The sequence below is a fragment of the Oryzias latipes genome, chromosome 11, assembly GCF_002234675.1.
Source record: "Oryzias latipes chromosome 11, ASM223467v1".
NCBI classification, from domain to species: domain Eukaryota; kingdom Metazoa; phylum Chordata; class Actinopteri; order Beloniformes; family Adrianichthyidae; genus Oryzias; species Oryzias latipes.
In genome coordinates, this window is record NC_019869.2 from 25,043,690 (window position 1) to 25,186,471 (window position 142,782).

The window sequence follows — 142,782 nt, forward strand, 5'->3', positions numbered from 1 at the left end:
TGCCGCTCAAAACATGCTACTGTCAGACCACAACGCCCGATGCTCGAAATGCACCACAGGACCTCAGGTCACATCTGTACATTGACTTAAAGGTCTACGTACATTCTGCTCATTGTCCACGTATGAAGTTTCAGTCTTGCGTGATAAATGTATTTCAGAAGTGTTGCTTGCGTCGTCATTCATCAATGCGCACAGATGTCCATCAAAGGTTTCGGCCGACGGCACAAATCACAAAGAAATTGCAAATAAACAGCACTATTACCATGCGTGGTTCATACATGAGTCTGGTATTGTGCGACATGTATATAAATCTTTCGCCCCATCCAACTGTCTATACCAAGGGGGAGGTGTCTCCCGCTCCCCCCCGGTTCGGCTCATCACGGGGCGGTGTCCGTTGCGGTTCGGAAGGCAGGTTGCGGGGGGGGGGGACGGGTACAGGGAGCGCGGCTACGACTCTGGACCCTCACAAGGGCCTTCTTCGCAGAGCTCCCCGGTTGAAGCTCCCGCCGGGGGTGCCCTATCTTGGCAGAGGGGCCCGCCCCCGCCCTGGCGGGCTGCCTCATCTGGCCCCTTGTAGCTGACTTGTAACTGGTGCACGGGAACCTGACCGTTTGATGAAATCAAAGCATTGCCAGGGCCCATGCGGGCGCTGACCATGGTGCTGACTCTGTGATTTCTGCTCGGGTTTACGTGTTCTTGACGGGGTTCATTCATGATACATCTGCCAAAGTTTCACGCAAAGACCACAACTTTTCTCACTTTTTTATACGCATATTCCCGCCTGAACATTAAAACTGGACGCACAAATGGCGTTCAGCGTGAACGCAGCTTTAGACTTTGTGACTGAAAGAGTGAAGGTGCTAACACTGCCGTGTGCTAACAGAGGAGGAGTACTCCCTGCTGTCCAACCTGCCTGATGCCACCAAAATCACAGAGGATTCTGAGGAGTTTCAGAACGTGGTGACCAACTTTTATTCCACCATTTACGAGCACCACAGCAAAATCCGGATCATCCAGGTAAAGATGGCGGCGGCGCAGCGGTTGTTCACACAAAGCTCCATAGACGTTTGTCTTCACCACGGTTGTTTGTTGCAGGTTGAGCGGCTCATGAACCGTCTTTTGTACAATCAGTACAAGCTGAAGAAGGCCAGCATCCTGCAGCAGTCCACGCACCCTGTGGTGGAGCGGACGCTGTACCACGGCACGAGTGAGGGCAGCGTGAAGGAGATCTGCGTTCACGGCTTCAACCGGAGCTTCTGCGGAAAGAACGGTCAGCTTCAGCGCTTCTTCAGACTCAGCTGGTTGGAGGGTGACCTCCAGCGTCTAACCTTGTGTTGTTGTTTCTGGTGTCCCCACACAGCCACCGTCTACGGCCAGGGCGTTTATTTTGCAGTCAACTCCTCCCTTTCGGTCCAGGATCAGTACTCGCCCCCCAATGCAGACCGGCACAAATTCATTTTTGTGTCCAAGGTCCTGACGGGAGACTTCACCAAAGGCTGCCATTCAATGAAGACGGCGCCGCTAAAGGAGACCGGCGCCATTCCCCTCAGATACGACAGCGTAACCGACGACATCAAGAAGCCCACCATTTTCGTCATTTTCAACGACACACAAGCTTTTCCAGAATATCTCATAACATGTCAGAGAATTAGCCGCTGACGAGCCAGCCGCATGTTTGCACTTTTACCTTGATGAGATTGAAAAGCCTGATGTCAGAGGGCGGCGGTTCATGAACCCCTCCCCCGGTACTGACGGGTTTCTTCTCATTGAGCACTATATGAATTGAACTATATTGAAAACTCATCCTGGTTCCAGTATTAGATTACTTTATCCGCATCAGAAATAACAGAAAAAAGTCCAGAATTCCTACGTTTGAAGGACTTTGAATGCATCTAAAGCTGTTTGGAGGCAGTGAAGGGGGCAGGGGTCACCAAGACCACAGCAGACAAGTTCTTCACACTTAATATTTATTTCTATGTCAACATTTTTTGTTGTTGATGTTTGTGAACATTATAAATAAACCACAGTGTCTGTTTTATTTCTAACTTCATGTTTTAGTCCAATAAGGTTGAACATTTTGGCAAATGAGTTCCTTGTGGGTTTTTTCATTCATTCATTCTTTTTTTTTTTTTTCTAAATAAAATAATTTTAAAAAAAGTGATTATATGATTTTCTTAACCCCTCTTAAGTAATTAGATGATCAATCTCAGACCATGAAGGTTTAAACCTGGCGTTTGCAACCTTTGGCAATAAAACATTTGGTTTAGTTTCTGACAGACTTGAAAAGCGAGAGTCCCCAAATCCCACTTCACCTTTTAGAAAAATAAACTTTACATTTTGTTGACATTAAACAACTCATTTGTAAAATGCAGCTTTTGAATACAATAATGAATTTGTAACAGTTTAGTATTTTTCCACCTGAAACAGACTTCTTTCACTTTTGGTAGCAGCATACAAAATCTTTTCAAAATAAAACACTTCCTGTGTCAATCAGATCTTCCTGCTGCTGCAGATTTACTTCAATTAAGAATGCATTTTTCTCTTTATACTATTTAATTTAAACTTGAGGACATTAATGGAGAATCTTTTTGTAAACAAAATCTATTCATGTAAATGTAAAACAATGCTTGAAGAACTTTCCCTCTGAACATCAACTAGACATGGAAATGCAGCAGAAGATCAGAATATTTGCTTCAAGCTCAATCAGATCAATTAAACTTTCTGCTCAGTTTTCTGACATTTTATTAATCTAAATATAAATGACTAAATCTAATTAGCAAATGAAGCAAAACTACAAACCCAAAAAATATATATTAGAATGTATGGTATTTTTCCTCAATGGCGCCCCATGTGGCGCCTGAGCCCCAGGCTGCAGACCCCTGGTTTAAACTAATGAGTGTACAGATCTTTTCCAAAAAAGGAGAATATCATGGAAAAGTCCATCAATTTCCATAATTCTATTAATAAAAATCAACTTTCATGGATGAGAATTAAAGTATTTAAATACTGCATGAATGAATGGCCTGAAAGGCTTATCAGTTTTGTCCTTAGCTTGTCAGTTGTTTGGGTTTGTGTGGTGAAAAAGTTCCTTCAGAAACAGTATATTAATGACCCAAAAAAAGGATTATTAATATGGAAACATATAGAAATGTATTCATCCCAATCAACTGATTTGTTAAAAAAGCTCTTTTTTCTATATATTTATATCATTATTTACTTTTCTGGTCAGAGGCACAGGAGACCGTCAGTCATCATAGCTCCAAGCTAACAAACATGTTTTGTATGAATTACTGGTTATATCTTTATCCAATGAATCAATCTGCTCTACTTTTACTACTAAATGAAACACACAAAAAACACTGAGATCTCTGAGGAGATTAAACATTTAATATTTGTTGTGTTTTCACCGTGTGAGTTAATGACTATCCAGTTGTTATTTTGAACTTTTCTTAGATATTTGAGCATTTGGGAGCAAATGCTGGAGCCTGAAATACTTTGAGGGGTGTTGTGTTATTTTCCTCAAATTCTACATTTACTGCTGTAAATTAAATGTACATCTGAGTGAACATGAAGAAGAGAAGTTAGTATTTATGGAACTTTTATTTAACCCTTGTGCTATCTTAAATGACCCCCCCCCCCCCCCCTTCCATTGACGTGTTATCCCTACCATGACAAAGGTGGATAAAGGTGGAAAGATTTCATGTAATCCATGGACACCAGTGAAGATCACAAATCATTGAAGAAAAAAGGTTCAGAGCACTGTCTAGTGGGTCCAGATGACCCAACTCCCAATGTTAAAGTGCCTAGGATAGCACAAGGGCTACAGAATACTTCAAACTCTTCAGTCTTCTTTAGAAATAGAGCAGCTGGAGTGGGAATCACCTGCTGGCTTGTTTGCAAAGTCATCACGCTGGGATTCATCGTCTTCAGCCAAAGATCTCAGCAGGAAAAAGGTGCAAATGATGGAATGTCATGATGGAATGCGTGTTTAAGACGCCTCAAGTTTATTTTTATGATAGAATCTCAAAAGTGAGATGTTTTATAACGTTTTTTTAAATTATTTGTGCCTCCAAGATTCGTTCCTGGCTTTGTCGCTTTTTAGCTTTTGGATCAACAGCTGCCACTTTAGTGTGGATCGGCAGTCATCCAGCTTCTTCTCCAGGTCCTGCCGGTGTTTGCATGGATTAGTTCAGCGACTGAGGTATCATTCAACTAGATGCTCCTCCCCCTCCTCACCTGTATCCTCCGCTCCTTCTCCTGCAGCTCCTCAGTGGCTTTGATCAGTCTAACAGAGACCTCCTCTTCCTCCAGCAGGCTGGGCGGATGTCGGAGCAGCTGTTGGAGCTTGTTCCTGGTGGCCTCCAGCTTCTTCTCAGTGGCCTGGAGCTGCTCTGCTAAGCCGTCACGGACAACATAGCTGTCATTAAGCAACTCCGCCAAAGCCGTGGCCTCCTTGTGCTTGACTGTAATCTGAGAACAGACCCAAAAGAATATAATCCGAATGGTGGGAACGATGATGTGTGATGTTAGGAAGGGCGAATTGGGGGAGCTTCAGCTTTCTGCTGAGACACGTGGATAAAACACAGACAAGGAGACCTTGTGCATCAGAGTGAACCACGTCCACTGTACCTCATTAATGCCGTTCTGTGGGGCCTGGTAGAACTTCAGCGCCACCGTGTGAAGATGCAAAAGCTCCTTTAGCAGGTGGTTTTCGGTCCTGGCCTCAGTCAGTTTTTTCTGCAGATGGTCCACCTGGCTCTGAAGATCCTTCGTGTTTATCGTGGTTTCAGACAGGGTCTTGGTGAACTGGACAGGCCCAGTTCCAGGTAATTGCAGAGGTTTTCTCTGTGGTTTGTTGGCCTGCTGGACTTCCCTCCCTGAAGAGAAACAAGATGTGGACTTCTCATGCTAAACTCCTCCTTCATGGTTGACAGAAACATCACACACATGTCATCCCATTGCAGAGGAAGGGTGAGAAATACCTCTTCTAGATCCAACTGGGCTGACTCTAGGAAAGGCCAGAGGTGGAAGCCCATCTCTAGGGCTTTCTTCAAACGGCTCCCGATACAAGGAGGAACAATTCCAAACGGATGTGTCCGTGTCGTAGACATACTCCATGTCGGGTACAAACAGATGCTTCGTCTGGCTCCCCTTGTTCAGGTGACCTTCCATGGTGAAGAGTTGTTCTCGATGTCTCCAAAAACAGTCAAGTTCAGAAAAGAACTGGTGGCACTAAGTGATCCCACGATAAAATGAAGGTTTGAGGCTTGAATAAATGCCGTTGCCATGGTGAGCAGGGATTTTTTTTTAAATGCCACATCTATTATGTTCATTAAGGTTCTCTGGAATTCAGGTGATCACGTCAGTTGGTTGAGTGGTGAAGCGTTTCTCTGAAAGGAAACTTTAAATGATGACGAACACGCTCCTCCCTGACACACACCTGACCCCCCCTCCACTGGTCTGCAGGACCAGTCATGTCTTCCAGTCACTTTGGGGCCTTTGGAAAAATGTATTTTATTATAAATAAAAAATGCTGAATTTGATACAATAAAATTTTGACATTCAATAATGGGGTTTCCAGTAATTTTAAAGTAATCACAAAACATTATAAAGATTTTCTTCGGAACTTGGACTCTTCCACCGGTCCGGGAACAGATTCTTTTTTAAACATTACCTCCACAAATGTAAAAAATAAGAGTTTAAAGAGATCTGTGATGACAGAATCTTGACCTGAACTGGTGGACTGTGTACCACATTTGAAAGAAAATAAGTCATCAGGAAAAGAGGGTTAACAGGAGCATTTTTTTCATTCAGTCAGTCAGTCATTGGTTTGTTGGTTTAGTTTGCCATTTGTATTGTTTACATAATATACAATATAAACTATCGTCCAATAAAGAAGAGAATAAGGCAGAAGCATATGAAGCTTATCAGATGCTTTTCCTTCAATATCCTCAAAGTCCAAGTTGATCAGTTAAACAAACCAAATAGATGCAATAAAAATAAAAATAAAAACAATTCTTTACTAGTAAATAAAGTCCTTCTAGATTTGTGTTTTGTAATCATTTATGCATTTTTGTTTTAGGCATTTTTTTAACTGCAAACAAAGTACTAAATATTAATTCATCACTCAATTCCTACCATAATTTCACTCCAAGAACTGAAACACATCGTAGTTCAAACTTTAACCTGTTCAAAATTCTAAAGACCTCTTGAATAGTTCTGACTTTTGGATCTAAATTATGTTTAACTCCATTAACAATTTCTAATACTTTACTGTCAACAATCTAATTTAATTTAAAAACTTTTTTTAGACAAAATAAAGAATTTGTTGGTTAACAATACTCTGCTCTATGAACTATTCTAATAACTTTTTTTTGTGATTCAACCACGTTTTTCCTGCATTTCCCTAAATCTCCGCACAATGTGAAAGATACAGGAGAACTAATGAACCGTAATTAAACTCTTTTTGTTTAATCCATCGCTAATTTTAAAGAAAATACCAATAAATATAGAAAGTTGGTTTTTATATAGTTTATATGAGATTTCCAAAACAGTTCATCATTAGGAAAAGCTTTACTCCTTTAACGTATTGAATTTCTGTACCACTTAGATATAATTGAACAATTCCTGCATTTCTATTGCCAGAATTTTTTTTAAAATTTGTTTTATTTTCATTTAGAGATAAGTTGTTATAATCAACAATTTTTAATCAACCTAAACTCTTGTTCAACTACAGTCAACAACTCATCAATATTTTTTCCTGTACAAAAAATATTACAATAATCAGCAAAAAAATAAATCTCACCTCTATTGACATTAATAAAATATTCTTAATGTAGTTTGAAAAAAATTTTGGTCCAAAGACTGAGCATTGTGGGAGTCCATAGAAATGTTATAAAAGCGTTCAATGATAAACTTTCCCCTTATATATAGATTATTTTATATATTACATTCTGTGTTTAACAAGACACAGTAAACCAGTGGGGTGTAAATATTGATTGTTGATGTGCAAGTTGCACAGTATGTGTAGTGTTTTATTTTTAATTTTAATCTTGTCTTGTACCTGAGCATCCATCCAAGGGTTTCTCTGGTATGAAAGATAACTGGCATTTCTTTTTGTAACCAACAGGGGGCAGCAGCGCCTCGTTAAAAAACATAAAGCGAAGTAAAGAAGAAGAAGGCAGACGGAAAAAAAACAGCTACCTGTCCGGCTTGATTATTTGTCTAATTAAATATGACCGAATAAACGTAAATTGACCTAAGTGAAATACAAAATAGAAACCTCGAGTAGCTCGAATAGCGCAGAGGACATAGGTACGTTGAATTTAGGTAAAAGTGATTTAAACACCAGTCATTTGCCGGCGTTGTGATGTGCTACTAGCATGCTAGCTGTTAGCCGTTTCTCCCATTCATTCTTGCCGCAGAGGTAGCGGCTAACCGTTAGCAGAGTCTGGTTCACTATGGTTAAATACAGTAAATAAACTAAGAGGAGGGAAATGATTTAACTGAAAATCCGCCCTTTTCTTTTAAAATTCGTCTTTAACTTTGCGGTTTGACGGACTTGTGAATGTTGTTGCGCTGAAAACGAACATTTGTGTTTTGTGTGTCAGTTTGGAGGCTGCTGGGGGAAGGATGTACGCTGTGTACAGGCAGGCCCACACTCCCACCGCCGTGGAGTTCTCTGTTTACTGCAACTTCATATCCAGCAGGGAGAAAAACCTGGTGGTCGCCGGGACATCTCAACTGTTTGTTTACAGGATCATCCATGATGTGGAGGTACTAAGACTGGAATCTTTTCACAGACATGGTAGCAGCTATTGCCATTTGAATGGCCTTTTTACTGTTTGTGTCATGCCTTGTGTCTTTCCAGAGTACCTCATCATCAGACAAATCCTCTGGTATGCCTGCATTGATGCAAACATCTCAGCTGTGCATTTGCCGAAGCTCACCTTTTACAAACTCACCTCTTACAGATGCCAAAACCCGTAAGGAGAAGCTGGAGCAGGTGGCGTCCTTTTCTCTCTTCGGCAACGTCATGTCCATGGCCAGCGTGCAGCTCACAGGAGCCAGCAAAGACGCCCTCCTCCTCAGTTTCAAAGATGCAAAGGTGACGTGATCTGAATGTTGCTCACACCTGAACTGCTGAGGTTTGCTTCTCACTGATTTGGGCGCATTCCCCTCTCTGCAGCTGTCGGTAATCGAGTACGATCCTGGGACGCATGACCTGAAGACGCTTTCCCTGCATTACTTTGAGGAACCAGAGCTCAGAGTATGTGTGAGAGCAAAAACAGCAGTAGAGGTACTGTGTTTCTCTCTCTGACGTCATTTTGTATCCTTTTTAGGACGGCTTTTTCCAGAACGTGCACATTCCCATTGTTCGCGTGGATCCAGAGAACCGCTGTGCCGTGATGCTCATTTACGGCACCAAGCTCGTAGTGCTGCCGTTCCGGAAAGACACACTGTCCGATGAGCAGGAGGGCGGAGTTGGAGAGGGGTACGGCCACATTTCAGAGGAGGATTTGGCTTTTTTGACCTGCTGTAGTCTGAACCCGCACCGTTTGTTTGGTTCTTCTGCAGACCCAAATCCAGCTTCCTGCCCAGCTACATCATAGATGTCCGCGAGCTGGATGAGAAGCTGCTGAACATTATTGACATGAAGTTCCTTCATGGCTACTATGAGCCCACGCTGCTGATTCTGTTTGAGCCCAACCAGACGTGGCCCGGGTGAGTCAGGGACCGTTTCTAACCACAGCTTGATGCTGGTGTTCGTTCAGACACAGCAGTTTGTGATCATTTCTTCCAGGCGTGTTGCCGTTCGTCAGGACACCTGCAGCATCGTGGCCATCTCCCTCAACATCATGCAGAAGGTTCATCCCGTCATTTGGTCTCTCAGTAACCTGCCCTTTGACTGCACGCAGGTCATGGCCGTCCCCAAACCCATCGGTGCGTTCCTTGAGCTTTTCAACGGGCCAAACTGTGTGAAGGCGTGCGCCATCTCTGACCTTTGATTGTTTTTTCAGGAGGTGTGGTGGTGTTTGCTGTGAACTCTCTGCTGTATCTGAACCAAAGTGTCCCGCCGTATGGAGTCTCTCTGAACTCCCAGACCAATGGGACGACGTCCTTCCCGCTGCGTAAGCACAGTTCTCTCAGCACTCAGAGTTCTTTATTCCTTTTTCAAGCTCATGGTTGTGGCGGTTTTACACAGGCGTGCAGGAGGAGGTGAAGATCACGTTAGACTGCTGTCAGTCTGACTTCATCGCTTATGACAAGATGGTCATCTCCCTGAAAGGAGGGGAAATGTGAGCAGCTGTGATTCCTGACTTTTGTTACAATTTGTGCGTCCTCATTGACCACTGCTGTTTTTGCAGTTACGTGTTGACCCTCATAACGGACGGCATGAGGAGCGTCCGTGCGTTTCACTTTGACAAAGCTGCAGCCAGCGTCCTGACGACCTGCGTGAGTTCTGCCAACGCTCAGGAGACCAGAGCTGCTCCTTTTTGCTGCTCTTCGGGCTGCACCTGTGCAGCAGGAGCAGTCTTCCATTTCACTTTGTCTGTCTTGGTCAGATGGTGACGATGGAGCCCGGCTACCTGTTCCTGGGTTCCCGTCTGGGAAACTCGCTGCTCCTGAAATACACGGAGAAGCTGCAGGAGGCGCCCGCAGAGGACGGAAATGACAAGCAGGAAAAAGAGAAGCAGGCACGTCTGTGACACAAATACTTTTCTTTTAATTGTGTGGCAGAAATAGAAATGATAAATTCCTTAAGACCATGTCTACCTTTCAGGAGGAACCCCCCAACAAGAAAAAGCGAGTGGAGTCTTCCAGCAACTGGACTGGTGCGTTCGCTGTCGCCTGGTAAAGTTTCTCCGTGTCTGGCTCTGCAGGCTGCTCTGCTTCATACTTCTTTGTCTTGTCAGATGAGGTGGATGAGATCGAGGTTTATGGAAGTGAAGCCCAGTCAGGCACTCAGCTGGCCACCTTCTCCTTTGAGGTAAAAAAGTTGGCTTCTATCTCCTCTGTGCAGAGGATCTGCAGAGTTCTGCTCTGCCTACATTTTGAAGAAGCTCCTGTGCCTGCAGTTCCTTTAAGCTGACCTGTGTGTTCACTAACACACAGGTTCTTCAATGCAGTAAACTATATTTGTCACCAAAAATACTTTTTGAGTTCCAACCATTTGTATCAAATTTCTGACACCCATGATCCAAAGTTTCCTTAAAAACTAGTGATGTTGCTAAAGCTGTGACGGTGTGGGATTTTTGATCACTGCGGTGATGAACCAGCAGAGAGGCGGTGTCTCGGTCTCTGGTGGTAGGTTGGCGCCAGTGTTCGGCAGCGGAGCCGCCACCAGTGTGTGACTGTGTGTGTGACTGTAAACAGCTTTGGGCCTTGTAGGTAGAAAAGTGCTTTATAAGTACACGCCATTTAGCATCCAGGTCATCTTAATCCAAAACTTCAACCAGTGAGACTCAGAGAGAAATACCTGGACAGTGCAGGGGAAGTTTTCCAGATTCCTTGGATTTCTTCTAGATAGTCAACGGTAAAGTTTTTTGCCAGGCCCCCCCTAGGGAAAAGAAAATGTAGAATAATAAACTTATCAAAATCCAAATAGTATTTTCTGATATCGATGTGTAAACTCATAAAGCAGCACCTGGACAGTGAGCTGACTGAAATATCAAGCCAATGGATGAAGCTCAGCCTCCTTCGTTCAGTAGAGGATTTCTTGTGTGAAGTGTGTGTTTTTTTTTTTGTGTTTCCCTACAGGTTTGCGACAGCATACTCAACATTGGACCTTGTGCGAATGCTTCCATGGGTGAACCTGCTTTTCTCTCTGAAGAGGTAGACACTTTTGGAACCCATGCAGACGACTCTCTGTTTCTACATTCATCCACCTAAATGTCACTTTTCCCACAGTTTCAGAGCAACCCTGAACCCGACTTGGAGATCGTTGTTTGCTCTGGCTACGGCAAAAACGGTGCTCTGTCCGTCTTGCAGGTATCTCTGTCTGCTCTGAGTTTGTTTACACACCTGATCGGTGTCCCGCACAGTCCTGAAACCTGTGGTGGCGAGGGCCGTCTGCCACAGGTCCTGAGACGGTGCTACAGCACGGTCTGGGTTTACCACGGCTGCCTCAGAGATCCACGGAGCAGCCAGTAAACACCCCAGGCACATGTTCACGCCCCCTGTCTCTTTCAGGAGATTTCTTGTTATCCTTTTGCTTTTTTCTTCTCAGAGAAGCATCCGACCTCAAGTAGTCACTACGTTTGAGCTGCCAGGTTGCCACGACATGTGGACGGTAATCTCAGGGGAAGACAAGAAGGTACGCTCAACAGAAATACGCTTCCTGCTGCGCGGCTGTCGCTTTGGTTTCTTAGTCTGTAACTTTATGATTTCCAGAGCGGCAAAAATGAGGAGTCGGAGGATGGAGGGAAGGTGGAGACAGAAGAGGAGAGTGAAGGAGGAGAAAAGGAAGCGGACGCAGAGAAGAAAGAAGAGCAGGATAAGACAGAGCCTCCTCTGGAAGACGATGCAAAGAAGCACGGCTTCCTCATCCTGAGCAGAGAAGATTCAACCATGGTAACAGAAGAAACATTCAGTCAACATTCAGATTCTGGAACCAGGAAAGGAGAAAAAAGGTTTAATGAAAGGAAAACCTCTTTCTCTTTAAGATCCTGCAGACGGGTCAGGAGATCATGGAGCTGGACACCAGTGGCTTTGCCACTCAGGGACCCACTGTGTTTGCTGGAAACATTGGAGATAACCAATACATCATCCAGGTCTCCCCCATGGGACTTCGGCTTCTTGAAGGAGGTGAAATGAGGCTGCATCCATTTAGTGTTGAAGACAAATACATCCCAGAATATGAGCCTGAAGAGTGTTTGATGGAAGCCCCTCTAACTCTCATTTCACCTTTCAGTGAAGCAGCTTCACTTCATCCCAGTGGATCTGGGATCTCCCATAGTTCATTGCTCTGTGGCGGACCCGTACGTCGTTATTATGACCGCAGAGGGCGTGGTCACTATGTTTGTGCTGAAGAGTGACACTTACATGGGGAAAACACACCGACTGGCTCTGCAGAAACCTCAAATTTCCACGGTGAGTGGAATGTCCTTTAGGTTCTGTGGTTGCCCCCCCTGCTGGCCAATAAAAGCTGTTGCACTTCTTGCAAGCGTTTGAAACCCTCTCGCCCCACAGCTATCTCGAGTGATCGCTCTGTGTGCGTATCGAGACGTCAGTGGGATGTTCACCACAGAAAACAAATCCAGCTGCTCCTCCAAAGAGGACCTCATCCTCAGGAGCAACTCTGAGACAGAGACAGTCTACCAGGACCTCAGGTAGGAGGCACATGCTCTCCAGAACCTCCCACTGCTCCTCCTACTTATGGGCAGCAGTCTGATGACCTCTCCTGTTTTTGTGCAGCAACACAGTGGATGATGAAGAGGAGATGCTGTACGGCGAGTCCGGCGCCAGCATGGCAGCCGGGAAAGAGGAAATGAGCCGCGGCTCTGCAGCAACAGCGCCCCCTGGGGGTGAGGGTAGCGCGGGCAAAGCCGAGCCTAGCCACTGGTGTGTGCTGATCCGGGAGAACGGCGTAATGGAGGTATGTCTGCCTGGACCCTCCGTTCAGGTGCTCTGATGGCAGGAAATGTGAGGTCGAAGTGAGCCCTTAAACTCTGTCCTTTCTTACCTGTCAATCAAAAGGCCACACCTACATCTGTGTGCAACTTCGAGTTGTTACGGAAAAGCATGAGGCTCATAATAGTTGTCTTTTTCAGTGACTATAACAGACTGTAACTGTAACTCATTAGTTTTTATTTCACAGGTGTTTCAAACAGGAAGTGAAAGTGTTTTGTCATCCTTCTGCAGCATTTGTCAGCGCTCTTAGATTAAGCTACTGGGAAACTTGTTTAAGTCTGTTGTGCTTCATTTCATTGACTCTTTGTGGGGCAGATTTACCAGCTGCCTGACTGGCGGCTGGTCTTCCTGGTGAAGAACTTCCCGGTGGGCCAAAGGGTGCTGGTGGACAGCTCTTCTGGACAGTCAGCGACACAGGGAGACGGGAAGAAGGAGGAAGTCACTCGACAGGGAGAGATCCCGTTGGTCAAAGAGGTGGCTTTGGTTGCTCTCGGCAACAATCGCAGCCGCCCGTATCTGCTGGTGAGTTTTTCCCCTGGGCTGATCTCCATCTCTGTGTTGGATCTGTGGAAGACCGAAGGCCCTTGCTGTCTCAGGTCCACGTGGAGAACGAACTTCTGGTCTACGAAGCGTTCCCGTACGACCAGCAGCAGCCGCAGAACAACCTGAAAGTCCGCTTCAAAAAGGTGAGTCTGGAGCGGAGTAGCGGCTGCTTCCAGCGAAGCGTCTGATGGCGTTTCTCCTCCGGCTCAGGTGCCCCACAGCATTAACTTCAGAGAGAAGAAACCCAAGCTGAAGAAAGACAAGAAGGCGGAGGGCGGAGGTCCTGAGGAAAATGTGGCTGTGAAGAGCCGAATTTCCAGGTTCCGGTACTTTGAGGACATTTCTGGATACTCTGGGGTACAAACTAAAGTCCATTTGGAATTTACCCAGAAGGGTTAGCTCCTGATACATGTTGTTTCCTCAGGTGTTCATCTGTGGCCCATCCCCCCACTGGATGTTGATCACCTCTCGAGGAGGGCTGAGGCTTCACCCCATGACCATCGACGGACCCATCGAGTCCTTCTCCCCCTTTCACAACATCAACTGCCCCAAAGGCTTCCTCTACTTCAACAAACAGGTATGTGCTTCAACGGGACGCCTCCAAACATTCTCTCTGGGTCTCCAGCGTCCAGCTGTCGGATGGGTGCAACGGCTCCTTCACAGGGCCTCATTGCTTAGGCGGAACACCGAAGCTCCAGCTGCGTGGCTCCTCACTCGCATCCGTCTGTGGCATCATGGAGCTGCTTCAGTTCCTCTGCAGCCTGACGGAACCTCCAACACCAGAACATTCTGTGCTGGTTCACTGTTAGGATTTGTGAAGATTTGACTTCAATTCTAACAGATTGAAACCACAGTTCATCTTTCACAACATTTTGTCTTTATTTTATTTTTTTGCATTTTTCTTCACTGTGACTCAAAAATATTGAATGCAACATTAGTCTTAAATTCCATAATATTGTTGACTTTTGACGTGTTTAAACTGCATCAGTAGAGCTGAAAACATCGCCTCCTGACATTAGGCTGTGCATTTTCCAAAAGTCTTTATTAAGCTTTAAAGTGGGGCGTGGCTGGTTTCTCCTGCACAGGGTGAGCTTAGGATCAGCGTCCTGCCCACCTACCTGTCCTACGACGCCCCCTGGCCTGTGAGGAAAATCCCCCTGAGGTGCACCGTCCATTTCGTCTCGTATCACGTCGAGTCCAAGGTGAGGCTGCTCCAGCAGCGTGCAGGGTTCTTAGGGGGAGGAGCTACAATAGCTGTCGGACAGATGATGCAGCTGCACAACGAGACGCTCAGATGTTTATTTTTTACGGCAGACGGGACGGAGAAGTTGCAGTCTGACATGTTTTTCTGTTTCAGGTGTATGCTGTGTGCACAAGCGTGAAAGAGCTGTGCACGCGCATCCCCAGGATGACTGGAGAGGAGAAGGAGTTTGAAACTATTGAAAGAGGTCATAGAGCACAAAAACACACACCAGCTCCCTGTTCCTGCTGTTTGATTCCTACAAAACATCAGTGTTTTATCAAGGCAGCTTCTGTTTTCATTCAGATCATTTTCTGCTGCAGAGCAGATCCTGTTTTTCAGGGAACCAGGCTGTTTTCTGCAGAGTACAATAGAGACTAAATGGAAAGCAGAGATGAAGACACTCTGCAGTCAGAGTTCTGAGGGTTATCTCCATGAGGATGCAGCCACAGAAACGTAGTCAGGACGGTGGGAGCAGAGTCCGGAACACAGATCCACCTTTTGGGAGTGTCTGGGTTTTCTTGAGGCTTGTGGGGGGGATCTGGGTGGTCTGTTTAGACTGCAGCTAAACCAGTTTGATGCTTTTCCAACACATCCTGCTGAAGAGGCAGTGCTGAGCTGAGGTCCAGTTATTTGAAGGCTGCAGCTCCACTGTCAACACGTGTGTGGAGGTCTTTGCTAACGTGGGGAATCTGCTGGTCCTCCCTGCAGATGAGCGCTACATCAACCCTCTGCAGGAGAAGTTCTCCATCCAGCTGATCTCGCCAGTGAGCTGGGAGACCATTCCCAACACCAGGTAAAACGTCTCGTGTCATTGAGTGATTCTGAAGACCCTCCCCCACTGTGGTCCAGGACTCCTTTAGTCCAGTCCATCACAGATGCTAGCTGTGTCTTCTAGGATCGACCTGGAGGAGTGGGAACACGTGACCTGCATGAAGACGGTAGCGCTACGGAGCCAGGAGACCGTGTCTGGACTGAAGGGCTACATAGCTGCGGGGACCTGCGTGTTGCAGGGGGAGGAGGTCACCTGCAGGGGGCGGGTGAGCGGAGGCACAGAGGTGTCATGAAGAACCCTCTGTACAGGTTCCTGCAGCCTCTTCTTCTGCGTTTGCCTCAGATCCTGATCCTGGACGTGATCGAGGTGGTTCCAGAGCCGGGCCAGCCCCTCACCAAGAACAAGTTCAAAGTTCTGTATGAGAAGGAGCAGAAAGGCCCGGTGACGGCACTGTGCCACTGCCACGGGTACCTAGTGTCAGCCATCGGACAAAAGGTCTGAGCCACGCCCCCCACGCCTGTCCTGCTGCTTTTATTTGACCGACAGAAGTTCAGAAATCTTTTCTGAGCTCAAATTAGCTTTGATACATCTCAGCTTTGTTCTGATTGGGTCTCTGTCGGGGGTGGGATGAGCCTTCTGGATTCTATGGTTCTATATACACTCACCGGCCATTTTATTAGCTACACCTTACCAGTACAGGGTTGGACCCACAGAACTGCTGCTCACTGGACGTTTTCTCCTTTTCAGACCGTTCTCTGTAAACTCTAGAGATGGTTGTGGGTGAAATCCCCATTAGATCAGCAGTTTCTGAAATGCTCAGACCAGCCCATCTGGTACCAACAACCATTTAAAGTCACTTCAATCACTTTCTCTCCATTCTGATGCTCAGTTTGAACTGCAGCAGATCGTCTTGACCGTGTCTACACGCCTACACTTATTGCCATGTGATTGGCTGATTAGAAAGCTGTGACAGGTGTGCCTAATGACGTGGACAGTGAGCGTATTTGAAATTGACACATTTATGATTTGATGCATTTATTGACAGCAGAAAACCAGAAAGCAATTTTCTTTTATTGGCCACATGAGTTTGTGTGGTTGCCATAGCAACTCTTTAGGTCTGGGATTACGCTGGCCTCCCTTGTTTGCAGCTGTGTGTGTAACTGTGCTTTCCTCTGCTTTTAGATCTTCCTGTGGGCCCTGAAAGACAACGACCTGACGGGCATGGCCTTCATCGACACGCAGCTCTACATCCACCAGATGATCAGCATCAAGAACTTCATCCTGGCAGCTGATGTGATGAAGAGCATCTCGCTGCTGCGTTACCAGGAGGAAAGCAAGACGCTGTCACTGGTCAGCCGGGTGAGGAGTGACCCCGCAGCATCTTCATCCTGATTGTTAAAGCTCTTCCTCTGGGTTCTAACTGATGAAGAGGAGCACTAAAGCGCTTTCCCTTTGGGTTCCTCAACAGGATGCAAAGCCCCTGGAGGTTTACAGCATCGAGTTCATCGTGGACAACAACCAACTTGGATTCCTGGGTAAGAAATGAAGCTGGCTTTGAATTCTTCTCATCCATCCTCTGCTTTTCTAAAAATTTACTGTCTTTGTAGTTTCAGACCGAGACAAGAATCTCTTTGTCTACATGTATCTACCTGAAGGTAGGTGGTGGGTTCTGAGCTGCAGCATGCTCCTTCATGACTTACGCAGGCCTTTCACCTGCTGCCGTGTCTGCAGCTAAAGAGAGTTTCGGGGGCATGCGGCTGCTCAGGCGGGCTGACTTTAACGCCGGAGCCCATATCAACTCTCTGTGGAGGATGCCGTGCAGGGGAGCGCTGGACTCCGGCAGCAAGAAGGCACTCACCTGGGACAACAAGCACATCACCTGGTTTGGTGAGAAAAGCCGGTTGGGTTTGCTGCAGACGGTCACAGCAGCAAACGGCATCCTGTTTAATGCCGAGCCGTATTTCCATTCATGCTGCAAGTCCCATCCGGTTCAGAAAAAGGTTCTTTGATTATCTTGAATGGAATAGGATCATTTGTTTGGTGCAAAAAATGCCGTTTCTTCTGGTGGTTTCATGACTTTCCTTTCAACAAATGTGGACTTCTTCCCATCATCTGAACATGCATGAGTGTCCAAAATGTGAATAAAATCCTAGAAAAGGACTGGACTAATGTCAGGAATCTTTTTTTCCCCTGCAGCAACACTGGATGGGGGCATTGGACTGCTCCTCCCCATGCAGGAGAAGACGTACCGCCGTCTGCTGATGTTGCAGAACGCTCTGACCACGATGCTGCCTCATCACGCGGGCCTCAACCCCAAAGCCTTCAGGTCAGCTTCCTGTACGGGCCTCCGCAGAGCCCAGCACCTCCACGGAGGCTGACGTCTGTCTCCTCTAACGCAGAATGATGCACAGCAACAGACGGAGCCTGCAGAACGCAGTGAAGAACATCTTGGACGGAGAGCTCCTCGCCAAGTACCTGTACCTCAGTACCATGGAGCGCAGCGAGCTGGCCAAGAAGATCGGCACCACGCAGGACATCGTGAGTGCCGAGCAGAGCGCCCGCTCAGACAGGAGCGCCTTTCTCCTCATGTGCGCTGTCTTTTCCTCCTCAGATCCTGGACGACCTTCTAGAAATCGACAGAGTCACGGCTCATTTCTGAGCGCCGTTTCCACATGAGCAAGTATTTTCTTACGCCCGTCTCCCAGCTCCTTCCCGTTTTCCTAAAATGTTTTGTATTAAAAACTGAACTGAGTTTGGAGTTTTGCTTTGTGAAGTCTTGAAGAGGTAGAGCATTTTATTGTCCTGACGACATCGTGAGGCCGACGAGCCGAAATATTGTTGATTACAAAGTGGCTAAAGAAACCGAATGATTATAAATATAGAAAAAGTCTGCTGAGCCTCCTTAAATGACAAACTCCCCCCCTGAAGTTCCTGGGTGAGCCGTACTGTCCCGTCAGGCTCCAGCCTTCTGAAGCTGTCCTGGCTGAATGGGTCTTGAACGTGCATCATGTCAGGAACTCGTACACCACAGCGTCCAGCCTGGTGAAACCCAGGACCTCCAGGAGCCTGAGGAAGGCGCGCGTCAGACTCATGGTCACCATCTCCTTCCTGGAGGACACAGCAGCACAGTCTAAGGAAGGATTCAGCCTCGGATGAAGCAAATAACGGCAGACTCTGACCTCAAAGCCACTTCAAACTTGAGGCTCTCCCATGTAGTCCTACACCAGTGAAAGATCCACAGTCTGGGGAGAACACCCGTCTTATCTGCCTGGATCCTCCCCGAGCCTCGCACCGCGCTGCAGAGGAAGAGACGCGCTGTTAAACCTCTGAGGCACAGAGACCAGAACCCAGCTGGTCTGTGTGGGGAGGCAGGCAAAAAACACCCGTTTGGTCTCCATTTAAACATGATTTTAATGAAGATAGCATCTCTACACTGATGGGTCTGCCTTAACAAAACAAAAGCATTTAGAATTTCACTTGATTTTATTTCAGCTCTCCAAAAGCTCACAAAAACAGGTAACTCAGCCAAAGTCATTGTATTGGTCAGAAGAACAGATTCCTTTAACATGTTCTGCTCATTAAGGACGGGTGGGTGGATCACTGGCCATCAGAGATAAACAAAGCAAATCATCATCCTCACCATCATTTGATTGACATGTAGAATGGCCAATCAAACCTTCTCTGATTCCTACATACGTCGCTGCACATGCGTGTTTACTACACTGATGGGCACGTTTTGCCGTGGTAGGAGAGCTGTCACCAGCCCCACTGCCCGCCGGACGACCACTCTGGCCAGCAGAAGCGTTTACTGAGGCCCCGGCCGGCCCGCGTGCGTCCTCGATAGGAAGCGAGACAAAGGAGCCTGACCCAGCGTCCTGCTGCCAGGGACCTGAGCCCACCCAGGCAGCAGTGTCCAAAGCCAGGCACGCGCTTCTCGAGAAGGGGCTGCCGTTTGCTCAGCCATAGTTTAGACAACCGCGCTAAGCCCGACCTATAACGGACCTTTAACTGCTCACTGGCCCCAACATGGCAAAAAAAAAAAAAAAAAATTCCGACTGAACAGAATTAATTTAGTTGGAGCTTGAAGTCAGTCGTTTTCTGTGGTTGACTTCACACTCGCTCCTGTTCTCACAACGGCAGAGACAGAAACTCCTCAAACTCAAAAATGAAAACCTGCTGGAGGTAGAAACCGCTCTTGGCTCCAGTTCAACGTTCAGCATCTGTCCACCACACCCACCTCTTTGCCATGACGAAGTAGCGGTCCACCGGCGCTCCCAGAGTGATGTTGATGCTGCGGACGGTGTTGATGTTCCTGAAGACCAGCAGCATGGGCCGAGGCATGGACTTCAGCACCTGCATGATGCTGTCGAAGCGGCTGATGGCCATGTGGCGCATGTAGGCCGTCTCCTCTCTGTTCAGGATGTTGGACAGGCCCAGCTGGTGCATGTTGATGGGTCGCTGCAGCAGCATCTCACAGAACAGGAAGTACTCTACACAGAGCAGAAAACCTGCAGAGTCTCGCCTCACATTCAGGCCACGTCACCACAGGGAAAGGACCTCCTCACCTGTGACTCCCAGGGCGTGGGAGTGCTTCTTCATGGCGGCCTCGTTCCTCAGGACTATGGCCCGCCACAGTTTACACAGAGACTCTCTGTCCCTGGGGTCAAAGGTCACGCACAGTCAGCGCTGCAACATGCACACCCGAGAAGGTGCATGAGCATCTTACCGCTCCTGAAGGTATTCGTACAAGCCGTGGTCCAGAAGCACCAGCTCAGCTTTTTTGTCAGGACCACGTCTGACAAGAACTGCAGAGGAGGAGGAGAGCAGCATGGATATGAACAAACCAAAGCCTTTCACAGGAGCCTCCTGATCCGCTGCAGCCCCTCTAGTGAAAGCAGACAAAGCTCACGGAGTCTGAGACCAACCGTTTCCTGGATGAGGGTCGGCGTGGATGAACCCCGTGTAAAAGATCTGCTCTGCAAACGTTCGGATGAGTTTATCTGCAGTCTGAGAAGCAAACGGGCGTTTTGAAAAGCACATACTTTAACAGCAGCCTGGCTTGTAGAAGAACCAACTCACATCTTTCAAACTAATTCCTTGTCTCTTAATTTCTTCCACGTTGTTGATTTTGCAGCCGTTGCAAAACTCTGCCGTCAGCACTCTCTTTGAGAGAAAGAAGAGGAGAACGACGTTCCAAATGTAGATGTTTCAAAGGACAGAGGAACAAATCCACTCACCTTACTGGTGTACTGCCAGAACACTTTTGGTACAACTACAAACTGAAAGTGCTTCAGCTCCTCTGCACACCTCTCTGAGTTCCTGGCCTCGTTCTCAAAGTCCAGCTCCTGCGCCAGCGTGTCCTTCAGGTCCTGCAGAGATGACAGCAAAGGCTTTGCGGAGGCGCTCTGACCTCAGACTGCAGGGGTCTTTTTAACCTCCCGACCTTCAGAACCCATCGGAAGCCAAAGCTCGGATGCATCAGTTTGACCATGTCAAGAAGGATCTCCAGGGTTCGGATGTCTCCGTCGAAACGATCCCTGAGGTCGATGTACTGCACCTGGCGAGGTCACAACGCACTTTAGTTCCAGTCAGTTGGGTGGGGGCTGACGCCCAGTCTCACCTTCACGGCGACGGGGGTCCCATCCCACAGCTCCGCCTTATGAACCTGAGCCAAGCTGGCTGCAGCGAGGGGCTTATGGTCAAAGGTTTTAAAGAGTTGCTCGGGGGGTTTGCTGAAATCCTCCTGGAAGAGAGCCTCCACCTGTTGCAGGCAGAATCCCCGTTACCCTCAGAGTTTCCCTCCGTGGAGCTGCGTTCCCGCCCATGGACTGACCTCTTTGTATCTCCTGTTCAAGGCCTGGTCTTCCAGCACCTGCAGGGTGCGGATGTACTCGGGGGGTAGAAGGTGGTTGAAGGAGCACAGACCCTGGCCCAGTTTGACGTAAATTCCCCCGTTCCTTATGGCTGCTTCCACCATGCACTCTGCTGCCCTCTGGTGGCAGGCGGACATCTTGCTGAGGTAGATTGGGCTGTTCTAGCAGGGTGGGACAGACAGAAGACGTGACTGTCTGCCCCGCGGGGGGCTACCACAAACCTGCCACCACAATCAACTATTTTTCTCTATGATAAAAATAGAAGAGGGCTGATAAATGCACACCAAGACATATTTGGGTTTATAGGAGGAAACCGCAGAACACTGGACTGGATCCACATGCAGAAACCAACATGACGCTACAGTTTTAGTCTCAAAGAACAGGTGATTTTCAAAAAACAGTTTTTAAAGCAGCTAAAGACAGAAGGAATGAGCATTTTGAGCCGAGACATCAACTCCACCTCAGAAATGAAGCCAAGGTGACGTTTTTTGTTGACGTTCAGGCAAAGCAAACCAACTTTACCGTATTACTGAACACCAGAAATATCACATTTCTGCTTGGGTCTTTACACACAGGCAGATCAGTAACAAAGCCGGACTTTGATATTTAAGACGAGCGATCCAGATAGTCGACGCCTCAGAAAAGTATGGACAGGTTGTTTTTTCTATATCCCAGTTTCTTCAGATGATTCTTCAACCTGCTCTATGGAGACAGTCTACAGGCTGTGATGAAGGCGCAGCCACCCTAAAGTCCTCCAATCATCTGTTAATCTCTTTTCAAGCGTTCTCAGTGGTCTTTTAATGATGATGACGCCGTTTTTAGCCAAAATGCAAAAACCTGTCATTTTCTGGGACGTAGTTTCTGCAGAGCGGCAGGAGTTCATCAGAAATTCCCCTCTGAGTTGTGGGCGGGTCTGTTGGTGTGAAGTAAGCCCTTCCCCACTTCCCGTCACCCATCTGTTTACGCTCTCCCTCACACCCCTAACCTGACATTACTGGTGAAACAAAAATGTTGAAGCTATCCAGCTGTTTGATCCAGATTCCAGCTCAGATGAGGAAAACTAAGAGGTTCGTGGATCTATTTGTCTATGAGTGGATGGATCAGAATAGAGCAGAGCAGGGAGCTTGAGGACCACTGAGCCTATTTTCTACATCCCAAGTCAGCTCTTTCTCAAACTGCATCTTTGTCTGCTCCTGATTTACCATTATGAATACAGAAATACTCAGAAAGGCAGTTTTACGCTGTATTTTCTTTATACATGTCCTCCATTCATTCATTTTCTACCGTTTTATCCCTTTCGGGGTCACGGGGCTGCTGGAGCCTATCCCGGCCACTTGTGGGCGATGGCAGGGGGGCACCCTGGACAGGTCGCCAGTCTGTCGCAGGGTATAGTGTCCAGAATCACACACCCATTCACTCTCACACTCACACCTAGGGACAATTTAGAGTTACCAATGAACCTATGAAGTTTTTGGACAGTGTGAGGAAGCCGGAGAGAACCCACACATGCACGGGTAACACATGCAAACTCCACACAGAAAGGTCCCCCGTTGAGCCTTCTTGCTGTGAGTGCTAACCACTGCGCCACCGTGCAGCCCACATGTACTCCATCATCAGGACAATGCTTAAAGAACACCCAATTGTGCCTTTCTCTGGTTCTTTAGGACCAGTTCACTAATCTGGATCCTCACAAACTACCTGTCTGGTTCCAAACAAAGACTTTGGAGTTCTTCAATCAAAAACACTCATTTCAAGCAGAGGCGGTGGGTCCTTAAGGTCCAACTCTACAGCAGCACACCAGTCATTTACCTCTTCGACTCCACGCAGCTCCACATTCGTGGTCCACCAGTAATCCACAGAAATGAGGAATCCCACAGACACAGACCTGAGAGGCACAGAGAAGCTGAGGTTTGAATGAAACCACAGGGAGTTTGAAGGAAATGTGTGTTTTGCATAGAAAAGTTTCAACAGCTAAATGTTTATTGCAATCTGTTTAAAAAAAAGCAGGAAAAAAAGGGGTTTCATGAGGACATCCTCACCGGGTTGAAGCTACTAAGGCTCCTCAAACATCCCAACGTTAGCATAAAAGCGACACCACCGGGCCATCAAGATCAAATTCAAGTCAAGTTTCCATTCTAACAGAGGCTGGTTGGATGAAACATTATAGCAACCTGCAGAAACGGCCGAATCCTTCAATCATGATCCTCTTCCTCCTCCTCTCTCTGGCGTCCGACGCCGCATACTGGACACAAACGGCGCCCACTGTGAGCGCCGCCACACTCTTCCACAGCATCCCTCTGTGCCTGCCTCCCCTGAAAGACACACAAACAGTCCTGGTTTTAGCAAAACACCGAGCAGATAGCAGCTGCTTTCCCAGAATGTACTTCTTGTTTGTACCTGACTGAGGAGAAAGATCTGGATGTTTGGAGAAACGGTCCAGGAGGGCGTCTTCTCAGCAGAGACACGTGGTGCCGACATAATCGCAGCTAAATTGGGGGGAGAGCCTCAGTCACGTGTCGTCTTCACAGGCACAGTCAAAAACTGCTGGATTAAATATAATCTGTGAAGCAAGGCGTCATCTGTGCAGCCAGACTCCTGACAGAGATGATCTCTGCTCCCAGCTTCAGTCTGTTTTGAGTCAAAGCACAGCAGAGCAGGGATGGGGGGGTCCATCTCCCACCAAGGCCAGGCCTTGTTGTTTTTGTCTGCATCTGAGGGACAGAATGTCTCTGCTCCTGACACATTGATTTAGGAGATAGAGAGATGTCAATGACCTGAGGCTGACACATGTGAAGATGTCCTCTCTGTGTTCTTCACATCATCATGGGAGGAGGAGAACATGATCTCCTGTCTTCAAACGAAGACAGCTGGTTAGGAGGCGAACTAACGCTCCTGTCAGCGGTTGAACTTGGACAAGAGTGTGAGAAGAAAGGCGGGAACGCTGACAGATATTTACAGTCTGACACAGAATCATCACCGGCTAGCATGACTGCTAATAACAGCTAGCTGCTGGTGAAATTCATGAAACCCCACATTCTATGCATAACGTGTTGGTATTTACCACTGCCGAGGCCTCCGCCGTCATTGCTCTTCAAGTTATAACTGCTCCGAGCGGCGAGGGAACTCCAGGATCCTCGTTCTTGCCTGAAAAAGTCCGGAGTCTGCGCCTCCTCCTCCTCCGGATGCTCCTAGCATAGTCGCCACGATTGACCAAAGAGTGTAGAAATGCGAGATGATCTCTACTTACCCACTTCCGGTCTAGCTAAAAAAAAAAAAAAAGGTTTTATAAAAGTTTTACTTAATACATTCACACATCGACTTTAACAACCCGTATAAAATGCATATTCTTTGAATTTTATTTAATAGTTGAAACGTACTGCCCTTTGTGTGCTGCATGTTGGGGGGCATGTCATTTTGAAAGGATGTTTTCTCCGGAACATTAATGCGCCTCTAATGACGCGAGGTAACATCTAATCTCAGCGGAACTCTCTGTTCTAAACAGACACGGGTAAGTGTCAAAGGTCATGCCCTCGGCCTGCTGATCGATTCGGATTTCTTTAATATTTGCCTGCTTAATACTTTGACAAACATGTTTCCCACATTAGTAAACTGCAATGAAGTGACCTTAATCTGTGACCAAAATGCCCATAACCCCACCCCCCCAAACAGGCACAAGTAACCATTAAAACGCCCCCACAGCATTCTGCTTCTTCTTGTGTGTTATCCTTGAACAACAGCCTTCATCACACGTCAAGTGTCACCGACAAAGAACCGGCAAAGTTTCATGCAGAAAAATGTCTACATTTCTCTTCCCTTTTTATTATTTTTATTTGTATTTATTGAGTACATATTTCAATAGGTTAGTACTATCAATATTTTTAAAACTTTTTTTTAGATTGAAGTTTTAAAAGGAACAAGATTAACGTGTTGTTTTCAAAATAAAAGCTGGATATATTTGATTCACACTGTAACGTGTCTGACATGTTTGTACTGAGCACATCATCACACTTTAAACATTAGACACACACATAAGTCGTGAGTCGTGTTTACACTAAAATTGTTTTAAAGTGCTTAAAAAAATCAATCTGGCTATGTTATTTAGCACGGTACCTTTATTTTGAAAGGTAGTGTGTTTTGGTTCGCTGCTGCGCACCGGATGCCGTAGCTGTCCGTGTCAGTGTTGCGCTTTCACGGGCGGGAAGAGCGAACCTTGAAGGGTCCAGGGTTTGGGTGAAAACCTCTGGAGGCTTTTCCCCTCTGCGTATCGTTGATCCGCGGCACATCGGTGGAGCTGCTGTGACCGGACCTCTGCGTGCGAATTACCGGTTTGGAGTGGGGGGGCAGATGGAGGACCCTCCCGTGGGTTCTGGCGGCGCATCAGCGGAGGGCCCCGCGGCGCAGGTGGCGGATATGTGCTGGCCGACCGAAGCGCTTCCTTTGCGGCTGCTGGAGTGGAAAGTGAAGCCCGGGACACTGGTGAACGTGGACTCCGTGATAGCGCTGTGCGCGGTCGTGCCCCGGGAGGAGGCGGCGGAGGGCGTCCGGCCATCAGAGAAGAAGGTGAAGTCGAACCGTGCAGGAGTGGTGAAGGAGCTCTGCTGCCAGACCGGACACATCATTCCTCCGGGGTGAGTCTGCTGGAAACGTTCGGGTCAGGGGGACCCGCGTGGTATTCTAATGGCACGCGGGCCCTTATCATGGTTCGTCTCTTCTTTATTAATTTTCTCTGGTTCAGGCTAACATGCTAACCCCACGCTAGCATGTTAGCAGCATGTTAACAGCGACTCAACGTAAACAAACTGAACTTCAACAGACTTTCAAATTAAAAGCAAAGTCCTCTCAGCATCACATTTTCTGCTCGATTTTACCATGTATTCCAGTGAGAGACAACAAACAAGAATAAAATAGAATAGAAGCCACACTCAACCTTTTATAGACTATCTCGATTTTAATAAATATACATTCAAACAAACAATGTCTCTTATTTTGAAATGTCATCTCATTGACAAGCGCATGACGCAAATGGACACTTTCCCTCTATTTTTCAGAAGCCTTATATTGTCCTGCTTACCTATTTTTATCTCATTAATTTCTTTATTCTACAAATGTGCACGAGTTATTTTTAAATATATTTATTATTATTATAGAAAGTAAAAACCTTTTTTTTTACTTCTTTTTTTAAACAGAAATAAACTTTTTTTAGGGAAAAATTCCCTTAAAAATTCAAACATCTGACTTGACATAAATCTGGACTGAAAGGGTTCAGACTCATAAAGCCTTCAGGTGCCTCTTTTAAACTCCACCTGTGGACAAAAAAAACGTCCCTTTCCGTGGCTTTCACCTTATTTTTCCCTTTTCCTCATCTTTATCTCATTCTAAACCTCTGTGGTTTAGTGGGGAACACTCATCTGAAACTTGTTTTAAAAAGCAGTCTGAACTAGAAACACTGTCCACACCAATAATGTATTTAAAATCTATGCACTGCAGATGTATTGAATATTGTGTTCCAGCTGAATATCTATCCATCCATCGCTCCATCTTTCTGCAGAACCCCCTGTATCTCTTTCAGAGTCATGGGTTCCACCTGAACATGACCAGTGAATTTCACTGAATGTTTCCACTAATCTATGTTTGTGTGTTTGTTTGTTTTCAGGGGTGTCATTGTCAGAATCGAAGAATGCAGCCACCCTGTTGTCATGAAGGGTTTATGCGCCGAATGTGGCCAGGATTTGACTCAGTAAGAATACACTGTCTTCTGTTTTTTTGTAAATAATGCCTAATTTATAAAAGCTGTCAGGTTTAGTTTGTGTAGAGTGCTATTCCAGATGACGCCATCAGGGGGCGCCAGACACCAGGATTTCTGTTTGAAACGCCTATTTTTTTCCTTTCACACCTAATGATGATTCAGCATATTATTTGTTTTTGTCCACATAGTTTTCAATTAATCTTTTAGCAATGCCCCTTCTTAAGTTTTTATTTTATTTTACTGGGATGAATGTATTTATGTTCACTTTCTTTTGTTGTTAAATGTGTCTCATTTCTGAAATTTGAGGTTTTTTTATCTACTGCTGTCACTTCTCTGCATCGCTTTAATCTCTCAGTGGTAAAGTTCTGTTTGTATCGAGTTGGACCAGGTTACATTGGTCTTTGTAGTCCATGTTATCCGTCTGCACCAAAACATGATAAAATAATCAGTTTTTGAGTGTAAAAGGATTTTGAACTACATTATCCAGAGTACCGTTTTAAATGAGCAGACATTCACATTACCTGGACATCTTGTGTTTTTTCCATAGCTGTTAAAACCACATCAGTGACAGTGAAGTTCAATAAAAATGCACTCGTTAGCTCCTTAAATGTACACATCTGTGAGTAAATGTGGATTTGTTGACGCTGACTTCCTGTTTTCTCCGTCAGCATCCATCCGTGCTGGGGTGTAAGTGTTGGGATTGTGTGTTTGGTGGTGGATCTGAAACAAATAGCAGACCTCCTCTGACAGTTTGCTGGAGGACCTGAGCGTGGTCTCTCTCTCTCTCTCGTCTCAGGCTTCAGGGGACAAACGGAAACCAGCACACCCCCATCTCCACGGCAACCGTCTCCATGGTGCACAGTGTCCCTGAACTGATGGTCAGCTCTGAGGTGAGTCACGATGGCAGCTGTCTGTGCGTCCACACTTCAAGCTGAGTTCATATCCAAGACGAAGCTCTCAGTCTGAGGTTAAAGAAGTGTTCCTGCAGTGGACCACACGCTGGTTCTTCTACAAATGAATGTTTGAAAACGGTGGAGAAAATGTACCCATAAGCCTGTCATACTCGGCTTCACCGGCGGGGTTCTCCTTTGTTTGGCAGCAAGCCGAGCAGCTGGGCAGAGAGGACCAGCAGAGGCTGCACCGGAACAGGAAGCTGGTCCTCATGGTGGATCTGGACCAGACGCTCATCCACACCACAGAGCAGCACTGCCAGCAGATGTCCAACAAGGTACAGCTCAAGGCGAAGCCCAGGAGGCAAACCTGGCTTTAGGTCCTGGAACAAAGTGGGTTCTAAAAAGCTCGGTACTGTCAGAATTAATGGCTTTGTTCTGGAGGAGAAGGGTTTCTCTGATTTCTGCCTGCAAAGTCACCGGTCAGATTCTAATGTGGGGTTTCTGAGGGAATCAGTCTGCCAGAGCTACACCACTTCATGCTGCTGGTTGGGGGTTCAAACGCTCTTGGGCAGGAACCCACATTGCCTCGATCTGTAAGTCGCTTTGGATAGAACCCAAACATGTTTAAAAGGTGAAGAATAATCCAAGAAATGCATCCCTGTTTCCCAGCAGGCCTTGCAGGGGAAGGGCCTGTTCCCATCAGGGAAGGGCCTGTTCCCATCAGGGAAGGGCCTGTTCCCATCAGGGCCCTGTTGGTGTTTCTACCTTCACCTGCTGCAGGAGTCTGTTATGTCACAAATCACATCTTTTGCAGACATGACATGTTATGTCATGTCTGTTCAGGGGAATAAACATAAATCTGTCACATTTGAGGAGAAGGTTGATGCTTTCAGAGGACGAGAGCTTCATCACTGAGGGCCTTTCCTGGTCTTCCTCAGATGTAAACAAACGTCAGACTAAAAACCTGACGGCTTCTTTTCTTTGCTTTCTGGATTAAAATCCCACTTTTTAGTTCAAACATCACATCTGTCGTTGTGTGAATGGACTCGTTTTTGGTTCAGTCTAAAAGTTTTCTCTGTAAACTGACTTTAAGAAAATGTGTTTCCCAGATATCAGATTTGGTTTTTGAGTTAATTCAGATCATCTTCAGTTACTGGATCTAGAAAAACTGTCCTTAATGTTGTCATTCTTGTTTTTGTTTTGTCTTTTTAGAACCTGAATGTTGAGTTGAGGAGAAAGTTCACTTTGATACGTCTCTGTGTGTGTTTGCTTCAGGGCATTTTCCACTTCCAGCTGGGCCGGGGCGAGCCCATGCTGCACACCCGCCTGCGCCCCCACTGCAAGGAATTCCTGGAGAAAACGGCCAAACTCTACGAGCTGCACGTCTTCACGTTCGGGAGCCGCCTCTATGCACACACTATTGCTGGTAAACGCAGGTTTTGCGGAGCTGTGCCCTCATGAATGCACCTGAGTGACGGACGGAGTGTGCAGCCCCCGTAACCAGCGTTGCTGTACTTCCCGCACGCGTCCACTAGAGGGAGCTGTTCGCTCCTCTCTCAATCTGTGGTGCTGAAGTTCCAAACAAATGATTGAATGAAGTTTTTAAAGCTGCACTTTCTTCCTCATAAACCTTTCACTGCTTTATTGAAGGCTGTGAGTTTCTCTGGAATCTTCTTGGTATTCATGCTGCACTCTTTTATTTGACTATTCATAATGACAGCAGCTTTGTTCTGGCACCGCTCTGCCGCCTCATGATGAATGTTTCATGCATTTGGATTGGATTTTTGCCTTCACTGATGCAGAGCGTCCGTACATTTCAGAATCAGAGCAGCTTTTATTGACCGATTTCTCCCCAAAGCATGACGACTTTCCAAAAACCTCATGGCACAGAGGGAAAGCCAGAGAAGAACCAGATAAACGCCACAGCCCAGGGTTTTCTGTAGAACACATCTCAAGGTAAAGCTTTAAAAACACTTCTCTGTTCTTCTTTTTTTTAGGTTTTCTGGATCCCGAAAAGAAGCTTTTCTCCCACAGAATCCTTTCTAGAGATGAATGCATCGATCCGTTCTCCAAGACGGGAAACCTAAGGTGAGGAACATCCGCTCTGCTGTTCAGTTTCCTGTGTTGCAGCAGAACCAAAGGGATTTTCAGAGACGGTTTGGCGCAACTGATCACGTGACCGACATACTTCCTTAAGCCCTGGTCATTACTGCCCTTACTGGTAGATGCAGGCTGTCTGTGACACACGGGCATGCTGTTGGCCCGTACCAAGTATAAAGGGGTAAACCGCTCGGTGAACCTGCAGAGCAATAATCTTCACGCTTTTTTTTTCTACAATCATGCCGTTAATTTATGAAATGTCAGGATTTCTCTTAAGGTGGCTTCACAAGCCTCAAGATCGATTCGGGATCACAGAGAAATAATGAAACGGAGCAATTTGCATGTATAATGTAAACGGAGCCGCTGTAAAACAGCCTCTGTGTCGGAAGACGTATGTGTGGACAAATCCAGAACCCTTTCAGACCCGATGAAGATGACTAAGAATCACCTTTCAGCCTGGAAGGAAAAAGCTGGAAGAACACTATCCGAGCCGTAAAGCACGGTGGTGGTAGAACCAGGATGGGGTTTCATTAGAACGGTTAAGGTCTGCTCAGAACTGTCTGCATTCAGTGAGACCTGCAATGTTTACCCCTCTCTGGGAGGGTGTGTTTGGTTCTAAGGGGTTCCATCATATAATCCCAGGCATTTGTTTAGCGTTTCCTCCCAGTCGTAGTGAAGGTGGAAGGTGTTTGTGTTTGAAGTTGCTGCCTGTTTCTGAGGGAAGGGTGTGTTTGCAGGTACCTTTTCCCCTGTGGGGACTCCATGGTCTGCATCATCGATGACCGCGAAGACGTTTGGAAGTTTGCTCCGAACCTCATCACCGTGAAAAAGTACGTCTACTTCCAGGGAGCCGGAGACATCAACGCCCCCCCGGGATCTCGGGAAGCGCTGGCGGCCAGTAAAGGTACCCGAACATCCCGTCAACACAGCCGGGATGAAGACGAACTCGACCCGTCCAAGTCGCCAAAAAACTCACCTTGTCCCGCAAATCAGCGATTTGGCTGAAGTCGGCACAGGTGTTGACCCGCCTGCAGTAAGGGCTCATTCTGGGGGGGGGGGACCGGTTTGTCTCCGAAAGTCGGGCTTTGTACTTGAACCCGTAGGAGCTTGCAGTCTGCGTGCTCTCTGCTCTAGAGGCGGACCGTCCTCAAGCCTCACCTCTGGTGTTGGGTTTTTAAGGTGTGGATGTCCTGCAGGCTGCTTCTTCATTGGGGGGGGGCGGCTGTCTTCTATTGGCTCTGTGTTTGAGGGGGACCTGGTCGCTCACAAGAGGGGTGGCAGAACATCATTAGCCGGAAAAAGAAATGCTACAAGACTTCAGAATTGTGGCATCTCAGTGTGCAGCATGAGCTTAAAACGGGGCAAAAGGGGTCATTCTTTTATTTCTTTTTAAAAAGGATCTAAGCAAAAGTGTTCAGAATTGTAAAAGTGTTACACCGGAGCTTTAGCTTTAACCAGTGTTTACATTACTTCACTGTAACTTTTCAACTCGATTAAAGTGAATCAGAGTATTCCGTTGCAGAGAAAGGCGACTTTGCGGCAGTATGAAACACTTTATATGCAGATCGTGGGAAAAGCTGGTTTGAATTGTTCTTTACTGGCAGAAAGACTCTTTTCTCTGCAGATCAGCTGATTCAAGTTAATCGCAGAAGAGATTGACAAAGACGTCTCCCGTGTTAAAGTTTTAACTCTAAAAGCTGGAAAAAAAACGTAACTCTTAGGGTCACCAATTAAATTTGTGGTTTTGGACCCAAAAAAAACCCCAAATATTCTCAGACTGAAATGGGAAGGGGGTGGGGGGGGAGACGTAGAGCTTCAGTTTTGGCTAATGATGTATTGCCGCCATGTTGTCTTCAACCAGTTCCTCTTGCAGTGTTTCCCCCTCCCTTTCTACATGACGTAACATCCTTTTATGTTTTAGTAAACACGTGTTCACCAGAGCAAATAAACCTCAGGCACAGAAGAGGTTTATGCAAATAAACTCCTGTGAGACCAAAGTTCACAAAAGTCCTGCTAGAGCAATAACATCTGTCCAACTCAAAAGTCTCTTGAGTTCAAAGTAAAAACTGGTTTGAAAGACCCACTCTGATGAAAATGGTGTTTTTTTAAAGCATTTTTCTGATGATGGAGGACAAATATGAAGAAAATTTAGCTTAAAATTGCATTTCTGGCTTTTCTTTATTCAAATATATGTGAATCAGGAGCAGAAAAAAATGCAGTTTGAAAAAGATGTGATTTGTGACGAAGAAAATACGTCAAAATCTCCCTGCTCTGCTCTATTCTGATCATCCACCTGCAGACAAAAAGATCCATGAATCTCTTTGATTTCCTGGTCTGAGCTGGAATCTGGATCAGAACTGAACGGATGGATAGATCTGATGTAGCTAAACATTTCTGTTGAACTGCTAATGTCAGGTTGGGGGTGTGAGGGGCTGTAAGGTAGTGGGATAGAGTGGAAACAAAGGGATGATGGGAATGGAAGCGGGCTTACTCCATGCCAACAGTCCCGTCCACAACTCAAAGGTGAATTTCTGATGACCTCCGGTCGCTCTGCAGAAACTGTGTCCTAGAGAACAACACAGGATTTTGGATTTTCATCATTAGAAGAGCACTGGGAACACTTTTACAACAGACCCCAAAGAAAAGTGAGACTTTAAGGAGAAGCAGAAACAAGTTGAGCATAAATCCTGAAAACAGTCCAAATGTTGGTGTTTACCAGTGGAATAAATGTGGAATTTTGTGTTTGTACAAAGTTGGAGAAGTCAAAGTTGTTTTTTTTCAGGACTTTGCTGCGCTCCTTCTCCAGCCCCCGCCTCCTCAGATGATTTCCTCTCCAGCGCCTTCAGAGAACAAAGCACACAAGCAAACTTCCTTCCCTTCACATGCCTATTTCTGACAGCCTGGCAGTTTGATTTCACGCTCCAGCAGAGTCGCCTCTCTGGAGCGCCTGTTATCCCGCTGGAATATCCTCCTCCTGAAGTGTTTGCTAAAAGGCGCCAGGGCAGCAGCGAGGGGTTTTTTCTCTGTCCCAGTTGTTGGCGGGGTCATTATGACCCAGCAGGTTAGGCAGCGCAGCCGTTCATGCACCCATAATATTCGCGTTCGTGAGGCTCCGCCTTTCTCTCTGAAATGGCTTCATCAGCAAATCGTTCCTGCTGAATCTCTCTTTCAGGAATGAGGTTTATTCTCCCACCGATTCCCACCTACCAGCAGGTTTGGGGGTGGGGGGGCATGTTGGTGCTGCAGTTTTTTATTTTACAAGATCTCTGCGGCTGTCAGCTGGAGCTGCTAGAAGCTACAGAGAAGATCATCTGTTAGGGAGGGGGGCTTCACTGTGAGCAGGTCTCCGTCAGACCTGCAGGAGAATCATCCGTAGGTGGGTGATCATGAACATTTGGGACGGATGTTTTGTAGAAACGGAGCCGTGCTCAGCTTGAGGTCCTGAGGAGAACATGACAGTCCAGTATCACGTTGGACCAGAGTTTGTTCTCAGCTTTCTGCTGGAGTTTCTCCTGCATTTTCATTTAGATGTGAATTAGATCCTTTTTAGGTCCACAACCTGACGACCCTTCATGTTTTATGCCCATGTAGACGCATAAGTGACTCCATGTTGAGTTTCCTCAGCTTCCTTCAGTCCATCTCCACGCTTCAGCTGTGTAGAGCTTCATCTTTGCTTCTTTTCCCTCCTTAATTTTCTCCTCTTCTTAAATAAAGTATGGGTGACGTGACTTTTCGTGCGTATGGACATCAAGCAAAGTCTCTGCACGCGGTGAAACAACCATGTTGCTCCTCCGTCCATCTGTATATTCTTTTTGGACTAAATTCTGAAGCAAACATCTTCTATGAATTCTTTAAACAGGAAACAATGAGTCTGCGGCCTCCAGTGTTTGTACAATGAGAAGCTTTCTGATCTAAACAACCGTTCAAACATTCAGTGTGTTTCCAAAACAAATATACAAATTCAATAGAATTTAACAGAATAGAAATTAGTTCTTAGAAACAAAAATTTTCCAAAATCCTAAAATGCTGCTTTCATTCTGCTTGGCTTTATTTTTCTGAGAACACTTTCCGTCTGTTCCTGCAGGCGGACCGTTCTGCAGACCAGGAGAGAACGCAGAGCAACCCGGAGCCGAGGAGCAGAATAACGGTCTGAAGAAACGGGTCAAGGAGCAGAGGGACGACTGCAGCTCCTCTCGTGGTTCTCAGGGAGACGCAGTGAGCGAGCGGACAGCCCTAACCAGCATTGAGGAGGAGGACAAAGGAGGACATAAGGGGTCAGAACCGGAGGCTGTGAGTTTAGTGGAGGAGAAGGAGCCTCAGAGGGCTGACAATGCAGACATGGAGGATGGAGGCAGGACAGCTGAACCACAGGACGCTCCCAGCTGCCCCAATCACCTGGACTTCAACCTTTCTAGTGACAGTGACTCTGAAACGGAGACGCCGCAATCAACCGACAAGGACTTGGAACAAAAGTCCTGCCAGACAAAGGCATCCAGTCAGGAATCAGAGGAGCAAGACCCTTCTGATGGGAACGCTCCAACCAGCAGAGACCTGGAGAAAAGCCCTGAACCCTCAGGGGTCGTACTTCCCGAACCCGAGCTCGGAAACGGATGTCTGGACAAGAGAGAGCCCGAGACGGAGTCCCAGAACAGTGAACAGTCTGGAGTCACCGTGGGGGAGGAGCTGCTGGACCAGAGCATGGAAGATGAGGAGGAGGAAGCTGACAATGACCACGACGATCACCTAATCTACCTGGAGGAGGTGCTGGAAAGGATCCACGCGGAGTATTACGCCCGCTACGAGGCTTACCTGAGAAAGGAGACCGCCCAGATGCCGGATATCCGTAAGATTGTTCCGGAGCTGAAGAGCAAGACTCTGGAGGACGCCACCATAGTGTTCAGTGGTCTGTACCCCACCAACTACCCCATGGACAGGACGCGTGAGTACTACCACGCCAAAGCTCTGGGGGCCAAGGTCAGCAGGAATTTAATCCTCAATCCTCAAGATCCAGGCCGGACGACGCACCTGATCGCAGCAAGAGCAGGTGAGTGGAAACAACAGCAAAGGTGGTCATGGTGTTGGAAGCTCCACATGAAGTGGTAGAGGGGGTATATTTGAGTGTGGAAGTGGACTGGTCACAGGCTCGTCTCTGGCTCTGACTCTGGATGCATCTCCAAGGGAGACCTGTCCAAACCAGGCCGGTTCTGCAGGAATCTCATTTAGCTGTTGCGTCCAGCCCAACATCTTTCCTCCATCTGCAGCTTTGGACCAGTTCTGGCAGAGCATTGACCTCTGAAGATATGTCTGCCAGCATTTCTTCCGTGCAGGCAGAACTTTAAGGCCATTTTAATAAGAATTTACAGGATTTTGAAGTTCTTTCCTCTGATATTTCAGTAGAGCTGCTGCCTTTAAATCTCCAAAACTGTAGAAGGAAACTCACATCCATGTGGTTCCTCTGATGGAAAAGAGCAGCAGTTCATGTTTTCTCTTGTGGTTTAGGTTAAGTCTGAGTTCTGTAAACTGTTGCTGGCCCCCATTAGGTACAGAGAAGGTCCGACAGGGGCAGGGCTACAAGCACCTTCATGTGGTCAACCCCGACTGGCTGTGGAGCTGTCTGGAGCGCTGGGAGAGGGTGGATGAGCAGCTGTACCCTCTGAAGGACGACTACTCAAAGACGCCCAGGTATGCAAGTCCTTCGCTGATCACCCTTTAACTCCTGACTGTTCAAAGATGCATGAACGTTTTCGTCTCCCCCCACTGTCCCTGAAGGAGCAACAGCCCAGCAGCGTTTGCTGAAAGTCAGGGCTCCACACAGAAGCCGGCCTTCCAACCCACCCCCATCCAGCCCAGACCCCCACCGCCAGCCCCAGAGTCCCGGACGTATGACCCCGTAACAGGAAAGCTCATCCGCAGAGGCCCCAACGTTCAGCGCCCTCCATCCTACTTGCACCCATCAAGTTCTGAACCCCGAGATCAGCCCAGCCTCAGGTACTGACGCACAACAGCAGCTGCTGACTCAGCATCTGAACGAACCAGTTCAAAGGAAAAGAGAAGAACCATAGAAGTCTCTGCTAAACGTTGAGGACTCCTTCTTTGGTTTGTCCATGTGTCCGTTTCAAAGAAACATGTCAGAGCCTGAGGAGGCTAGGTGGTGCCCTGTGACACGATGGAGGACCAAACCCTACATTTCAACACTTTCCTGACGCCTTAGTTACTCACACCTGTGCAGGTGCTGCAGGTTTTTGGGCTGTCCGGCCCACGGAGGGTCATAGAGAGGAGCGGCTGCATGTTAAAGGGAGCGCAGGTGTCTTTTAGTACCCTTTAGGCTACCTACAGGGACATCATGAATACGCAACTGCCCATAGGATGTCCACACAAACTACACTCTGATAGTCTAACCTGCTCATTTCTAACAATCAGGATGCATGTAAGGATCACACACTTATCTCTTGAAGAGTCCTAATGCAGGATTGGGGGAGGTAAAAAATGAAAAATGCCAATGACATGCCTGCATCTCACCTACCTCACCCCTCCTCACCCTCACGGGTTGTTTAAGTGTTCACTAGAACCTGTAGCTTTCAGCATGCCTGTAGAAAATAATGTTTGCGATTATTTTAGCTCAATGAGCGATCTACGCCTTTGACATTTTGTGCAAGTCACCCGCGTGTGCCGTACAAGTCAGACCCCCCCCCCACAAAGAGCCTGTATCCACCTGTAAGGGCAGCTGTTCTTCTTAGGCCCAACAAGCGGCTGTGAAAGGAAATATTTCCTCTGCAATGTGGAGCTTATGAAGCCAGACCAGAGGGGCTCATTGCACCGGCAGGTCGGTGTTCCACAGACATGACTATAGTGTGAATGGCGGTGGACCCCACAATGACATTCAACTATATTTAAAGATCCTCCTCCCTCTCTGAATGCTGTGAAGACTGAAGAAGGAGAAGTTTGTGGGGAGAAGAGCTATTTTGCGTGGGGTCTCCTCTTGGGATAACATCCTGAACTGCTCCGTACAGACAGGGCAGTCTCATCACATTACGATGGCGGACGGATGTAATCAATCAGAGTTGGCTTTCAGTCAATCGGAAGCCCTTCATGGAGCTTTTGCTCCTTCATTATTATCTTCAGTTTAATGAAGCCCCAGTTCAAAACCAAATGCATCAAGCTGAGCTAAATCTGGACACATATTAGCCTTCTTAGAAAAAGGCTCTGTTCTGCTCAGTATATTGATGAGAGCTTCTACCTTCTTAGCTGGAGTAGATGTCGACCATGCGAGCCTCCTTTCCATCCTCGGTTTCTCTTTAAACAGAGGTTTGTGGATACTGTTGCCCCCGGGGGGCATGAGCAGGAGCTCCAGAGGAGCGCTGAGGGACAACAGCGATGGTTTTCCCGTGGCTGCTCTGCAGCTCTCTGACTCATCACTTCAGCTCCGAAAACCAAGCATGAGACTAAAACTCCCCTTCAAACGAAAAGGTCTGTGATGATGTGCTGTAATTAAAAATCTCAAGTGGAAAATCGGCCCATTCTATTCCCGGATCGGAGGAGCAGAGGAGTTTTCCGGGAGTCGCGTCCAACGATCAAAGAAGATCTGTTCAATTAAGCAGAGCTTGCTGATATGTCTGCTGGGCCCTTGAGCCTGAGCATTGTGTGTAGCCCCCCCCCCCCCCCCCCCCCCCCACACACACACACGTTGTTTTTCAAAGGAATTCTTCCCAGCATTCCTGCAGGGATTGAGTGTTTCTGTTTACCTCCCCAACCAACCTGCTCGTCCTGACTGGGGTTTCTGCTTCTACCTCAGGGCGGCTGCACCCACTCCGCTAAAGGAGGCAGCGGGATGCGTTCAGGACGGCGAGCAGGCGGGGCCATCGCGGCGCAGACGGCAGCCCAGCATGTCAGAAACCATGCCCCTGTACACGCTCTGCAAGGAAGACCTGGAGAGCATGGACAGAGAGGTAAGACGGCCAGAGGCTGGAAGGTCATGATCTGAACACGGTGGAGGCTTTGACAGCTGTAAACACGCACTAAAGGACGGTAAGACACGGCCGAGCGTCCACTCCTCCAGAGTCCAGTGAACTCTCTCAGCACGGTTCCATCCACAGCCTCATCACCTGTAAATAATGACAGGAAGTCTGATTAACCTTTCAAATGATATCACACCTCAGTAACGATTGACACCCAGAGTGTCTCCACTTTCTGAGCAGCATTTGAATTTCTCTAGAGGGAAAACTAAACTGCTGAAGCCATTTCCTCTCCTCCTCCTTCATGTTTTCCACGTGTTCAGGTGACTTCACCTGGAGGCAGATTTTAAACACATTTAATTACAGAAACACAACTTCCACTGATAAATAAATACTCTCCAAAATATGGATATTATTCAAGTATTTAGATACATCCAAGCTGCCTGTCTAACCTGCCAAAGGGATCTTTTTATGTTTAAGGTATAAATTTAACTTTTTACAGCTTAATTTTCTCTGTTTGTGGTGTAAATGTATCTTTTTCCTTCAAATTTTGAATGTCTGAGGTGTAAATTGATCTTTTATTTGTATGTTTTTGCGTGTTTGTGGTGTGAATCTGTCATTTTCATCTATATTTTTGCTTGTTTGTGGTGTTAGTTGTTCTTTTTTCTTTCTATGTTTTTGGAAAAATGACAAAATCTGGTTTAAAGTACACTACTCATCTTTAACTGTGCGAAAAATCCTATTAGTTGCCAAAATGTGACCATATTTTTTCATTTTAGTTTCGCTTTAGTCTTCTTTCGTGTTTGCTGAAGGATTTTTAGTGCGTTCTTAAAAAAATCATCCTTCAAAGAAAGGAAACTCGTGTGGAGTCAAGCTCTCAGAGGAATCTTTCCTAGAAATATTCGGACCTCAGAGGCGGTTTTCCCAAATCCAGCTGTGCTCAAAGTTCAAGGAGAGTGAAGTCTTTCAGCAAAGAACAGGAGCTTTGAATCTGGCTGTCTCCCCCCCCCCCCCCCCCCCCCCCCCAGGTTCTGTCAGGTTCCATTCACTGAAGTTCAGCGCTTCACAGGTAACAGTTTCACGCTGTTCCAGCTCAAAGTGCAGAGAGGAGCACAGGGATTACACGCACGCCAAACATCTGCATGTGCTGCTCGCACCGGTTAGTCAGACATCTTTGTAGCTCCAGAGGAAGGAGGGGCCGTCTTTGTAGACGCGCTGCAGTTGAAATGTCATCTCCACGGGGCTGCTGACGCTAAAGGCCAGGCTATGACATTCTTAAACTCTGGATCTTCAGAGAAACAAGCGGACCTAATTGGCTTTGGCGAGGAGCGTCTCTGAGTCAGGTAGATGTTAAATGTCAGCGGGGGCTGCATGGCGGGACGCCCGTTTAACCGGAGCAACATGTGCGCGAGTTTCCAGGCAGGGGCAGCAGCGCTGAACCGACTGGATGATCTTTCTGTGAATCAGCTGTTCCCTTGTTTTCTTTTGGGGGGGGTCATTTGCTCCTTCAAAGCAGCAGATCTCTGCTTCTGTCTGATCAGAGGATTTAGAGGCAGCAGTTCTGTGTGGTGAAGAGGAGGAGCCTCAGAACCTGCAGTTTGATCTCATCTTCATCAAACTCTTTACCCTCTTTTTTTATTTTTTTAAATTATATATTTATTTAAGTGAGACAACAGAAAAACAAAACAACAACAAACACTGGAAAAAAACAGATCTGACAAACACAGACAACTACCAATACTAACACATTAAGGCATGAGATAAAAAATAAGGAGGAAAGGTGTGTGTGTGTGTGTGGGTGTGTGATGTAAGGACAACGAGAGAGAATTCCATCCCTAAGCTTGAACTAACCGTCATACATTCATTAACGATACATATTTAGGGATACATTATTAAAGAATCATATAGATAGACAGGAAAGGCTCGAGATGTATATAACTCTCTCTTCCTCTTTCGGCTTCTCCCATCAGGGGTTGCCACAGCGAACAAGTCGCATGGTAAACTTGGCAATGTTTTACGCCGGATGCCCTTCCTGACGCAACCTTCTCAAACCGGGCTTGGAACCGGCAGAGTTAGAGAAGGGAACAGGGAGCAGCCCGGAGTCGAACCCGGGTTTCACGGATGGAAGGCGCCGCAAACCAGCACGAGCTAAACCGGCTCCCTCAAGATGTATATAACTATGAATTCATTATATTCTTTATACTGGAAAAATCAATAGCGGTCTCCCTCCTGAAACCCACACTGTAAATAATCATCTTCTCATTATTTCAAAAATAAATAAGTAGATAAAACAAATAAACAAACAAACAAAGTTGAGAGTAATTACCCATAACCATCAGACGCCTGCAAATGAAGTGAATAGGGCATTATAGAGAGAAAAAGGTGAGGACACAAGCCAGTCATATATTTGATTCTCAGGTGAAACTTAACGCTCGTCTAGGAACTCCATGAAGGTGACCATACAGGTAGTGGTTTGGTCGTGTCGGGGAGAGAAGGTAATAAACTGAGAAATAAATGTTTCCATATAGACAGGTTTATGGTAGGCCTGCACAATATACCGCAAATTTATCGTTATTGCAATATCAAGCTGTGCAATATGCATATCGCAAAAGACAGCAAATTTGCAATAAGTTGGTTACCTTAGATGTGCCCAAACAATCTTATGGCAGCTTGAAGTGTTTAATGGATTGAAAGAATCCCTTTCTGCATTTGACCAATAAGATGGACCCCTTCACGTTGTTAACTAATCCGATGGCGCCCTATTATGTTGTATGTTCGCCTCCTGCGTCAACAAGGGTCATTTGTAGTATAATTTTTAAGCTGTTGTAATGGAATGGGAATAATATTTTTGGTTGTTTTGCTAATCGTTTATATACCGCAAATTATATCGTTATCGCAATATTAATGACTAATATCGCATATCGCGAGTTTTCTTCATATCGTGCAGCCCTAGTTTATGGTGTTCTTTGATTTCCAGCTCATGAAAACAGTTTTTAAGCTATTGTTATTGCTACAAGAATGAATTTAATCTTATACGGGTCAATTTTCAAATGTTTTAATTCTGATAGGTCTCCTGAAAGACACATAAAGGGATGAGGCAGGCCAAGAAGGTAGATAAGGTTTGGGTAATTTCTTCCCAGAATGCTTTAAGCTCTTTAAAACTCTTTACTCTAAATCAGTGTCAGCTGAACCCCTGCAGGAAGTTTCTCCTCTGCCTACCCCTTCATGAAAATAAACTTCCTGCTTTCTAGTTTTTATTGTTTTTTTTGCTGATTCTATTCAGATTAGATGATGTGGATGTGAACCCCAGACCTGCACGGTGGTGCAGTGGTTGGTGCCTCTCAGCGTCCTGGTTTATACCTCTTCCTGTGTGGAGTTTGCATGTTCTCCTCTGTGTATGCGTGGGTTTTCATGGTGAGCAGATGGCAATAAAATCCATCAGACATGCAAAATATGACGCTCTTGTCTTCCTTCTGGCCGTATCCGTAATTCCTTTGGGAATCAGGAAATCTTGAAGCCCAAACAGAGACTGTCTGAAAAATCCCTAGAATTGTTGATCTTCACATTTTGAGCTGATTCTTAGCTGATTTCATGCTTCCTACTGTCTGCACAAAACGCCCTTTAAGAGCCAAACTATCTCCCTGAAAATGTCAGCCCAAGTTTTGGCATTTAGTAAAGTTAGCACTTTTGCTCCTTAAACTGTAGAAATTGAGCAAAATGACAAGTTTCTGCTGTATTTGGGAATATTGTGTCACAGCTTCACACCTCAGCTGTGAAACTAGAAAGATCCCCTCAGGCTCCTCCTACTTTCAAAGGTCGTCTGCAGAGCTCAGGAAGTTTCTGTGCTTCCTTGCGGCTGCTGCTTTTCATCTGAGGTTCACAGTAAGGATGGACAAACCGGCTGAGGTGTGTGCCGACCACTGACTCAGGGGTTTGGCTCAGTCAGCGTTTCCCTGACGGCCTTTGGTTTGCAGACGCATGCTGTAGTCCTCTGTGAGGTTTAAAGGACATAAAGCTCAAAAAGATTCAGCTGCACTCAAGTTTTGTTTAAAGGCTGCAAAACCACTAATGTGTGATGCATTTCACTTTGGATCTAATGCAAGGCTTTATCACAGTCAGCAAAGCTGCTTTAAAGTGGAGCAACTGCTTTAAATATTCAGCTCAAGGGGTTTAGTCCCGCCTTTTAGGTTTACAGTCCAGATACATACAGTCACTGGCCACTATATTAGACACACCTGTCCAACTACTTGTTAACACAATCAGCCAATCACATGGCAGCAATTCAATGCATTTAGACACGTAGACATGGTCAAGACGATCTGCTGCAGTTTAAACCGAGCATCAGAATGGAGAAGAAAGGGGATTGAAGTGACTTTGAATGGTTGTTGGTTCCAGACGGGCTGGTCTGAGGATTTCAGAAACTGCTGACCTACTGGGATTTTCACCCACAACCATCTCTAGAGTTTACAGAGGATGGTCTGAAAAGGAGAAAATATCCAGTGAGCGGCAGTTCTTGAGGCAGATGGACTACAGCAGCAGAAAACCACACCAGGTGTCACTCCTGTCAGCTAAGAACGGGAAACTGAGGCTACAATTCACACAGAATCACCAAAACTGGACAATAGAAGATTAGAAAAACCTTGTCTGGTCTGATGAGTCTCCATTTCTACTGCTACATTCCGATGGTAGGGTCAGAATTTGGCATCAACAACATGAAAGCATCCATTCTGCCTTCAGTGGTTTAGGATGAGGATGGTTCCAACACCACAGTCTACCTGAGTTTTGTTGCTGACCATGTCCATCCCTTTCTGACCACAGTGTACCATATTCTGACTGCTACTTCCAGCAGGATGAGGCTCCATGTCATAAAGCTGGAATCATCTCAGACTGGTTTCTAGAACATGACAATGAGTTCTCTGGACTCAAACGGCCTCCACAGTCACCAGATCTCAACCCAATAGATCACCTTTAGGATGTGTGGAGCGGGAGATTGACATCATGGATGTGCAGCAGACAAATCTGCAGAAACTGTGTGATGCTGTCATGGCAATATAGACCAAACTCTGAGGAATGTTTCCAGAACATTGATGAATTAAAGCAGTTCTGAAGGTAAAAGGGGGTCCAACCCGGTACTAGCAAGGTGGACCTAATGAAGTGGTCGGTGAGTGCAGATGTCCACACGATACTTCATTTTTAGTTTGACAATAAAACTGCTCTGACAGCTTCTGTTTGATGCTCTTCTTCCTGCTTGTCTTACTTAAACTCTTGCTCTGGCGTCTGATCTCTAAAGCGTGTGACGAGGCTTTCCCTCAGTGATGCTGGAAGCACCGATGTCTCCCCATCAGCAAGCACTGCTTTCCACTCTAATGTAAGCGTTGTCACATTCCGGCGCCTGGCTTTGCAAATAAGAGGGAACAAACCGTCAGTCGTGGTTTGTGAGGATGTCGGCACAGATAAAGGAGGAGGAACAGCCCCCCCCCCCGAGGCGCAGCTCATTAAGGATCACAGGAGGTCCCGGCCAGTCATCAGTCACTGCTCCCGTCTGCCCTCATCATCGGTCTTTAATGTGCGCCGCTGTAATTGTATTTACCTCAGCCCTCAATCCCTCATCGATAACTTTAATTCTTGTTTGCTATTTTACTTTTCCAGATGTTCATACCGGGTGAGGATGGGGGGAGGTTTTCCTCTTCGGGGGCATCATCTTTTCGCAGCCTGACTTTCTGAAAAATCTCAGAAAAATGCAGATTCAGGAGCTCGCTCCACTTATCTAAGAAGCTGAGGCAGCCTTCCCCCCCCCCTCTGTTCATCAGACTTATGTAACTCTCCTCGACTAACCTCCGCTGCAGCGTCGGAGCCCCTGCGCGGCAGCGATGGAAAAAAATCACAGCCTGTGTCTTCCTGTTTGCAGACCTTGTTAGGGAGTTCAGCTCTCACACTTTGATGCTTTGTTCAGGCTGAGCTCTGCAGCTCTCCTCCACAGAGATGGAACGCTCTCTGCTGGGGTTCTCAGTCAGTGAAAGATTGTTTTAGAGGCTCTGAAACTGAAAGAGACGGGGGTCTGCTCTTATCTTTAGTGTGTATTTCTCAGCTCCGTGTTTACATCTAATTTCCCGTCGCAGCCCTGATCCTCGCTCCTCCTTTGGTGACGCAGATCAAAGCAGTCATTTTTGGTGTGCTGCAAAGACGCCTTTGTTCTTGTGCAGAGTCTGCTGAGACCCGACGCCGATGGAAGCTGGTCTGAACAAATGAACAGAAGTGATTTGAGTACCACGTGTTCCCTTTGCTGCTGCAGCAAAAGAACTGGATCCATTTGGGAGCAGAAGAACAAGTTAGAAGTTGTGTCAGAATTCTTTCCCTACTGACTTGTGCTCTGTGTAGTCTGTGAGGTCTCCAGATCTTAGTGCCCTAAAATTTCCCAGAAGTCTCTGCAAAAAACCAGCTTGAATCAATGCTAACTAGATTGAGCTGAACAAATGAAGACCACATGAGTCTGAATGCTTTTACATATGAAAAAAATGTATTTTGATTAATTTTTTCTAAATCTTTCAAGTTTTCATGATCAGAACACAGTGATAAAATACATAATTATTAGAATTTCACTAATAATCCTGTACTAGTAATAGTACAATAGATAGATAAAGATAAAGATACTTTATTGATCCCAGCTTGGGAAATTCAGTTGTTGCAGCGTCGGCGTTAGGCTCAAGATACAAACTTACACACAATAGATGACAGAGAACCAGAACAATCAATCGGAAAGAAACATCAGTGAATTAGAACAGTTGTATTGCGTGCCACATCAGGAGAGAGAAAATAGACGGACCATAAATGACTTTATCTATTGCACATGGATGACAAGTTATAGAGTCCAATGGAGTGAGGTATGAAAGATGTCCTGAAGCGGTTTGTGTGAAGCGAAGCTGCCTTAGCCTGTTGGAGAAGGAGCTCCGCTGACCATCCAGTACAGGATGGAGAGGATGCTCAGGAATATCCATGATGGCTACAAGCTTATTTAAAGTCCTCCTCTCCATCACAGATTCAAATGTGTCCATTTTACAACCAATTACAGAGCCCGCTCTTCGGATCAGTTTGTTCAGTCTATTACTGTCCCTAGCCGATATGCTGCCCCCCCAGCAGACCACCGAGAAGAACAGAGTGCTGGCCACAACAGACTGGTAGAATATTTCAAGCATCTTGCTGCACACGTTGAAGGACCTCAGCCTCCTCAGGAAATGGAGTCTGCTGCTGGCCTTCTTACACACAGCAGTGCTGTTGCTCTTCCAGCTCAGTCTGTTGTCGATGGTTACTCCCAAGTACTTGTACTCCTCTACCTGCACTATATAAATCTTTATGATTCCACGGTCCAGGTGAATACCTGATTCTCATGGGCTGCTGGGTGTGCGTTAAAAAGTGATAATCCACAGTAATAAAGCACGCCTAAGAAAGAAGTACCGGTCACCTAGCTTAAATGTTTTGTATCACTGCGTTGCTTCTTTAAAACAAAATTCAGCTTCATCATCTGGACAAAAACAAGCGGTAAGAGGAGAACTTTCTCTCCGAACTGATGCTTTATTTAACACATCGTGATCATCAGCATAGATATCACTTTCCTTTGCAGTCAAGGTCGCTGCCAACTCAGCACGTTGTCATGTTACTGTGACAACACACAGCAACACATAACAAATATGTTATGTAATTTATTTCTTTTGTAAGTGACCATGGTATAACCTGGTTAGTGGCAGATAAAGTCTGCATTATCAGAAATTGGTGCATTTCGTGGAAGCATCCTTTGTGATAATGCAGACTTCATCGGCTGTAATCCCTTATGTAGTCAGGGAGCAGGAAGAGACTTCGGACACGGCATTGGCTTAACCGTGCACGTGAAACGGCAGAGTCCTGCCCCTCTGAAAACAGGACATCAGTATCTGTGGATGTAGAACAACCACAGCACAGGTGTGTGACAAAAAAAACTATCAGATCAGTGACGTGCAATCTTTCAAAATATAGCTTAAAACACACATTAAACTTAATGAATATTGTTTTTTATTAAATTATGTTTATTTTATGATTACTTTTTTCTGTGTGGGTTTTCAACGTTTCTCAGGGAAAAAAAGAAGCAATTATACTAAGTTCCTGTTCAAAAACAGGAGAAAGTGGCAGGTGAGGCACCAGGTGCCCATGCCCAGCCTGTGCTACACACACTGACTGAACTGATACGGACTCATGCGCCCTACTGTTTTGGTCTTTCTATCATAAAAAAAACTTTTTTTTTTTTTATTACTTCATTTTTTTATCTCTCAACAACTTTTTGATAACATTGGTCCCAGTTTGTGACTCATTTAGACTTTATCTGCCAAAATTGAGGCCCTGAGACGGAGAGACTTTTAAAACGTATGGGGAAAAAAAAAGGAAGACCTCAACAAAGAGGTTATCTATGTGATGCTTCTACAGGAGTGGCACACAGACTTCTTTTATTAGTAAAAGTAAGTTAATAATAACAATGATTTTTTTTTTCAATGCTGAAAACAGAAGAAAAATGTTAAAATGAAATTTTAAACAACACACTTTAACTGTTGCCAAACAAATGGTGAATAAGTGACTGTATCATTCATTTTGTAAATCTGACTGATGGCATCAGAGCCTCACCAGCTGAGAATCTCACTGCAATTCACTGCATCAGATGCATTCTGGATTCAGACCAGGGCTCGACATAGCCATTTGTCCGCTGGCCCGGTCCTGTTTTTCGAGCAGTGCGGACCACAAGACTTTACTTTTCACTTGTCCGCTCGGGCCACTAAAATATTTAACGGTTTATATATTCTTCACCTTTTTCAATAAAGTAAATTTTGCGAAAACGCGTAGATTTACCTCGTCTTCATAATTTAGTTTTTCTGCTAGTCCTGTGTTCAGACTTCAAGGGTTTCTATGGGAAACCTTTGATCACTTCTCCTTCTCTCCCGCCTGCGCGCGCGGCTTTCACTGCCGAGCACCACGCGGCACGCGCTCACTACTTTTTTTTTCAAACTTTATTGAATGTAACAATTCAATACAAAACAATGTTAAACAGCAACAACGAAGGCACAAGCCAGTGGGTTATTATTACATTTGATTATAAATCCGACACCGTCACTGAAGAGAGACTGAAGCATGTCAGAGATGTGGAAGACATGGCAGGAATAGATAGGAATATGTTAGATGGAGTAATGGGTATAATTAGTAGTATGGACAGCAAGATATTTAATGAATGCATTGAAGATGAAACTGTATCCACTAAGCTTTAAGCTGAATGTCAAAGAATCAAAGGCAACTCCAAATACCTGAATCTCAGACTCAAATGCAGTAGAATGTTAAACTACTTAATTTAGTTTTTCTTTACAACACTGTAAGCAGTAAGTATTTCTAGTTAGCTGAATGATCTCAGTTAGACCTGCACAATATGAGGAAAACTCGCGATATGCGATATCAGAGATTAAAATTGCGATAACGATATAATTTGCGGTATATAAACAAACAGCAAAATAACCAAATAACCATTCCCAGTTTAAAAATTATACTCCAAATGAGCCACGTTGACATAGGTTACAAACATCTAACATAACAGGGCTCCATCTGATTGGTCAACAATGTGAAGGCGTCCATCCGATTGGTCAAATGCATTAAGGGATTTATTTGATTCGTTAAATGGTTCAAGCTGCCATTAGATTGTTTTAACACATTTAAGGTTTATGATTTATTGCGATATTTGCCGTTAGAAGCAGCATGAAAACTTCTGAACTAGTGTTACCTACTACACTGCAGTGCTCTCTTCAAAACATCTGAAACAGACTAGAGCAGATTTAAGTTGATATGCTCTATTTTTAGTCATTGAAAAGTGTATAAATAAGTGTCACCAGAATGCACCAAATTGCACCATATTAAAAGTTTCCGGGGGGGCATGCCCACAGACCCCCCTAAAGTTGCAAGCACCTGCGGAGCGGCGGGTCCCGCTATGCGCGGTGTCGGGCCAGTAACTTTCAGGCAGGGCCAGTAAGTTTCAAAAACTACTGGCCCTGTGGGCCAGTGCAAATTTCTGGGCTATGTCAACCCCTGCAGACCATCACCCTTTCTAGATTTTGGGTTCAGATCCTCGTTGTCTTTGGATTTGGACTCAAATAACTACGGTCAGAGTCAATCTGAGTCATCTCATCTATGGCAAACCCCTCTTACCAATCAGGAGAGAGCTTTCTGGAAGCGGACTACAACAAATCTGTGAGACCGTTTGCTGTTGTTGAGGCATCCGATTATTCAGTTGATAACTAAGATACCAAAATATCAAGAAAAAATCATCTAAATCAGTCCATTTCTCAGATAAAGGCAATGGTTTGGACTCTGGTGGATTCTTTGAATTCTTGGTTCAGACCTTCATCTTCTTGTGATTCCTCACTAGGCATGAAGTCATCATGGTTATTTCTAAGCTCACAACCATATGTATGTTTATGCATGTGATAGACATCAATTGGTAGAGGTCTATTGTATACCGCGGTGTAGCTCTCTTGCAGACGACTTTCCCACAGCTAAAACGTTGCGGTCCCATCATGCCTTGTGCGTTGTAAACAAGCCATTTGGGTTTTATCCCGCTGGACACATGATGTCTATTAGTTAGCTAATTAGTGGGATAAAACCACTTGGTACACCACTTGTGCGTGGTAACTGTAGGTGTATTGTGTACGTGTTGACATGTTTGTGTGTGAAGATCTCTGGAGCCAAGAGGTATGTTTGTAATATTTGAGTGTGTCTCTTGTCAAGCCCCGCCCTTTTGGATACCATCCACACCTGACAGCAATAATGATAAATCTTGTTGCACTACTTCTTTAACCATCCTCCAACTTCCTCTGAACTCCCCTTTTTTCTTTTTCTCCCCTTTCTTTTGTTCCCTCATCCCCCGTCCCTAACACCCCTCTTTCTCCTGCTATCTTTATTTATCGTCCGGTTCAACAAAAAATGTATTTGTTACTTGTGACACATTGTGGAAAACTAAAATAAAATATACAAACAAAGAATGTAAATAAACTTTAGCCTCAAATTCAATTGTAGGCTTCAGCTCTGATATGTTTGCATTTGACAGAACAAGTAAAAAAAATAGATACATCTATTTTAGATGTCTATTGGTTAACTAATATACATATGCAATAGATGTCAAGTAGAGGACTGATGTAAATCTATTGTAGACTCTATTTTATCACTGTATTAGAGGTCTACCAATAGTGTTGTGCATATTGAGGTCTCATACTCATCTACTTGTAGACTTCTAATCTTAGGATGTTTTTCGATGTCTATTAGAGAACTTTTTGAAATATTTACTAGAAATAAAATAATCATGTTTCTGCCACTGTGACTTTTGCACGCCGTCATCCTTCTTCTCCTTTACCATCAAATCTAAACATGTCAACATGGGTAGAGCGTTCAGTTTCCTTTCTAATCTATACATATTAATACAGGTCATACTTTAAGAACTAGACTCTGTTGTGCAGCAGAAGATAAGAAAATGTTGCTTTAAGCAATAGAAAACATGAACTCCCATGATGCACCTGGTGTACTGCTTGCCTTGCAGTAAGTGAGGTAGTTATAGTTTTAAAAAGAAAAGTCAAAGGTTTGAACTCACCATCATTTCTTTGAACCAAAAAAACTTCATTTTTTTCTCTGAGGAATCCTGTTCGGACATGAAGACACAAAGACTTCATGCTGTCACAGACTGAGATCTGATTGGCTGATGAAACTGCTGAACACACAACAGCCTCGTTTGTGGATTCTGAAGGAATCTGGGAGATTTCATAGAACCTATCCACATACGGTAGCTAAAATGTGATTGGTTCAAAACTCAACCACGATGTTTAATGCACAGTGAGCAGCAGAACCAAATCTGATAAAACGCAAAGAGAAAGGTCTATGAAGGATCCTGGTGAGCTTCACTCAGCAGGAGCTTCAGTCTTGAATAAATAAACCCCTGTTGATCTGCGATGGTAAGGAGACCAGGGCTCCTGCATGAAAGGTTTGAAAAACAGGAGGAATGTTTAGGAAAACACAGCTGGATGTTTTTTTGCTTGAGTATAAATCTGATCAGGAGTACGGAGAAGCGTTGGTTCAGAGATCCGCTACAGAACCGGACGTTCTGCAGGAACATGTGCTGCAGAGTGAGACGTTAGAACAGAGCTGAAATCAAAGCTCCGTTCGATGGTTTCTCATTTTTTTCATGCCGCTCTCAGCTGAACCCCCCACCCCGGGCCTCAGCCCCCGCTCCTCCCTCCACTGCAGCTCCTGCTAATTGCTGGCTTGGGTTCAGAAGGATTGACTGTCATTGGCTTTTGCAGTGAAGGATTTTAAAAAAGGCCTAAGGAGCGAGTATTCATGTGAGATAATATTAAGCAAAGAGGAAGACAAAAAGCTGCTGAAGTCGAGCGGTTGTTGGTCTCTAATGTCCTGATGGACCTTCTTTTCATCTCCTGCTCATGTGGACAAATTGTGTGTTTTCATGTCTGTAATGAGCGCGCTTCAGGCCAGTAATACTCTGCCGTCTTTCATCCCGGCTCTTCTAATGATCCGATGACCACAGGCGGCACACGCTGCCGCGGCTGCGCTCGCCTCCATCGATCTCAGGCTGCCAATGGACCAATTTTCAGCAAATGATCGATAATGATGGGCTGCATGAATTATTACCTTCTGAGAAAAAGCACAGATCCCAGGCTGTGTCTGTGTTTTTCCTCCTAAGCAGATTGACTTTTGTTTTTTTGTTTTCTGTGAAGTCATCCACATGAAGTTAAAGGGGCAGAAAAAGCCAGAGAAACGTTTTTGCAATCATCTAAATTATTAAAATTGTGTTTGGGTTTAAGATGCAGACTTTTCAGATCTAGCTGACTGATTTTTGGTTTGATATCAGTTCTATTGACATTTTAGACCACAATCATGAGGAGGCTTTCACATCCTGAGGAGTTACAATGCTCACTAAAGTGCTCCTAAAACAGATGGAGATTCTGATCTCAAATCATAAACTTTTTAATAGTCATGACCCAAACAGAACAATGAATCCCTTTTTTCAGGAGTTTTTTTTTTTTTATAAATCGTCTGTTTTTAGGGAAACATGGACATTTTTTGGGAATCTGGTAAAAGCAAGTCTGACTTTCAAAAAAATCTTGGTTTCTAGCAGGATGCTGGATGGGGGTCTGCATTCACACACAGAAACCTGAATCACAGGTGTGTCCGTTACAGCACAGGACTCTGTGGAGATGCCGTTTATAGTTTTCATACAGGCGTAGTTGGAAGAAAAGCCTGTTTTCACTCCTGTGCGTGCGTACGTGTGTGTGTGTTATTGATGCGATGGTTCTGAAGTTGTGTCATGATGCATGTGTGTTGAAGGCATGAGAAAACTCACTGCAGCTTTTTTTAAACCAAACCAAATGCAGGTGGACGACATCTTAGGTGAGGAGAGCGACAACGAGAGCGAGGGCCGCGGGAGGGAGAGGCCGAGGAGCGAGGAGACGAAGGCTGAGGAGGAGCGCAGACCGCCCCCAGCTGGACACCGGCTTGGATGGGGGGTCAGTCCACAGAGTGCGGAGGAGAAGCCCCTCACAGCATCCAGCAGTGACGGTCCATCCCGTAATGTCTCCAGGTGAGACGCAGTTTCCGTCACCCCCCACTTTCCCTGCAGAGAAATGGTGTGTGAGTGTCTTTCTCTGTTGGCGTCAGAGTTACATAAAGTCCTCCAGGTGAGAAGGACTCTCAGGCCTCTGTGCATTTTTCCACGTCTTACTGCTCCATCCCCTTTAATCAGAACACGCAGCCGAGCTAGACAGTGTGGTCCGTTGCCATGGAGACTGATTCCAAACAGCAGGCGTTTGACGATTTCAGAACATAATTATGACCGTCTCCTGTTGCTGAGGGCTGGCCAGGCTGTCTGGACTCCTCATTCTTTGCTACTTTTTATTTTTTATTTTTATCCAAGCACATGTTTCAGAGGGCATAAGATGGATTACACCAGCGCCAGTAATCTGTCATTTAATCTGTGATCCTAACTATAGCATTACTGGTGGGATTTTTGTGTCTTTGATCAGATCTGTGGCTGGTTTGCTCACAGCTGAACTCATTGGTGGTTATGGGCTGTCTGCGGGTGAAAAGTGGGCAAACCTGTACGGAGCGTGCAGGTGGCCCTCACAAAATATCAAAGTCATAGATTACTCTGTCAACCCTGAAGGAGAAATGTTCATTTTTTCTACAAGCACAGGTCAGGTGACGGACGGGCCATAGTGAACACTTACACAACATGCAACTTAAAGAAATTGAGACCTTAATACCGACATAATACTGACTATTGTGTGGCGTCAGGGCGCCGTACAACAGCATCACCTGTACGTCATAAGTGCCCTCCCACCCCTAACTACTAAAAATGTAGTATTTAGTACCTTGAGGGCAGCTGCAACACAACTCTGCTGGGGGGGGGGGGGGGGGGGGGGGGTCACCTTGAGTTTGAACACAAAGCAGGCTATTATTTTTTATTCTTTAAGCATTTGCTCACCAGAGAAGAGATGTTTGTTCTACATTTATTGAACACCCCCCCCCCCCCCCCCCCCCCACGTGGACAGAAACTTCTCATGCTCCAGTTTCCTGCTGTGTCTGTTCTCTTGAAGATCTTCCCCGCTCTATCGTCCCTTCTCGCCGCAGTTTCCTGTAGTAATTGTGTGTTTTTTGTTTCATGAAGACTCACACAAACATCTGCGTTCTTTAAACCTGTCTACTTTGGCTCGGTGTCCACGCTCGCTCAGACACGTCAGTCCACCTGTCACCCGGCCTGCCACCTTTGGCTGCTGCTAATAAGTCAAGCCCAAAATACTCTGTCCACTGAGTGGCTCCCCTGTTATGGAGGGCTCCGCCCCCAGCCTGCAGGGCTGCACAGCAGCAGCACATGATTACATAGACTGACAGCAGGGGGGAGGCGTGCATTTGATTCTGAAAGAGATGTGGGCACAAACTGGCAGGTGGGTGTTTGGGTCTATAGAAAGGTGCAAACAACAGCATAATAAGCCTGCACTCACCCCCACCAACCCTGCTCAGCAGACTCAACTTTAGTCACCACTTTAAAAGCATAAGATGCATTAAAAAGTGTGAAAGATAGACATGGCCGCTCAGTGACTGCTACATCTGGAGATCAGGAATGACATTTGCAGAATTCTGTAGAACCAGAGACCTTCATTTACACGTCCACAATTTTAATTATGACATGAGCGATCAACCCTTACTGCTGCCGCTCTGCAGAAACTATGTCCTAGAACACAACGCAGGTTTTTCATTTTGGCTAAAATCATCGCAATCCTGATTAAAAGACCACTAGGAACACTTTGAGAATAGATCAAAAGATGATCGGAGTGGGGCCAAACCCTCACACCCCCAACCTAACTTGAGCGGTGCAACAAAAATGGTGATCAATATCAGATCTATCCATCCATGGATAAGTGGATGATCAGAATGGAGTGAAGCAGGAAGACTGTGACCGCCCAACCCCCCAGATTATTTTCTTCGTCACAATTATGGTCTTTTTCAAACAGCATTTTTTAGTCAGCGCCTGATTTGTCACGATTTGGATGAAGAAATACTCAGAAATGCAATGTTAAGCTTATTTTTCTTTATATATGTCCTCCATAATAAGAAAATGCTAAAAGAGAATGTTAAGAACACCATTTTCTTCAGAGTGGGCTGAAACCAGGTCACTGTGGGACCTCCTGGTCTCTGTGGGACCTCCCGGTCACTGTGGGACCTTCCCGTCACTGTGGGACCTCCCAGTCTGTGTGGAATCTCCCGGTCCGTGTGGGACCTCCCGGTGCGTGTGGGATCTCCCGGTCCGTGTGGGACCTCCCGGTGCGTGTGGGACCCCCTGGTCACTGTGGGACCTCCCGGTCACTGTGGGTCCTTCCGGTCTCTGTGGGACCTTTTGGTCACTGTGGGTCCTTCCGGTCTCTGTGGGACCTTTTGGTCACTGTGGGACCTTCCGGTCTCTGTGGGACCTTTTGGTCACTGTGGGACCTTCCGGTCTCTGTGGGACCTCCCGGTCTCTGTGGGACTTCCCGGTCCGTGTGGGACCTCCTGGTCTCTGTGGGACCTCCTGTTCTCTGTGGGACCTCCTGGTCTCTGTGGGACCCTTTTGTCCACCACAAGCTGCCGTTGAGTCAGCCCGTGTCCCTCGCTCTGCTGCGTCCTTTTATTTGGCGCAAACAGGCTGACATCTGTTGCTAAGAAACTGTGGAAATGTGAATGCCTGGGTTTTGTTCTCAGCATCATTCAGGACTTGCTCCTGCCCGTGTCTCTTGTTTCTCCCTGGAGTAAACACAAAGCACCTGTTATTGCTGTTCCTTTCAAGCTTTCTGCCATAATCCATCCAACCACTCACAAAAGGGCACCTCTGCAGCGCTGAAATGATGCTTCCATCTGCTGCCAGCCACACATCTTTATCCTGAGAATGTCTGCTTTCCTCTCCTCCTCCAAACAGATCTGCACAGAAATGCGCCTCAAAGCAAGAAGAAATGTAGATTGGAAGAGAAGAAACAAACAGCCAATGTAGCAAAAGTGATGATTAAGATAAGCGTTGCATGATCACAACTGACCAGTATGCTGGTTTAGAAAAACAAAGAGCCACACGCTCCTGGGCTTCAGAAACCTTCATGCACCGTGTTGGAACCTTAACCTCCAGGTCTGAGGTTGACGCCCTTTCAGCCCTGGTGGGCGCAAATCATTTTTCAAGTCGCTTGTAAGAAGTCAAAGCTCATGTGGCAACAAACACTTCTAACAAACGCTGAGGCAGACTCTACTAAAACAAAAAAGTCACCTTCTCCACTGAGATCTTCTAGAAGTCCAGAAGTAGAGGTAAAAACAGCAATGTTCTCCAGAAAATCTGCCTCCAGATGACAAAGCTACAAGCCAAAGCTGGAAATTAGCTAAAGCCTGAAATTTGTGCTTCTGTCTTTTCCAACTGTGCCAGAATGATGTAGACTCAGCAAATGTGGACAGCCGCTGATTCCTCCACACGTCACCTTATCTCAGTCATCTGATGTTCAAAGAAACTGCAGGATAAATGCATAGTAGTTCCAACAGTGACCTCTGTCTTTTAGCCTGTCTCATAGTTTCTTGATAAAATGTGAACTCGCCCCCTTCCAGGTGTTTACTCCAGTTATAAAGGAAACCAGCTGAAAACATCCCCAGCTTCTATAGACGGACAGAGGAACTCTCTCTACGTGTGCTTGATGATGGCTCATTCTGGAGGATTATGGGTATTTCAGCTGGGATTCAGCCTCCGATATTGTCCCATTTTTCTCAAACTCACATGTATGATAACATTAGTATCAGAGTAACCCTGGTTGTCCTGCGATGCTCATTCATTAACCAACCATGTCTGTGGCGTCCAGGATGTTTAATTGCATCCTAGGAGCTTTATTCAGATGATTTGCGCACACATCTGTTTTCCATGTATTGGGCGACATTCGTGTTTGCAGATAAGTCCAGACGCTTCTGCTGCGGCGGCCACACGGCTGCAAAAGCCCCTGCACATCTGAAGAACTCAGTGCATGTGCTTCAGAGATGGCTGGAAAGTGTGGCGTCCGGGCGCTGCTGCAGAGCCGCACACGCCTAAGAAAAATCTTTTTTTCCGTGCAGCAGTCCGTTCTAACGTGCTGTGAGCAGAAAGTCTTCATCTCGGGGTTGAAAGGATCTGCAGAACAAACAGCCGAGCTTTTCTCAGATCAGCTCTGAACTTCTTCTGATGAATCAGATTCTTTCTTTTTCATCCAGCAGCCATGCAGGGATGGAGATTTGGCAGGATCTTGTCTAATTCTGCTTTTATATCATACAGTAATGAGATTAAATGAGAAAGAATCCCTAGAAATCCTTCAGACCACAGGTCTGTGAGTGCTTTTAAATGAACCCTTTGGTGCATCTTTCCTGGTAAAAGCTCTGAGCAAACAAACCCCGGTGCAGCAGGTAAGAAAGGAAAAGGTGTGTTTTTGTTCTGAAATCTCTGTTCTTAACTGTTATTTTTCTGCAGCAAAAGAACCTCATTTAAAGCACAAAGCAGCAGAAATATCTTTACTGCAGACTCATTACATTCATCACAGTTGATATCTATTGACTTTTTAAGAGACTGCTCTGGAACTCGGACTCTTTGGGTCTAATTTTGATGCCTCCTTGTTAGCAGCAGCAGTGCACTTTCCTCTTTACTGGTGACAGCGTCAGTGAAGTATCTTTTCCACCGTCTGCTGGGAAGTTTAGCCTCTTTATCTTCATTTGAGAGCAGATATTCAAAGGCGTTCTTCACGGCTGCAGCGATGCTGCGTGGATGTTGGTCTTTGTTTCCTCCTTCATGCATGTTCCATGATCTGCACGATGCGGCACCGCAGAGAGTAGCAGCAGCAACGTTTTCATCATCCTGTTTAATCAGAGCGATGATGAAGATTAAGATGCTCGTCATCCCTCTGTTCACACAGACTCTGCTTCTCACTTTAATGTGACTGTAATGCAAATGTGGGATTAGATCTGTCTTAATCTCTAACGTGTGATTTAAAAAAACGGATTGTTTCCGTTCATTGGCATGCAGAGTCCTTTAGAGAATTTCTATCTGAATAGAACTGGATCCCCCCTCCAGGAGGGGTTGACCTCTGACACGGATCAAATTGGATCAGCAGCATGTTTCTGCTCTCTGGAGGTCTAGAGGCTCAGGTTGAGGGGTTTTCTTCCATCTGCTGCTGTAGTTACACAAACACAGTGAGTACCTGCGCTGAGGGCAGGTGCTCCAGGCCTCCGCATGTCTGCGTTTAAAGTTGAAGAGGTGAAAAGTTACCTGTGCTGGCTGCTCATTTCAGTTCAGGCTGTTCAAATGCGGCAGCGCTCTCCTCACAGCTAAACGGCATCCGGCTAATCCAATCTTCCAAAGCCAGTTTTCATCCTGTCATGCTAATGTATGCAGATTTGATCAGCTGTGAGTGAAGCTGGAGGCTGATGGATGTTTACAGCTCATCCAGTCCAAAACTCATCAACGCGCAAATGTCACCTTCACATCAGCTGCTGCTCTTTGTTCATCCGTCAGGTTCAGAGCTCGGCCTGCGTCCTCACATTAATGTCATGCGTTCCGGTTGAGCTTCAGAATCAGAATTAGCTTTATTGGCCGAGTACAGTGCATGTACAAGGAATTTGACTTTGGTGTCTTGTGCTCTCTTTCAAACTAGAAAGATATGAAAAAGGTTTAAAGGAGTAAGACAGGAGAGGATAGATAATAAAAAGAAAGTACTATGAGGTAGATATAGGAATATTTAAACATAACTAAATAATAAATGCGACAGTAAACGGTAATGTTCGAATGAAGAAAGGGATGAAGACATAATTCCATTCAGCTTCTTCTAGCTCTGGTGCTATCTTAGATGACCCCCACACTCACATTGACGTGTTCTCCCTACCATGACAAAGGTGGATAAAGGTGGAAAGATTTCATGTAATCCATGGACACCAGTGAAGATCACAAATCATTGAAGAAAAAAGGTTCAGAGCACTGTCTAGTGGGTCTAGATGACCCAACTCCCAATGTTAAAGTGTCTAGGATAGCACAAGGGCTAGAGGGATGGGTCAGTTCTTGGAGTTAGAGTGGAGTCTGTTGTTGGTGTTTATGAGACAAAAGATGGAGGCCATCGTTTCCAACGGAGAACATCCTCTACGTGGGACAGTTGCTGCTCATAAAAGTAGAAGGAGTGGGCCTTTAGATGTAGCACAGAGCATTTTAGGAGTTCTTTTGTCCCAACCGCTGTCAGGCTGTGGAATGAGGCCTCTAGTCCCAACCGCCTTTACGGGTGGATTCGGACTGTCTTTGGGCGAAAAATGGGCAATTGTATACAGATCGCACTTGGTGGCCTGCACAACGTTTTGAAATTGTAGCAGTGAACACTTAACAGTGAAGAAGTTGAGACAAAGACACGCCATGTGGATGTTTCATTTGTGAACCTCCCCCCCCAAGACCTGCTCCCCCTGACGTAAGTGCCGTTCACTCGATAAGTGCACCCTCCCTGCGTGTAGCCTGACTGTCAGAAATGGGGAAATTAGACAATCAGAGTGTAGATTGTGTGGGTACTTGCGTGTCACGTGCACACCCTGTGTGTGCAGCATTTGTGCGCAGTCGGTAAGGGACCAGTATTGTCTCCTTACTGATGACTAAAATATGGCCTAGGACACAGTACGACAGCATCAATCTTATGTCATAAGTGCGTGTAACTTACATTAGCCTCATGAGGACTTCACGATGCTCTTACCACACGAGCAGCAATGGTACATTCCATTTTCATGACGTGGCCGCATGAGCCTCAAGGGAGCTACAAGACACACCTGGGGCCTCATTTATAAACGTTGCGTACACACAAAAGAAGGCGTACGCCACTCTCTACGCAATAGTTGAGATTTATAAAAAGCAAACTTGACGGGAAAATGGGCGGTCCTTCACGCAAGCTCTGACCCAGGCGTACGCACAAAAACGGGTGAAATGAGAAACGGCGACACCGTCGGCAGATGGAAGAAACACGTGAAAGTGAAAATGACAATACTGCCTCTCATAAATAACATGAAGACTTCACAAAGCAAGTCTTACAATTAACAGCCTACGAACACCCGTTTGATCGATCAGCAGTGAAACAAACTAAAAAAAATCAAACACAAAATTACAACAGAAATTCAAATGAACACTTCTTTGCAGAAAGAAAAGTGAAATATGTTCTGCAATATTGGCATGTTGTGCAATTCATCCTCATAAATAATATAGTTAACAGAACAAAATAATGTACAAAACTGATATTCTCGTCAATGTGTCCGTCTGGCGGAGCAGATATAGGTGCAGACAGACAGATGGATAGATAGAGAGAGATGCAGTAATTGTCCACTAGGGAAAGTTGTTTTCATAGTAAAACATTTCGTCATAAGCTATGGAATTATGGTATTCATGCATATGCCTTTAGTTTGGTTTATTTTTGATAAAACAATGTATGGCGTATGTCTCAACCATTCAGAAAGCAACAAGAAATTACATTTGCGCTGATCAATTTCAAATTTCCACGTGGATTATTACCGACATCTGTAGCTTGTCAGATGTGATTAAATGGATGGAAATAAAATGCCCCATCACAATGCGTAATGACGCACAATGGCTGATCTTGCGCTCTTAGAAAATGTGTCAAATGAAAGAATTTGGAGTGAACGCATCTTTAGACAGCAAGAAGACGTGCTGGCAAACGAGGACGAGTGGCTTATGAGCCGGTTCCGACTTCCTCGAGCCGTCCTGTTGGACCTCTGCGGGCTTTTGGGGGTGTGTCACCCGGTGCATCTGGCGCGTCGTGTCCCCCTCCGCCTCAGTCACTACTCCACTTAAAAGGGATTCCCCAATTATTGCCTCCAGTCTCTCATCAAGAGGGGTCAGCTCCGGTGTGTTTCGAACACGTGAAAACATTCCTGAAAAGCAAAGACCTGAACTACCCACAACTGGAAGATACTGAGTGGCTCGAATAGCTGCACTTTTTGGTGGATATGACTGTGACAAGCCACCCAAATGAGCTGAAGGAAAGTCTACAGGCGCCGCAAATGCTTGAAGCTGTTCTGTCATTCCAGCGCAAGCTGACTGTCTTTGCCAGAGATGTACAGCCAAACAAGAGGACGCTGCTGTTTTACCATTGCACTGACTTGCTTGGCATTTGCACAGAATTCAAACTTAACTGTATTAATTTGATTTTATATACTTTACCTTTTCAAAAGGCTGCTGTTTTCTTTTTTATAAACGCAGGCTGCATTTTATTGCACTCTGTTTAGTTCCCAGAGAGGGGCATGGCAGGCACGTTCCATTTTGTTGTTTTTTGTTCGAATCCTCAAAAAAAAAATGACATCAAAAATCGGATTTCTTTATTACATTTCTATAATTTAATCAAAGCAATGAAACATAATTCAGTGATATTGTAATGAAGTCAAACTTGCACAACAGAGCAGTCACGTGACCCGTCGTTCTCCGCAGAATGCACTGCAGGGCGAATAAACATTTAATCGTTAATGCTCATAATGTATTTGTAACAACTTAGTCATTTTGATAGTAGGCTAATATAGCTAATATAGATACATGTTTCATGCGTTGCCTTCATTAAAGAGCGTAAATAGGGCTTTTAATACTTTGCGGCTCCAGACATATTTTTTTTTATTTTTTTGGTCCATAATGGCTCTTTCAACATTTTGGGTTGCAGACCCCTGCACTAGACAGAGCTCTGAACCTTTTTTCTTCAATGATTTGTGATCTTCACTGGTGTCCATGGATTACATAAAATCTTTCCACCTTTATCCACCTTTGTCATGGTAGGGAGAACACGTCAATGGAAGGGTGGGGTCTTCTAAGGCTACGTTCACACTGCAGGCTGAAACGACCCAATTCCGATTTTTTTGCCCCTAAGCGGCCCAATTCTGATCTTTACATGACAGTCTGAACGACACAGATACGATCTTTTCAATTGCGACCCAGGCCACTTGGTTATGCCGTCCTGATTCCGAAACGTATCCGATCTTTTCAATTGCGACCGCCGTCTGACCGGCCAGGCGGCTTGATTCCGGACCATACGTCATCGATACGCAACAAACGTCATAATTTTGCGTTGAAATAGGCGAGAACATAAACATCAACCACGGCAGACGATGCTGATGAGACCAGTCAGTGGAAAGGAAGCCAGGTCACCGATTGGATTCATATTTGGGGTGACGGCTCTATTCAGGCCAAACTCCAGGGCTCTTATCGCAACCGGGCGGTTTTTGAAAATATTTCCAGCTAAATGGCCGAGCGTGGTGTTGAACCTTGCCCGCGATTACTTTTTTTTCTTTTTCCCCTTTACGGCCGTGATCAGAAGCGCGGGGGACCCAAGGCGGATCCTCCTCCTCCTCCCTGTTCTGACCCTTAGATTCTCCGGGATTCTCCAGAGTGGGTTAATAAAGAATCAATAGCATTTATTCTGAGGGAAACCTTCTTTTATGACCGTTCTCCTTCCTCCGTAACACACAACATGAATGCGCGCCCACACTGCCCCCCCCCCCCCCCCCCCCCCCCCATTCTCCACCGCTGCACGCGCAGCCCAAACATATACACATCCTGATTCTACTACAGTGGGTACAGACGATCCAGACTCCAATGCCGTCTTAAAATGAGAAGATTGTGATTGTGCTGCTCCTTCGTGAAAATAAATTTAATATTGCAAAAAGAGCTCTACTGTTGACAACACTGTTGTTGACATCCATTGTTCACGTTGGCTCCACAAACGAGTGACGTCGTTCACCGTTGAGTACTCTTCTGCGCATGCGGGTCAGTTTTGGGTCATCTCACGGTCATACTGGAGACCACAAAAGTTCGGATTTACTTGGAAATGTGAACGGTCTTGCAAAAAATTCAGATTTTTTCAAAAAATCCAAATTGAGCATTAAGCCCTGCAGTGTGAACGTAGCCCAAGATAGCACAAGGGTTAAGAGATGAAATATGCATTTAGGTTATCTTATTTGTCACATTTATTCAAAAACAGACATTGTCATCATTCTTTCAGCAAAAAAGGATTTCAGGACGGATCAAAACACGACCACCAATAAACGTCAGCAGAAAGACGGATCCCTTACCTTCAAACCTGCTCATCATAGTGCTGTAAAATGGGCATTACGTCACACTTGGCGACATGTCACACTGCAAAGACAGGCTCTAGGTCAAAACTTCTTACCCCATTAGCAGATTTCCTTTAGATAAGCAAAATAAATCTGCCAACGGGGTAAGAAAAATGGTCTTACAGTGGATTCTTATTTTAAGAAAAAAGACACGTTCTTCAAACCGGGATAATTTTGCTGCTTAAAAACTTTATTCATGAGATTATTTTTCTTGCAAGATAGGAAATAAGACAACTTTTCTTGAAATAAGGTTATTTTTACCTTCTGAAGGTCCAGTTTTTGCAGTGCACCCCTTTCATTTGAGTGCATGGAAATCTCTCAACATGTGTAGCTTTTCTTTGTCGTAACAATTGTTAGTCTTGTGTAAACTGGCATCAGTTGATGCTGACGTTGAGTTCTGTGATTGACATCAGACATATCTGAAACTTTTCCTCTGGTTTTTATGCAGCGCTTTCTCCGTCCACCCTCAAATTTGTTTCCTCTTCCTCTTCTAATGTTTGCCGGAGTGACAATCTTTCTCTCGTCTGCCTCTCGCTGTCGCCTCTCTTCTAATTTCCTGTTCCTTCAGGCGATGCGTGTTCACGCTCCCCTGTTTCCTGCACCTCATTTCTCTGGAGTGCATTTATTTCCGTGTGAAGATGAAAGTGTGAAACTTGTCGGCCCGAACGAGCATGTTCTTACAGCGCGGTCACAGCAACGGCGACGCACGAGGACGCTGATTCAAAGTGTGTTTGTCTGGTTGAGGCTCACACTCGTCTTTCAAAGCCCATGATGCAGTGCTGGCATGACCTCATGATGGGCCTGGGTCCCAGAAATACCCAAAACAGAGAAATGAGTGCACAGAAAAATAGTGCGTAAGGGATTCTGGTGCTTCTGTGGATGATTCACTGAGGATAAGGTGCAAACACAACTTTTAAATCAGGTCTTTAGCCTTCACCATGGATTAAGCTGCATTATATCATTCCAGAGCACCTAAACCTGTACATCAGTACACCCTGCATATTTGAATTAAAATGATTTAGATCTTAAAAGAATCTGGTGTGTTGATTTTTAAACTGGTGAGCTTATCAGAACCAGACATAGCTGTAGTCTGAAGCTGAATGAAGAACCAAAGCATCCTGGACCATCTGTAGCTTCACCTTTGTCTGTTTTTCCCTACTGTTGAGTAAGACCTGCTCTGACTTGTTGCCATCATCGGCGCTCAGATACAGACATAGCGACAGTTCAGTGATAATGAAGCCAGAGCATTTGAGTGATGGTTCGCTCATCTTCTCCATCATGTCCTCCATCATGTCCTCCATCATGTTCTCCATCGTGTTCTTCATCATGTCCTCCATCATGTCCTCCATCATGTTTTTCATCATGTCCTCCATCATGTTCTCCATCATGTCCTCCATCATGTTCTTCATCATGTCCTCCATCATGTCCTCCATCATGTTCTTCATCATGTCCTCCATCATGTTCTCCATCATGTTCTCCATCATGTTCTTCATCATATCCTCCATCATGTCCTCCATCATGTCCTCCATCATGTCCTCCATCATGTTCTCCATCATGTCCTCCATCATGTCCTCCATCATGTCCTCCATCATGTTCTCCATCATGTCCTCCATCATGTCCTCCATCATGTCCTCCATCATGTTCTTCATCATGTCCTCCATCATGTTCTCCATCTCGTCCTTCAACATGTCCTCCATCATGTTCTCCATCATGTTCTTCATCATGTCCTCCATCATGTCCTCCATCATGTTCTTCATCATGTCCTCCATCATGTCCTCCATCATGTCCTCCATCATGTTCTCCATCATGTTCTCCATCATGTCCTCCATCATGTCCTCCATCATGTCCTCCATCGTGTTCTCCATCGTGTTCTTCATCATGTCCTCCATCATGTCCTCCATCATGTTTTTCATCATGTCCTCCGTCATGTCCTCCATCATGTTCTCCATCATGTCTTCCATCATGTTCTTCATCATGTCCTCCATCATGTCCTCCATCATGTTCTTCATCATGTCCTCCATCATGTTCTCCATCATGTTCTTCATCATGTCCTCCATCATGTCCTCCATCATGTCCTCCATCATGTCCTCCATCATGTCCTCCATCATGTTCTTCATCATGTCCTCCATCATGTTCTCCATCTCGTCCTTCAACATGTCCTCCATCATGTTCTCCATCATGTTCTTCATCATGTCCTCCATCATGTCCTCCATCATGTTCTTCATCATGTCCTCCATCATGTCCTCCATCATGTCCTCCATCATGTTCTTCATCATGTCCTCCATCATGTTCTTCATCATGTCCTCCATCATGTCCTCCATCATGTTCTTCATCATGTCCTCCATCATGTTCTCCATCATGTTCTCCATCATGTTCTTCATCATATCCTCCATCATGTCCTCCATCATGTCCTCCATCATGTCCTCCATCATGTTCTCCATCATGTCCTCCATCATGTCCTCCATCATGTCCTCCATCATGTTCTCCATCATGTCCTCCATCATGTTCTTCATCATGTCCTCCATCATGTTCTCCATCTCGTCCTTCAACATGTCCTCCATCATGTTCTCCATCATGTTCTTCATCATGTCCTCCATCATGTCCTCCATCATGTTCTTCATCATGTCCTCCATCATGTCCTCCATCATGTCCTCCATCATGTTCTCCATCATGTTCTCCATCATGTCCTCCATCATGTCCTCCATCATGTCCTCCATCGTGTTCTCCATCGTGTTCTTCATCATGTCCTCCATCATGTCCTCCATCATGTTTTTCATCATGTCCTCCGTCATGTCCTCCATCATGTTCTCCATCATGTCTTCCATCATGTTCTTCATCATGTCCTCCATCATGTCCTCCATCATGTTCTTCATCATGTCCTCCATCATGTTCTCCATCATGTTCTCCATCATGTTCTTCATCATGTCCTCCATCATGTCCTCCATCATGTCCTCCATCATGTCCTCCATCATGTCCTCCATCATGTTCTTCATCATGTCCTCCATCATGTTCTCCATCTCGTCCTTCAACATGTCCTCCATCATGTTCTCCATCATGTTCTTCATCATGTTCTCCATCATGTCCTCCATCATGTCTTCCATCATGTTCTTCATCATGTCCTCCATCATGTTCTTCATCATGTCCTCCATCATGTCCTCCATCATGTCCTCCATCATGTTCTTCATCATGTCCTCCATCATGTTCTCCATCATGTTCTTCATCATGTCCTCCGTCATGTCTTCCATCATGTTCTTAATCATGTTCTTCATCATGTCCTCCATCATGTCCTCCATGATGTCCTCCATCATGTTCTCCATCATGTTCTTCATCATGTCTCCATCATGTCCTCCATCATGTCCTCCATCATGTTCTCCATCATGTCCTCCATCATGTTCTTCATCATGTCCTCCATCATGTCTTCCATCATGTTCTTCATCATGTCCTCCATCATGTTCTTCATCATGACCTCCATCATGTCCTCCATCATGTCCTCCATCATGTTCTCCATCATGTTCTTCATCATGTTCTTCATCATGTCCTCCATCATGTCCTCCATCATGTTCTCCATCATGTTCTTCATCATGTCCTCCATCATGTCCTCCATCATGTCCTCCATCATGTCCTCCATCATGTTCTTCATCATGTCCTCCATCATGTCCTCCATCATGTTCTTCATCATGTCCTCCATCATGTCCTCCATCATGTTCTTCATCATGTCCTCCATCATGTTCTCCATCATATCCTCCATCATGTCCTCCATCATGTCTTCCATCATGTTCTTCATCATGTCCTCCATAATGTCCTCCATCATGTCCTCCATCATGTTCTTCATCATGTCCTCCATCATGTTCTCCATCATGTCCTCCATCATGTCCTCCATCATGTTCTCCGTCATGTCCTCCATCATGTTCTTCATCATGTCCTCCATCATGTTCTTCATCATGTCCTCCGTCATGTCTTCCATCATGTTCTCCATCATGTTCTTCATCATGTCCTCTATCATGTTCTCCATCGTGTCCTCCATCATGTCCTCCATCATGTTCTCCATCATGTTCTCCATAATGTCCTCCATCATGTCCTCCATCATGTTCTTCATCATGTCCTCCATCATGTTCTCCATCATGTTCTTCATCATGTCCTCCATCATGTTCTTCATCATGTCCTCCATCATGTCCTCCATCATGTTCTCCATCATTTTCTTCATCATGTTCTCCATCATGTTCTTCATCATGTCCTCCATCATGTTCTCCATCATGTTCTCCATCATGTCCTCCATCATGTTCTTCATCATGTCCTCCATCATGTCCTCCATCATGTTCTCCATCTCGTCCTTCAACATGTCCTCCATCATGTTCTCCATCATGTTCTTCATCATGTCCTCCATCATGTTCTTCATCATGTCCTACGTCATGTCTTCCATCAAGTTCTTCATCATGTTCTTCATCATGTCCTCTATCATCTTCTCCATCATGTCCTCCATCATGTCCTCCATCATGTCCTCCATCATGTTCTCCATCATGTTCTCCATCATGTCCTCCATCGTGTCCTCCATCATGTCCTCCATCATGTCTTTCATCATGTCCTCCATCATGTCTTTCATCATGTCCTCCATCATGTCCTCCATCGCGTCCTCCATCATGTCCTCCATCATGTCTTTCATCATGTCCTCCATCATGTCTTTCATCATGTCTTTCATCATGTCCTCCATCATGTTTTTCATCATGTCCTCCATCATGTCCTCCGTCATGTCTTCCGTCATGTCCTCCATCGCGTCCTCCATCGAGTCCTCCATCATGTTTTTCATCATGTCCTCCATCGCGTCCTCCATCATGTCTTCCGTCATGTCCTCCATCTCGTCCTCCATCGCGTCCTCCATCATGTCTTTCATCATGTCCTCCATCATGTTCTTCATCATGTCCTCCATCATGTCCTCCATCATGTCCTCCGTCATGTCTTCCATCATGTCCTCCATCATGTCCTCCGTCATGTCCTCCATCGCGTCCTCCATCATGTCCTCCATCGCGTCCTCCATCATGTCCTCCATCATGTCTTTCATCATGTCCTCCATCATGTCCTCCATCGCGTCCTCCATCATGTCCTCCATCATGTCTTTCATCATGTCCTCCATCATGTCTCTCATCATGTCCTCCATCATGTTTTTCATCATGTCTTCCATCGCGTCCTCCATCATGTCCTCCATCGCGTCCTCCATCATGTCTTCCGTCATGTCCTCCATCTCGTCCTCCATCGCGTCCTCCATCATGTCTTTCATCATGTCCTCCATCATGTGTTTCATCATGTCCTCCATCATGTTCTTCATCATGTCCTCCATCGCGTCCTCCATCATCTCTTCCATCATGTCCTCCATCTCGTCCTCCATCGCGTCCTCCATCATGTCTTTCATCATGTCCTCCATCATGTGTTTCATCATGTCTTCCATCATGTCCTCCATCGCTTCCTCCATCGCGTCCTCCATCGCGTCCTCCATCATCTCTTCCATCATGTCCTCCATCATGTCCTCCATCGCGTCCTCCATCGCGTCCTCCATCGCGTCCTCCATCATGTCCTCCATCATGTCTTCCATCATGTCCTCCATCTCGTCCTCCATCGCATCCTCCATCATGTCTTCCATCATGTCCTCCATCGCTTATTATGTTCTAATTTTCCGAGTTCAGGAATTAGCTCCATGTTGGTTTCTTCTGACCTCATGTCGTTCTTTGCTCTTGTCAAAAGATGTAGTTTGATTAATGAAGTCATTTCAAATTGGCCTATCTGGTTAAGAAGATTTTATTTATATTTGAATCCAAAGCACTGACTCTCTAACAGAAGTGGACAGAGCGAGTGTGATGTCATCCGTAGATAAAAGTCTACTTTTGGCTCCAACCAAATGAAGTCTGTTCAGTCACCAGTTCTTGGTGATGCGGACGCCGCCATGTTGGACCCAGACAACATCACTAAGCAGTGATTGGTGTGAGTCAGTCTCCAAGCCGTTTCTGTGGCAACCACTCTCACCAATCAGGAGTGAGCTTGTTTGAATTCCACACTTCTACCACTTGAAAGTGGGATACACTCAATCTAACCACCTAAATTTATTGAGGCATCTGATTGGTCAGTTTGTAACTTGAATAACCTGCAATAAAGACATAATATCATGAAAAAAGAGGATCATCAAGAATATATTGATAAAGGTATCAGATCATTCTGACCAATAGAATGACTGAATAACAGCTGGTTATTTTTTTATGGTCTATGGGATTTTGGCTTCTTGGAGCCAGCAGGTACTTCCTGTTTGGAATGCTGAGGGGAGGAGTCACTCAGTCCAGTTCTTAGATGCAATCAATGATCCAAGCCCTTAATTTTATAACTTTTTTAAGACTCGTTTTAAGGTTTTTATTTGTTTTTTTCTTTTATACGGAATATCATTTGTCTTTGAATCTGTGCCGTTTTGAAGACGCAACAGTAAAAAACCCAACTGTGTGTCATTTAGAGTTCAGAGAAAGGTGGATGTTCTTCTAAGTTCTGAATAAAAAGACAAAGTGATCTCCAGAACGATCCTCATGTTGAACAGATGGAGTGAGAGTCCTCCTCCTTGATTGGGCTTTTTCTCTCCTCCGTGTCTGGCTCCAGCCCTCCTCCAGCAGTGATGCCTCCCAGGTTGTTTTTTTTAAATGTTTGGGATGATGAAACGAAATAAAATCTTATCTTCTCCATCAGCTTGTATTACAGCCTGTCGTTGTTGGCAGCAAAGCTCCATTTGGATCGGCTGAAACGGGGGCCGCCTGGGAAATGAGGGTTTTCTGCCGAAGCCTGGTGGCATCAGACGGGCTTTCTGGAAGAGGAAGTGCCGCTCACTTCATGGCGTTTCATTTTGTGGGCGCGCTGAGCTCCTGTCATGCGCCCCCACATAGAAACAAAGTTTCGAATAGATGTGGCACGGCTTCAGAGCACCTGAACCCTCCTTTGGCTTTGCTGTTGGATCAGACCAGTGTCATGAGGGACCCAGTGCAGGTCGTAGTGTCCTCAGAAAGTCTCCTTCATGTTTGCATCAGTGACGGTTTTACTACCAGCAGCTGTTTCTTCCATTAAAGGCGGGTCGATTTACTGTGTGACCCCCCCCCCCTTAAGTGAGAGTTTACATGTTTTTCAGATGAAGCTGGAGATGAGTACAAACTCCTCCACTGGAAAACAGTCCTTCTCAAAGCACGTTTAATAAAACAAAGAATAGATGTTGTTGTCTAATAAATGCAAAGAAAATCTTCAAATGGAACAAGTAGAATTTGATTTGTTAATTTATTCAAGATTAGGAAGCGCTGTCCTGCCGTTTTAAGATGAAATGAAATCTTGAAATCTGCCATAAACATTCATATTTAAGTATTTTGCAATGGAAATTGGAAACGTTATCTCTTAAAATGGGTATGTTTTCCTCAAAAAACACTTTTTAATCTTTAAATTATATATATATGTATGTTTGAACACCCCCCCCTTCCAAATATATCCAATTTAATAGCTACATCTATCCAACTCTCCTTATTTCTACACAATAAACATCTTGAATTGAGACTAAAATACACATTGTCTGTTTATATAAATGTACATTTACCTCTAAACCTCTGCCTTGCTGTTGTTAAATACAGTTTCCTTAAATTAAACGAGTCTGTTTCTTAAAAACAAGCCTACGAATTAAAATGACTAGCACTAGTCTCATTTGAGATTTTGCCTAAAATGAGACGTTTTTGTCATCAAACGACTCATCAAGATCATAAAGTTATTAAAGCAAGTCGTTACATTTTCATGAAAAGTTAACACTTAAATGAAGTGTCATAAAATAGAAGCTAGGCAAAAATACTTGGTGATGTTTTGTGTTTTCGCCGTGTTGTTAACCAGCATGGAGGATTAACCGGTTAGTGGTGACAACGCTGGTAGAAACCCAGAGCAGGTTATGCTGGAAGCTCCATTAGAGCAGATGATGATGATGATGATGATAAAGTCTGATTTCCTGATGAAGATCCTGTTCTTTATACCCACACTAGGCTGGGAGTGCTTTCCAATTAGGAAGTCTGTCCCCCCAGGGCCCCGTCCATGACAGTTTCTCAGCCTGACTCTGTTACGGCGCTGCCTGTCTCCACTTTGTGTTTATTGAAGCTTTTTTCTTGGAGCAGCTTGGTTGTTGCAGCAGAGCTTTGTCCTCAAAGCTTTCCTTTGCCTGCTCTGCGCAGAGCCGCTCGCTGCAGATTAATGAAACACCGTACAGCTTCCTGACACTCGGGTCAGAAGCAAACAAACAGCCTAATGGAAACCGGCTCGTCTGTTTTTGCTCTGCAGCTCATGTTTCCTCTAAACGCCCGCACTCCCTCTGAGCCCGTCCTTTCATGGAGCGATCTGCAGCCGTGTGATCCAGCTCCCATCATGTGATTTGTCAGGTACAAACAGTTTGGCAGCTTCCCCCTCCAGAGGTGTTTCTGTGAACAAAGCATCGGCAGCACTGTCCAGTCCTGGAGCTGCTGGGAGAAGGTCAGCTGTGGGTTAGTGTCGCCTTTGGTCGGTTCTGTTCAGACCGAGCAGAACCACCCACAACCACCCCCAGCCTCTGCTGCATCCCCTCTTTCCGTTGTCAGGTCTAAAAATGAAGGATGCTCCACATTTCTGCAGCCTGAGTGAGATAATGAAATTATTGTTTTGATAATGGAATTTTCTGCCTAATTATGTGCGATAATGCGTAGCCGGCTGTGGGGCTGATCCTTTATTCCAGCACCCAGCTGACACCACTGCCCCCACCCCCCACCCAAGTCTGGTACCAAACTGAGCGGGAGCAGTTTCCTCCACATGGATTATATCAGGCCAAACTTCAAGCTTTTAAAGTAGAGGTAATTTTATATAATCCCAGAACTGCTACAGCTGTTCGGCTAAACCACAAATAATCTGAACAAAGATTTTCAAAACAAAAGCAAATAATAATCAGAAGTTTTCTAAATCTGAATTAAGATAAAAGCATGAATTACAGGAGCTAAACTGTTTCTCTGCATTAAAACAATGAAACATGAAAGTTCAATGTGGTTTTCTGATCACCACTCTGGTCAGGTGGAGCTTCCAGCCACTCTGAAAAACCTGGACTCACTTCTGAGAAACACCTGTGATGCTGATGACAGGTGTGTCCCCATGGTCCTTCTGTTCTTCCCAAACTCTTTTGTACACACTCATTTTATTTCATCAAGGATTCTGTTGAGCAACCAAGACTTTGATTCAGGCCATTCCACAGTTCATGTATTTATGCTTTTGATGTTTGTTGAAGTCATTTTTGTCATTAACTCGGTGGGGGGATGGTTTGTCCACATGGTTAAATACTGCATCTGGTAATCAATATTCAGGTATTCTTAAATATGGACCAAATAAAATCTTTATACACAAGAGTTTAACATCCATCCATCTTCTAGACCAGGGGTCACCAACCCTGTGCCCCCGAAAACCCCTTGTGGCGCCCGCAGGGAATGCTCCAAAAACAGCACTGCTCATAAAGCAAATCAATATTTTGTGGCGATCTGGGGGTTAGCCCCGCCTTCAGCTTTTAAGACTCATGGGAAGTGGGGAATCTCTGGAGTGTTAAATCGTGAGGGAGCTGTGAGCAAAAGTGAGGTTTAGGCTGTTTAGCTGGTGGTGGGTGTGTTCAAAATAAACTGATATGTTTGTCCGCTAACTTATGTGAGTGTCGTTCTCGACAAACCAGGGTTGTGCTCTCCATGGGGCACGGGTAGCAGGTTCGGACATGTCCAGTGGGGCCGCTACTGAGAGGATAGTGAATTAAGACTCAGGCACAGCGGTACTTGCCTGGATAGTAGGGGTGATGATTCAGTGCTTGCTATTAGTAATTGATGCACTTTCACATTACATCTGAGCCGGGAGTGTTCGTGTCCCTGGGGGGTGGGTTCTGGTCCTTGCTCCTGAGCGCTGGGCCCCGCCAAATTTCCAACTGTGGCCGAGCCTGGTCGGGCCATATTTACAACACCCCATGTGGGCCCTCTTTTTTCCCCGGGGTTCCCCCCTCTTGGGCGGGGGCGGCGGGCCCCTGCCTCGCTCCTCCCTGGACCAACCGTGGGCCGGGCGGATGGCTGCCTGGAGTGCGGAGCGGGTCTCCCTTGGGGGGTCCTGGCTCGTACCTGGGGTTGGGGCGGGGGGATGCCCGGAACTCCTGGGTGGTGGTGGGGTGCTCGTCTGGGGCTGTGGGCGTCCTTCTCCGGTGGGGCCCTGCGTTGGGTTCTCCCGGCGCGGCGGGGGGGCTGCTCTCCTGGTTGGGCTGGGGCGGCGCTCTCTCTCCCTCCGTGCCTCCCTGCTCTCTGGCTCTGGGGGCCTTGCGGCGGTCCTGCTGGCCCTGGCCTGGGTGGCGGGCTTGGTCGCCCGGGCGGCGGTTGTTCCCTGCCGGTTCCCGTGTGGCGTTGGGGGGATTCCGGCTGCCGCTGCTGCTGCGGTGGGGGTCTTGGGGTGGGGATGGCTGGGCACTCTCCCTCCTTCTTTCCACGTTCCACCATCCATTTTAGAAGAACATAAACACTCACCTGAGCACAGGTGTTAGCTCACCTTTGCACTAACAGTTTGCATGACTGAATGACTGAAATATTTCACACTAGTTGGTTTTAAGGCATAAGTATGCGTGTGAACACTATCTGTTTTGTGTACATGTCGACAGGTGGACATTTTTGCAACTAGCAGGTGTGTTTATAACATTTGAGTGTGTGTGTGGACAGGCTCCGCCCTTATTGTACTACATTTGAACCTTACCATAATGATTAACAACCAGTAAACTTGTTGCTTTATGCTGCTTCATGGTCTTATCCCCCTTCCCCTCCTATTATCACCCCCTACCCCCCCTCTCTCTAACGTCCCTCTCTCTTCTTCCCCTCTTTCCTTTTCCGTCCGGTCCAACACCAAAGATTTTCAAACATGATTGAAATGAATAAAGTTTGGCCTCAATTACAAAAGGGGTTTATTCAGACATACCTCTGGTTTGTCTGAAGATTAATAACCCCTCTTGTTAAAGTAAAATATGTCCAACACAAGAGGCCCTCAGCTCTCATCTGTCTGCCCAGCTGTTGGACAGGACAAGGTAGAAAAAAAAAAGAAAAAAAAAGTAATTGATGCACTTTAGTTCTGCTATGGTGAAATATATGGAAGAGTATGGAACGGCCTGAAACTTGCGAACCGGCGCTCCCGCCTTTGAGAAAGAGACATGTGTGTGTGTCTGTGTGTGTGAGGAGAAGGGGAGGGGTAGTGAGTGCAGGCGAGGTAAAACAGCACACGGAGACCATTGAGCAACACCTGGATCATCAGTTGGCTTAAATTACTCAGCTCATTCTAATAATGTCATCATTTACTAACTTTTACAGACATTTTAAATACTTGTCTGTATTTTCCATATCCATTTATTTTTACGGTTGTTTAGTTGGTGATAGTAACGTCTAAATAAAGATAGCAGGTAATGCAGGCTGGAAAACAGCTGCACTTCTTCAGACCATAAATAAACAATCCATCATTTGTTTCTGAAAGTATTGAGCATTTTGGAGGACTTTTACTGTTGGTGTTGCACAAAATTAGGAAAATGCCAAATATTTTCCGAGTAATCCCAGTGATGAGTTCTGTGATTTAGTTTTAATGTTTTATGAGACCTAAACATTATTTTAACAATAACAGGTTTTTAAATAATCAAATCCCTGATACGTTTCACAAATACACACACGGGACCAGAGACACACACACAGGACCAAAGACACACACACAGGACCAAAGACACACACACACAGGACCAAAGACACACACAGGACCAGAGACACACACACACACAGACACACAGGACCAAAGACACACACAGGACCAAAGACACACACACACAGGACCAGAGACACACACACAGGACCAAAGACACACACACAGGACCAAAGACACACACACACAGGACCAGAGACACACACACACACAGACACACAGGACCAGAGACACACACACACACAGACACACAGGACCAAAGACACACACAGGACCAAAGACACACACACACAGGACCAGAGACACACACACACAGGACCAGAGACACACACACACACACACACACACAGGACCAGAGACACACACAGGACCAAAGACACACACACACAGGACCAGAGACACACACACACACAGGACCAGAGAGACACACACACAGGACCAAAGACACACACACAGGACCAAAGACACACACACAGGACCAGAGACACACACACAGGACCATAGACACACACACAGGACCAAAGACACACACACAGGACCAAAGACACACACACAGGACCAAAGACACACACACACAGGACCAGAGACACACACACAGGACCAAAGACACACACACAGGACCAAAGACACACACACACAGGACCAGAGACACACACACACACAGACACACAGGACCAGAGACACACACACACACAGACACACAGGACCAAAGACACACACACAGGACCAAAGACACACACACACAGGACCAGAGACACACACACACACAGACACACAGGACCAGAGACACACACACACACAGACACACAGGACCAAAGACACACACAGGACCAAAGACACACACACACAGGACCAGAGACACACACACACAGGACCAGAGACACACACACACACACACAGGACCAGAGACACACACACACACACACAGGACCAAAGACACACACAGGACCAAAGACACACACACACAGGACCAGAGACACACACACAAACAGGACCAGAGAGACACACACACAGGACCAAAGACACACACACAGGACCAAAGACACACACACAGGACCAGAGACACACACACAGGACCATAGACACACACACAGGACCAAAGACACACACACACAGGACCAAAGACACACACACAGGACCAAAGACACACACACAGGACCAGAGACACACACACAGGACCAGAGACACACACAGGACCAAAGACACACACACAGGACCAAAGACACACACACAGGACCAAAGACACACACACAGGACCAAAGACACACACACAGGACCAAAGACACACACACAGGACCAAAGACACACACACAGGACCAAAGACACACACACAGGACCAAAGACACACACACAGGACCAAAGACACACACACAGGACCAAAGACACACACACAGGACCAAAGACACACACACAGGACCAAGACACACACACAGGACCAAAGACACACACACAGGACCAAAGACACACACACACAGGACCAAAGACACACACACAGGACCAAAGACACACACACAGGACCAGAGACACACACACAGGACCATAGACACACACACAGGACCAAAGACACACACACAGGACCAAAGACACACACACAGGACCAAAGACACACACACAGGACCAGAGACACACACACAGGACCAAAGACACACACACAGGACCAAAGACACACACACAGGACCAAAGACACACACACAGGACCAAGACACACACACAGGACCAAAGACACACACACAGGACCAAAGACACACACACAGGACCAAAGACACACACACAGGACCAAAGACACACACACAGGACCAAAGACACACACACAGGACCAGAGACACACACACAGGACCATAGACACACACACAGGACCATAGACACACACACAAGACCAAAGACACACACACAGGACCAAAGACACACACACAGGACCAAAGACACACACACAGGACCAGAGACACACACACAGGACCAAAGACACACACACAGGACCATAGACACACACACAGGACCAAAGACACACACACAGGACCAAAGACACACACACAGGACCAAAGACACACACACAGGACCAAAGACACACACACAGGACCAAAGAAAGAAGTTTTTAGCAAGCAGGTCCTGTGGCGCCCTTCATACCACTTAGTACCCATGAAATAGCCCTCAGTCTCAAAAAGTTTGGTGACCCCTGATCTAAACCCTCTAAATCCCTTTTGGAGTCCTGAGGTTGCTGGAGCCTATCCCAGCTACTGAAGTCAAACATTTTCAAAAACACACTTATTTACACAAACACACACATGTAAACACAAACACACAAAAGGGACAGTTTTTCTTCTGAGTTTTGTTCAGCTGGACTCCTGACGACCTTACATGGGCGCGTAGACCCGTCTGTTTCAGGACAGGAGCTGGGTCTGCGGGTGTTTTATTTATTGCTGGTCGTGGGTGGTAGAGGAAAGCTGCTTCTGCTCAGACTGCCAGCCAAGCTCCAACACCGGGATGACGTTCAGTAGCACCAACCGTCATAGAAAACAGCTGCTCTTCTCAGCGTCTGCCAGAGCAGGAGAGGACTCGGGGCAGCAGAATGCAGAGCTCTGCCCCGTTGTCCTATGGTTTCCCTGCTGTTGTCTCCACGTAAAAATCCAGGACACGTTCTCGCTTTGCTGCCATGAAGACCCCCTACAGTGAAAATGGTGTTTTTCACATGTTCTGGCATTTTTCTGATGGAGGACATAAACAAAAGAAAATGCATTTTCATAAGGAGAGATCTTGAAAGCGTGATTGAAAGATTTAACAGTGAAGCATGAACATGTTTGTGATGACCGCAGACCAAATTAATAGACCTTATAGCCCGCACGCTAATGGCGGTCAATGCCAGCCCGCTCCGATTTGAAGAGCCGGGAGGAGAACGGGGCGAGGAGGGCTGATGAAGTGTCTGGAATCTGGATGTTTCTATGAATTTAAAGGCAGGAAATTGATTGTGATTGGCTGTGAGGAAAGTTAGCTCTTTAGCTATTGGCTCAGGGTGAAGACCAATTATTGAGTGACGAGTGAAGCGATGAATCGGCAAACCCAGCATACTTGAAAATCAGGTTTACTGAAATCGCACCAAAGCTTCACTTCTAAATACTCTTTTGTTCCAGTCCTTGTGAAGCAGATGTAAAAATGCCGTTTGAAAACAATGTTATTTATCATGTAGAAAATGGGGCGGGCCACAAGCTCCCTGCTCCCAGTTCTCAGTAACGGGGAGGGGAAAGGGGGCGTCTTCCAACAACTTCCATTGCTTTGGAACCATTCTAGATGAATGGGAGTTTTCATAGATTAACACTGTATTTGATTAAGCCAACCTGCGTTCCTCTGCACATGCTCACTGAGACCCTCCATCTGATGGCAGACGGGCTTCAGGTGAGCTTTTACAACCAGGACCAGGTGTGAAAGCCCAATTCTTCCAGTCAAAATCTGCTCTCAGGGACGGTGAACGTTCGCAACCACTGACAGCAATCACACAGAGCATCTGCAGCTGTCAGTCAAAGTCTGGGAAATGCTTTGGGTTGGAAAAGACGGCTTGGTTGGGTGGTGTTCTATCTGACCCATGCTGAACCATGCAGCGGCAGCAGCAGCATCTCACTGATGAAGCTGCTGTGAGTGTGACTCCGGGGAGCCTCTGAAAACCTCATGGGCTTGTTGTCAGAACATCCGTCCTCCTGGGATCTTCCTGAAGTAAGAAGATGTTCACTCGTTTTCTGTTAAAGGGAGCGACCAGTGTTTTTAGAAAATCCTTATAATTTAAAAAAGATAAATATCGTAATGCAAAAATGCGTCTTTGTTACATAGCTCGTGGGGGGGGCTTATCATGAACCGACAGGAAGTCCCGCCTTAGTGAAGCCAGAGTTTAGACTCAATGTTGAACGTTTTTCTTTATTATTTGGTTCTTTACATCCCTCCAATTCCTTACTTTACACTCCGACCGCACCTCCAACCCCCAGCCCCCAGCCCCACCCACCCCCATGGCAAGACAAAGCATTGTGGGAAGCGTTTAAAGTTAGTGTCATTGGAGAACCATCCTGGAGCAAAATCAAAGCAGCTAACAGTGACTGTTGTTCCAATGACGAAGTTTGCACTGTGTGTATGTTGTTAACCTAAAAGCTGACTGACTGGATCATCAGTCCGTCTATGTGTGAAATCTTTGCTCCATTCTGATCATCTACTGTCAGATCCATGAACGTCTTTGTTTTCCTGGTCTGAGTTGGAATCTGGATCAGAACTGTACGTCTGGATAGATCTGATTGATCACCATATTTGTTGGACCAGTAATGTTAGGTTGGAGTTCTGAGCAGGAGCAGGAGAGAGTTTAAACCAAGGGTGATAGGAAGTGGGGGCGGGCTTACTCTTCACCAAAGGTCCCGCACACAACTCAGAGGTGAATTTCTAATATTTGTTTAACTCCTGCTGCTCTGCAGATACTATGTCCTAGAAAACGACAGGATTTTTAATTTTGGCTAAAAACGCCATCATCATATAATCATAAAGACCACTGGGAACTATTTATTTTTATTTTTGTAAAGATGATTGGAGTGGGACTTTAATGAATGAGAAAGATGGAGTCCTTTACGCATTTGACTAACTGGATGAACACCTTTATGTAGTTAACTAAGTTATTTTGACTTAAATGGAACTGTTGCAGTGAAATGGAAATAATGTTTTAGTTGTTTTCATCCATCCATCCATCTTCTTCCACTTATCTGGGACTTTATCGCGGGGCAGCAGTCTAAGCAGAGATGCCCAGACTTCCCTCACCCGGCCACTTCCTCCAGCTCCTCTGGGGGGACCCCGAGGCGTAGTAGAAGTAGAGACGCTGCTGTGATTTCCCAGCTAGTGATGCGATGTTCTCGGACCAGGAGAGGTTTTCTGTGATGTGCACACCCAGGAACTTGGTGCTGCTCACTCTTTCCACCGTAGTGTTGTTGATGGTCAGAGGAGCATGCTGAGTGTGCACTCTCCTGAAATCCACCACCATCTCCTTCGTCTTCTCCACGTTCAGGAGGAGATTATGGTCTCTGCACCAAGCAGCCAGGTGGCTCACCTCACTCCTGTAGTTTGTCTCATCTCCGCTCCTGATGAGACCCACCACTGTGGTGTCGTCGGCAAACTTAACGTAAATGTTGGAGCTGTGTGTCGGAGCGCAGTCGTGGGTCAGCAGGGTAAAGAGGAGGGGGCTCAGCACACATCCTTGGGGAGCCCCCGTGTTCATCATGATAGTACTGGATGTGTTGCTGCCGACTCGCACTGCTTGTGGTCTCCCCGTCAGGAAGTCTAGCAGCCAGTTGCACAGAGGTGTGTTGAGCCCCAGCTGAGCCAGTTTGTGGGTGAGCTGCTGGGGGGGTGATGGTGTTGAATGCTGAACTGAAGTCAATGAACAGCATTCTGACATATGAGTCCTTATTCTCCAGGTGAGTGAGTGGGGAGTGAAGAGCAGTTGAGATGGCGTCCTCTGTTGAACGGTTGGACCGATAGGCAAACTGAAATGGGTCCAGGGAGGGGGGCAGGGCAGACTTGATGTGCCGCATGACCAGCCGTTCGAAGCTCTTCATGATGATGGGGGTCAGAGCAACCGGACGGTAGTCATTAAGGCAGGAGGGAGATGGCTTTTTTGGGACGGGTATGATGGTGGTGGCTTTGAAACATGTGGGGATGACAGCCTGACTCAGAGAGATGTTGAAGATGTCTGTGAAGACATCAGCCAGCTCACCCGCACAGTCTCTCAGCACCCGACCAGGGATGTTGTCTGGTCCTGGGGCTTTCCGTGGATTGATCCTGCTGAGGGATCTCCTCAAGCTGTCCGAAGACAGCGACAACACCTGGTCACCAGGAGAGGGTGGAGTTTTCTGGGCCGTTGTGCTGTTCGCTGCCTCAAAGCGAGCGTAGGAGTTCAGATCGTTCAGCAGGGAGATGGAGCTGTCACATGTCTGTGGGGGAGGTTTGTAGTCTGTGATGGTCCGAAGTCCACGCCATAGGTGAGTATTGGAACGAAGATCAACCGGTAAATTAAGGTGCTTTGTTTTTTGGCTCAGCTCTCTCTTCACCACAACGGACCGGTATGGCCACCGCATAACTACAGACGCTGCTCCAGTCTGCCTGTCGATCTCGCGCTCCAGTCTTCCTTCAATCGTGAACAAGAGCCCAAGATACTTAATCCTTGTGCTATCCTATGGGGTCCAGATGACCCCCCCCCCCTTCCATTGACGTGTTCTCCCTACCATGACAAAGGTGGATAAAGGTGGAAAGATTTCATGTAATCCATGGACACCAGTGAAGATCACAAATCATTGAAGAAAAAAGGTTCAGAGCACTGTCTAGTGGGTCTAGATGACCCAACTCCCAATGTTAAAGTGCCTAGGATAGGGTTAAAGGGTTAAACAAGGGCTAAACTCCCCCACCTGGGGCAGGAGCACTCCCCCCACCCTGAGATGGAAAACTACCTTTCTCTGGTGAAAAACCATGGCATCAGACTTTGCGGTGTTTAGTTGTTCTTCGCTTTGCAATTTGTTCACGTATTGCAATTCAAATTGTCATTGCTGTATTGATCACTTTTCGCACATGGCCAGTTTCCTCAGATCCTTCAGTCTTACTGATTGGAACTTTGGGGTTTAGTGAACCGGTCAGGTGGACTTTTCTTGCCTCTTGTTAGTCTTTTGGAGTTCTACACATCTGGAAGCTCTTTGGTCTAAAGCATCAACGATGTTCTGGAAGAATCAAAAAATGTCAGTCATTTTGACTGAGAGTATTTTGAGCCTCTTGGCTTTCCATAGAAGAACCAGGAATGTGAGCGTTCCCATTTCTCTGGCAGTTCCAGCACTTCTCTCCGGTCAGAAAGCTGCCGTTTCAGACCGAACATCTCAACTGCGTTTTCCTCACTCGGCGTTGTTGGATGATAACATCTGCATGAGGATGAGCGTCTGTGTCACGTGACCTGAGCGGTTCCGCATCGTTTTTCTGATTGCAGGTTTTTATTGCAGATTACATTCCTGACACGTGCATGTTGGACTGTGGGCCTGTTGCTGAGACAAAACAAAAATGGTTTACTTAAAAAGTAGAAGGAGAGTGATGCAGAAGGAGGACCCACAGTTACTGCTCACCGCAGGGCAACCATCCCGGAGCGCCTGATCATGAACATAAAGCGCTGAACTGCAGACGGACGGAATCGGCTTCTCCTGTTTGCTCAGAAGTGAAGGAGGCGAGTGGGTTTGTGTGCATGGGAGGGGGGGGCTGTAACGGCACACGATTCAGATTGGGTGTAATGATGCAAAGCAAAGCGCAGCAGGGGACCTCAGACCAGCCAGTACACCCCCCGTCGCCCTGTTTATTTGCAAACAAGGAGGGGGGGGGGGGGTCATCTGCTCACAGAAACTGGTTTGACTCTCCTGCCAAATCAAACCAATGAATAAAAAACTCTTGAAGCTGTATTTCTGGCTCTGCTGCTTCTTGACAGGCAGGATGCTCAAACATGAGGCCCCCCCCATAAACACACACAGGTTCTCCGCCAGCAGGGGGGCTGCTGGAAGCTTCTCCTCTGATATTAGCCGACATCTGACCTTAACGAACGCACGGCGAAGTGGTGGGAGGCTGTCCTGACAGCAGCCCAGCCTAATGAGGGGGGGCTCTGCCTCCCAGCAGAGTTGGTGTCAGACCACCACAGTTACCAGGCACAGACCCCCCCACCCCCACCCACTTCATTAACTCCACGCTTAAGAAGCCACTCTGCAGAAACTGTCACTGCGGAGCTGCAGAGAGACGGCGTGTTTGCCGTCATGTCACAAAAGGGAGGAGCTAATGTGTGTGAGATTCTAGCATTTGTGTGCATCAATGTAACGTGTGTGTGTGTGTGTGTGCAAGCATAACGTGTGTGAATGTACGTGTGCGAATAAAATGTGTGTGTATGTTTGTCTGTCAATGTAACTTCTGTGTATGAAATTACCTTGTGTGTGATTATCATGTGTGAATATAATAGGAGTATGAGAATATAACTAGTGTGTGTAAATAGGTGTGTGTGTGAATATCACACTTTTGTGTGACTATAACATGAGTGTGAGTATCACTTGGTTTTATTGTTTCTAAAAAGTGAATAAAATCACTGCAGATTCTGAATTTTCACTCATTTAAGTTCACTAAAGGTTTTCCTTTTTTTTTTAGTTTTAACTGGTTGAAGATGATTTTTTTTTTTATGTTTGGAAAACGTTCCTGTTTTCTGATGATCTGCTAAGTGTGGACTTCCAGAACCATCGTGGTGTTCATTCCCATCTCCTTGTTTCGTTTTTTTAGGGGCCACAAACGGAAGCTGGAAGAAGAGGAGGCGAAGACGAGGCAGAAAGACGGGAGCTCCTCTGACGAATCCTCTAAGGACTCCAACGAGGAAGAGGAAGGCAGCAGCTCGGAGGCAGACGAGATGGCCGCGGCTCTGGAGGCAGAGCTGCATGACTTTATGTGACGAGGACGGCGAGGAAGAGGAGGCCGCGGGGCCTGAAGGTGGAGCCGTGGTTCTGACCATGAATGTAATAAAGGCTCCAACGTTTGGGACTCGGCCGTCTCCAGGAGCCTGTGCTCTTCACCCCCATGAAGAAGATCAAACTGTTTTTTATTCACAGTTTTTATACTGATGACAGAAAATATTTGAAATGATGGATTCTATTTGCCAAAGAGTTTGGAACTGGTGACCTTTGACTCTTCAGTTGAAGCAGCAGGGGGAGGTCTTTGCGCTCCTCCTGTTGTCATCTTCTCCTCTGACAGGAAAGTCCTCCTGTTTCTCAAAGGGAATCCCTTCAGCAGTTCTCATCGTTCAGGGAAGTCTCTTTTTCTACCTGCCCCCCCCCCCCCCCCATGTTAAAGTTTGTTTAGATCTGAGCTCAAACTGACGTTCTACGATGAGACACGACTTTTTCTTTGGTTTTTGGGGTCAACAGGTGAGATGGAAAAGTGGAATATCCTAAAAAAAAAACTCTTATTTTCTTAAATGTCCTGTTTTTTAATGTTTTTTTTGTAAATCCACATTTTTGTGCAAACCCTAGATCAAATATTTGCTGCAGACATATTTTTACGCCCATCCATTCATGCGCCCCTTTTCGGGGTAACCACCCCCCTTGTCCTCATGTGAGGTGGGGGCTTTGGCCGTTTCCTTATCCAAACCTTTTTCTGTTCTGCCGATGGGATAAAAATAAACTTTTGTGTGCTTTTATTATTTCAAATAAAGTTGTGTTTTTGTGACTTTGTTTTGACTCGAGCCTCAAAGAAAAAAGGCTTTTATGGAATAAAGATGTTTCTAAAAAACAACATTAGGATGCGTATGTGTCTTCTTCCAGCCTTGTGGTTTTGGGTTTATGGTTTTCTTCCCACAGAAGAAGCAGCTTTTTGATGAAACTCGTTCAGAGGAGGTTAAGTTTTATTTCTCTGAGGTTCTCTGAAGAGCTGCAGCTCCAACTGCAACGCCCCACTGTTGGTTGGGTTTCTTTGCATTACTTACATACAAAATTGCATTGTTTTTTTTTTTAAGCACAATTTTGCACATTTGTTTTTTTTCCTTCACAGCACACTGTGTTCTGCATCCTGATTGGCTGAGAGAAAAGTGTAGAAAGTGTGTAGAGAGCAGTTTATAGCATCTGTAAAACTGTCTCACAGATGTCACCTATAGGTGATTCATGGAACCCAATGGTAACCGGGAGGGGGGGGGGGGGGGGGGGGCGCTGTCTACACTAGCAGCTGCCTGTGGGAGGGGCCGAGTCACTGGCTGCACCATCACCTGCTTCAGTCTCTGACCTCTAGCTCGTTATTTCAGTTTCAGACCTGGATGCCCCCCCCAGAGGATCTGTTCTCCATTCCACAGAAGCCTTCAGAGATCCACCGAACCAGAGCCTCAACCCCCCCTCCCCCTCCCCGACTAAGCCAAATGAATGGAAGGAAAAACTTGAATCACGTCAGTGTTATAAGTATATGAACTGTGCGTTGGTTTAAAATGAACATCTAATCTTCATGAGTTTTTTTCGAATGAATTTTTGTGGTGTTTTTATTAACTCTGTTGGACTTCTGTGGCTCAAAGTAAACCAAGAGAAAAAGTGGGCGTGGCTGTTTTTTGTCCAACACAGATTCTCATTCAGAAAAACCAGATTGTTGTATTTTCCACAGTAACTTTTCCTAATCAAGTCCGGAATTGTTGCTTATTGCAGATGTTTGCATCCTGCTGGGATGCAGAGAACTCCGTCGTTCGCTCTGAGATGAGGCCTGTCCAATGACGGACAAAGAGGCGGGGCGTCTGGGTACTGAAGGAGACAATCCCATCAAAACGATTGTTTTTCACGGTCAGAGGGACTTTTTCTTCCAACATTAAATGATCGATGTCATCGTTCAGCTTCACAGGTGCTCAGAGGTCTACATGTGCACATAACAGGATTGTAAAAACCACTGAAAACCCTCCACTATTAAACAGAACCAGCCCCCTCCCACAAGGATTTGAGGTTCCTGAAATACATCATCATGGCAGGCGGAAGGGATGAAAGCTACACTGCAGAGAAGACCCAATCCTCTGAAGGTGAAGGTTCCCCTGCTGTCTGTCCCCTTCTGAATGGATGTTTCCTCACCGCTGCACTGACGTGTAACACGCCTCACAAGCACCCACATGCAGAGAGCCAGGACACGTGTACACCATCATGCTGGGGAGGAGAGGGTGGAGCTTTGACCCTCCTCTGCAGGAATCACGGCTCAGGTAACAGAGTGTAAGAGGAGGAGGGTTTCTCTAAATGTACAACCTTCATCATGGATGATCAGGCGCTGAAAGGTTCTGATTATCCAGACTTTCACTTTTTTTCTCCACTTTCATCAGCTTTTCTTTCATTGTACTGTAAATGCTTCATGTTTTTCAACGGAACACATGTTTCCTGTTTGTGCATCCAGGAGCAGCGCTTTTATTTTTTACGGTGGTTAAGAGCATGTTTTTGTTGAACCAGAGCTTCCATCGTCGTGGAAACCAAGCTCGTAAATCTGTGTGAATGTGAGTGCACATAAAGTTTCATTTCATTTGGACATGAATGCAGCTTCACGCATGATGCCTTTAAACTACATTTGTCCTTAAAAGAGATCCAACATGACCAAACACCGCTCCAGAGCGTCTCCTGGGAGGTGAAGCCTCTTTTCTCTGCATGTTTTAAGCTTTCGGACAGGAAAACAAATAATCTCTGTGATCCATTCACAGATTCAAGCCACACAGAGAACGGAAAACAAAACACATCCGGTTCAAACAATCCGACAAAGATACTGAACCTCTCAATCCCCCCAAAAGAAACCAGGAAGAGATTTTGAAAGTGAAATATGAAGTTTGGATTAATTTAAACTTTAATTTCAATATAAAAGCTGGAGCTTTGAAGCGCTTTGACAAACTGCTGCATAAAAAACAGTGAAATTCTCAATGTGGTTTAAACTTTTGGATTTGTTTGTACTTGTTTGTGGCTGGGTAGCTCGGTTGGTAAGGTGAGAGACTACCACGCAGGAAACCAGGGTTTGATTTCTGGAGGGTGAACAAGGATACTGGGGCAATTACCAAATCAATGGCAAGCAATTAACACCGCACCCTTAATGCTACTGCCCCCCGAGCACGGTTTGGCTGCAGCTCACCCCTCCCCCAGGGGTTGGGTCAAACGGAGAAGAATATCCCCATTGTGGGATAAATAAAGTATCAATTATTATTACTATTATTGATCATCAACGGGATCTGCAGCTTTTATTCTGCAGAACAGATTTCCACAGAAGCTTTTAGAGACGGCAGAACATTCAGAAGAGGGTTTTAGTGTTAAAGGTCACAACAGTAAAAGAAAACAACAATAAAATAGACACAAATTAAAGAGAACGTCTGCAAAGAACGTGTACAATGTTCTTCCATCTGATAGATTCTAATCTGAAGTTTGCCCCCGTCGAATGTTTGCTGACCCCCCCTCAGTGCACAGACCAGTGACATTTCAGAAGTCTGCAGAAGAGGAAGTGGCTCACAGATCTTCACAAGTACAAGAAAGATTTAAGTGAATAAAAAAGGAAACAAAAAAAAAAGATGTGTTTTTGTGGAAGTTTTATCTGTTCCATCAGATTCTGAACTTTTTTAACTCTTGATTTTTCAGCTGCATCCATTCAAATGTTTAAAAAATTCAGAATCAGTTGGAACAGAAAAACTTCCATATGCTGGCACTGTCTTCAAAAATGTCCCTAAAAATCCTTTTTATGCTCATCTACAAAACAAACAAAAAAATACTGGTAAATAAATACTTTCAGGAACTCCCATGGACAAAGATTTTGGATTTCTGTGTTGACTAAAGCTAGGAATGAGCTACCACAAGTCGTCAGATCAAAAAAATCATTAAGTCTGTTCAAAAGAACACTCATTTAGCATTTAACGGACAGAAATAACCACTGAAGGCACATTTCATGTCCCCCTGACACTGCTTCAGTTGTATGATTTGTATTTTATTGATTTTTTTCTCTGTCTTGTCATGTTGTGTGTGTTGTACGTCTGAGTTTTATGTTCTGAAGAGGAGGAACCTTTAAGAGGAAAGGGTTTTAACTTCGTTGGGCCAGAATATTTTTTGCATCTTTTCCTGTTTAATAAATGAATAAATAAAAACTACAAAGGAGGAGTAATCCTAAATCTCCTTTAGGTCTTGATTTGATATTTGATTTGAAACATTTTATTTCAAGCAATCAAAGCAAAAATAATGCACAAAACAATACAATCAGCAGTTATACATTCGTAATTATTTTTAGGTTAACTGCTAATTTTACATAATGTATGGTTTAATATACCTAATGTTATGTAAATATGTATTAAAGTTTAATCTTTTAGGGTGATTTTAACATCTACCCAGGGACTGCAGATAAAAAATTGACCTTTGGCTAACTCTGGCATATTGACAGAAATGTTTGTTAATATTCGCTGTCCCTGTATCGAATAAATAAATAAATTATATATATATATATATATATATATATATATACTTTTTTTTTACAAAGACATGTCAAACTTAGGATAATTTGACATTAAATCAAAGATTGTTAGTAAGTGTCATGTGTTATAACCTAAATTAATCCTACCCAGTAACCCCCCACCCTCCATCAAAAATTCACATAAACTCTCAAAAACATCTATAGCATAATTTTTACCAGCGTCTCTCATTTAAAACCTATCTAACATGTTACCTAATTTGTATTTTGGAATTGAAAAAGGAAATATCGTATTTCGAGCAGTCAAAACAAACATTTAAAAAAGAACAAGAACAACAAAATATGCATAGAGCTTCACAGATATCCATTAAATTTAGGGTACCAGTCCTCAATTGATTGAAAAAATAGATACACAGACATCTAGCTCCAACTGCTAGATCCTCAGAATGAAGCATTAAACCACCACCTGCTTCCAGGGTGCAGCTGGAACCACCGTTCCTCCGGGGGGGGGGTCAAATGCAGAGAACGCAGTTCACATAGCTAATGGGACTTTAACTTCACTTTACCAAAAGTGAAGTTGTATACTATACAATGAAGACAATCTGGCCTTAATGCAGGGATGTGGGATGAATTACATTATAATTAATCAAACAGTCTCATGTATTATGTATTTCTTTTGGTGTAGGGAGGGGCGTTGTTTTATTTAAAAGGACAGTAAACCTGGAATTGTCCTTCAGACTCTAAATTCTTTAACACGCCACCATTCAAATGAACTGAGGTTGGATCTGACCTGAAGGACTCTTTGTTTTTTGCAGGTCCATCCTAAAAGAATGAAAATCCTTTTCATGAATGATAACGGCCCCTCTGGCTGCAGGAGTTCAGCATCTCATCACACCTGGAGGCCACAAACTCAAGGCCAAACAACCGCCGTTCACTCTGAAGCCAGCAGGTTTCTCAGAGTCGCTTTATCGATGTCAACAAGATGGAAACTTCTCTCTTACAAACCAAAAGTATAAATGAAAATCTGATTTATGATTACTTAGAGACACAGCAATGTTTCCTCCAGCTTCCTTCTCCTCAAATACAAACATGACAACATTGGTGGAGTTTTCATTTTCTTGCCTGGGGGGTGTTACGACCCCTAGTAGTTGTCTGCTTGTCTTGTGTGTGCGTGTGTGTATGCATATGTGTTCTCAGCTCCTGTAGAAGTCCAGCTCCTGCACAGCTGCTGACTCCGCCCCTCTGCAGAGCTGATTGAGGCTGCTACCTATCGCCTGGCTTGGAGGGAAGCTTAAAAGCTCCGAGGATCCTCTGCTCCAGTGGCGGCTGCATTCCTGAGTGGGAATTTGTTCTTCAGCCTGCCCCTGCTGTCTGCCTGGCCTTAGCTTGAGAAAGCCTCTGGTTTCCCCCTTAGCTTTGATTCTGGTTTTGTCCTTTTGTTACATTTACTCTTGTGGTCTTTTGTTTGCATTTTGAGTAATTTGGTGCCTTGCTTTAAAGCCTGAGAATTTAAGTTATCCCATTATTTATTGCACCTTTGGTGTTGAGTTGATTATTTCTCTTTTAGTCCCCTGTGAGTGTTATTTGTCACTGAATAAACGGCTGTGTGGCCAACTTTAACCCCGCCCGGTTATCATAATTTTCTTTATGTTACACATTTCTCCCTCCTCTCTGAAGAGGGACGTAACAGGGGGTATTCCAGGAAGCATGTTTAAACTAGCCTGACTTTTACCCTGAACTCTGGCTGAAATTCGCCTGAACTTGCTTACTCTGAGTATGTCTGTTCCAAAAGACCGGATATGAGTTAGCGTAATTACGCTCCACTTGGTAAAAAACTTGATATCAGAGGAAATTAGAAAGAAAAGAAGCATCGCGCCGAAGGGCTTTGCAGTGAAAACCAAATGACCTACAACTAACAACAACAACAACAATGATGTTTAGGATAGCATTAATGATAAAAACATATTGTTAATTAAAAGGCAAGGATGCATTAAATTAGAACCGCAACAAGAAATGCTACATTATTAAAAAGGTCCTGAAAATATAGGTGACAGAAATGAAATAAATATATTTAAATTAGTACAAAAAGTATTTAAATTACTCTGTTTACTAGATGGATAAAAACACAAAGACATTATAAAAACAGTAATCATGTGCTCCTCAACGTTCACTCTAAAGGAGGCGGGGTCTTCTCCTTCATGGTCATTTTACCTGTGCTCCCTCAGGAGCCCCTCCCTCCAGAAACTGGCTTCCGTTTGTTGAGAAGTGGTGGCGGTCTATCATTTACCTAAAGCAACCTTCCATCCATCCATCCATCCATCCATCCATCCATCCATCCATCCATCCATCCATCCATCCATCCATCCATCCATCCATCCATCCATCCATCCATCCATCCATCTTCTTCCACTTATCCAGGACCGGGTCGCGGGGGCAGCAGTCTAAGGAGAGATGCCCAGACTTCCCTCACCCCGGCCACTTCCTCCAGCTCCTCTGGGGGGACCCCGAGACGTTACCAGGCAGGCCAAGAGACGTATAGTCTCTCCAGCGTGTCCTGGGTCTTCCCTGGGGCCTCCTGGACATGCCCGGAACACCTCCCCATGGAGGCGTCCAGGAGAAATCCAGACTAGATACCCGAGCCACCTCAACTGGCTTCTCTTCATGAGAAGCAGGGGTTCTACTCCAAGCTTTCTGCGGGTGACTGAGCTCCTCCCCGTCTCTCTAAGGGAGCGCCCAGCCACCCTGCGGAGGAAGCTCATTGGAGCCGCTTGTATTCGGGACCTCGTTCTTTCAGTCATGACCCAGAGCTCATGATCATAGGTGATAATTGGAACGAAGATCCACCGGTAAATTGAGAGCTTTGCTTACCGGCTCAGATCTCTCTTCACCACAACGGACCGATACAGCAATTGCATAACTCCAATCCGCCTGTCAATCTCACGCTCCGGTCTTCCCTCACTCGTGAACAAACCCCCAAGATATTTAAAGTCCTCCACCCGGGGCAGGAACACTCCACCCACCAAGAGAGGGCAAACACCTGCTCCTGTCTTACCACCCAGTATTCAAGGAGATCAGAAATAACAAAAACGATGGAAGATTAAAAGATAGAAAAAAAAGACAAGAAAAGAAACATTTTTAGAATTTGATCCAGACAAAAATCATCCTGTGGGATTCCAGTTCTGTTGGATTCCAGTTCCTGGAGTTTTGTGGATGATTGGATATCCTTGAACTGAAGGAAGGCCCTCACCACAGCTCAACACAGTCCTCCTGGATCAGACATTTTCCCACAAACCCCCCCTAGTCTGTCAGAGACCTCTCTGCTACCCTCACATGCAGCATGGCAGCCCTCAGGGTGCTGTGCTGAACCCCCTCCTGTGCCGCTTGCACATGGGGGATTGCTGCATGATTCCGCTTCAGAAAGTTGGCCTCACATGTAAAGAGTTTGTTCAATTATTTGACTGAAGGTTCACTCCTGGAGCAGCAAACTAAGCCCATATGATTATCCCTCCTCCCTCATGCTGTGCAAAGCGGGCTGAGATTTTGATCACACAGTGAGGCGCAGTAAAGCAAACAGCTTAACGCAGCTCCTGAGGGTGAAAGAGCTTTACCTGCTGTGTTCTTTCAGGAGGTGGGTGTTTTCTCCAGGCAGCAGCACTCATGAAAAATGTTTCCTTCATGAAGTTGGTGCTAAATAAAACAAATACCTAGCTGCAGAATCTGTGAATTAACCGTGGCCTTTCTACCCTTTGACCCCCTCCAGGAGCAGTTCCTGCAACATTCCTGCTGCCACATGTGAACGATCATTTTAATGATGGACGTGTCTTTTCTGATGAACCTTCCTGTAACGGATTTGCAGCAACAGTTGCAGACAGCTGCATTTCACCAATTAAGGAGGGGCTGCATTGTGAGGGGCTGGATTTGACCCTCCAGATCTTCTGATGTGGAGTGCAGCTGAACTCAGTAAAGGATGCTCCTCACTCGCTATTGTCTTGGTGATCTGTGTGCACGTGGTCAAAGTGCCAGCGTGTGAGGATCATTTAGACTGTTGCCATGGCTGCTTGGTGTTTTGACCGCACACAGAGCAAGAAACACTTTGTCAACACAAGAAGGTCAGAGAGTGTGATAAGATGTCACCTGGCACTTTTTTTGCCTGCTATGACATCACATGACCGGCAAGAAAAAAAGAAAAAGAGGCAGGACAACATCCCTTTAACTTTGGTCCTTTCATAAGTATTCTATATGTTCTTTAAAATGATCTCCATATATATATATAAATCAGATCTGCCTTTGCAGACTAAATGTTGACTCTGTAAAAACATTTTGAAATTGCAAAATCATTTTGTGGTTTTGTAGTTTTACTTTGTCTTTTTGATTTGTGTGCAAAATGACCTGATCTTATGCAAAGCTATAAAGATGTTTACATACTGGTTTCTGTCATCAGAAACATTTTGTAACCTGAGTTTACAGGTTTCTGGATGGGAACTCATGAAGAAAGCACCTGTACAGGTCAGAGGGGCTGTAGGCACAAACTGGCAGCCACGCCTCTGTCAGTCTGCCCCAGGGCAGCTGTGGTACATCAGTACAAACCATCACCAAGTGTGAGTGAGGAGTAAATAAATAATGGACACACTGTATCCGCTTTGAGCAACAAGTGCAGGTAAATCCAATCCATTATTATTATTATTATTATTATTATTATTATTATTATTATGGTCATTCTAGTAATTATTATTATTATTATGTGCAATTTAGGACCTGAAAAACAAAGGAAATGTCTTTGAATGTGTGCTATTTTTTACACAAACAAATGTTTTTTTGGCCAAATCACAGAAGGGTTATGCTTTTGCAAACAGATGCACACATTTTCTTTAGAATTGCAAAGCCAGAAACTCTTTGAAAGAATACTACTCCTAAACACCAGAAATTCAGAAATTGTATTAAATCTAATCAGAGAGAATGAAAACGGTTTTGGAACCAGACTGGAAGTTTGTTTTTGTACCTTTTGTACTTTTTATACCAGGGGTGGGCAATTATTTTGACTGGCGGGCAACATAGGGTTCTAAAATTGGATAGAAGGGCCGGACCAGGAGCAGATGCGTAGAGTGAGAAAGAAATAAAATGGAATCTGGATGTAAACATTTGGATTAAAGATTATATTTTAAAGTTTAAAAACTTTTGTTCTCAATTTAGAGCCAATTGCACCAACGGCTTGATGTTCCTCATGTAAAACTTAGAGAAATGCTGCATTCATGTGGTGTTTGAATGATGGGAAGAATGAAAATCAACAGATCTTCCAACACCACATGGATGCTAGCAGAATCCCCAAATGTTTTCTTGTGAGGCCACAATAACTCTTTTTCTTTAAACTTCTTTTATCTTTATTTTATTGTAAAGCCCTTTAATTAAGTTTTATTAATTCATGATCTTTTAAATAAAATAAATAACACTATTTATGAAATTAAAAAATGATCAAATAACTGTGATTTTCAAAGACAAAAAGTCAGGAAAAAATATACTGATACAGTAAAAAGAAAAACCAATAAATAGTGGATCCTCTCCCATCATTTTCCCGCTGAGACTTTGAAAATCACAAAGTCTGATCACAGACGATTGTGGCAGTAAAACTCCTCACTGCCAACTTTCTACATTTTTCTCACACAAACATGAACATTTTCACCCTTTTCTGTCTTCTTTAAATTCTCAAACCTTCATGAAATTAGATCCAGGATCTTAAAATGAAAACAAAGATCTCATCGATCACAGATTTCTGTAGATCTGAAGAGCTCTGCGTTTCTGAACAGGAGACACGGAGGTTATTGATTGACAGGGTCTCCAGCCAATCAGGACACAGAACAGAAAAGAACAGAAAAATCCAGCATAATCGCTCTAAAAGAATGAGCTAAACCGGGAAAGATGAACTGCGACGTAGAAAGGGAAGACTGTCTTTTTTTTTTTTTGACAAGATTTTTAGAGATTTGGACTGCAGAAGGGGGGAATGAAATGTTACGTTCTATGCAGGTCTTGATCGTGTGGCCAGATAAAATTAAAAAACACCGGCCTCTGGTATTGTTCAGTGGGCTGCACCAAACATGGAGGCAGGCCGGATCCAGCCCGCGGCCCGTAGTATGCCCGCAACTGTTTTATACATATGCTTCAATGCGGAAGTCACATGTTCCTGATTTGGCTGTAGCCTCAATACTGCCTGATGGAAGTTTCTCTCTACAGAGCATTTTCAAACGTGTCACACCAGACCGATTTAAAATGTGTTACTAATGAAACGACCCAGCCGGAGCTTCACTTTAGTGGGTAGGCAAAAGAGAAGATGCTCATATTGTGGCTTCATTGGACAACTGTCCGTGCCCCGTACACTGCGCAACACCAGACAGCGTCAAGAATTAAGCAGGCAAAGAACCAAAGTTTCCTTTTCAGCATCAAGACCAATAATTCAAGCACACACACAGCCCAAACAGCATGGAGGTCACTTCTGTTGCCAGTCCTCTCACTCATGGTTTTCACCCCAAAACTCCCCACTTCCCATGAGCCTTAGGGGCTGAGGGCGGGGCTAACCCCCAGGTCGCTACACTAATAAGTTTTCTCATTATAACTCACATAGTTCTCATCTGTTCTAGTTTCTAATTTGGATCAAGCAGAGGTTTCTTTTGTTCTCACACAAGTCCTCTGCGTGCTGCAGCATGCACTAAGAAGTCCAACACCTGGTCTACTAATATGAGCATCAATCAATAAAATTCTAAAATAACTTATGTACATGTTAATTTTGTTCACTATATTTGATTCACTTTACATTAGCTCCTGCAAAAGATGAACTTTTGACCACAGAAAGGTTCGAGCTCATCGATCTTCCACGCAGTTCTGACCTGGAACAACGTGACGCCTACCTGCAGGCGGGGGGGGAATGGAAAAACTGTCTCGGCCCCTATGGCATCAACTTCAACTACATGTTCTGCTGATGACACTGAACACACAGGAAAAGGATTTTCAGTGTCCCTCCTGCCGGGGAAACGCCGCCTCCTTTTCATTCTAGTTTTTTTAGTCATAACATTTCTTACAATGAAGTAAAAAAGAGTAAAAGCTCAAATGGTTATCGTGGTGAGCGTCACAGGGGTGTAGTGGTTCACCGTGAGAGGGTCCTGGTTTAAATCCCGACAGGGACCTTTCTGTGTGGAGTTTGCGTGTTCTCCTTATGCATGCGTGAGCTTTCTCTGGGCACTCCGGTTTCCTCTCACAGTCCAAAATCATGCTTCATAGGTTTATTGGTGTCTCTGAAATTGTTCTTTAGTGTGAGTGTGGTTGAGTTGCCCGGCAACAGACTGGTGACCTGCTCAGGGCTGCTGGAGCCTATCCCAGCTACGGTTGCATTGAGGTGCTGGTTCCCGCTACAAGTTGTTGCAAATCATCAATAAACCCATGACGGATGTTTTTGGATCGTGGAAGGAAACTGGAGAGCCTGGAGAACATGCAAACTCCACACAGAAGGGTCTCAGCTGGGATTTGAACCAGGACCTTCTTGCTGTGAGGTGAGGGCACCAACACTACATCCCTGTGAAGCCCCCACTTTAGGAGTATTTTAATAAATTTAAGTTTAATTCCATAAAGAGCTGCAGTCATGCCCTACAGCAAAAATCTATGAAAATGCTCTGATATGAACTGATTGCTTATCTTTCACATAAGATGAATCGGTCTGAATATTGAAAGCTTGGACTTAAAAAATAAACCTTTTATGTTCATCCTCTGTGTTTTTACAGTGAATAATTTTCATCACTTTCTGTCAGTAGAGCTGCTGCATCTCAACACATCATGTAAAATATTGAATCTTTTTTATAGAAACATTGACACTGATGTGATTGTTTCTTCTCTCAGAGCCAAAACTCCTTAGTTTGTGTCTGTTCTAAAGATTCTTCAATCAAACCATCCTCTAACATTATTTATTTCAGTGTCTTCAATTGTTAAAAACGTTTCTAAATTCTCCCAGATTGAGACAGTTTTAGATGATATTTTCTTACAAACACATACAGTATGAATAAATTAAATAAAAACTTTAGGCCTTGTGGGGCACCTCATAGTACCTGAGGATTCATGTGTATTAACTGGAGCCTGCTGAATCCTTTGGCCTGTTGTGTGTTTGTGTTTTCATGCTAAGTGCTTTCATTCAAACAGTAGCAAATCATATTTGTCAAATGCACCAATGCAAAACCTCTCATTATGAAATGTTCCTGGCCACTATTCAAACTACAGAAATGAATCATTGCTGTTATGGTTGTTCTTAAATCTGTATGAAATTGAGACACTTTTCAACAATTAAGCCTGTTTTTGCGTAAATCATTTTTCAATTATTTTATGAACTGAGAAGATTTGGGTGCAGGTCTATAACTATTCATACTGTGTGTATATTTCCTTCTCTATCATGCCTTTCTTGGGTCTTTCAGAGTAAATCCATGTATGTGATAATATATTACCTTTATGACACTAAAGAATGATTTTTTTATTTTCTCAGTTCATTTGCTACCTGGAAGGAAGACGATTCTGAGGCTCTGCCTTTCGCTCCGTGTGGGTGCCGCCCATATCATGACATCAACCTAGAGCCGGTCTCGCCAGCGTTTCTGAGTTTCTCCCACGAAAACATACAACATCCCAACATTTGCAAAGATTGATGTGGGGCAATGATGAAGAGACACTTCTTGACTTCTGAACGTGAAGATTTATTCCTTCGTGTGCCAAGCCCGGCCAGAACACCTAGAAAGGAACTCAACCTTCAAAACCCATTCTACGTGGGCGTTTAATGATATCTGTCCTGACTCTGGGCAGGTAACAGCAGAACGTGGCAGATCCGGGGATCTGAAAGGACGACGTCAATGGCGAGACACTCCAGCTGGCTGCACAATGTCGCCTGTCCACACAAACGCTGGTTTAAGCCGGTCCACTGTCACCAGCTCTATGCGCCTGCCCATGTCCAGAACAAAGCATTTGTCCCCCTTCTCCAGGACACGGCACGGACCATCGTAGGGAGACTGAAGGGGTGGTGTTGTGTCAAACAAAAACAAACTGAGCCGACAGGAGCGTTGCAGGTATAAATGACTGTGGGATGCATTGGTGCACGGGGCCAGGAGCCGACGGGAAACGGGGATCCCGGGCCGACGACTCTAACAAGAAATCCCCTAGAATTCGTAGTGGCTTTCCAAAAACCTACTCTCGGTCAGGAACCACAGCAAACAATCCAGCCAACAGTCATCTGTGAGCGCACCCTCGCTTGAGGCAGACCAAAATGGGCAATCCAGGCAGAGAGAATCACACTGACCACGTCAGCGGACGTAGGACAGAGGAACTTCCTTGGGCCACCTGGTGGTACAATCCACAATGGTTAACAAGTGTATAAAAACCTTTGAAGGAGGCAGGGGACCAAGCAAATCCTTGTGCACATGGGCAAAATGCTTGGCCATGATCGGGAAAGCTTTCCAGGGGAACTTTAGTGTGGCGGTAAAGTTTGGCACACTGACACACAACACAAGACGCGACCCATCCCTCAACGTCCTTACACAACCCAGGCCACACAAAATAGGAACTAATCAGCTTCATCGACATGCGGACACCCGGGTCAGAGAGGGAATGGACAAATGAAAAAATGCGGCGACGCCATCCCGCAGGACCTACCGAGGCAGTCCTGTGGAAACATCACACAGGAGAGTTGGATCGCCATTTCGCAACACAACATGTGCAGGAACTCCAAACGTCCAAAAGGAGTGATCACCACAGTCTTAGGCATGTCTTCACCCCCGCTCCGTATGCTTATAGTAACTGCGCACCAGGTCTACTTTAGAAAAAATTAAGGCAGCGCACAAACGAATCGAGAAATTCTGAATGTGAGGAATAAGATATCGGTCAGGTGTTGGGGCGTCGTTCAGACGGCAAAAATCCCCGAAGGGTTGTTATAGCGCACTGACTATACCCGAATAGGTGGGGGCAACAAAACTTTTCTGGGAGCCAGGCTCCAAAAAGAAGTGTAACAAAAAGTAGCTCTCCATGTTAGACAGCACCCACAGCTGCTACTGAGTGCCAGACATGGCGTTTCCCGAACTCGGAAACGCATATGGCGGACACAACGCTTTGCTTTCTTTCCGAACCTCTGTAGGAAACAGCACAGGGAGCTCCTGCGGCGCACATCCACGCTGACTACAGACACTTACACCTGAACTTCCTCCATCTCCTGCAGACGTCACATGCTGCACAGGACTCGGTCTGTTTCCTCAGCCAGTCCTCTGTAATCTCCCGCCACCAGGCAAGGAGAGTTGGCCGAAGCTGCGCACACAGGTGGCACCCTTGTGCATCTGCTGGTTCTGACATGTTCAAGATCGGGGTCATCAATGGGGCGTTGATGAAGAGACACATCTTGTCTTCTGAACGTGAAGCTTTGTTCTGTCATGTGCCAGCTTACTACGGCTGGCAAATCACCTTATGCTGGGGTCCCCAATCTTACAACGGCGGAGAGAGGTATGAGGTTATACTAAATTTTCACGGACTGGTGTTTAAGACGTGGCGAACGATTATTGTAGCAAGGCCACAATGAAGGAGGAACAGAGATGTGGCAAGACGAACCCTGAGCTTTTATTTTGACGGCCATGTCATTGTACATTGTCCAGGTGTCATCATCCTCTCCCCTTCCCTCACTCATGGTGCATAAAAGAAGTACTGTCTATTAAATGTATCTTTCTTATTTTGGAAGTCGAAGGCTCCTTATCTGTCTCCTGGCTGGGCGTTTTCCCCTTGGCAAAGAAACTTTCCAAAGACGTTTGTATTTTACTCATTTTGCTAGTTCCTGGGTTTTATTTTAGCGTTAACCTATCACGTGACCAAGAAGAGCCCTTGACCTGTGTCAAGAGTGACATAGACGGATGTAACAGAGAATCTGGCAATTTTTCAAAATAAAAACATCTTTTAGATACTGAAATAAATAAAACAGAAGTAATGTAAGTTATTTATTCTTTCTGTGTTTGCCCGGTACCAAATGACCCAAGGACCGGTACAGATCCGCGGCCCGGGGGTTGGGGACTGATCTTATGTATATGTAGAACAGTCAGACCACGCCCTCAGCAACTGCAAAGCCTGTTGGGTGTGAAGCCCAAAGGTGAGGGTAACACCACAGGTGTGCATATTGTGCATGTAAAAAGAAAGCGTTTACCTGATCATCACCCGCTCATTTCTGTGGATTGGGAGGCACCGATTCTCAGAGAGCATGTGGAATGAAGAATGCTCAAAAATTTGTGAATGGATCAAAATACCACTTTGGGGGTGTTTTTGTGAGGAATGAACAGTATAATAAAAAGCTAAAAAAAAGAAAATCTTGCATGATCGACCCTTTAAATAGCGACTCGTCGCATTTCGGGCAGGCACACTCTGCAGAGTTACAGGTTACTCCCCTAGGGCGGGTCAGTCAATTAACTCACCTGCTCAGCGTCCTATTTAAGTCAGGTGTACAATTGTTCATTCTCTCCCCATTTTTCTGATGTGGGGTTTTCGCTTCCCGTATCTGCTTTCCTTTTGCGGCGATCAGCGGGAGGCTGACGGCGCCCAGCGCGTTCGTGTCGCCGCGGTCGCGTGCGTCTGCAGGGGGTGTGCTTTCCGCGGTGTTCGGGTTGTCCGTGGCGCCCGATCAGGAACAGACCGGGTCTTCTCGTCTGCCGTGGCCATCAGAATTTCTACGGTGAGCGGCATGCGGTTCTTTTCTCGTGTTGTTTTTTCTAAGGCTTCTTGCTTCCTGTTTACTCAGTAATCGGTGATGTCACGCCCCTAAAGACCCTGGGAATTGTAGTTTTTGACTCATGGTCCACTTCATGGTGTACTTCTGATTCATTTTCTGCTGTGTGGTTCTGCGTCGTCCGGTTATTGTCTCAGGGGTTGTGGGATCTTTTCTGTGGTTGTGAAGGCTGGCGGTCCTCGTCTGGACAGGTTTCACATGCTGGCTGAATCGGCTGTGGCTTTTGGCATTTTCTCTATTGCTGTTTTGTTCATTGGGAGCTGAATGTCAATCTTGACCATTTTTAATTCGATGCTGGCTTTATTATTACGACGGTTCTTCTGTTTATTTTTTTCGTTGTTGTGGCTGCTGGTTAGTCAGCATGTTAAATTAGTCTCTCTTGGACCCGTCTCTCCGTTGTGGACATTTTCCCTATGTTTGGTCTCTTTTGTGCAAAGTCTATGGCTCGTTTTGATTCGCTCTGCGATCCTCGTTCGTTGGCCCCGCATGTTCTGCATCTGGTTCTGCTCCACCTGTTTTTCCCCGCTCTGTACCCCAGTGGGTCCTGCCCTGGCTTCGGGGACTTGCGTCGGCCGCATTAGTGAGTGTGTCAGTCTCGTCACGGCCTTGTTTTCTCGACTGGACAGTTAATTTGTTATTCTCTCTCTGGTTTGGTTTGGAGGTTTGTGGGGATGGATTCAGCGCGCATTCTTCGCCCCTCCCTCCTCCCCGGCTTCCACCTGTGGGCTCCGTTACCCGAAAGTGTAAGGAAAAAAGAATTATCTCAAGGAATTGAACGGAGCCTTATGCCAAAACGAAGTTGTGAATCAAGTTGTGAATCCCAACGTAAAGATGTTGTGAAAACCTAAAGATGTTGTCAAATAAATATTCTTCTGCAAGAGTTGTCTGACTGAAATAAAGTTTTCTGCAATTTTCATTCTGTCAGGAAAAACATCTCTGTTAATGGACTCATGCCTACCATGAGTAAGTGTCTTTTTCCATCTCAACAGTTGATGTTTTATATTTGAACTTCTGTACAATAAATAGAACTTCATACTCACCACTTAGGATAAAAACAGAAAAGTTAATTGAGAAATTTACTCCCACCATCTTTTTTAACTTTAAAATGTACTTCCTCATTTTTCTTTTTGTTCTCAGTGGCTCAAACGGTTTCCTCTGTCATTAAATTTATTTAACAGCAGCCCCTTTTTAGCGTGATCTGTTTCTAGCTTTGATAACTCTTTTCCATTTGTTATTTTTCTGTTTACATGCCTGCTTTGAGCATGTGTACCTTCACTCTTTTTTTCATTTTGAATATCAGAAGACTTGACAGAGAAATACAATTGTTTTGAAAAAAACTTCTCAGGCAATTATTAACACACGCTGAGAACACTTCACAGTATTTATTACAGACTGAGCTTTCCAGACCCTCGGGGTTCAGTATAACCTTTAAAATGAACCTGTAAAAATTAAACAAGCTCATTTTAGCCAGGCAGGAGGCGGCAAAGTGAGTTCAGCTTAATCATTTTCTAATTCCCTAAAGCATTAAACCCAAATATTTATTCTATATAACACAAAGACAAAGCAAACAAGTAAACACACAGGCTTTGATGAAGCAAAAATACTATTTTAATTTATTTTTATCCATTTTAATGTTAGGTTTTTTTTTGCATTTTAGAAAATTGTTTATATACAGAACATAAATATTTTGGAGTATTTTTTGTGAAGTTGACCTAATGCATGAGTCTACATGTAAATTTGTTGCAGTTTCCTGCAGGAAGTCAGGGGTCTCGTCTGCAGGATGGAGGTTTCCAAACACAAATGAGCTTAAGGCCAGAATTGCTTCCTGAAAACACCCATCAGTACTATTTGGGAAATTAAAACGTTTCCTTTTTTTAACATTTTGCTCCGAGTTACAAAAAAAGCTTCAACCAAAGCAGGAGGATCATCAGCTGTGAAAACCTCTGAACCTCGTTGACAGATCAGCTTTTAGCTCAGCTTCTGCCTGAAGTCAACTGCATCACAAGTCACATAAAAAGAAAACCAAACTCCAGAAGAGGAGTAAATGGCCAAAATGGATATGATATAAAAAAAAACCCACAGAAAACAGTCACTTTGATTTTATTTTACAATAAAGCTGTAAAGAAATGATTTGATCATTTGTGTCACAGAATTTTAAAATTTTAATCTGTGAAAGCAAAAGAAAAGAAAAAGAAAAAAAGTTTCACATTTGAAGAAGACTCCCGGAAATTAAAGGGGGAAAACATGTCAGCATATCAAACAAGAAATGAAAAATACATCAAATAAATCCTGTCTTTGACAGATAGATAGATAGATAGATAGATAGATAGATAGATAGATAGATAGATAGATAGATAGATAGATAGATAGATAGATAGATAGATAGATAGATAGATAGATAGATAGATAGATAGATAGATAGATAGATAGATAGATAGATAGATAGATAGAGTCAAACTGGATAATTTCAGACAAACGGATCGAGGACACTCCCCCCTCCTCCCCCCACCTCGCATTTCCGGGGAGTTGAGCGCGCGGCTCCGGACGCACCTGAGCAGTCCGCGCGGAGCGTCGGAGAGCCCGCGTGCAGCCTCCCCATGCTCTGAGCCCCGCGCGCACACTTACGCCTCGTGGGTGTTTGAACATGTGAAGAGACTTTTCAACAGGCTCCGGGCTGGGGGGCGGGGGGGGTCAGCCGAGTCCCGCAGTACCTGCGGGGAGAACTTACAGAGGAGCGGCTCGGGGACTAGACACGCGCGGATCTGTTCTGCGGTGAGTGTGCCTGTTTTTGGACTCCGTTTTTTGCGTCTTCTGTCTTACGATAAAGTCGCAATTATTAAACAAAAGCTGCGCGCGCGACCTGATCCATGTTCCCTGTAAAAATCCTCATGTATCTGCTGCGGTTGATCCACATGTGAGTGACAGCCTGATGGAGCAGCTCCCTGCTGAAAAGATGACTCTGATCAATGAGGATCAAGCAGGACAGAAGTTGCAGGAGGATGGCGGTCCTGTCTGCTGCTGGTCTTCAGTCACACTATCAGCTTTTCGTTTTCAGCTTGATTGCTGAAGGACTTCTGATGGTGTGAAGTTCAGGAGCAGGCGTAAAGTTAGGGCTGCTCAGACAGGAATGGTTGAGATTCGGAACCAAACAGAAAAGAGGAACGCTCTGAAGGCAGAGACCTGCAGGCAGGAGTGATGGATCTAATGAAGAAGGAGAGCAGAGCGGGTGGTTTCTCACTGGCCTGTAGCAGGAACTGAGGCTTCAGGGTCTATGGCTCTGTTTCTGCTGGAGGAGAATTCTCAGGTCCACACGTTTGAGAAGAATACACATGTTTTTTCTTTTTCTTTTTGCAAACTACTAATGAAAACATCGTGTACTTACTTCTTTTCTCGTTCAAGCTTGACATAATAAAAAATGAAAACGAATGAAGGGATAAAAGGAACACAAAAGGAAATGTTGTAGTTCCTCAAATGACCACTGGAGGGTGGTTTCAGAAAGGAGAAATTTCCCCTTAAATCCCATGTTAAAAGTTACATTTTATACTAAAGTGAGAACTCTAAAGCCTGCTGTGATGTTTATTGTCCTTTTTAGTTCATTAAAGATGTGTGTATGGTGGTGGAGTTGTTGATGTGTGTGTGTATGTGTGTGTGAATTACTTATTTTGAGTTGATAGAGCAGGAGTGTTCTTTTATGTAAGTGAAGACCTGAATATGGACTCACCCCCCCCCCCCCCCCCACACACACACCCTTTGTCAGTGATTAGACAGTGGTTTATGTGTTGATAAAATACACCTTCTTGTGTTTTCAAACCAAGCCATCAAGGAAATCATTGCGTGCTTCATCCTGTTTTTCAGATTCATCCTTGTTGTAATTCATCTGTTTCTATGTTGAAAACCTTTTATTTCCTAAAAAATCACAGAGAATGAAACAATCTGGATCCATTTATTGGTTTATTTCAGGAACTTCAGTCTTACAGCTGTTAGTCCTTTCATGTTTTTGCACAAATACAGAACATTTTTGGTTCCACGCTGATGATAATAATCAGAACTTTATTTGGTTCGGTAAAGCTGTGGGCAAAACATACATTAATAGGAACCAAGCCCCGGAAAAACGAACATTTCATATGCTTTTAGTCCTCCAAACATTAAACATTTAATTCACCTTAAAAGAGGGACCCCCCCCCACACACCACCACAATTTGTTTTTTAACCAAACTGCCAACAAAGCTTTGTTACAGATGAATACCTTTGTGGAGACAAAGGTATTCATCTGCCAGTTCACCTGTTAAGGTGATGATCACACCTTAACCTGCATCTTCTCATTCTCACAGAAGGAGACTTGGAAACAGGACACAGGCTCACGAAGGATTCAAACCTACTCTGCAGTCACTGCCTACACTAGTGTGTGATGGCTCCTAACAGTGAGAAGCTACAGAATACGTCCTCGTTCTTGACTCCCAGCTCGGGGAATGAGTAACACTGGGGAACTTGGACATACTGCTGTGTTACACAGAAAACTGCCTCTATCAGAACATATGATAAGCTACAATGTTTGTTGTTTCTTTATCATCTTAAAAGGCGTTTATTCATACAGGTTTATGGTATCAGTAGGTCAGGAGACCTTCTGTTACTTTATTATTTAAAGGAAAATGGGTTTAAGAAGTCAGTGCAAAAAGAAGTACAGAAAGTTGAAGGACTCACTCCAAGGAAAATTGTATTTTTGCTGTACTTAACATGCTCTTTTGGCCTCTTTCTGATGATGGAGGACATAGATAAAGAAGATTAAGGTTAAAACTGCATTTTTGAATATTTCGTGCAAGCAAGTGGATCTATTGCTGGATAGCTATGCTATGGCTCAACATTTCTGATGCATCGCTAATGTTAGCATGGGGTTGTGGGGGGCTGTAAGCTTGCAGAAGAGAGTGCAAACAACGGGACGACAAAGAGTAAGAGTTTCTGGAGAAAAACGGAGAAGAGAGCTGCATTGTGTCTTTGTAGATGTAGAAACAAGTCTGAAAGGATCCGGAGAGAGGAGCTGTGGTTTGGATGAGGAAGTCTGAAGTGACAGAGAAGAATGTTGGAGTTGTTCAGGACATGGAGGAGAGCTGGAAGACAGCAGTGAGATCTTCTGTAGGTGTGACAGAGGAGTTCCAGGAGGAGGTGGGACTGCACCAAGGATCAGCTTAAAGCTCCTTTTTGTTTGCTGTGGTGATAGACGGACTGACAGAAGAGGTTAGACAGAAATCTCTGTGAAACACGATGTTTGCAGATGACCCTGTGATCTGTAGTGAGAACAGGGAACAGGTGGAGGTTTGCTCTGGAAAGGAGAGGAATGAGGGTCAGCTGCAGTAAGAAGGAGTATCTATGGGTAGTTAAGAGGGACTCAAGTGGAACAGTGAGGTTATAGGGAGCAATGGTGGAGAAGGTGGAAGAGTTTAGGGGCCCATATTATGCAAAATCAATTTCTTTAGCTTTTAAGGGTATTATAAAGTTTATTCCTCATGAAAAGAATCTAGCCACAGGGGTTGCAAGCCAGTAACTTCTGTGCCGGTCCCAAGAGAGCAGGTGGAGGAACAGCTAGAGAGGTGGAGGTTTGCTCTGGAAAGAAGAGGCATGAAGGTCAGTCGTAGTAAGACAGAATACATGTGTCTGAACGAGAGGGATCAAGGTAGAAGCGTTAGGTTACAGGGGGCTGAGGTGAAGAAGGTGCAGGAGTTTAAGTACTTGGGGTCAACAGTTCAGTGTGATGGGGATTGTGGAAAAGAGGTGAAGAGGCGAGTGCAGGCAGGTTGGAGCGGGTGGAGGAAAGTGTCAGGAGTGTTGTGTGACAGAAGAGTGCCAGCAAGACTCAAAGGAAAGGTGTACAAGACAGTGGTGAGACCAGCTCTGCTCTATGGGTTAGAGACGGTAGCAGTGAGACAGAGACAAGAGGCTGAGATGGAGGTAGCAGAGATGAAGATGTTGAGGTTCTCCTTAGGAGTGACCAGGTTAGACAGGATAAGGAACGAGTACATCAGAGGGACGGCTCATGTTGCCTGTGTCAGCGACAAAGTCAGAGAAGCCAGACTGAGATGGTTTGGACATGTTCAGAGGAGGGATAGTGGATATATTGGTAGAAGGATGTTGGAGATGGAGCTGCCTGGCAGGAGGGCAAGAGGACGGCCAAAGAGGAGATATATGGATGTCTTAACAGAGGACATGAAGTTGGCTGATGTTAGGGTAGAAGATGTCCATGATAGAGTGAGGTGGAAAACGATGATTCGCTGTGGCGACCCCTGATGGGAAAAGCCGAAAGAGAAAGAAGATTCCTCATGAAAAGAAACCCCTAAGCGGTATTTTGACCCATTCATGCATTTCTGAGTATTCCTCTAAAAAGCTGCTCTCTGAGCACCAGCTCCTCGGGTTCTCACATTGTGATGTAATAAAGTGAGAACAGCCCCTTCCAGGAAGGGTCTGCGCTGCCAGCCCCGCCCCCAGGCTAACACACACACACACACACACACAAACAAACACACACACTTTCTCCATGGAGCTAGTGGTGTTTGGCAAAAAACTCTTTCCTTTTATGTGCACAATATGCACATCCATCTATGTTCAGATGTTGTTTGTTTTCGTTGGCGAGACACAGACACGCTGCTGAGGCCGGCTCTAGGATGACGTCATGAAATGGGCGACGCCCACATGGAGTCAGAAGTGTTGCCTCAGAGATCGAGTCGTCTTACTTCAGGGTAGGAAGAGAACTCAGGAAAATAAATCATATTTCATTTAAAAAATCCTAATTTAGTGTGCCAAAGGTAATATATTATCATAAACATGGATATAATTTACAATAAAAGGCTGAAGAACAGCATGATGCCCTTTAAGTTCTTCGAGTCAATTATCCAGAGCAACAGAGAGTTTAGGAAAGAGGTGACCAGGTGTGTGCAAGCAGTCTGAAATGGGTGGAGAAGGTTTTCAAGTGTGATTTGTGACTAATAGAAAAAAAGGAAAGGTGTAGAAGACTGTGGAGAGAGCAACCATGTTGTTGGTTTAGAGCACATGTGTCAAAGTCGAGGCTTGCACGCCACATCCAGCCCGCCGTGTAATTTTATCCGGCCTTCAAGATCATTTTATATTGTTGTTATTAATGGCCCGACCAGATATAGCGCTGAGAACATATTCAATCCAGATCCCATAATGCAGCGTTTCAGCCGCCCAGCGAAATGTAGCGCTCGTAACATATCTACTACAGATCCCACAATGCAGTGCTTCAGGTGCCCTGGTGAACACTAGCCCTCACGATGGTGAAGAGTAAAAGTTGATTCTGAAAACAGCCTCCGGAGTCAGAATAAATGTTTACTGACATTACTGGAAAACCCGTTTGTCTCATTTGTGGAGCAAATGTGGCTGTAAGTAAAGAATCTAATCGAAGACGGCGCCATGAGACAAACATCAAATGCACACTTTGCTGAGAAGCTGAGCACACAGCGTTTGAACAGCGCCTTGGTAACTTTGAAGACCAAAAAAAGGAATTTTGAGTTACTTTTTTACCCGTCTGCCGTCAATGTGGAACCTGCACCTGAGTAGATTCAGATGGAGCTGAGAGAGCTGTAGTGTTTTGGCACACTGAAGACGAAGTTTGACACTGCAGGACTGAACAGTTTATTCTCTCCATTCCTGCTGAAACGCCCCAGCTCTGTCTACATGCAGCTACAGCCTTGTGCATGTTTGGCTGCACATTTCTGTGTGAGAAGCTCTTCTCAGTGATGAAGACTAACAAAACAGCAGACAGGTGTCGTCTCACTGATGATCACCTGCAGTCCACCCTGAGAATCTCTACAACACAGGACCTCACAGCAAACACAAACCAGCTTGTTGACCAAAAATGATGCCAGGCGTCCAGGTCTGATAAAATGACACAAGAGTAAAGAATTGGATTTTGATTGTTTGAGGTTGTCTTTGGGAATGACCAGGATGGATCAGGAATGAATCCATCGTAGGAACAGATCATAGTAGATATTTAGGAGATAAACAGAGGGAAGCAGATGGAGATGGTTTGGAGAGCAGAGATGATGTTGGTAAAAGGATCCTGAGGTTGGAGCTTCAAGGAAAGAGATTTAGAGGAGGAGGAGGAGGTTCATGAATGGAGAGGAGATACGAGGATGGTGGATTTGAGTCAGAAGGATGCAGAGGAGAGGGTTAGAGGGAGGTGGATGAGTTGCTGTAAAGCCTACTGACTGACATTTGAGCTTTTTATGGTTTAGTAATGAATTGTTTTTGTTGTAAAAACCTGCCGTATTCTCTGATGTGAGGTCCATCTGTTGTATTTTGACTTTAAATCAAAGTTTTCTGTAAAACATCACAGCTGTGGGTTAGCTGTTCAGCCCAAGAAAACCCAACTCGGCAAAACATCCCTGTTTTTCTCATGTCTGTACCTGCTGGGAGTCCAGTAGGAACTTGGTAATTGTTGTAAAAGTTTGGTGAAGCAGAGGCAGATGGTAAATCCAGGGTGGAGGTGGTAAGTTCGACTTCCAAAAGTTTCCTTCTAGGATATTTTTTGTTTGTTTACCAAAAATGTTCTGCAGATGTGAGAGCTGCCGGTGAGTTTTACAGAGGTAAAAAATATGGTTAAGAGATAAATTCATGCTATTATATTTTCTCATCTTCTAAAGGAGATGAGAAATGTCCAGGTTCAAAAGCTAAATGCCATAACTGCCACAAGATGGGGCATTGGGCCAGAGTATGTCGTAGCATCAGGCCAGTAAATGAACTCACGGAAAGGGAGAAAGGTGCGCAGACCTCCTGTTTTCAGCTCTGTACGTAATGCAAAAGGCAAGACTGAAAGATGGTCTGTCACTACAAAATGAATCTGTTCCTGTCCAATTTAACATCAACACAGGAGCTGATGTCAATGTTATAAACGAGGACACATTTTACACCACAGACAAAGGAAAGTGTCACAGCCATTCTGGAGGGGAATGGTCTTGCCTCGGTTGCTTCAATGTGGCAACAAAGGCAGAAGCTACGCATAAAAAATGTACGAAGTCCATGGGCACAAAGTCAACAATCTGCTCAGTCGCTCCCTGTCAGTTGAAATGAATCTTGTGAGAAAAGTAGATGAGATCACAACCTACACCACTAAACAAAAGGTCGGTAGTCAGCCCTATTGGAACCGCTGCATTTAAAAATTGATCCAGTTAAAATAGCATTAAAAGAATGTACTGTGCCACACGGCAAGGCATGTACCATTTACCATGCTACAGAAAGTGAAAGAGGAGCTTTAAGGATGGAGCAAAACTACATCATTAAACACGTGACACAACTAGCAGAATGATGCGCTCCAATGGTGCCAGTCCTGAAAAACAAAAAGGCAAGGCCTGGATCTGTGTAAAGCTGACAAAACTGAACAAGTCAGCAAACAGAGAGCGGTACATCCTACCATCTTTGAATGAGGTAACGTCTAAAGTAAGTGGTGCAGGTGATGTTCTCATTTCTGGATGCTGCTAGCAGGTTCTGGCAGATTCCCCTGCACCAAGATAAGTAAGTTGACAACATTTATAACACCGTTTGGCAGGTAATGTTTTAAAAGACTACCCTTTGGCATCACAAGTGCACCCGAAATCTTCCAATGCATAATGCTCGATACTCTGGAAGGTCTGAGGGTGTGGAAGTCTTCATGGACAACAACTTGGTGCATGGAGCCATCATGGAAGAACATCACGCACGTTTGGAAAAGGTCTACGTCGCATCGAGTCAGCAGGCCTCAAACTCACCAAAGAAAAATGCTTCTAGAGGCAAAGCCAGTTAAGGTTTCTTAGTCACCTGATTGATAAGTCAGGAGTAAGGCCAGACCCAGGGAAGTTGCGGCAATCAACCAGCTACCCCCGCCTCAAAATGAGCATGAACTGAAACAGTGCTACTTAGGCAAGTACATTCCTTCACTTGCCACAGTCGGACAACCCCTTTATTATCTACTCAAAACAAAGAAAGTATGGACCTGTGGTCCTTCACAACAGCAGCATTTGAGAACATCAACGGCATGTCAACAACAGCCCCAGTTCTCACCTTCTATGACGTTGCAAAGACAACAACTGTTTCTTGAGACGCCAGCAGCTACCGGCTAGGTGCTGTACTACTCCAGCTTCATGGCAAGGAATGGAGGCCAGTCACCCACTGCTCCCGTAGGCTGTCAGAGGCCGAACTCGGTATGCTCAAATTAAGAAAGAATGTTTAGCCAGTGTATGGGCCTGTGAGAAGTTTGATAAGTATTTGTGTGGTTTGGATTGGTGCAGGCTAGAGACAGACCACAGACCTTTGGTAGCCATGATGAACAACCATAGCTTAGACCTATGCACAACAGCAGTGGGGACAGAGCATCGCCTTGGTCTATCCCACATTTGATAGACACTTGTGCAAGTGGCTTCCCATTGGCTTCAAGGGTGGTTTTCCACAGCTTCATCGGATTTCCTATGAAAGCTCTGAGAGTCCTGTTGAGGCGGTACAGCTCCAAGCATTCAGTGATCCATGTGTGTGGCATTGAGTCATAGGCTTTCTTGTAATCAATCCAGGCTGTGCACAGGTTAGTGTGTCATGACCTACAGTCTTGAGCGACTGTTCTGTCAACCAGGAGTTGGTGTTTGGCTCCTCTGGAGTCTCTACCAATGCCCTTCTGTGTGTTGCTCATGTATTGATCCATGTACCTATTTATCTTTGTTGCAATGATGCCTGACATGAGCTTCCATGTTGTGGAGAGACAGGTTATTGGTAGGTAGTTGGATGGGACTGCACCCTTTGAGGGATCCTTCTGGATCAGGATCGTTCGCCCTTCCGTTAGCCATTCGGGGTGAGTCCCATCTCTTAGCAGCTGGTTCATTTGTGCTGCCAGACGCTCGTTGAGTTCAGTGAGCATCTTTAACCAGTAGGCATGTATCATGTCAGGGCCCGGTGCTGTCCAGTTTTTCATACCTGAGCCTCTTTCTTGGATGTTTGCCACTGTGATGGTTACTGAATTCCGTTCAGGGAGGTTGTTATGTTCTTTTCTCAGAGAGACCAGCCACTGGGCATTGCTGTTATGTGCCGTCTCTTTCTCCCAGATATTTTTCCAGTACTGTTCAGTTTCTAGCCTTGGTGGGTCTGCTCGGCTGTTTTGACCCTGCCACTTAGAGTACACTTTTGCAGGCTGAGTTGCAAAAAAGCCTGATTATCTGTCTGGCTTCATTGTCTCTTGTGTACCTCTTTAGGCGGCTGCTCAAGGCTATAGGAGCCTTTGTTTAGCAGTTTCCAGTTCTTCAGGTATGGGCATCTGGCTGTATCTTTTAGGGTACTTGCTTTCTCATTGTACCTCTTTGAGCCTCTGTCAGCTTACTCACATCCCTCCGTGTTGCCTTGATTCTGGCCTCCAATTGTTGCTTCCATGGTGGGTACTGTTTTCTTCCATGGTTGCTCTTATAGCCAAGCATCTCAAGGATCCCTGTTGCTGAGGTGTAAACCAGTTCATTGGTTTCTGTAATTGTTGTGGTAGGGATTGCCTTCAATGCTTCATTCACAGCTTCCAGGAGACTTTCAGGTGGTACATCTCTTAACCGTTGTAGCTGGTGTCGGGGTTGCCTAGTGTTCATTCTAGACATGATCTTGTCTTTCAGGTCAGTTGCTGCCTTGGGGCTTGGGGCTGTGTACCCAACCTGAGGGTGGGAGTGTGGTATAGCCTTCTCTCTGACCTGCTGTTCTGGCTCCCCCGTGGCGATATTGCAATTGGATTGTACCGCTACAATCTCAAGTTGTGATAGGAGTTGCAGTTTGTGGATGTTAGAACATTGGGCTACCAGGTGTTTGGCAGTTAGCCTTGATTGTGGGTTTCGAAGCATCCATTCATTCAACATTCTCTGCATGTAACCTCTCTGGTTGGGATTACTTTAGTAGTAGCATTCTAACAGAACCTCTCACATGTAGTCCATTTCTGTCTTGTTCCAGTAGCCCACTTTCCATCAAGTTGCTCTGATCCCCCAGCACATGATGCAGACCTTGTTTGGCTGGGCGACGTCTCAACATGTGGTTTATTGTCTCTCATGTTATGTGGTTCATGTTATGAGGTAGGCAGTAGTGTTAAGGGTCTTGCCCAAGGACCCTCACTGGGTGATGTGAATTGCTCACCATTATGCCATTAATTGTTCACCCCCCCCCCCCCCCCCCCGGGAATTGAACCCTGGATTCCTGCTACCAGTCCTGTAACTTACCAACCGAGTTCGGAATTCCAGATGAAGTAGTGAGTGACAAAACACCTCAATTTTGCTGGGCAGAATTTTGAGAATTCGGACAAGACAGGATTTTCAGACACCTTACATCAATTCCTCACCACCCCCAAAAAATGTCCATGCAGACAGTGCAATGCAAACTGAAAAGAAAATTCTCAGGCAGGAGGATCCACTCATTGCTCTCATGTGCGACCGGTTAACCCTCTGTACCTCTACAGGAGTCAGCCTGATAGAGCTCCTCATGGGGAGAAAGATTCGCACAACACTGTCCACCCTGGAGAAGAATCTCCAGCCAAGATGGCCTGATAGAAAGGAGGTTATTCAGAGAGATGCAGCAGAGAATACTGAACAAGCCCTTTTCCTGCTCTACATCCAGGGCCCACAGTTGGTACAAAGCTAGATCAGGACTTTGGTGAACCTTGTTCTGTTTAAAGTGCTTTATAAATAAAGTTGAGTTGAGTTGAGGAAAAGAACTGGTCAACATCAGCACTTGTCTCAAAGGAGAGTATTACTTCCCGATCACACCTCCTAGTCACGGGGAGTGGTGTTCCATCATGTCCACAACGACGACCTACAGCATGTTTTTACCTCCACCCTTCCCACCTTAGTTGAGATTTCTGAGGTGGAACATCTTCCTTCATCCAGCCCTTCTATCTCAGAGACTGAGCTCTCCTTCCCACCTCAGGTCATCACAACTACACATACTTCAAAGACATTCTGCTCACGTTCAGGACGTGTGTGCAAACCCGTCAGGAGACGAGACTTTTAGTCTCAACATAGCCTTTTTTTATTTTTTTGGGGGGGGGGGTGTTATGAAAAAAGAAAAACGAAAAAGCAGAAGAGAAGACGTAAGACAAAGAGGGACTAAGTTCTATAAATGTTTGAAATGTGAATTTTAAATGCGGTTCGTTGATGATGCTTAATTACTTTTGGCAACTGAACCTTTACTGAAGGTCGTTCATGGTTATATAAGGGATAATGGCAGACAATGTGTGCATTATCAGAAATTAATACATGCTGTGGAAGCCTTTGTACTTTATTATTTTTGTTTTTATGTTTGGATAGCTTTTTTGTAGTTTTTTTTTTTTTTTACAAAAAGCGGACTATGCCCGTATGACACTCTGGTTGGTGTGCTGAGCCCACACTGACCTCGGCTGCTTTTAGTATGTGCTAGATATATTATTCTCCAAGTTAAATGGTTGGTTTAGAATAATTTTAATTTCAATTTGTTTATCACATAAATGTTTTACAAGATTAAAGCATGTTGAAGTATCATTTGAATTGCTCGTTGTTTTTTTTAGAAAAAAAGAGATGTGTAATGATTCACCACAGGACTGTTGTTGCATTGCAACACTTGACCACTGCGTCATGTACGGCAACCAAGATTGAATTGTGTGTCTGAGAGACTTTCAATAATATTGCCATTTGTCACTCTAGCAGGCGGCGGACAGGCGCTAGTAAACAGGCAAAAGCCTGTCCCTTCTTGTCCAGTGTGAACATCATTGGCCTTCCTAAACACGTGTCAAATGCCCAGCCAAAAATGGGAAAAAAATCCGAGAATGAAAACTTCAGTTAATGAGCTTCATTTACTGGAATAAGTGAGAAATGTTAAAGACTTCAGGCTTTGCTCTGATGGCGGGAGCATCTAACAAGACAATTAAAGCTATCAAACATGGGTGTTTCATCAGTGGCTGTTCTTCTATCTTAGTGGTGAGGATGTCTAGAAATGAGTGGATTTCTGCAGAAAAGGAGCTTTAAAAAGACCTGCAGAGCTTTCAGACAGGAAGTAAAAGCTGCCCGACCTCTGAGCCAAAATACTGTCTACTGACGCTAAAAGGAGCCACTTATCTTAAATAAATGTTTTTGTCCTGAGAGTGGCTGACAGCTCCTCTGCAGAACGGCCCGATTCTGTTCATGCCCCCCCTCAACTCTTTAAAGAAACTCGCTGAATTTGGTAGTGCTGCTTCAGCCTCTCAGACTGGCGCTGGCTCACTAAAAGCACATGCCCATGCTGCACCATCATGCGGGTGAGAAGGAGTTTAATAATGGGCTCTGTCACATTTATAATTTATACCATAGAAATCCATATTCAGCTTTGAACAGCAGAAATCAAATCAATATAAAAGCATCTCTGTAGGAGACAAACTGGACAAAATAATCAGTTCCTGTGACTCATGGTCTAATAGGTGCTCTCCATCTCCCCCCTCAGAGCAGCACATATGTCATTATTTTATAAGAAGAGCTCTTTCCGTGATTATTGCACTTTAACAGACCTATTTTGCGTCATTTCACGTTGCATTTTGAATTTTTTTTCTTCTCTGATTGCTGAAACAAGAAGCAGAGTAAGGCTTGAGGATCCAGCCAGAGCAGACTAAAGTTCACAGAGATGAAGATGAACTGAGTGCATTAAGGCGTGTGACAGTCATGCATGCAGTTATGCAAACACTCATGTAAATTCAGTTCGCTGAAGGACATGCAGGATTCAAATGAGCTCCGTCTGCGACAGAATTGACTGCAGAGAGAAGAATCAAACTTTTCTGAAAACACGATCACATCCAGACTCCTACAGCAAAAATAACAACAGATTTGGCAGCAGTGCTATACTCCCCTCAACTAATAATAATTCAAATCCAACAACCTTTCAGGTCACAGGGGACTCCAGACTATTATCCCTTAGTCACAAATGCCCTTAAGGGTGGATATGGGCTGTCTGCAGGTGAATAATGGGCAAACCTGCATGGGACATACAACTCATAGGGCGAAAATTTTCATTTTTTTCTAAGTGCATGATGTGGACGACAGGTCATACAGCGAACCCTAAACTACTCGTAAGGGTGTGGGTGTGTGCAGTCTGTTAGAAATAAGGAAATGTGACTGAGTGTCATACAGGCATTCTATGGAGGCCTTAATATCACCTGCACATCCTTTAAGAGCAGCCGCTCCTCTCTATGACCCTCTATGGACCTATAGCACCAGGAAGGTCAACGTTTGTACCATGCATTTGACTAAGTTTAAGATAACAATAGCAGGTAGCATGGGTGGTGTTTTGTGTCTAGGGAACTCCCACTGCTTTCCTGATGCACAGAAGAGGTGCAGCAGCTAAAGTCATGCAGTGATCTAAAATCAAGCTTTTCAGTGTCATCTCTGTCCTGCTGCTTTTTCTGAAGCTGTAAAAGTGTTGAATTAAGCACTTTTCCAGACTCGCTCCCTGAAAAACTTGTGAAGCATCACGACATCTCACTCTTGTGTGGTTGGAGAGCCTCCCGGCTTAAATTTATCCTCCTCTTCCCCATGAAGGCCGCTTCTCAGGGTTGAGCGTCCCGCTCAGTAAACTGCTCCTGTCAGCAGGTCCTTGCTAAGCTGGTGTATGCTTATGTGTGCGGATGGTGGTGTGTGTGTGTGCGAGTGCGGTGGGGGGTACAAAAAAGCCCCAGAAATGTGTAAATAGATGTAAATGTCTTCTCTGGACCCAGACTGACACGTTGGAGCAATCATGGAGTGAAGATGAGCAGCAGGAGGCAAACACCAGGGCTCGGCTATCTGAGGCTCATAACAGTTGATAAAAAAGTCTTTGTTTACAAAGATTTTCCAAATCAAAAGCGATTTACCATCTACAAAAGCTCACAGCATGCATGTTGTTCTGTGAGAACAAAACGACTTAAATATGCACGAAGGAAAGCTCAGGTTTTGTCTGGGTATTTTGTCATTTTGTTTCATTATTCTTTCATTTCTCGGATGTTGTTCTGTCATGTCTGGGATTTATTCGCATCTGAAAGTTCCTGCTTTGCATTTCCCACGCAGCAGAATGAGCGTGTACAGGAAACGACTGTACGAGTCTGGATGATGTCCTTCTGAATGTAGGTTATTGTTCGTCTTGGGAGAAAGGCTGTTTTGAATAATAGATTGTGTGTCTGCGTGAAATGAAAAATAAATAAACGATTACCACAAAGAGGAAACTTTGAATATGTGTCATAGGCTTGTTTGTGGTGATGCTCTTGTTGTCGTATTTGCCTCAGTCTGCTGTGATCAGGTCTCTGCAGTGATGCACATTAAATGCTGTGTGTTTAATGATGATTTGTATCAAATCATCATTTTATGTGCTCTGGGTTCATGGCTGCATTTGAAAGTTGACATCTAATGAGCATGCTCCTTTGACCAAACAGAGGCAAATCTGATTCAATCTAAAACTTGTTTGGATGACACCATCAGGAACAGTTACCTGGTGAACTGACCTGGCCTCCATTACTTTTCCCTCAAAAGGAGCTCCTCTTCAGTTCTGGGTCAAGTTCAGCATCTCTGTAGGAAGATTTCTCTGTGCTTCTTAAGCCTTAGTCACAACTGTTCTCACGAGTGGATGCAGGCTGTGTGGACTGAAGGTGAAAAATGAGCAAACCTGTACGGCAGCGGTCCCCAACCCCCCGGCCGTGGACCGGTAACGGTCCCTGGGTCATTTGGTTCTGGGCCGCACAGAAAGAATAAAAAACTTACATGACTTTCGTTTTATTTATTTCAGAATCTGAAAGATGGTTTATTTTGAAAAATTGCCCGGTTCTCTGTTACATCCGTCTATGTCACTCTTGACGCAGGCCAAGGCGCTCTTCTTGGTCACGTGATAGGTTAACGCTAAAATAAAAATCAGGAGCTAGCAAAAATAGTAAAATACAAATGTCTTTGGAAAGTTTCTTTAACAAGGGGAAACCGTCCAGCCAGGAGACAGAAGAGGAGCCTTTGACTTCCAAAAAAAGAGAAAGCTACATTTAATAGACAGTACTTAATTTTAGCACCATGAGTGAGGGAAGGGGAGAGGATGATGACACCTGTGCGATGTACAATGACAATGCGTGTCAAAATAAAAGCTCAGAGTTCCTCTTGTCACATGTCTGATCCTGATGTATCGTAGCGTTGCTACAATAATCATCAGCCCATATCTTGTAGACCGGTCCTTGAAAACTTTGTGTGATGTCATACCGGTCTGTGGCGTTCTAAAGGTTGAGGACCGCTGCTGTAAAATATCAAGGTTGTAGAAGGATCCTGTAGAGTGAAAATGTTCATGTGCCTATGTTTATGTGCATGCCATGAGTAACAGGTCGTAGTGAATGCTTGCACAAAATGCAAGTTAAGGTGAAGTAGGTGAGAGGCAGACTTGTCGTTTGGATTATGGATTTTTTTTTCAACCCCCTCATATCCTGCGCACAGTGCAAGGAGACTGTTAGTGTTGTTTATACACTGACCAAAAATATAAACGCAACACTTTTGTTATTGCTCCCATTTTTTATGGTATGAACTCAAAGATGTCAAACATTTTCCACATACACAAAATAACCAGTTCTCTGAAATATTGTTCACAAATCTGTAAATCTGTGATAGTGAGCACTTCTCCTTTGCCAAGACAATCCATCCCACCTCGCAGGTGTGCCATATCAAGATGCTGATTAGACAGCATGATTATTGCACAGGTGTGCCTTAGACTGGCCACAAGAAAAGGCCACTCTGAAATCTTCAGTTTTGTTTTATTGAGGGGGTCAGGGGACTCAGACAACCAGTCAGTCTCTGGTGTGACCACCATTTTCCTCATGAAGTGCGACACATCTCCTTGGCATAGAGTTGATCAGGTTGTCTATTGTGGCCTGTGGAATGTTGGTCCACTCTTCTTCAATGGCTGTGCGAAGTTGCTGGACATTGGCAGGAACTGGAACACGCTGCCGTATACGCCGATCCAGAGCATCCCAAACATGCTCAATGGGTGACATGTCCGGTGAGTATGCTGGCCATGCAAAAACTGTGAGGTTTTCAGCTTCCAAGAATTGTGTACAGATCCTTGCAACATGGGGCCGTGCATTATCATGCTGTAACATGAGGTGATGTTGTTGGATGTACGGCACAACAATGGGCCCCAGGATCTCGTCACGGTATCTCTGTGCATTCAAAATGCCATCGATGAAATGCACCTGTGTTCTTCGTCCATACCATAACCCCACCACCACCATGGGCTACTCGATCCACAACATTGACATCAGAAAACCGCTCACCCACACGACGCCGCGCACGCTGTCTGCCATCTGCCCTGAACAGTGTAATCCGGGATTCATCCGTGAAGAGAACACCTCTCCAACGTGCCAGACGCCATCGCATGTGAGCATTTGCCCACTCAAGTCGGTTATGACGACGAACTGGAGTGAGGTCGAGACCTCGATGAGGACGACGAGCATGCAGATGAGCTTCCCTGAGACGGTTTCTGACAGTTTGTGCAGAAATTCTGTGGTTATGCAAACCGATTGTTTCAGCAGCTGTCCGAGTGGCTGGTCTCAGACGATCTTGGAGGTGGACATGCTGGATGTGGAGGTCTTGGGCTGGTGTGGTTACACGTGGTCTGCGGTTGTGAGGCCGGTTGGATGTGCTGCCAAATTCTCGGAAACGCCTTTGGAGACGGCTTATGGTGGAGAAATGGACATTCAATTCCCTAGCAACAGCTCTAGTGGACATTCCTGCTATCAGCATGCCAATTGCACGCTCCCTCAAAACTTGCGACATCTGTGGCATTGTGCTGTGTGATACAAATGAAGATTTCAGAGTGGCCTTTTCTTGTGGCCAGTCTAAGGCACACCTGTGCAATAATCATGCTGTCTAATCAGCATCTTGATATGGCACACCTGCTAGGTTGGATGGATTGTCTTGGCAAAGGAGAAGTGCTCACTATCACAGATTTAGAAAGATTTGTGAACAATATTTCAGAGAACTGGTTATTTTGTGTATGTGGAAAATGTTTGACATCTTTGAGTTCATACCATAAAAAATGGGAGCAATAACAAAAGTGTTGCGTTTATATTTTTGGTCAGTGTATGATAAGTGTGCATTCCTTGCGTTCAGCCTGACTGTTAGAAATGAGAAAACAATCAGAGTGTGGTTTTTGTGGACAACCTACGGCTGTCCTATTGGTACTTATGTATCACCTGCACACCCCAAATGTGCGGAATTTGCACATTACGCAGAATTAGGACACACCGCCATACTAGAGTGATGTGTCAGGACACGAACAACATTATCCCTCATGCGTCGTGACTGCACGCAACTTATATTTTTGCATTACAAATACATCATGATATACTTACCACATGCACCACAATGGTATGTTCCATTTTCATGACATCCCTTGATGTGGCTGTACGAGCCTGCACTCCATTTAAGATGCAGCCGCTCCCCCCTCGAGCCTCCACGGGCCGCAGCACCTGTACCTGTAAACCCCCTGCAAGGATGCATGTGACTAAGGCAGAACTGCTGTACTTCTGCAGGGTATGATTCCAATTCAGTTTATTTTTTAAGTGCCATTTGTCGAGGTTGTCTTAAGTTGCTACCCACACACAAATTAAACCAAATTTAATTACCCCTTGTGCTATTTTGTGGGATCCATTGATGTGTCATCCTTCCCATGATGGACAGGATTCCATGCCTGCCATGGACATCAGGGAAAAATCAAAAATCACTGGGGGGAAAAAAGTTTAACCCTTGTGCTATCCTAGGCACTTTAACATTGGGAGTTGGGTCATCTAGACCCACTAGACAGTGCTCTGAACCTTTTTTCTTCAATGATTTGTGATCTTCACTGGTGTCCATGGATTCCATGAAATCTTTCCACCTTTATCCACCTTTGTCATGGTAGGGAGAACACGTCAATGGTCATCTTGACCCCATAGGATAAGACAAGGGTTAATGCGCTTTCTTGTGGTTTCCACATGACCCCACTCCCAACATTACTGTGCTTTGAATAAATATCACACAAGAATGTTACAATCCATGTCAACCCAGATCATTTCAAATAAGCCAGACTTTTATAAAACCCGTGTCTATTAAGTGAGTAACAGATTTGTTGTTACCTACAGATTACCAGATGAAAAGGTTTGGGGTTTAATCCCTGTACTGAGCAAGCAAAAGGCTACAAGGGAGAGGAAAAACTCCTTAAGAATTAAAGTTAGGAAGAAACCATCAGCAGAAGCAGACTCAGTCGGGGCGACCTTCTGCTGTGACCGGTGGGAGTCTAAGACGACAGGAAAGAGACAAACAATCTTGAAAAATACAATGGTTCATATAATTCAGCAAGTGCAACAATGACACAGGGCAGACAGTAAGACACAAAACACCTGGAGCGTGTGTTGGAAAAAGGCATACAAGTTAGTAACAATGACATTTGATTATGGGTAAGACAGAGAATAGTCAAAGTTAAAGTCTACTGTAAAGGTAGGTGTTGAAAGCACCCAATTCACTCCACGCCTTCAGCATTTAAACTGAAGGCTGTGCCGCCATTTTAGTTTTGGAATCCTAAGAACGACTGCAGGTGGAGAACAAAGTGTTTGGAAACTTTGAGCTCTGTCTGATAAGGAGGAGCTTTGCTGATTTATGCCGATAGTTAATACTGATAATGCCGGTAAAATAATTTTAACAACACTAATTTTCGTTTTGTTTTTTTGTAGAAATTTGTAATCCTAAAGCCCCACTCCGATCACCTCTGATTTATTTTCAAAGTGTTTCCAGTTATCCTTTAATTATATGTATGCAGTAGTTTGTTAGAAATTCACCTCTGAGTTAAAAACTTGTTAAAAAACACTAAAAACACAATTTTCATTGGAGTGCATCTGTAATGGATGCCAATGAAGAAAAGCCAACTTTGTTAAAAACAATAACCAGTTTTTATCAGAGTCCTGGGATACATTTTGGCTGCATTCAACAAAGCATTGCCTAACAATGTGTGTAAAAGATTTTTGTTACATATTGGGGTTGATTTTAAATAATTCTATGGCGATTCATCTTTTAGCTTTACCTCAACTGATCAAGCTTCTGTTTTTTCGGAATGCAGTACACCATTCCATGACTGAAGGCTGTCATTTTACCTGAATTCGCTTCAGTTGGATGAATTGATTTGGTGATTCTGTGAGGGAAAGTTGTAAAATGAAAATCTTTCTACATCCAACAAGCCTCGAATCTTACAGACTAAAGACATTTTGCTGCACAAATCTGCCATGCAGTTGACATGGTTGTTTCCTTTTTGCTGTCAAACAGAGACAAGAGGGGTGAGAACCCAGCGCTGCCTCCACAGATGCTGTGAAGACCTCTCGTTCCATTGAGCAGGACTGTGTCCACCGGCAGAGCTGCAGGGATGTACCAGGAGGTGGCCTTCCTGGCAGGGAGTAAAGAGCAGCAGTTCACCACCTTCCACTTCAACCGTGTGGAGAATCCACAGGAAGTGACCTCCAAAAAGGGTTTGTTCTACAAGCGAGCCCAGCTCCTTCTCCACCAGCAGGATGGAGGAGACATCGGCTTGGCTGACAGAGCAGCCATCATTAACGTGGGGGGCATCAAGTACCGCATTCCCTGGTCGACTTTGGATGAGTTTCCATTGACCCGACTGGGAAAGCTGCACAGCTGCAGCAACGAAGCGGAGATCATGGACGTGTGCGACGACTACGACGGCAGCCGCAATGAGTATTTTTTTGACCGAAGTCCGTCTGCCTTTCGCATCATTGTGACTTTTTTGGCGGCGGGAAAGCTGAGGCTCCTGAGGGAAATGTGCGCCCTGTCCTTCCAGGAGGAGCTGCTCTACTGGGGGGTGGAGGAGAACAATCTGGAATGGTGCTGCCTCCGGAAGCTGCGCCTCAGGCAGGAGGAGTACAAAGAGCAGCTGAGGCTGGAAGACGAGGAGGCCGAGCTCACCTCACCACAGTCCTGCGAGGAGAGCCAACAGCCTCCTGGGGGGCCTGAGGAGACCTTCACAGGGGGCTGCATGAGGAGGCTGAGGGACATGGTGGAGAACCCCCACTCTGGGCTCCCAGGAAAAATCTTTGCCTGCCTGTCAGTGTTGTTTGTAGCCATCACTGCCGTGACGCTGTGTGTTAGCACCATGCCTGATCTCAGAGAGGAGGAGGAGAGGGTGAGTTTCTTCTCATTTCATTTCCCATGTTTCCTCTTCAGCACTGTCCTATGCAAATCATGACTAAATCCAGCTATAAAGGTAGCTGATGTCGCCTTTGAGAACTAGGGTTTCCAAACGTGGAGGCTGAAGCTTTCGCAGCCACAATTCTTCTTAAGTTCTGAGGCAGGCATTTCTACAAGCCTCCTGCGAGCAAAAAACTGCTGCTTCAATAAAAAAAGGATTGATTTCCCATTTAAAAAAAAAACAGATTGAAGAAGACAGTAATTACAATGTGCAAGCCCCAGAGAGTATTACTTTGTTGAGCGAGAAATGGCAAACAGCTTTTCATGAAGCATGACAGCCTTTTCTCAAATGTGGGCGCACCGTTCTCTGTTGTTTGGACACAGCCTCAGGGTGGCGTGCTGTACGGTAGCTGCAGTGGATTTTATCATGCTAATGAAGCAGCACACATGCACGGATGACACGGATGATGCCTCTTTCTGCGTGCAGTCCTGTGGGACTTTGTTGTGTTCACACACATGCAGGAAACTCTGCATTCATGATTATTGAAATGAATAAATGTGTTTGCGCTTGCTTGCAAAATCCCACAGCCGTTCAGCAAATAAAATAAGCCTATTACGGTTATATAACAGTGATTATGTATTGGTTTTTCATATAGCATGCTTCCCCTAGACCATTAGATCAGTAAAACATTTAGCAGACATCTGATAGAAGTTTGACTTTTCATCAAGAAGTTAACCTTTTCATTTTCTGTCACAAACACAGAGGCAAACCAAAAGTATTCCGTATAAAACTATAAATACAGTATAAAATATGGATTTGTTCACTTTTACCTTTTAAATAATAATAAAAGAGAGTTAGCCTTGCTAGCTAAACTTACTTAGCTTATTTTAGTTTTGTCACTTAGGATCTTCTCATTACGAGACTAGAGCTGTGACTGTGTGGGATTTTTGATCACCGTGGTGATGAACCAGCAGGCGGCGCGGTGTCGCAGTTACCTGACCGCATTGCAAATGAATACAATTGCAACGCAGTATTCTCCATTAACAAATAACAGTAACAACTAACTACTACATCTCTAACTAATGAACTAACTATATAAGTGTGGTAGAATGACTGTGTGTGTGTGTCAGCGCGCTGCGTCGTGTGTAGGAGGAAGGAGCACACACACGTGTGTTGGTGGTGCGTGTTGATTGTTCTGCAGCGGACCGCTCTCTAGCTGCTCTCTGGTACAGACATCTTCTCAGAATATTATAAATTGCTCAGTAATAAACAGACTGCAGACACTTTGTCGCCTTTCTGGTAGCCATGAAGCCTGACACCCATGAAGAACACGGGGCAGGAGGCTCTGCCTTTAGATTAGATTAGATTTGCTTTATTGTCATTATCCGTTGTACAATGAGATTGAAGCATAGCCATCAGTGCAATAATAGCAAGGAAGGAACATCGTAATACAATATCACACAAACAAACAGTATATACAAGTGTGCAAATATAAACTGTAATGAAGAGACGGAAATTTCTGTTGTAGAATGAGGATGTGTGTGTTCTGCTGAACTGCGCGTGTGTGTGTAAGTAGAGGGAGTGCGCCGCATGCAGCGTAGAGGGAGTGAGAGGCGCGGCGCCGGGAGTCAAAAACAGTAATAAGTCTGAACACAGGACTAGCAGAAAAAGTAAATTATCAGCAAAGATGAATGTGTTTAATGTGTTTATTGCAGTTCCAATAACGCACTGTAAGCAGAACTTTCCAAAAAAAAAAAACATGCGGTGATGTGATGCGGTGAGACTAACTTTTTTGGACAAATAAAGACCCACACCAATGAAAATGATATTTTTCTTTTTTTTATTATACTGTATTTATTCCACAATGGGAAATATGTTTTCCGCATTTTTTTTTTTTTTCTTTTCTAACTTGTCCTGTCCAACAGCTGGGCAGACAGATGAGAGCTGAGGGCCTCTTGTGTTGGACAGATTTTACTTTAACAAGAGGGGTTATTAATCTTCAGACAAACCAAAGGTATGTCTGGATAAACCCCTTTTGTAATTGAGGCCAAACTTTATTAATTTCAATCATGTCTGAAAATCTTTGGTGTTGGACCGGACGGAAAAGGAAAGAGGGGAAGAAGAGAGAGGGACGATAGAGAGAGGGGGGGTAGGGGGTGATAATAGGAGGGGAAGGGGGATAAGACCATGAAGCAGCATAAAGCAACAAGTTTACTGGTTGTTAATCATTATGGTAACGTTCAAATGTAGTACAATAAGGGCGGAGCCTGTCCACACACACACTCAAATGTTATAAACACACCTGCTAGCTGCAAAAAATGTCCACCTGTCGACATATATACAAAACAGATAGTGTTCACACGCATACTTATGCCTTAAAACCAACTAGTGTGAAATATTTCAGTCATTCAGTCATGCAAACTGTAAGTGCAAAGGTGAGCTAACACCTGTGCTCAGGTGAGTGTTTATGTTCTTCTAAAATGGATGGTGGAACGTGGAAAGAAGGAGGGAGAGTGCCCAGCCATCCCCACCCCAAGACCCCCACCGCAGCAGCAGCGGCAGCCGGAATCCCCCCAACGCCACACGGGAACCGGCAGGGAACAACCGCCGCCCGGGCGACCAAGCCCGCCACCCAGGCCAGGGCCAGCAGGACCGCCGCAAGGCCCCCAGAGCCAGAGAGCAGGGAAGCACGGAGGGAGAGAGAGCGCCGCCCCAGCCCAACCAGGAGAGCAGCCCCCCCGCCGCGCCGGGAGAACCCAACGCAGGGCCCCACCGGAGACGGACGCCCACAGCCCCAGACGAGCACCCCACCACCACCCAGGAGTTCCGGGCATCCCCCCGCCCCAACCCCAGGTACGAGCCAGGACCCCCCAAGGGAGACCCGCTCCGCGCTCCAGGCAGCCATCCGCCCGGCCCGCGGCTGGTCCAGGGAGGAGCGGGGCAGGGGCCCGCCGCCCCCGCCCAAGAGGGGGGGAACCCCGGGGAAAAAAAAAGAGGGCCCACAAGGGGTGTTGTAAATATGGCCCGACCAGGCTCGGCCACAGTTGGAAATATGGCGGGGCCCAGCGCCCAGGAGCAAGGACCAGAACCCACCCCCCAGGGACACGAACACTCCCGGCTCAGATGTAATGTGAACCCCCCCGCCGCGCGGAGAGAGCACCGCCGGGCCCAGGAAGCCGGCACCCCGGGGACACGGCCGCCGTTGCAAAGGGGCCCGTACCCCCCACCAGGGAAGAGGCAGGGGACAGATGGTCCTAGGTCCCACCTTCCTTGCAAAATGTGTGTGCGTGTATGTGTGTTTGAGAGGGTGTGTGTGTGCATGTGTGTGTGTTTATGTTGGAATGTATATATTGAGGGGGGAGGGGTGTGTGTGCTAAGGGGGGTGCAGTTAAAATTGGCGGGTAGGGCACTGAGGGGACATCTCCTGATTACTCACAGTGACGTCCCCTCACCCTCCCCACCAAGGGACCCTAAATGTCTAAGGTGTGGTTAAAATTGGCGGGTAGGGTGCCAGGAGGACATCCGCTGCTTGCTGGCAGTGATGTCCAAGCACCCCCCCTACCAAGGGCCCTACATGTCTAAGGTGCAAATAAAACCGAAAGAGGGGGGGCCCACTCCATACGGCAACCATGGGAGGGGGGCCACTGCCTAGTAAACCCCCCCCCCCAAGGCTCATCGCAGGCTAAGCCCCCCACCCCCTCACCCTATTATGAGGTTATATGAGGAAGGGGGTAAGTTGGGGACAGCTGGTAGACTGTCCCCCGGTGGTCAGACAGCTGCCCCCCCCCCCCCCCCCCCCCCCCAGCAAGGGGGCCAGGCCCACCCAGCCCAGGGGCCCCACCCCCGGAGGCGCCGACACCCCAGGCCCAGCACCACCCCCCCCCACACAGAGAGAGAGGAGCCAGAAAGCGTCGGCCCCCCCCAGGAGCAAGCCCAGGCCCCCACCCCCAAACGCCGGCCCTGGAAGAGCTCTGGTCAGGCCTCGACGGGACCGAGGCAGCCGACCGGCCGGGGAAACCGCCGATGGCCTCAGCGGAGACCCCGACCCGTCAACCCCCCCTGCCCCGTACCAATAGAGCCCCCCCCCCTCCCCCAGAATGCCCCCCCACAAGGCAGGGCCGACAAGACCCCCCACCCCACCCCCCCCCAGACCCCGCAGCCAAAGCGGATGACGCCCAGAGCGACCGGGGGCCCCAAGAGGGCTGTCCCGTCCCGCCCCAGAGCCAGGAAAGGGCCGATCCCAGCCCCAGGTGTAGGTGGGAAGCCCATCCAGCGCCGCTGGGCCCCCCCCCGAGCAGCGCCCCCCGCCAACCCCCCCCAGCACAGGCAAAGGGACCACCCCCCCAAGCCAAGCCAGACCACCACCCCACCCCCCCACCACGCACCCCCACACCCAAGCCCAGAGGACCACGCAGCGCCCCAGCCCGCCCAACCCAGGCGCCGGACCCGACCCCCCGACCAACGGAGCCCCCACCACCCCCCGCCAGGCACCGGAGGCCCCGACCCCCACCCCAGCCCACGGCAGAAGGGCAAGGAGCGGCGACGACCAGGCCCCCCCCACCCCCTAAGTCACGGAGTTAGCTATGGGAGACCAGAGAGACTGAGTTCTTTCAAAGTTACTTGAACCTTGGGCTGACATTTTTTCCAAGCTGATATGATCAAGCAGCAGATTTCTGTGTTGACTTATATTTATATTTTTCTTGCTTTTCCAATTTATTAAAATAGTTTTTTTAGCAATGCAAAGAGTTATGAAAATGATAGAGCCTAATCCTCCTTCTACATCGATGGCACTCATGTCACCAAGCACACAAAGTGACGGTGAAGCTGTGATTGAAACCTTAAGCCAGACTGATAGATCGGCACATACCTGCTGCCAGAGAGCCTGGACAGGCGTGCAGAACCACAGTGCATGCATGTAATTGTCGGGTAGATTACTGTCACAGTGCTGACAAATGTCTGAGTTACTGAGACCCATCTTGAACATCCTCTGTCCAGTGTAGTAAATTCTGTGAAGAGTTTTGAAATGGATTAGCTGCAGATTTGGACTTTTTGTCAGTTTAAAGGTGTTTAGACAAAGTTCTGACCAAAAGCTTTCATCTGTGCTGATGCTCAAATCCGCATCCCATTTTGTTGTCGGAAGTGAAATATTATTATCTAAATTACATAAAAGTTTGTATATTTTGGAGAGAGTTTTATTCATTGTGAAATTGATCAGAGTGGTAACTACATCTGGTAGCTTTAAATCGTTGTCTCTGTATTTAAACTTTTTAGTAATAATTGATTTAAGTTGCTGATATTCCAAGAAGTTATATATTCCATGTTTGTCTTGAAGTTCCTGGGGAGTTATGAATCTTCTATCAATAATTATGTGCTCTAGTTGTTTTATGCCCCCTGCTTGCCAAGCTGGGAAGTGGATAATCTTTTTGTTTATGAGGATGTCTGGGTTGTTCCAGATGGGTGTCATTTTGCACGGTTGAATTGATGATTTTGATATTTTGAGAAATTCCCACCAGGCTGTTAAGGTGGCATTTATATTGGTACTTTTGAAACAATCCTGTCTTTTAACTATTTGGCTGATAAATGGAAGATCTGACAGGTTGATCTTTCCACATAACGCCTGTTCCAAGTCTAACCATGAGTTGGTTTCTGGATTATTTTTTAACCATTTTAAGATATATTGTAATCTATTTGCAAGAAAGTAATTGTGGAAGTTAGGTAATTCTAATCCTCCACAGCTTTTTGCAGATTTTAAAGTTTTTAGACTAATTCTTGCAGGTTTATTGTTCCATAGAAAGCTTGATATGGATGAGTCTAATGTTTTGAACCATTTTAATGGCGGTTGTGTGGGAATCATTGAGAAGAGATAATTAACTTTGGGTAAGATTTTCATTTTTACCGTGGCTACCTTGCCCATAAGGGACAGAGGCAGGTTGGTCCAGCGTGTTAGATCGTCCTGTATGTTTTTCAGTAATGGGGTGTAGTTTAGCTGCACCAGTTCTGATATTTTGGGGGGAAAATAAATACCTAGATATTTTATATTGCCTGATTTAACTGGTATTGTGGGTCCTTGCTCCGCATTACTGTTCAGTGGTAATAAAACAGATTTATTCCAATTAATGGAATAGTCTGATATAGAAGAGAATTCATTAATGATTGTTGCCGTTTCATTTACAGAATGTATATTACTTAAAAACAGTAATATGTCATCTGCATAGAGACTAATTTTATGATGGCTGTGTTTGGTTTTAATTCCTTTGATACTCTCATTCTGTCTTATTGCTGCAGCTAGAGGCTCGATAAATATTGCAAAAAGAGAGGGGGAGAGTGGGCAACCCTGTCTAGTTCCTCTTCCAAGAAAAAACCTGTTGGAAGTCTGTTTATTAGTTCTAACTGATGCATTGGGGTTGTGATATAATATTTTGATCCAATTGATGAATGCTTCTCCAAACCCAAACTTATGGAGGGCAGCAATGAGGAACTTCCAATTTACTCTATCAAAGGCTTTTTCAGCATCCAGTGATAGTATAGTCATTTCCTGGTTTTTGATGGTGGCAAAGTCTATTATGTTAACGAGTCTGCGGACATTGTCATCCGAGTGTCTGCCTTTGATGAATCCAGTTTGATCAAGGTGAATTATGTGAGGAGTGACTTTTTCTATTCTCTGTGCTAGTGCTTTGCAGATAATTTTTACATCTGCATTAATTAAAGAAATGGGGCGATAGCTTGAAGGACTCGTGGGGTCTTTGTCTGGTTTTAGAAGAAGGATAATGTTGGCAGAGTTCATGTTAGGTGGTAGAGATTGGCTTTCATTGATAAATTTTACCGTTTTATAAAACGTTGGTGCCAGTTGTTCCCAGAATTCCTTATAAAACTCTGCTGGAAAGCCGTCGGGTCCTGGTGCTTTGCTGTTAGGCATAAGTAACAGAGCTTCATGAAGCTCAGACAACGAGAGCGGAGAGTCTAAATTTGTGATTTGATCTTCGTTTAACTTGGGCAGGTTTATATTGTTAAGAAATGAGTTGATGCTTTGTTCTGATGGATCGATCTGTGGTGTGTATAAGTTTTGATAAAAGTCTTTAAACGCATTATTAATTTTTACCGGGTCATGGGTGACATTCCCTGTTTTGTCCATAATAGAAGCGATTGTTGATTTTTCTTTATTAATTTTAAGCTGATTAGCTAGAAATTTGCCAGATTTATTCGAGTTTTCATATCTTTCCAGTCGAAGCCTTTGTATTTGAAATTGTGTTTGTTTATTGATGATGTCATTTAACTGCAGCTTTAAATTTTTCAGGTCGCCCAGTATGTGTTCCTGTGCAGAAGCAGCATAAGCAGTCTCCAGGGTTTTGATTTTATTTTCTAATTCTAATAAATCTGCTTTCTCTTTGCGTTTTTTATGCGTTGAATAAGAGATGATTTTCCCTCTCATGACTGCTTTTGCTGTTTCCCAAAGAATACTTGGTGATATTTCAGAAGTATTGTTGAATTCTAAGAAGGTTTCCCACTCTTTTTTAAAGAATTCAATAAATTCCTGGTCTTTTAACAGAGACGTATTAAACCTCCAGGTTGAACCTGAGGGTGTGGGTACTTCCCTTGAAATAGTAACAGAAACTGGTGCATGGTCACTGATAATAATTGGATGAATGTTGGAACTTTTAATTTCTTTCAAAAGGGAGTTACTGACTAATAAATAATCTAAACGAGAGTGTGAATGATGAACTGGAGAGAAAAAGGTGAACCCCTTAGTGTTTGGGTGACATGAGCGCCAAGCGTCGCAGAGACCCAGATCATTCATGTACTGCTTTAGAATACTTGCAGACTGCCATGTACGCTGGTTTGCTGCTGTGCTGAGTCTGTCAAGTTCAGGGTCCATAACAAGGTTGACGTCTCCTCCTATAATGATTGTGGAGTCAGAGTGAGCTGAGAGTGAGGTGAAGAATCTGTGAAAGAAGGAAGAGTCGTCAACATTCGGACCATAGATGCTGGCGATGCAAAAGTCTTTATTCTGAATGGATATATTAATGATTACAAATCTGCCTTCTGGGTCAGTTACTGTGTCCTTATGAGTAAATGTAACATTTTTCTTAATCAAAACTGCAACCCCTCTTTGTTTGGAGTTGAAACTGGCAGAATACATAACTGGATACTGGGAACAGCACAGGAGATTACCAGCTGATAAAGATAAATGGGTCTCCTGCAGCAGAGCTATATCTGCTTTAAGATCATTCAGGTGATTTAACACTTTCAATCTCTTTGGTCCAGCGCCAAGTCCACGCACATTCCAGCTAACGATGTTAAGACTGTTCATAGCTGTTCTAACCGGGAGAGTGCAAGGCTAAATAGTGCGTGTGCCCGTCCGTGTGCGCGTGCCCGCTGTGCGTACCTGCTACACTGACAAGCGCTGTGCGTAGGAGGTGGACATGTCTTGGCTGTGAGCTGCATGTTGCGTGCGTCCTGTGTGAGCCTAAGTGAGGTTTTTGCAGTTTGTCAACGTGTGTGTGCGGGATTGCGTGTGCATGCTCTTATGCGCGCTAGTATGCGCGCGCGCCCGTTCCGTGCATAAATAAATACTCACCGTGGATGCGTTGACTTTACCTGATTCACATATGAGGACATGGGAAGGGGGGGGACAAGAGAAAAGAGAGAGGAAAAGAGAAAGAACAAAAAACAAAAACAACGAAACAACAACAGAAACATGAATGTGAGAGAAAGAAAAAACACTTTTCCTGAGAGGTGTGGATTATTGATGATCCGATTATTTCCTATTCAATTAAATAAGTTTGCGGGTTTCTTCTGGGCGGCGCAGATGTCAGTGCACCTCTGAAAGCCTTCAGCACAGCCAGGGTGTTACCTCTGGGTCCCGGAACAGCTTGCCATTCACAAAAAGTTTATCAACGGCAACCACCGCGCGTGCTCCAGCAGACAGGTGCTTCCTCCTCAGCGGGAAGAGGATTTTCCGCCGGCGGAGGATCTCGCCTGGAAACTGATCATTCACGCTGTAATGTGTGCCTTTCAGCTCGCGTCCTCTGCTTTTTACCTGCTCCTTTTGTTTATAATGTTCAAATTTAGCAACAATAGGACGGGGACGCTGATTGTCCGGCCTTTTCCCTCCGAGCCGGTGAACCCTGTGGAAGGAGATCTTCTGGACTTCCTCCTTGGGGATCTTCAGATGGTCTTCCAAAAAGGACCTCACCGTGGCCTCGGGGACTTCTCCTGCCTCCTCTGGAACCCCGGAGATTACTAGATTGTCCCTCATGCTCCTTGACTGAAGATCCAGGAGGGTTTCCTTGATTGATCGGTTCTCCTCGGAGAGACGAGCGGTGTCGCTGCTCAGAGTCTTGACGGTCTCTCTGAGGGCCTGGTTCTCCTCTGCGAGCTCCCGCACCTGCTGCTGGCTGAATTCCAGAGACTCCCGCAGACCTTGAAATTCTCTATGGAGGATCTCCAGCAAGTTGAGGCGGCAATCAAAGCTGGAGAGCTTTTTATCAATCGAGTCCAGGATATCGCTCACGCCGCTGCCTGGAGAGGACGCAGCCCCGGGAGAGTCCTCAGGCCGTCCACGCTTGGAGGAGGGGGTGGTGGTGGCGGTTTTGGGTTTCACCATGACGCAGGTATTGTAGCACTCGTCGATGTATTTCTCCAGGTCCTCCAGGCTGACAGAAGCTTAATACTCTTAACAGGTTATGTTAATTTGCCGGAAATATTTTAATATGGCGGAAAAAATGAAAACAAGATCGAAAATGTTTGTTCAAATGCTTACGCGCCGCCGAGTCGACTCACCACACTCGTCTCGCTGGGTCTCGCGATACTACAGCATCACGTCTCCCTATGTTTTCCGCATTTGACTCATCCCCTGGGGGAGCGGGGAGCTGCAGCCGAACCGCGCTCGGAAGACAGTAGCGTTAAGAGTGCTTGTCGAAGGGCCCTCACTGGGTGATGTTAATTGCTCGCCATTGATATGGTAATTGCCCCCAGTACCATTGTTCAATCGAAACCTGGTTTCCTGCGTGGTAGTCTCTCACTTTACCAGCCGAGCTACCCAGCCGCTTTTAGTGTTTGGACTAAATTACAAAAGGTGTTCATACAAATACACACATTGTAACAGAAGATCCAGAACCTCCTGTTGTAACAGTAAAATATGTCTAACACTAGAGGCCCACAGCTCTCATCTGTCTGCTCAGCTGTTGGACAGAAAAAGTAAAAGTTAAAAAAAATCAACTTGTTTAAACATAAAACAATGAGTTATTTATCTTTATCTGCTCAAAAATTTGAAAGTCAGGAGTGACACTAGTAGTATTGGTGGTTAAAAAAAAAATCCCTTCTAACATTTTTTAAGCCACGGAAATCATCAATCTTCTTGTCAGAATAAGTTTTTGAGTTTTCTGAACACTTAACAATTGAAAATTGAACATTTTATGCAACATTTTCAGCTTGGCTTGATCAATAGTCTCTGTAATTAGTCTGCTTACCGTATTTACTATGGAGGTGTGAGGCTACATAGAGACCTAAGTGACTTTTTTGTTCTGCGTCAAAAAATGTGCAGCACTAAACACAACTTTGGTTGCTTTGTGGGATTTTTACACATGCCTCATGAAAAAAGTCTGCAATGCAATGAGACACTGCATTAAAAAAAAGAAAAATTAAAATTACGAGAATCAGGGGATAACAGAATTTACTATCTTTTACCGTGTCCTCTGCTGTTTTGAAGCCCCTCCCACTGGGGGCTAAATTAAGCTGATCTCTCATCATATCTCCATGATGAGGTCGAGAAAAACTTTTTGAGCTTTTGAGCACGTCGCGCTGCATAGATACTAAAAGTCTCGTCTCCTGACGGGTTTGCACACACGTCCTGAACGTGAGCAGAATGTCTTTGAAGTATGTGTAGTTGTGATGACCTGAGGTGGGAAGGAGAGCTCAGTCTCTGAGGTAGAAGGGCTGGATGAAGGAAGGTGTTCCACCTCAGAAATCTCAACTAAAGTGGGTAGGGTGGAGGTAAAAACATGCTGTAGGTCGTCGTTGTGGACATGATGGAACACCACTCCCCGTGACTAGGAGGTGTGATCGGGAAGTAATACTCTCCTTTGAGACAAGTGCTGATGTTGACCAGTTCTTTTCCTGATCTAGCTTTGTACCAACTGTGGGCCCTGGATGTAGAGCAGGAAAAGGGCTTGTTCAGTATTCTCTGCTGCATCTCTCTGAATAACCTCCTTTCTATCTCACACTCCATCTTGGCTGGAGATTCTTCTCCATGGCATTTCTCTTCAGAAGCTAGGTTTTAGAAAATGACACAGGTTTTCAGATTTTACCTAAAAATGTCATGATCATAACTAAAAGACCACTGGGAACCACCTATCCATTTACCCATTTGGTAAAATGGGGTTGCCTGAGCCTAACATGGCCAATGTAGGGCACAACCTGGACAGGTCACCAGCATGTTGCAGGCCACACATTCACACCTAGGGACAATTTAGAATACCCAGTTAACCCAGGAAGAATGTTTTCTGGAGCCGGAGTGCCCGGAGAAAACGCACGCGTGCACAGGGAGAAAATGCAAACTCCACACGGAAAGGGTCCCAGCTGGGATTTAAGGTGAGAGCACTTAGCCCTGAACACTTTCACAGTAGATCAAACGATGTTCTGAGTGAGTCTTTAAAGACTAAAGACACTTAGGGGCCTGATAACATCAGAAATGTATTGGTCTTGTTATGAATTAATGCTATTTTAGCTTTTCCCTAATGCATTTTTAATGGTAAAATAGAGCTATTAATGTTTTTATCTTAAAAAAAAATTATACTCTGTTATACTATCAATTTAAGTAGTTAATTAAATGCACAATGAATTCAATTAACGAAAAACTGCCAAATTCTTCAAAAGAGAATTTTTTCATTGAACACTTCATTATATTTGGAGCGCATGTAAAGCTAATTTCTGTCTCTGAAGTCTGTAATATCTTAGTAATTTCAATTTGACATAATAGAAAAAAGAAATGTAATTATCTTGTAATATTGACTTTTTTTTAATAAAACCCTGAAAATTGATGCTGCTGTTGGGATGAAGTAATGAGGAAATGGAGACTTGTCTCTGCTGAGTTTCAGGTGTGAGAATTCTGGGTTCAAGTCTGTAAAATCCTGTGTCGATCTCCCTGCTGATGAGACACAAGAGGATGAGGACTAACAGTTGAAGTAAAAATTTGTCTGGAGATATAATTAGACGGAGCACTTTTACTAAGATCTGTAATACAAATACACAAACACAAAAGGAAATTTGAGAGCAAACAGAGATTTTAGTGGGAGAGACAAAAAAAGAACATCTGATGGCGTCAAGAGGGAAATCGCTAAAATATCAACAAAAGACATGCTTTTGAGGACGGCACAGTGGCGTAAGGGTCAGCACTCTTGCCTTGCAGCAAGAAGGTGGGGTTTGAACATTTAAGTTATAGAATTCGTACATTGATGTCTTTTTCCATCAACTGCTTGGTTTAAATCCTTGTTTTTTTCCCTCCAGATTTTCAAAGTTGATTAAAAAAATCAAAGCGCACATTAAGTAAAACAGAAGCTTTTCCTTCTTCATTAAATATGGAGAAGCTGCTGCTCGCGCTGTCAGGCACAATACATTTCTTTGAGAGGGGAAAGTCTTTGTGCTAACCAGCACTAAAAGATCCATCCTAAATTTTTTCCCAAGGAGTTTCATGGAAGTTCTGCAGCACCATGGACTTGACCTGATCATCAGAGTCTGACTTCAAAAAGCAAAAGATAAAGTTTGAAGTAGCTCAGCATGAATGATGTCTAATGCATCAGTCTCAGCTCGTGATGTGAATGCAGAGAGCTTCCACTTGTTGCTGCGCTCAGCTTTTAGCTTGCAGGAGGAGAAATATCACCACCTAAGCTTCTGATATGACTAACAGCACATGCTGTCACAGTCCACGCCGAGTGGAGCAAAAAGGCATTATAAAGCCCCTGCCCCGCGTGTCAGCCTGTGGAGCTCCTCTGCGTCTCACTAATTCATCGCCTGAATGGCGTCAAGCAGGGAAGACTATGATTAAAAGAGAACCCTGCAGCTTCTCTGTCAAAGTTATGCATTCATCAGTGAGGCAGAGGAGGGGCGGGCTGCCATTGTTTGAGGAGTGTCAACTTCATACAGAGAATCAATATGCAGAAAACAAAGACGGTTAAAGCGGAGTCAAGAAACACAATCTCACCTGCAATGAAGCGTCACCGGGCGCCTGAATAAATCCAGTTTTAAAAACTGAAATCAAACCATACAAGTTTTGATTCTTATGGCATCATTGCACCTGCAGCTAAAAAAAAATCCTGAGAAGTCTCCGTCTTCCCACCATGAGAGCCGAGAAGGTGTTTCATTAGGGCTGAGAGTCCTGAACTCAGCTAGATCCAGTAATGAGACGCCGGTCTCTTTCTCTAGAAGGTGTGAAAACCAAGGATCGACGTGTTTACAGCTGCTACAAAACAAATTCTATATCTTTATCTGACTTTTACTTTAGGACCCACAGCATCACATCATCTCTTTTACTGATGTCTTTGGATGAAACTAGGCGTGTCCAGCTCGGTTATGTCAAAGTAGAGTATGGGTGCGTCCATGAGGGGGATGGGTGTCGGTAAAGCCTTAGACTGCTGAAGTGCAGAGTCTCACTCACAGTTCTCCGTCAATTTTAAAATGTGATTAAACCATTGGCTGTCTCTGAGAACTGGACTGAGTCAGTGTGACGTCATCCATAGAAAATGTCTTAGTTCCAGCTCCAACCAAATGAAGTCAGCTCAGCCGCCATTTTGTGGCGATACGCACGCTGGCAGTGCTGAAGCCAGGATTTGGTTTGAGTCGATCTGAGTCATTGTCTCTGACAGCCATCCTCACCAATGAGGAGTGAGCTTGTTGAGAGAATCTGTCTTACATTTTTGAATGTTCATCGTGGGACTATATGTTTTGATTGAGGCCTCTGATTGGTCAGTTCTTAATATGAAAAACTTATATGAATGAATAACGTAAAATCCTTGTGAAAAAATAGGATTATAAAGAACAAAAAAAAATAAGAGTAAGAATGGTTCTTCTGACCAATAGAATGACTAAGTAACAGCTGTTTATTTCTCTATAGAAGTCTACAGGATTTGGGTTTTTGGAGCCAGCAGGTACTTCCTGTTTGGACCTTATGGAGGCAGGATCACTCAGTTCAGTTCTCTTATACAGTCAATGTGGTAAACAAGTTCATCTTATATCTGCAGATTTTCTTCTTTAGAAACCCTGACTTTTGTTTACGCACATTTTCTCCAACTTTACATAATTCTTAGTGCATAAAGGATTTTTTGAATGATTTCCCTGATCCAGGTGATCTGCAGAAAGCAAGGCAGGAGATCTGGACAACCGCCAGGGGGTAGATTTGGAGGACTGGGCAGCCCTGGTTTAAAGATCGCTGAGGTTCCTCCACCTGACAGTGTGTGTTACCTGATTTAAGGACTAGTTCTCTTAGCACTGATGTTTATTTAAAATTAAAATTTGTAAAGAAACAATTACAGGAACTAATTATTTTTTATTACATTTCTTTCAAAGTTGCTAAAAAAAGTAAAGTAAACATTCGGAAGATCCACAGCTTTTCTGTCTTCACTAAATACGATGAAGCTGCTGCTCGCTTTGTCAGAGACGATACGTTTCTTTAAGGTAAAAAAACCATCGTCAGTGTTAAAAAGACAGAAAAATCTGCTCAGTTTTCAAAAAAAAAGCTTCAGGTGGACTCAGAGTTAAAGTACAAAAACCTTCACAGTAACATTTTCCAATATTTGGCTGACTAGCATTTTTCACAAAGGCTGTTCTGGGTTTTTTTTCCTCCCTCAGGATTCTTCAGGTCTCAGGGTTTATAAGTAAAACCTTACCTTGTATCTCCGAGCTAAAAAAAAAGTTCAATAGTCCAGCTCTCTGTACACAAAGGGTTTATTTCTGAATCTCAAAACTTTCCTAGAGTTTTTTTCCCCCCCAATATTTTCATGGGGAAGATGTCTGATTGAGAAAATTGGTAAAGTTTGACCAGAGAACTAAAAGTGAACATTTTTAATAGGGTTTTCAAACTGGGACAGCATGTATGTTGTTTATAACTGCCCCTGTGCTGATTGGATAATTGACTTTTATTTATTATTTTTTTACATGTTTACTCTGGAAGTTACTGAATGTTTTTTTACATTACGATGCTGTTCTATAAGAATTGGTTCAAGACTCATTTTATCAGGATGTTTGGTTTCAGCATTAGAAGGTAGTAAATAATTAATGTTTCTGTCATTTTTAATGTCTGACTTTGTTATGCTCTTTGTGGAAAAAACAAACTTTTAAAAAGATGCAACTAACAAAATTAGAATAAAAACATACAGATAAGTTTCTTATCTTAAAAATATTCTATCCCAATAGTCAACATTTGTGTATTTTTCCAGAATCTAATGACGTTGTGCTGCAGAGCACAAGTTCAGTGAAAGCCACATTTTAAAAGAGGCATCTGCAACGAGGAGCACTTAGCCTGTGGAGCTAATTTAATTGTTGTAGAAAGACTCCCTGTCCTCCTCACTCACGCTCCTACAGAATGAGTACAAGAAAAAAAATCTATAATGCATTTCCCATTCTGTGGGCTCTGGTCCACTCTGCGGATGAAAAGGGGATTAAGCATCCCCTGTGTTCTGATTCCTTCCTTCAGAGCTGCCCACTTGTTTTTCATAGGCGTCTTTGAAAAGGCGGCTCTGGTCCCGCTCAGGTCCTGCATGAGCTGCGGCTGCAACCTTTATGCCCTGCAGGCTTTCACACTCCATGATGATGTAAATCCCAGTCACTTTTAAGCACAGCTCCACTAAAAGCTTTATGTCGCTGCAGAAGAACAGAACGAACGCAGGGAAGAGAAATGTGTGCAACCGCTGCAGGAAATCCCAACATTTCATCTCAGTCAATACTGATTCAGCAGAAAAGTCAAATCCATAATGTGCAGAGACAGGAAAACTATTTTTTATCTACGGGATACCTAAAGCCGGAAAAAACAGCAATACCACATTGATGTTCCTGCTAGGAGGAGCACAAAACAATCAAATATTTACTGATTTGTTAATTCAGGTGTCACATCATTGTTATAATAAGAGCTCAATTTATAATCCAGGATTGCACAACAGAAATTCAACCAAGTTGCAAAAACTAGAGGCTGTTTGTTCTGCTAATAAGCTTAGAATTTTCTTGTACTGCACATTTTTAAACTCAAAATCTAATCAACCGTAAATAATGGTTTTAATGTGTGAGTCACATTTTGCGATGATTCTTCTAATCTAACCCTGCAGCCTTCGGCGACTTTAGATCAATGCTTCAGTTTTCTTATGCACGCCTTTATTGCATGACCAACAGCTACTAGAGAGAAATGAGTGAGAAGGCTTTGTTAGGCCTACTGTATGTAAGGGTTGCATGTTTCAGACTAACAGCCTTTTTCTATTATGTTTTAATGAGACTTTGAAGTCACTTCTAAATGCAGCTCTTTGAGATCGGCTTCAATGAAAACTGCATTGCTGCTAAAAAGCTTGATTTTCACTATTATAGGTGAATCTTTTTCATCTTATGTGTCTTTTAATGCAGGAAAATTTGAAAAGCAGTTGTTTCTTTGTTTGTTTTTCAAATTATTTTCTGTCACAGCTCAAATGTTTTGCGGAACAAACTCATGCATGTTCACATGTGCGTGCATGTTGGGTCATGTAACTGGATCTCGACTGCTGCAGAGATTGACTGTTATTTTCAGGGCTGATACTGATTAATAACAGCCAATTATGACAATATTTAGAGCCGTAATTCATTTGCAGGTAAAGTAAAAATATTAGCATCAAAACTGAAAATAATACAAACGCCATCAGTTAATTTTGTTTATTTAAAAATAAGTAAATAAACAAAGGAAATAAATAGTTATTAGAAGTGCAGAGAGTAACAGGTTCAGCAGCATATTTTATAAGCTTTAAAAAAAGTTGAACAAAATTGAAAATTGTTATAGTAAATAAAGTAAAAATTCAACATAAATTTTTTTTTTTTTTTTTTATTTATTTTTTTTTTTTTTATATTTTTTTTTTAACTTGTCCTGTCCAACAGCTGGGCAGACAGATGAGAGCTGAGGGCCTCTTGTGTTGGACAGATTTTACTTTAACAAGAGGGGTTATTAATCTTCAGACAAACCAAAGGTATGTCTGAATAAACCCCTTTTGTAATTGAGGCCAAACTTTATTAATTTCAATCATGTCTGAAAATCTTTGGTGTTGGACCGGACGGAAAAGGAAAGAGGGGAAGAAGAGAGAGGGACGATAGAGAGAGGGGGGGGTAGGAGGGTGATAATAGGAGGGGAAGGGGGATAAGACCATGAAGCAGCATAAAGCAACAAGTTTACTGGTTGTTAATCATTATGGTAACGTTCAAATGTAGTACAATAAGGGCGGAGCCTGTCCACACACACACTCAAATGTTATAAACACACCTGCTAGCTGCAAAAAATGTCCACCTGTCGACATATATACAAAACAGATAGTGTTCACACGCATACTTATGCCTTAAAACCAACTAGTGTGAAATATTTCAGTCATTCAGTCATGCAAACTGTAAGTGCAAAGGTGAGCTAACACCTGTGCTCAGGTGAGTGTTTATGTTCTTCTAAAATGGATGGTGGAACGTGGAAAGAAGGAGGGAGAGTGCCCAGCCATCCCCACCCCAAGACCCCCACCGCAGCAGCAGCGGCAGCCGGAAGCCGGAAAAATTCAACATAAATTAAATGACATACACTATTTTACCAAAAGTATTGGCTCATCCATCCAAATGATCAGAATCAGGTGTCCTCATCACTTCTTCTGGTCACAGGTGTATTACATTAAGCCCTCAGTCATGCAGACTATGTTTTTACAAACATTTGTGAAAGAATGGACCGCTCTCAGGAATTCAGTGACTTCCAGACTGGAACTGTCATAGGACGCCACCTGTACAACACATCTAGTGGTGAAAAGTCCTAAATGTTCCACAGTCAGCTGTCAGCTCTATCAGAACAACATGGAAGAGTTTGGGAACAACAGCAACTCAGCCACCAAGTGGTCGACCACGTAACCTGATGGAGAGGGGTCAGCGGATGCTGAAGCACAAAGAGGTCGCAGACTTCCTGTAGTCAATTGCTGCAGAGCTCCAGACGTCATGTGACCTTCAGATTAGCCTAAGTCCAGCATGCAGAGAGCTTCATGGAATGAGTTTCCATGGCTGAGCAGCTGCATCCAAACACACATCACCAAGTGAATACAAAGCATTGATGCAGTGGTGGAAAGAACAACGCCACTGGACTCTAGAGCAGATGACTGTGCACCAGTGACCAAAGCAAGGTCCATGAAGACATGGAGGACAGAGTCTGCTGTGGATGAACCTGACAGAGTCCTGACCTGAACCCCATAGAACACCTTTAGGATGAGTTAGAGCAGAGACTGAGATCCAGGCCTTCTCCACCAACATCAGTGTGTGACCTCACCAATGACCTTCTGGAAGAATGCTCCAAAACTCCTAGAAACTCTCCTCAACGTTGTGGACAGCCTTAACAGAAGAGTTGAAGCTGTAATGGCTGCAATAGGTGGACCGCCATCATATCGAACTTTATGTGTTTGGAGTAGGACGGCACTTCAGTTCATGTGTGAGTCAAAGCAGGTGAGCGGATACTTTTGGGAATGTATTGTATATTTTTGATACTTTGAAACAAACAACAACAGTGCAGGGAGTTTCTTGGCACTGTAGCATGTTCTAAAAGGTAAAAAAAAAAAATGAAAATACAAAACGGCTCCCTGAAGTTTTGTCCAGTAGAAAAAACAATGGTCTGTTTGATAAAAATCTGACTGTTGAATCATCAGTAGTCCCGGTGAGGAAGGATGAGATTATGGCACAAAAAGCCACGTTTTTCTGCATGTTCTCCCACTAAATGGCTTCTCTTGGGCTCGTAAATTGTAAGAACCTTGCTGTAGATGCAGATGGTGCACAAAGAAATTTTCGCTTGAAGCACAGGAGTGTTAGGGCGTAGTTATACCCACACACAGAGCAGCTGAGGGGCTAGCGCTGTTTTTTTCTTAATACGAGGAGGACAAACAGTCATATTTTAGCACACCTTAAAAGATGTTTGGGTTAACTTGGTATTTTTCCTTAAAAGTGACAGCCCTAGTTGTTAGTAGTGTGGCATGCAGTGGACTGAGTGCATTGTTTGGATAACCAATCTGATTGCACTGTGGGCGGGACAGTGCTTAAACCAGAGAGGCGTGGCTGCTTCTGAGCCAAAGTAACCAGTTCAATATCAGCCTGTCAGATTAAAACAAGGCTGATGCTGTAATACATCAAAATAACAAACATTGGTGCCAATAATCTGTCTGGCTGAGAATCAACTGACCTCTAGACCTCTCTACAGCACTCATCAGTGGCACACTAAAATCACATCTGGGTTTCGTAGCTTGGTTTTAATTTACGCACAACAAGCTGAGGTTCATGTCTCCAATGCATCGGAACTGCCCTCCTGTCCATCTTCTTGCTCTCCCCCCGTGAGTGCTGTGTGAAAGAGAGTTCATCACAGCTGTGTGAAATGGTGTATTGTTCTTGCTAATCTCTCAGGAGCATAAACTCCCAGCTGAGCAAACTCTTAACGTGAGCAGGAACTCCTGTGACTCAGAGAAGAGCCATCAAACCAGAGAGCCATTCACATCAGTGAACACGGTCTGGTAAAGTGGTCTTATCTGCCTTTTTCCAGTGGATTCACAGAGGAAACTCTTTGTTGCCCGGAGAAGATGAAGGTAATTGATAGACTGACAGTTTTAATGGGAATCAAGGTTAGAGTTTAGTAACGGCTGAGGGAAACACGCGCAGGACTCTGAGGCTTTCATCTGACATTTGAGTGGAACAGTTCCAGTCAAATATAATATCCCTCAAACATTTGTTTAGGCTGTTTGAACACGTCTGCATCTGTACTAAAACTCTGTTAGGCTGCAGGTGATGTGAGCCTGCAGGTCTGTGTTGAAACAGTTGTATTATTGTGACAAAAAAACACTGGACATGTCCTGTCTGTCAGTTTGAGTGCTACGTCTTCATTATGAAGAAAGCATCCGCTGGACAGACAAACATCCATCAAAATAGACAGCACCCGGGGTGAGGTAAGCTTAAAAGGAACCGTAAGGACCCCCATGGGAGCTTTAGCCTGACACGCTGGGAGAATGTCCAGTTTTTTTATATGACCAAGTGCATGTGCGGAGCCCTGCAACAGAGAGTGTTATAAACCTCTTACGTTCATTTTATTGTATTACTAATCCCCCCCTAAATTAAGGATAATTCACCTGAACCATTGTGGGTGTGACAGCCAATGAAGAGACACTAAATCTGGAGAATTAGATGAAGAATTACAGCAGTTTAATCCTGAGGAAACAGGCTTGTGAATCATTTCTTTGACATTCTGAGACTGGATGCACCTGATTTGAGAAATATTGTGGAGATTGAAGAAAGATGGCTACATGTTGGTGTAGTGCTGAGCACTGTGGACCCATAGTGAGAATGCCCTGGTTCATATCCAAGATGGCTCCTTTCTAGGGCCGAGTATCACCAATAATTACCAGAATCAATTTACGACTTTCTTGATCCATTCAATTTTGAGTTTACACATTTAGACATATTTGTATAGAAATACATCCAAACCTTTTTCTAAACCCGTTTTATCCCTTTTGGGGTCACGGGGCTGCTGGAGCCTAACCCGGCTACCGTTGGGTGAAGGCAGGGGACACCCTGGACAGGTCGCCAGTCTGTCGCAGGGCACATCCATGCACACTCACACCTAGGGACAATTTAGAGTCACCAGTGAACCTATGAAGCATGTTTTTGGATGGTGGGAGAAAGCCAGAGTCCCCAGAGAAAACCCACGCTTGAACAGGAAGAACATGCAAACTCCACACAGAAAGGTCCCAGCCAGGACTTAAACCGGAGCCTTCTTGCTGTGAGGCACTAACTACTGCACCATACAGCCCAAAGAAATACATTAATAATCAGTATATTGTCACGGCGTGAGGGTGGCTAGAGAGCCGGTAGGACCCAGATGCAGAGGATCAGGGACTAGTGGTTTTAATACGCAAAAACAAACAAAAGCGCTGCAGAGCAGGTTCACAGAACAAAAACAAAAACTTACTTGGCGTGGCATGAAACATGGACGAGGCAAGAAACAGGAACATGGACTAGACAGGCCAGGATGACATGAACACCATAACAGAGTTAATGGACCAGCACAGGAGGAAGGCAGAGACAAGACTTAAATACAGACAGGGCAGACAAGACACAGGTGAAAACGATCAGGGCAGATGGGGACCAAAGGAAGTAAAACTCAAGAAACCAGACAAGACAGAAAACCCTTTCAAAATAAAACAGGAAACAGAAACAAACAAGACAACAAACCCAAACCATGACATATATGTTTTAAAGACATTTGTATTATTCTGATACAGGTGACATACTGTAAAATTTTCTGGTGAAATAATAAACCAATTGTTAACATCATACAGTGTTGCATGATTTCTCAAACGGAAAAGCTCCATTAAAAATGTGCAGATTGTTAAGAAACCTTCGCTTCAGTTTGGTCAAAATGAAATTACAATTTTTTACACAAACGTTCATAAGAACATCAGAAAGACTTTAATAATTATGGTTGGTTTCATCTAGTTTAACCCAGATTAATGAAAAACAAACAAACTAGAACATATTTCATGCTATTAGCCTATTCACACCTGCTGGTAAAAGTGTAGAGGAACGAGTCTAAAAGGAAGGTTAGGAGTAAAATTCAAGCAGAACCAGAAGCAGGACGAACATCTGCTGAGACCGGTTTGAGTCTGAGAGGACAGGAAAGACAAACAAGCAGGAATAATGCTGGAACATCCGGCAGGTTAGTAGCAGTTTAAGTAAAGATGGAATAGGAAACGTTTTCAAGAAGGAATGAAGTTTGATCTTCATAGACAACAGCTTTGTAAAACAATCTCAGCATGAAGCTGATTGGCCTCCAAGTTGCTTCTTGAATCAGAAAGTGTTTTAGCTGGGCAGCTGCTGCATTTCTGCAACTGTGTGGGTTTTAGTGAAGAACATGACGTGCATGTTTGCTTAAAAGCATTAAGATTGATGAAAGAATGCGTTCATGCTGGCGTCTCTCTCAAAACAGCATCCTACAGTCATCTGTGTGTAAATGTACATGTGAGGTTCTCCTACCTCATTTTTCCATTGAAGGTTCATGTTATGGTAAGTATGGAAACAGTCATTAGAGGCTTTGGTCAGCCAATTAGATGTCAGCAGGGAAAAAAAGCGGTTGGAATGTGAAATGCTGCTGACAGAGGAGGAAGAGGGTCAGTTTGGAAGTTTCAGCTCAAACATTTCAAAGAGAGACCAGCTAAGCAGCATATATATTTGACAAAAACAGAATCAGAAAAAGATTAACTTTATTTCTGAAATGATACTTCGTTTACATATCAAAGAGTCTGCTTCTTTTGAGAAACAATTTAAATCTAAAAAAACAAGATTAAAGTACTATTAACTATTTTAATATTTATTTCTTTTGTCAGTGACCATGGCATAAGGGAGATAATGCCCTTAAAGAGTTTCATTATCAGAAATTAATGGACTTTGTGGAAGTCCAGGCCTCTATTTCATCCTTTAAA

At 45.0% G+C, this 142,782-nt stretch overlaps 6 protein-coding genes across 10 annotated transcripts in view; 4 read left to right on the forward strand and 2 right to left on the reverse strand.

Moving 5' to 3' along the window:
* The window catches only part of parp10 (poly(ADP-ribose) polymerase family member 10), a 16,382-nt gene extending 14,225 nt beyond the window's left edge, over positions 1-2,157 (forward strand). For both annotated transcript variants that reach the window (XM_004074389.4, XM_011481304.2), the window contains exons 9-11: positions 884-1,017; positions 1,096-1,270; positions 1,361-2,157. In XM_004074389.4, the coding sequence (XP_004074437.1) occupies positions 884-1,017; positions 1,096-1,270; positions 1,361-1,659 (608 nt within the window). In that variant the 3' untranslated portion in view covers positions 1,660-2,157. The remainder of the gene's footprint in view (positions 1-883; positions 1,018-1,095; positions 1,271-1,360) is intronic.
* A 1,813-nt stretch (positions 2,158-3,970) lies between these two features.
* On the reverse strand, positions 3,971-5,301 carry LOC110015889. Its single transcript, XM_020707022.2, has 4 exons — positions 4,983-5,301; positions 4,630-4,877; positions 4,237-4,470; positions 3,971-4,165 (listed from the first exon to the last, which is right to left on the reverse strand). The coding sequence occupies exons 1-4, from the start codon at positions 5,170-5,172 to the stop codon at positions 4,058-4,060; spliced, it is 780 nt and encodes a 259-aa protein (XP_020562681.1). The 5' UTR covers positions 5,173-5,301; the 3' UTR covers positions 3,971-4,057.
* A 1,853-nt stretch (positions 5,302-7,154) lies between these two features.
* Positions 7,155-17,943, forward strand: cpsf1 (cleavage and polyadenylation specific factor 1). Of its 2 annotated transcripts, none has more exons than XM_011481307.3 (38): positions 7,155-7,329; positions 7,611-7,776; positions 7,871-7,898; positions 7,974-8,107; positions 8,189-8,269; positions 8,343-8,494; positions 8,578-8,724; positions 8,804-8,943; positions 9,021-9,131; positions 9,206-9,299; positions 9,369-9,456; positions 9,567-9,698; positions 9,785-9,836; positions 9,918-9,991; positions 10,762-10,836; positions 10,912-10,992; positions 11,231-11,317; positions 11,395-11,574; positions 11,667-11,808; positions 11,915-12,093; positions 12,193-12,332; positions 12,418-12,598; positions 12,949-13,155; positions 13,230-13,319; positions 13,387-13,533; positions 13,601-13,753; positions 14,262-14,378; positions 14,534-14,624; positions 15,128-15,212; positions 15,315-15,456; positions 15,534-15,686; positions 16,374-16,550; positions 16,660-16,726; positions 16,799-16,846; positions 16,923-17,078; positions 17,388-17,517; positions 17,591-17,729; positions 17,803-17,943. In XM_011481307.3, the coding sequence occupies exons 2-38, from the start codon at positions 7,633-7,635 to the stop codon at positions 17,848-17,850; spliced, it is 4,392 nt and encodes a 1,463-aa protein (XP_011479609.1). In that variant the 5' UTR covers positions 7,155-7,329; positions 7,611-7,632; the 3' UTR covers positions 17,851-17,943. The 2 variants fall into 2 exon arrangements, with proteins under 2 accessions (XP_011479609.1, XP_011479608.1); XM_011481306.3 differs by having other exon boundaries at positions 7,155-7,314.
* Positions 17,944-17,950: 7 nt separating this feature from the next.
* Positions 17,951-25,284, reverse strand: adck5 (aarF domain containing kinase 5). Of its 3 annotated transcripts, XM_011481308.3 has the most exons (16): positions 25,175-25,284; positions 24,126-24,326; positions 23,462-23,550; positions 23,236-23,376; positions 22,874-22,949; positions 21,025-21,225; positions 20,812-20,952; positions 20,635-20,748; positions 20,429-20,560; positions 20,271-20,354; positions 20,117-20,198; positions 19,918-19,996; positions 19,757-19,848; positions 19,429-19,681; positions 18,371-18,487; positions 17,951-18,299 (listed from the first exon to the last, which is right to left on the reverse strand). In XM_011481308.3, the coding sequence occupies exons 2-16, from the start codon at positions 24,147-24,149 to the stop codon at positions 18,197-18,199; spliced, it is 1,728 nt and encodes a 575-aa protein (XP_011479610.1). In that variant the 5' UTR covers positions 24,150-24,326; positions 25,175-25,284; the 3' UTR covers positions 17,951-18,196. The 3 variants fall into 3 exon arrangements, with proteins under 3 accessions (XP_011479610.1, XP_011479611.1, XP_023815985.1); XM_011481309.2 differs by lacking the exons at positions 23,462-23,550; positions 24,126-24,326; positions 25,175-25,284 and having other exon boundaries at positions 18,000-18,299; positions 21,025-21,220; positions 23,236-23,352; XM_023960217.1 differs by lacking the exons at positions 23,236-23,376; positions 23,462-23,550; positions 24,126-24,326; positions 25,175-25,284 and adding an exon at positions 23,104-23,124 and having other exon boundaries at positions 18,000-18,299; positions 21,025-21,220.
* ctdp1 (CTD phosphatase subunit 1) lies at positions 25,242-82,529 on the forward strand. The gene is made up of 13 exons (XM_023960216.1): positions 25,242-25,692; positions 26,718-26,801; positions 27,607-27,700; positions 27,910-28,038; positions 28,979-29,129; positions 29,701-29,791; positions 30,541-30,707; positions 33,888-34,847; positions 35,344-35,485; positions 35,573-35,791; positions 37,596-37,749; positions 51,192-51,397; positions 81,523-82,529. The coding sequence occupies exons 1-13, from the start codon at positions 25,409-25,411 to the stop codon at positions 81,686-81,688; spliced, it is 2,847 nt and encodes a 948-aa protein (XP_023815984.1). The 5' UTR covers positions 25,242-25,408; the 3' UTR covers positions 81,689-82,529.
* Positions 82,530-100,488: 17,959 nt separating this feature from the next.
* The window catches only part of LOC110017390 (potassium voltage-gated channel subfamily G member 2-like), a 56,654-nt gene continuing 14,360 nt past the window's right edge, over positions 100,489-142,782 (forward strand). Inside the window, exons 1-2 of the mRNA XM_023960219.1 lie at positions 100,489-100,711; positions 119,221-120,088. Of these exons, the coding sequence (XP_023815987.1) occupies positions 119,318-120,088 (771 nt within the window). The 5' untranslated portion in view covers positions 100,489-100,711; positions 119,221-119,317. The remainder of the gene's footprint in view (positions 100,712-119,220; positions 120,089-142,782) is intronic.

Bases quoted from the DNA above. Each gene is read 5' to 3' on its own strand.
- cpsf1 (XM_011481307.3), top strand. From the start codon at position 7,633: ATGTACGCTGTGTACAGGCAGGCCCACACTCCCACCGCCGTGGAGTTC. The intron at 8,495-8,577 runs GTACGGCCACAT...GTTCTTCTGCAG, and splicing joins GAGGGCGGAGTTGGAGAGGG to ACCCAAATCCAGCTTCCTGC. The intron at 8,944-9,020 runs GTGCGTTCCTTG...TTGTTTTTTCAG, and splicing joins GGCCGTCCCCAAACCCATCG to GAGGTGTGGTGGTGTTTGCT.
- LOC110015889 (XM_020707022.2), bottom strand. From the start codon at position 5,172: ATGGAAGGTCACCTGAACAAGGGGAGCCAGACGAAGCATCTGTTTGTA. The intron at 4,878-4,982 runs GTATTTCTCACC...GTTTCTCTTCAG, and splicing joins CCCAGTTGGATCTAGAAGAG to GGAGGGAAGTCCAGCAGGCC. The intron at 4,166-4,236 runs GTGAGGAGGGGG...AAACACCGGCAG, and splicing joins AGAAGGAGCGGAGGATACAG to GACCTGGAGAAGAAGCTGGA.
- ctdp1 (XM_023960216.1), top strand. From the start codon at position 25,409: ATGGAGGACCCTCCCGTGGGTTCTGGCGGCGCATCAGCGGAGGGCCCC. The intron at 29,130-29,700 runs GTAAACGCAGGT...TCTTTTTTTTAG, and splicing joins CTATGCACACACTATTGCTG to GTTTTCTGGATCCCGAAAAG. The intron at 35,486-35,572 runs GTATGCAAGTCC...CTGTCCCTGAAG, and splicing joins GACTACTCAAAGACGCCCAG to GAGCAACAGCCCAGCAGCGT.
- adck5 (XM_011481308.3), bottom strand. From the start codon at position 24,149: ATGACGGCGGAGGCCTCGGCAGTG. The intron at 20,561-20,634 runs GTCGGGAGGTTA...TCATCTCTGCAG, and splicing joins GCTTCCGATGGGTTCTGAAG to GACCTGAAGGACACGCTGGC. The intron at 18,488-19,428 runs GTGGGTGTGGTG...CTTCCTCTGCAG, and splicing joins TACTTCGTCATGGCAAAGAG to CGCGGTGCGAGGCTCGGGGA.